This window comes from Azolla caroliniana, unplaced genomic scaffold, assembly GCF_043228905.1.
Source record: "Azolla caroliniana isolate FFs.n. ecotype wild unplaced genomic scaffold, voAzoCaro1.0.p SCAF_21, whole genome shotgun sequence".
In the NCBI taxonomy this organism is placed as follows: Eukaryota; Viridiplantae; Streptophyta; class Polypodiopsida; order Salviniales; family Salviniaceae; genus Azolla; species Azolla caroliniana.
Genome location: NW_028230456.1, coordinates 9,322,620 through 9,466,798, shown reverse-complemented (window position 1 = coordinate 9,466,798; position 144,179 = coordinate 9,322,620). Strand labels below are relative to the sequence as shown.

Here is a 144,179-nt window from a genome sequence, read left to right as displayed (position 1 = left end):
AACCCTCGCACCAAACAAGCGCGCATGAGCTGCGACGTTGTGTTTGATGAGTCTGCGTCCTGGTACTTGCCTCCGACACCTCACCTCACCTCCAATCCGAGTTTTGATGATGAGGTCAGTGAGGCCGAGATGCCTCTGGATGAGCCTGAAATCGAGACCCTCGAAGAGAGTCCGATTTCGATTCGGTTAAGCGGAACGAATGGACGACTGAGTCGGATTGACCAGTCCGATGAAGAGCCGGCGAGTAGTGGAGACTCGGCCATGCATTTCCCACGCAAGAAGCTGAGGAGACTGCTTACGCGCAAAGAAGAAGGTGTCGGATTACAACACAGATAGGAACGAGTCGGATCGACGCGAGTCCGACTCCGAGGGAAGCGGTGATGGGTCTTCAAGAGCGAAGTCCGCGTCAGCCGAGAAGACCTCAACATTGGCTAATGACCAATTACGCTGATCTACCCACCAGAAGAACCCAGTTGTGCGGTTCAGATACAATGAGTACATGGCACATCATTATGCGTACATGACCCCTGTAGCGGAAGTGCGTGAGCCAGAGAGCTACGCAGAAGCGGCGAAGGACGCGAATTGGCGTGCTGCGATGGAGGAAGAAATGCACGCATTGCCGGCAAACGAGACCTGGGACCTGGTTGATGCACCGAAGGGTGTGAAGCTGATCGGATGTAGGTGGGTGTACAAGGTCAAGTACAACACCGAAGACTCAGTCAACCAATACAAGGCCCAATTAGTAGCAAAAGGCTACGCACAGAAACACGACATCGACTATGATGAGACGTTTGCGCTGGTCGCGAAGATGACGACCGTCCGTGTTTTGCTCGGGGTAGCTGCGGCAAAGGGGTGGCACTTACATCAGATGGATGTAAAGAATGCGAAAAGCTGAAGCCGATCGTTAGTGAACCGATGTATGTTGTCCGAAACCGTCCCGCACTATGTCCGGCTTCAACCGGACCGATATGTTGTTACGCCCATCTGTTGCCGAAGAGACCGGAACCGGTGTACCGAAAGACACTTGGTCATTCCATCTGCGACATTATCGGTTGTGGATATCTTCTCTAAACCGATTTTCTCGGAAATGACGCAGTCCCAAACGAAGTGATATCGAACTTCGATATGCTTGGATGCGTTGTGATGAACCAGATTTTTCGACAAAGCAACAACACTCTAACTGTCGCTGTAGACAACTGGAGCCGAGTCGGAGTCGACTTACCGAAACGTGTGCGCCAGCCGACCGAGCCATAGAGCTTCTTTTGCTGCGTCGGAGGCAGCTACATATTCTGCTTCGGTTGTTGAGGTGGCTATGCACTCCTGAAGTTTCGACTTCCACGAGATTGCTCCATTGCCGAATTTAAAGCAATATCCGGTTGTTGACTTGCGACTGTCCACACAGCCGGCGAAGTACGAGTCGGTGTAACCGGCTACGCCTGAAGTTGAGTTCGGACTGAAAAGGATGCCGTGGTCTTTTGTGCCAGCTAAATATCTGAACACATGCTTGACTGCGTTCCAGTGCGATCGGCCTGGATTGTGCATAAATTTGCTGATGACTCCTACGACGTGAGAAATATCAGACCGTGTCACAACCATCGTGTACATCAGAGAGCCTACTGCCGGTGCATACAGTACCGACTTCATGTCTTCCACCTCTGGACCGGATGTCAGGCAGTCTTGCTGAGAAAGCCGAAGATGAATGGGGAGCGGGGTTGAAGCAGACTTGGCCGATTGCATGTTGAAGCGTTCCAAGACACGTCCGATGTAGTCGGTTTGAGACAGAAAAAGCTGTCTTTTGGCGTGATTCCAACTAATCTTCATTCCGAGTATGTGTCTTGCCGAACCGAGGTCCTTCATGGCAAACTTCAATCGCAGTTTCCGAACGAGTTCGGTGAGCTCTCCGGTATGCCGACCGGAGAGTAGCATGTCGTCCACGTAGATGATGAGGAAGACGGGAGAACCGTCTTGAGTTGTTTTGGTGAAGAGGCAATGGTCCTCATCGCTCTTGGAGAAGCCGACCGACTGGATGAAATCGTCAAACTTCTTGTACCACTATCGGGGTGCCTGTTTCAGGCCGTAGAGACTCTTCCTGAGTCGGTAGACTAGATGTTCCTGACCGGTGGCCACAAAGCCTTTCGGCTGCTCCATGTAGATTTCCTCCTTTAGATCACCGTGGAGGAATGCCGTTTTCACATCTACCTGAATCAGCCCCAAATTGTCGGCAGCCACAACACCGAGCATGAAACGAAGGGTTGTCATTTTCACCACTGGTGAAAAGATTTCGTCGAAGTCAACGCCATATTCTTGTCGAAATCCCTTCGCAACTAATCTAGCCTTGTACTTTGGGGTGGTCGATTCAGACGTCTCCTTTATTCTATAGACCCACTTGCAAGGAAGAGGACGTCGATTCTTCGGTAAGTCGACCAGATCCCAAGTCTTGTTGGCGCGGATGGAATGCATTTCCGACTCCATTGCCAGATGCCAGGTGGCTGAATCGGCAGCTGCCGATGCTTCTTCGTAGGACGTCAGTTCGCCAGCGTCGGTGAAGAAAATTCCGGGAGAGTACCTCTCCGGAGGTTGCGACAGTCTCTCGAATCTTCGAGGTATGACTGGACTGGTCGCACCGGGTGTCGATGTCGGATGGTCGGAAGTCAAGCCATTCGGCTGTGCCGAATCTGTGGATTCGGTGCGAGAGAAGTCGGTTACCTGTGAAACCGGTCTCGTGTTGTGTGCTGGGCCGTCATGAAGGGTTGGCACTTCGGAAAATATTACCCTTCGAACTTCAATAGGCCTTTCGGCCGTTTTGTGCATAGTGGACTCGTTGAACACGACGTCCGAACTTCGGACAATTTGCCTGTGCTCGGGGTCCCAGAGTCGGTATCCGATCTCGCCGTCGGGTCCATACCTGAGGAAAACGCATTTCCATGATCTCGGTTCGAGTTTTCGGCGGTCGTCTTTCGGTATGAGGGCGTATGCCTCACAACCGAAAATCCTCAGCTTCTCATAATTCGGCTTTCTGCCGCTCCATATTTACTGAGGTATCTTAAGTCCTAGAGGTCTACTTGGCGACATATTGATTATGTGTACTGCCGTGAGTAGAGCCTCTGCCCAGAAGCCATTCGACAGTCCGGAGTGTTAGAGCATGGATACAACGCGTTCTTGAATTGTCCGATTCATGCGTTCTGCGATTCCATTCTGCTCCGGACTATATGGTGCCGTATATTCACGTCTAATGCCGCGTTCTCGGCAAAATTTGACGAATTCATCAGATTTGAACTCACCTCCATTGTCGGTTCGGAGACACTTCAGTTTCCGACCGGTCTGGTTTTCGACCATTGCGAGCCAATCTGAGAAGATCGAGAACACTCGATCTTTGGTTCTGATGGGGTAAGCCCACACCTTCCGAGTCGAGTCGTCAATGAAACTGACGAAGTACGAGGCACCACCGAGTGACTGATGTGGCATCGAGCCACAGACGTCCGAGTGGACCAAATCGAGCGGGCTGGACTCTCTTGGTGCTGATGTCGGGTGTGATGCGGCTACCTGTTTGCCATACTGGCAATGCTCGCAAAACTGATGGTCCGAGAAGGAGAGTTTCGGGATGTATCCGGCTCTGGATAGGTGCGTGATGCCGGCCTTGCTGAGGTGTCCAAGTCGTCCATGCCATAAGGATGACACAGGGATATCTACTAGAAATAAGTCACCCTCTCTGAGTGTGACATACAAAGGGTACAATGAGTGTACCTTTGGTCCTCTAGCAAGCAGGAGGTTCCCTCTGTGGAGTGTCCACCCTCCTGATGAGAAACTAGCACGGATGCTAGTTTCATCAAGTTGTCCGACGGAGATCAAGGGTCGTGAGAGCTCAGGAACATGTCGGACGTTGTGTAGTACGAGTGTAGAGCCACCCGGAAGGTTGAGCTCTATGGTGCCGATTCCGATGATAGCACAGTGCTGCGAATTTCCGACTCGAACTGAGTCGGAGTGTCGGTCCGAATATTGCCGAAACTGTGATCGGTGAGGTGTCACGTGATACGACACGTCCGAGTCCAGAAGCCATGTGCTCGATTCCTCAGTCGTAAGCAGAACTTCTGATTCGACTGGATTCTCTATGGACAATATGTTCGGGTCGGTCGTCAATATCTCGGTTGAAGAGCCGACGTAGTTGACTTCCTCATGCCGGTTACTCCTCTGATCAGCTCTCTGAGCTTTGTCCGTCTTTGACTTGAGTACCCGACAGTCGGCCTTGATGTGTCCCGGTTTCTTGCAGTAGTTGCAAATTCGGGTTTCCCGGGACTTGTTGCGGCTTCGCTGATTTGTCGGCGGTCGGGAAGAATTTCTTCCCCGGTTGTTCGATCGGTCGGTCGAACCTTGTACTACATAGGCTTCTTCTGCCGAGTCTTTGGTGAAAGACTTTCTTTGAGCTGCTTCAGTCAGGATTGCACTTGTGACTTCGGAGTACTTGATGGCAGTCGTAGAAGCGTCGCACACAGTTGTAACGAAGGTTTCCCAAGAGGAGGGGAGACTGCTCATGAGTATCATTGCTTTGAGCTCATCCTCGATTGTCGTCCCCTATGACGAGATTTGGGAGCTCAAACTTTCGTACTCGTTAAGGTGTGCCTGAACCGAATCGGAGTCTTTCATCCGCAAGTTGTAGAGGCGCCGGATCAAATACATCTTCGTTGAGGCGACCTTCTTTTCGTAGGTTTCCGACAACTTCTTCCAAAGTTCGAAGGCTGTTGTGCACGATTGCACTGTGAAGTACACTGACTCCAACAGGTGCATCTGAATCGTGGTGTAGACGATTCTGTCCAGCTTCTGCCACTCATTTGCCTTGTATATTTCTAGAGCAGTTTCATTGTCAATCGGATCGATCTGACCCTTGACTATAAGATAGTCCTGCATTTGCTCCTTCCAAAAATTGAAATTCGAACCATCGAACCTCCTTAGACTCATTTCCGATGAGCCGGATGTTGATGCCATCAGATTTGGTTTCGGTTGACGAAGCTCGGTTCGGAGTTGACTATGAACCTTGTTGGAGTGCAGCCGGTCGGCTCACCCGATATCGTTCTAGTCGGATTTGAACCCGAGTCGGTTCGGTTTCGGATATATGTATTGTTGAACTTCCTCGAATTGACTCCGGTAACTTGAGGGACAGAGCCGACTGGTCTTCCCGAATGTTGCCGAGTTGGAGTGAGCCCGGTTCGCTTCCGAATATATATGCCAAATACCGATTATTGAAACCGATTGTCTGGACCGATTCTGCTTCGGGTGACTGCAGCGACGAGAGAGACGGATCCAATTGATCCTCCCGAATGTCGATCAGCTGGATGAAGCACGAATTGGGGTTGTTGTCTTGAGACCGATCTGCACCGAGTGGTTACAACGGGCGGCGAGCAGCGTTCGGTGACCTGTTCGGATGCCGTTTAACCAAGTGGAGCACGATTGTGTCAATGTTGCACAAGGGGATTTCACCTTGAGCGGTTACGATCACGAGGAACAGAGTACAGCCGGCTGGCTTACTCCAAGTGAAGATGATCTAACGCGATGAGATGCAAGCCTCATTTTTCTTCTTCTTCTCTCTTCTCTGTTTCTTCAAGTACAAAAAAAAAAAAAAACAGAATGTTGTGATCCAAAGATTCGAATGGCGGCCGGCAGCGGGATGAAGGACATCCAAGCTCTGATACCAAATGTAGGGAATGAACAAGGCTGTCAGTGCGGAAGAGATCACACAGTATGAATCTGTAAGGAAGAAATACCTGCGTATGAGAGAGGCAAGAACAAATTACGTACACACAGAGAGAGAGAGAGGCACAAAGAATATATCTATATTCATAAAGGGGCAACCGTTACAACAATGAACAACCAACCTTTACAAAAGGTTACAAGGTCACTTTATATAGTGACTCACTTAGGGTAACTGCCCTTTACGTTATTTACAGAAATAGCCCGAACTTGGGCTCTCTAAGAGGATAGTGTGAATACGTCCATTATACATTTGTATTCGACACGCAACGCGTACCGCGGTACCTAAGCAACACTAAGGACCGAGGACTGCTATATCAGACCGGTACAGCCTCGCAGTTGGTCGGCTACACTGATGCGGATTGGGTTGGCAATGCCGCCGATCACCGATCGCCGATCGCCGATCGCCGTTCGCCGATCCACGTCCGGATACGCGTTCTCTCTTGGGAGTGCCGCAATAGCGTGGAGCAGTAAGAAGCAGCCGACAGTTGCACTGTCGAGCACCGAAGCTGAGTACCGAGGAACAACTATTGTGACATGCGAAGCCATATGGTTGAAGTGACTACTTAAGGACCTGCAAGAGGAGGTGTCCGATCCAACGACGATTTACTGCGACAACGTTAGCAGCATCCAGCTCGCGAAGTACCCCGTTTTCCATGCCCGGACCAAGCACATTGAGGTACACTACCATTTTGTCCGTGAGCGTGTCCTTTTTGGTGAAGTCGAACTTCAGTATGTTCAGTATGGTTTGGACAAGTTACAACAATTCTCGGGTGCGCTTGGGTTGCATCACCTCGATGTGCCGAACTTGAGGGGGAGAAGACCGCAACGCCGAGTCGGATGACGAAGCCAAGGGCGGATCCGCGGAAGAGTCTCAAAGCGGACATAAGGGGAGCATCCGAAAAAAGAGCCGAAGCCAACCAAGCATGGGGGAGATGACGCCGTCAAGGGTGAGAAGACGAGTTGGAGACAGCCAACTCGGACGAGAGCGAAAACTGATCGGAGGTAGCCGAGTCGGTTCAGATGTTTGATTCGGATACACTGATGTTATTGCTAGGGCCGGACAACAGCCTAACACATGGTGTCCACTTAAGACACGTCACCAAAGGGTGGTACGACAGAATGACTTAAAGCACAACGCTTAATTAGACCTTAATTGATTACTTAGCCATCCGTAATGAACACGCGTAAGATATAACAATAAATACAAAACGGTAATCAACACTTGAAGATTAAGACAATAAGCTTTATTAATTATCCGCTCCTGATTACATTGTAACCGGGCCTTTATATAGGTTCCCGGTGCGAAATACAAAACGGCGCCAACCGGCACCTTTACGGAATCGTTTCGGATCTGGATTGGCATACCGATTCCAGTCCGTCCGTCCACATCTTCTTATATAATATATATATATATATATATTAAGACTACTAATTACAATAGTTCCCGAATAACTATTCCTTTCACACTCTGGTTTGGACCTCCTTAAGCCTTCTTTGCCAGCCGGTAACACATGGCACGCTTGTGGAACAGTACCTTGTACGTCGAACCCACTATCCAGTCCTTTTACGCTTCGTCCAAAATGTCCAGAATGCTTTGATCCAAAATTTCCAATGCCTCATCGAGAATATGTTGTTGCTACTGTGGCTGCTGCTGTTGTTCCGTTTGTGGCTGTGGTTGTTGCTCCGTTTGTGGCTGTGGCTCCGTTTGTTGCTCTAGCACTGGCGTTTCCGTCGTTGGTTCCTTCGTCAGAGTTGTCTGTGGTTGACTGACCCCGGCCTGTTCCCCCTCTGGTCTTTGCACCGGCGACGGTTCCTCATCACTAAGGTTGATCGTTGCCGCCTTTCGCGCTTTTTCTTCCTGGAGCCGGGACCACTCATAGCTTTCGAACTGGATTTGAGCCTCCAGCCGATTATCGTCCAGTTGAGCTACGAGCTGCCGGACCTGCACCAATTGTTCATCCGTCAGGGCTGTGAAATCTTCCGCCAGCTCATCCCTGATGGTGGTGAAGTCCTCCGAGGTCTGCATATAGCAGTCGTCGCCCTCCTTTCGACGGTTTTCAACGTCCGCCCTAAGCAATTGGAGTTCCGCGGTATTCTGCGCCCATTTTGCCCACCAACGCATAGAGCTGTCATCAATCAAGCTTTTGGTTTTAGTGAGCCATGACCGGAGGATGCACTGGATCCGTTCGGCTCCCATCTGTGATTTATTTTCTGCGGCTTGTCGCTCTTCCTTCAACTGCTTGATGATCCGAACCGTGTCCGCCTCCTGCTCCCTATAATGCGACAATTGAGTTTGATAGGTTGTTTGCAACCTCTGTAGTACCATTGACGCTCTTTCCTTGTCTTCATGGTTCTGTTTGTGGAGCTCCATACGGTCATTCGCCGCTTCCTCCAATAGCCTAGAACTTTCCGCTCGTTCTTCGGTGAGTGCCGTTGTGGCCCTATCAACCTCTTGCCGGAGCTCGGCCATCCGTTCCTGTTGTTGCTTATGCTCTGTCTCCAGCTGCTTGTAGTCCCGATGCAGATGATTGAAATCATCGGTCTTTTGCTTCAATCGTTGGTTTATCTAACGGCGCGCGCGGTCCTCCCTGTCCTTCTGTTGCCGGAGCCCTTCCTTCAGCCATCCGTCGCCGCTTGTCTTTTTCCTGCAACACTTTCTCTTTTTCCTCCTTCAGCCAGTCGTAAGCATGATGTCCTTTACGTAGGTTTTCCTCTGCATGGCAAAGGTTCTCAACAGTCTTTCTTAATTCTTCTTCGGCTGCCTTCTTCAAGTCGCGTTCGCGGCTCCGTAATGCTTCTTGTGCGGCGAGCTCATCTCGTAATTCCGCAAGCTCTGGGGCTTGCGCCGCCTCTTTCCCTGGGATAGTTTGTGTCTCCCGGGTCTTATTCTTCTGTACATCCACCGGAGTCACCGGTGCTTGGATCTGTGTTGTGGTTAAGGCCATTCTGGCCATCTCTCCTGTGATCCGATCCAAGTCTTGTTCTAGGCACCGGATCCTTGACCGGGCCATCTCCAGTTCATTGGTTGACGAGCAACCGTTTCGTTTGCGCTCTTTCCTCCGCCTCTATGCATCCAACTACTCCGGCAATTTGGTCTCCTATCCACTGGAGCTATTGGCTGCCGGTGCACTGTTGTTGCGCTTGCACGGAGAGTTGGCTGATGGGTTCACTCGCCGGTGGCTGGTCCCGCCTTTCTGCGTCAAGCTGCGCTTCTGGTTCTGCCAGCTGACCACTTTGTCGTTCCGGCTCTGAGTGTGTTTCGGCTAGCCGCCCCTTGTCTGCTTGTTCTTGGCCGGCTAGGGTGGTTGGCCTTTGTATCTCTGGCTCTTGGGTGACGGGGCTTGCCGGTGCTGCCTGTTGTGCCGTTTTTAACCAAGGGTGTCCCAACAATAATGGGTACGCTCCTTCAGCCTGCAACTGGAAAATTACGGCTGAGATTCGGAATGTGTGGCCCCCGATGGTTACTTCCAAGTTCCGTATTAAACCTGTCAGTCGCACCGAGCTTGTGTTCGCCATTCGGAGCCAGAACAGACATGGCTCCCACTCTCGGATTCCAAGAGCATCGCATGTTCGAAGGCTGATTACATTAATGCCAGAGCCTCCGTCTATTATCGTGCCGGGGAGTTCTTCCCCTTTCACAATGGCCGTAACTGCCGGACTGTTGGTGTCCACCACGGCCGGTCCTTCTTCCGGATTTGGGAAGAATGCTGGAGCCGGTGGTGTTCTGCCTGTCGTCATGCCAGACTTGAGTCCTTCTATGAATCTTGGTACTAGCTGCAAGAGTCATCCTAACGGCAGCGTGATCTGGCATTCCTACAATACCTGCCATGTCACGTTTTCGGACTGACTGCCGCCGGCGAGCTCTTCGGTGTTCTCCTTCTATTGCGCGAGTTCTGCTACGTTTCGCTCATTTGCCTTTTTCACCCATTCTGTTGCCTGTTTCCGGATGACCTCTTGTGTCTCCCATTCCGTAGTCTTCCCCTTCGACCTTGTGGTGACCTGTTGGAGGTCTGCGACTTCGGCAACTACCATGTTTACTGCCGGTCACTTATCATAGCTTTTTGCCGGACATTGATTACTATAATGTCCTTCTTGCCGGCAGTAATAGCAATATGCTTTCCGGGTGTTACTGGATTCGGCATTGTTTCCTGTACCCGGTGGAGGACTTGTGGTAACCGTGGGGCTCTGGTCTGGTTGGCTGCTTGAGGCGCCTTTTTCCGGTTCACGTGGGTGGCTCCCGTTTTTGAAATGTTGTTTTTTATTAAAATTCTTTTTGTTGTGGTACCCTTGCCGGGGTTGGTCGTCATACCTCCTGTAATATTCCCGTCGTTGGTGATACCCAGGGCAGTGATCCCGGTTGTGATTCTCGTACCGTCCATTGTAATCTCGGTACTTGTCGTATCTCTTGTACCGGTCGTAATTGTCTCGCCGATTGTCGTACCAGACATCTTGTGCCGGTCGATATCGCTCCTCTCGTTGCCAGCATTCATCTTCTTCGTCTCGGCTGCTACGTGGCTCGATTTGCCGGACTGGTGGAGCTTACCGATTCAATAAGTTATATTCGCACCGGTCCATCGTGTGGCTCGTAGATTGGCAGAGTAAGCAGTGCGTCCGCATGGTGCACTCCAGTGACGAGTGTCCGGAATTCAAGCAGGTCGTACATTGGATTGCTTGCCGGAAATAGAGATCCTCATCGGTTGGTAATGCTCATTGGAGGGCTCCCATTGTTAGCCAAGAGCTTGTTTTTTCCATTTCTCTAACCCGGTCGATGACCTGCGCGGGTAAGCTGACTGTGCATCCGTTGAAACCGGATGACAAACTGTGGGATGCTCTCGCCGGGGTCCTGCCAAATTGTGTAAAATAAGACCACCATTTCTCGCTGATCCACCTCCTTCTAGAATAAGTGCAAGAATTTGTCTTTTAGGTCCGCAAAGGTGGTGATGGTGCTGCGATCCTGCGTCCGGTGCCATCTGGCGGCCGGTCCTTCTAATGTCACGCCGAATTCGGCTACCTTAGATCGTTCCTCTTCTGCCGCGGTTAACCGTTGTGACACATGTTTTGCTTCCCATGTTTGTTGAAACGCGTGAACATGAGCCTCTGCGTCCGTGTCATCCCGATACTTGGAGTACTGGAATGGCATATCGTCGTCCGGTGTCGGTACGCGGGCTGGCGGTGTTGGTGGTCTTTCCTGCTGTTCCGTCGGTGTCTGAGGTCTTAGCCGGTCTTCCTTTGGTGTTGCCGGCTCGACTTCCGGTGTTGGAGGTTTTTGCTGGTGTACTTCCGTCTTCGGAGGTTGCTCCACGACGAGCACCGGAGGTTCTTGGTCTGCCAACTGTGGTTCCGGTGTCGGTAAAGCATCCTCGTCCTCGTCCTCCGGTCCTCCTGGGGTGTCGTTACTGCTGCGATAGTTCGTATGCGCACTGTAACCCCCTTCAGAATCCGATTCTAGCGCTGAAAATGCTTCGGATTCGCCGTCTCTTCCGGCCAAGGCCTCGAGAAGGGTTTCCGCTTCCCGGAGGCTGCTTAAGCTGCTTCCTTCGTCCGGGTAGGCGTTTTGTTGCAGACGGAGCGACTCCTCCGCCACTTTCCGGATCACTTTGGAAAATGATCGATCCGTTCGGATTTCTTCCACTGCTTGCTGAAAAGCCTCTCGCCGCCGTCTCCGTTCAACAAGTCTTCGTGCTGTCTCTGTAACCGGGTCGTTTGTTGGCCTAGTCATCCATTCCTGCCGCTGTTCATTGCGATAATGTAGGAATCGTGGTCGCCAAAAACTGTGTTATTGCTAGGGCCGGACAACAGCCTAACACAGGGTGTCTACTTAAGATACGTCACCAAAGGGTGGTACGGCAGAATGACTTACGGCACAACGCTTAATTAGACCTTAATCGATTACTTAGCCATCCGTAATTAACACGCATAAGATATAACAATAAATACAGAACGGTAATCAACACTTGAAGATTAAGACAATAAGCTTTATTAATTATCCACTCCTGATTACATTGTAACCGGGCCTTTATATAGGTTCCCGGTGCGAAATACAAAACGGTGCCAACCGACACCTTTAGGAATCGTTCCGGATCTGGATCGGCATACCGATTCCGGTCCGTCCGTCAACATCTTCTTATATAATAATATATATATATTAAGACTACTAATTACAACAGTTCCCGAATAACTATTCCTTTCACACTCTGGTTTGGACCTCCTTAAGCCTTCTTTGCCGGCCGGTAACAACTGAATCAACCAAGGGTCAAAAGGAAAAGAAGGCAGCAGGAGAAGCGCCAACACCACGACAACAAGGGAGCTGTGAAGGGCCGTGGGAGCAGACAAGCCGACCGGAAGGGTCTAAGCGCGCGAAGTCGAACAGGTCGAGGAGCGCGAGTGAGGCGTGGAGCCAGGAGGAACCGGAGTGGTGATCTGGGAGATCCCAAAGAGCCTCAAGTTGAGCTTGAGGGGGAGTGTTGAGAGACAAGCTCAACATCGGCCGGATCGGCTGAGCAAGTCGAGGACCGGATTGGTTGGAACCGATCGGTTAGGCCGGACCGGTGTGTTAAATGGATACGCAAACCGGTGCGTAACGAGAGGCCATATCAGTGTGTAAACCGAAAGGCCGTTAGAGAGATATTCCTCGTAAGGAATAATTTTGGGAGTGAGTGTCGAGGCTTATTTATGAGCAGTCAAGTACTATCAGTACTTGTGTTAGCCCGATTGTCAGGGCTTGTATAAAAGGTGCTCACTGAGCACGGTGTATGTACAGATTGAGTATTATTTTTTGAATTGAGTTTTTGTGTGTTCTCTCTCTATCTCTCCCGCGTACTGTGTATACTCAAGCTCTCCATTAAACCTGCGTATTTTCTATGTGTTTGGTTTGCTATTGCTTCCGCACATAATCTTTTACAATTCCCAATGGCAACTTCTTGAACACATTCTTCCTTTGCAAACTTGGTAACCATTTCTTCTAATTCATCAATGCATAGACCAAATAGTGTTGGTGAGAGTGGGTACCTTGTTCAACACCAATAGTACTTTTGAAAAAATCTAAAACTTTATCTCGCATACGCACACAACATATAACCTTCTCAAAAATTTGAGAAATTGCAAGCATATATTCACTTGGCACCTCAAGTTCTTCCATTCGCCTCCAAAGATGCTCACGGGGTACTATATCAAAAGCTTTCTTGAAGTCTACAAAGCAACAATATAAACCTTTACCTCTAAGACGACTTTCATCCATGAATACTCGAAGAGTTACAAGGTGATCAATGGTGTTATGGTGTTTTCGAAAGCCAGCTTGTCCATACGCTCTCTTACCAATTTTTTTAGGCCATACACTTATCTTTGATTCCATTATAAATCCAAATAGTTTTGCCATTAATGAGCCAACCATGATGTTTCGATAGTTGTTTACATTATTTACATCTTCACCTTTATGTAAAGGTTTGATCCAATTTGTAGTCCAATTGTATGGCATACGATGTTGCAATGCATCATTAAACATATCGCTTATCCATACATGTGCTTCCTTTCCCGTCCATTTGAGCATTTCAGGCTTTATATGTTGAAGATCGCTTACCTTTCGAGAGGCCAATTTCTTAAGTCCTATGCATATATCTTGAATTGTAAAGAAGGGAGACACATGTGAAAGAGAACCATAACACATCATCTTTTCGGTAAGAGATAACTCATCTAAATTCTTACAATGCATAGACAAGTCGTGAAGAGTTAAGTCACCATTACTATCAACATGTTTCCCCTTTAGATTTCCCCAAAATTTAGCACATGCATGTGCTTTCTCTTCCGTTTGGATAAATTGTTGAGTAACTTCCCATATTCTTCTCTTTCTTTGAATAAGGCTTTTATACTCATGCAAATGCTTTTGGCAATTCTCTTTATCCTTAACTACATCCAAAAACATAAGGCACTTTCGAGCTTCACGACATTCTTTATCAAACCATTTTTTCCTATGTTTCTTGGTGAAGTTCCAAGATGTGCCGTTGGGCGAAAAACATTTGTTTGTACAGGACAGAATGACTTTCTTGAAAGCTTCCCATTTGCATTCTAGTGTGGCACCATGTTGTATCTTTGTCTCGTAACATATCCTCAACCATCTTGGAATACATGGGCACTCGCTTAAGGTTCATGCTCAAGTGCGGTTGTTTAATATCTTCCATAACCTTCTCACAATCAGACCTATGCATATATTTGAGATCAATACATAAAGGCCTGTGATCGGATTCTGGTGTCCCTTCACCAAGTGAGAATTTATGTATACGATCCAAAATACCTTCGGAAAGTAGCACATAATCAATGACACTATTTCCGTTGTGTTTTGTACATGTAAAACCATTAGTGTTCCAAGGGCCATAAGGAAATATCATTTGCAATAAGCAATCTGGTACTATTGCACATTTGTAGGAGTAACTTCCCAAATTGGTCCGGATCTTTTTCATCGCTAGAAGAGCGGCTATACATTTGCATATCCTCTTGCATCCTTGAAATATGTGGCATGAAATACCTTGTGAATCAAGTTGGAAACTTCTTGTACGAGTATTTATGTCACCAAAGACAATAACTTCTTCTTTGGATTTGAAATAAGGAATATCTGCTTCTACATTGGAAAAAGGTTGATCTTTATCCAAACAACCATAAAAGTTAGAACCTTGACGAGGAATGTAACATCCAACTACAAAAGTGGGAAAATCATTAGGTGTTTCTATTTTGAGCCATATGTAGCATTTATGTTCATCATTTTTTATGATTGATACATATTTCTCTAGTTCCTTCTTAATCAAACATGCCACCCCTGCTTGTCCTCTTCTGTCTTGGATTTTTCTTCCATATCAAAGAGTGTACATTATAGTTTCCTAAACCTTAAATCCTTTGAGTATCATGCTCCCATGTTTCAACAAGAAGTGTGATATCCGAGTCATCAGTGACCTCCTCTTGCCAAATCCCGCATTCCATGGGTATCGATTGCAATTCCAAAAGCATAGTCGTAAAAGGCATGGGTTAGTCTCATAGGTCATGTGTCCCTATTTGCCTACATTTCCATCTTTCGGCATGTCATTCTTAACCTTATTTTTCAATCTTTCTTCATATAAACGATTACTTGCGAAAGCGTTCGAAAAACAGAGAAAGCAGAGAATACATAGAGTACACGGGAGAGACAAAGAGAGCAGAACGTAAAAGCTATATTCAAAACAATATAGACACTCTGTGTTTACAACTGTGCTCAGTAGCACTATTTATATAAGTTCTCGTGGGATTGACAGAAGTACCGCGTACTTCAATGCTCACATGAGCATCTGACACTTACTACGAGACTATAACTGCCTAGTGGTCTAGAGTAATACTAGGCCTCCGGTTACCGTCTGGATCCAGCTAACCGGCTCCCTAGCTCACCGGCTCTGTTGCTTGCCGGCTCAGGCTTACTCAGCCGATCCGGCTCCTTTTGAGCTTGCCGCTCAACACTCCCCCTCAAGCTCAACTTGAGGTTGGATCCTAGTGTCAACCTCTGTGGCAGTCGATTCTTCCAACCGACTTCTCCTGGCGTCGCTCCGCCTTGCTCGCGCTCCTCATCTGGTCCGGTTCTGTTTACCGCGACGCTTCTGGTTTTGCGCACCTGGTGCATGATCTTCGCATTCCAAGCTCGAGGGGCTTGCTTTAGGCCGTACAATGACTTCTTCAGTCGGCATACCGCCGACTTGTTCATCTCCGATTGAAAACCGGGAGGCTGAGTCATAAAGACTTCTTCTTCAAGATCACCTTGAAGAAATGCATTCTTCACATCCATCTGATGAACATGCCACCCCCTTGCCGCAACAACCGCAATACCACTCGAACTGTCATCATCTTCGCTACAGGAGCGAAGGTCTCGTCGTAGTCGATTCTGTGGGTTTGCGCGTATCCCTTCGCCACTAACCGGGCTTTATACCGGTTAACAAAACCGTCAGCGTTGTACTTTACCTTGTATACCCACTTGCATCCGATCAGTTTACAGTGATGAGGAGGGTCAACTAGGTCCCATGTCTCGTTGGCATCGAGTGCCCGCATTTCTTTGTCCATAACGGCACGCCAATTTGTGTCCTTTGCAGCTTCTGCGTAGCTCTCTGGCTCACGCACTTCCGCCACCTTAGTCATGCACGCGTAATGCTGCACCATGTACTCATTGTACCTGTACCGTTTGACGGGATCCTTCTGGCGGGTGGACCGGCATAACTCATCGTTACCCGGTTTAAGGCCTTTCTTGGCCGGTTCGGTCTTCGTTGCCGAAGATCCGCCTTTCTCCTTGTCGGAGTCGGATGCACACCGATCCGACTCATCGTTGCCGGTTTCGAAGTCTAGCATCTTTTTCTTCCCTTTATCTTTGCGCGTGAACCGTCTGCTCGGTTCCTTGCGCGGGGAGTGCACGATAGAGTCTCCACTACTCGCCGGTTCCTCATCGGATTGGTCAGATTGACTCAGTCTCTCGTTTGGCCCGCTCAACCGAAACGATTCCAAACTCTCATCCTGAGTCCACGCTTCATCATCATCTACCTGGGCCGGTTCAGGCTCACTAGCCTCATCGTCCGGCATCAGGTCGGATTCGAAAGTCGGGGCCAGTAAGGAGTACCACGATGCTGATTCATCGAACTCGACATCTCGACTAACTCGGACATGCTTTGTCCGGGGGTTATAACACTTATAACACTTTTGCTCTTGAGCATAGCCGATTAGGATGCATTTTTCCGATTTTGCATCCAGCTTCCTCCGCTTCTCATCCGGTACATGCACATATGCAATGCTGCCGAAGATCTTAAGGTGTCTCAAATTCGGCTTGTGCCTGAAATACAGCTCGTGAGCTGACACCTTGTCACCGATCCGTTTCTGGATGTAGATAGTCGTTCGGACTGCCTCCGCCTAGTAGAATTTGGGCATGCTCTTCTTCTCATGCATTGCCCTTGCCGCATCAATAAGCAACCGGTTCTTCCTCTTGGCAACACCATTCTGTTGCGGTGTGTATCTGCAGCTGAACTCTCGCTGAATTCCCTTTTGGTGCAGATAACTGTTGAATTGGCCGGAAAAGTATTCTTTTCCGCCATCCAACCATAGGCATTTGATCTTCCTCTCCGATTCCTGTTCCACCATGCTTTGGAGAATTCGGAAACACTCGAAGACTTCACTCTTCCGCTCAATGAGGTAGATCCATGTGTGCCGCGTATAGTCATCGATGAAGGAGATGAAATATCGACTCCTGCTAGACTAACATTCTGTGCGAGTTCCCACACATCTGAATGGATAAGGTCGAGCTTGTTATGGCTCCAGTTACATTCGGTAGGGAATGGAAGCCGGTGTTGCTTCCCGAATTGGCAGGCTTCACATACTTGGGCCTTTCGGCCGCTGAACTTCGGCAAACCGAAAACAAGTTGTTTCGCTTGCAGGTCTTGAAGCCTCTGGTAAGCCTATCCGCTTGTGCCACAACTCGATGTTCGATTTCACCTTCTGTCCTTTTGCAAACAGAGCGGTGCCAATGTCATTGGTGTCGAGGATAAACATCCTCCCGTCTCTGCGCCCTTGCCCAATAATCTGGCCCTCTTCCTGAATGAAGCACCCGAGGTGTATAAACCGCACCTGCATCCCTTGGTCGACGATCTGTCCGACTGACACCAGGTTCTTCGTGATTGTCAGAACGTGTAATACGTTCATCAACTTCCCCTTCTGTCCAACATGGCTCAAAGGGACTTCTCCGATGTGCGCAATTGGGTCAGGAGTGTCGTCTCCGGTTTCGACTACTCCTTGTTGATCCGGTTTCTCCAAAATGGAGAACCACTCTTTGTGGTTCATCATGTGGTTCGACGCACCGGAATCAACATACCAGACTTCCTCCAATTTAGAAGTGGTCTTCTTCATTGAGTTCGCCTAGTGCTTCATCACCAAGGCTGGCCCGTTACCGTTCTTGGATCCTCCCGATCCCTTCGCGTAGTGCGAGCTTTGCCGGCCATCCTTGCCGGCCTTGCCGGATCCGGATTTGTCCGAATCGGCGCATTTTCTCTAGCACTCGCTCTCTCTGTGGCCCTCTTTGCCACAGTACCAGCATTCCGTTGCAGTCTTCTCTTGCCATCTTCCGGTGCCGCCATGACTCCCCCTGCTCTTGGAGGGTTCGGAACTGCTATCGGCACGTTCTTTGTGCCTTTGTTCCTGGTCTTGCCGGTCGCCTCCATTGCGTGCCGACCCACCTCATCCACCACACCCACGGGACCGATCCGCTTCCGTGTACAACATCCAGATGTCAATGGGTGCGCCAGTGGACGCACCGACGTGGTTCTCCTCTACAAGGAGCATCGACTGTAAGTCGAAAATGACAACGTATTCTCCCTTGTACATACCACCATTCGGAATGCTCTGTATTTAGATGCCAGGCCCCGAAGACAAACCTGTACCATCTCCTCTTCTTGTATGGTAACGTTGATAGAGGCAAGCGAGTCACAGATCTCTTTGATCTGGGCCGTGTAATCCGCCACCGACATGTGCTTCTGTCGAACATTGCTTAACTCCTGTCGGAGTTGTAGCTTCTGGGCTGTAGTGCTCGTGGCGAAAACCTTCTTCAGGTTTCCCCAAGCCTGCTTCGGCGTCTTGGTGTCTCGGATGTGGCTCAACAGCTGGTCTTCGACACTAGACGCGAAGCAGTACATCACTCTGCTTGCTGATTGTTCCCATACTGGGAAGTCCTTATGTGCCGCATTAGGTGCTGTTTCGTTGGCTCCTTCGACGAAACTCTAGTAGCCATGCCCAAGTAGGTACTGGTGCATCTTGTACGACCAAGATGCGTAGTTGGATCTGTCGAGTTTCTCCACAGGGAGCGAGCTAGCCATCCCTCTATCCATCAGTTCTCTGTCTGTTGTTCTTACGACCTGTTAGGGTTTGCTTTCAAGCGTTTGTCAGCTACAGAGGTTCTCAACCCTCGCGCTCTGATACCATGTAAATGATTACTTGCGGAAGCGTTAGAAAACAGAGAAAGCAGAGAATACATAGAGTACACGGGAGAGACAGAGAGAGTAGAACATAAAAGCTATATTCAAAAAAATATAGACACTCTGTGTTTACAACTGTGCTTAGTAGCACTATTTATACAAGTCCTCGTGGGACTAACAGAAGTACCGCGTACTTCAATGCTCACACGAGCATCTGACACTTACTACGAGACTATAACTACCTAGTAGTCTAAACTAATACTAGGCCTCCGGTTACCGTCTGGATCCGGCTAACTGGCTCCCCAACTCATCGGGTCTGTTGCTTTCCGGCTCAGTTGTTCATGGCTTACCGATCCGTCTCGCTTGCCAGTTTAGGCTTATTCAGCCAATCTGGCTCCAGTTGAGGTTGCCGCTCAACACTTCATAATATGCTTTACGAAGAGCATTTTGTTGTGAGATAGTATGATCTTCACTCATAAAGCATTGCGTACCTTTGAGGTATACCCAATTATTTTTGAGTATGATCCGCCGCTTTGTATCATCTGTCATTGTGCATACAATAGGCCTTTCTTTGGAGCGAGTAATGCGATGTCTCCCAACTCGGTGCGCACCATATACATTCACATCTGACATATACATTCGCATCCCTTTCCAAGGGATGCGGGTGTTTCCATACTCTCTTCTTTAATCCCACGGACGACAATGTTCTTTGATCATTGTTCATGTTCTTTCAATTCTCGGACATCTATGCTTTCTATATTCTTCTCTTGATGTATCACATGCATATTAGATGAGTTTGATACCACATACATCGACCCATGAATTCGGTGAGAGAGAGAGAGAGCAAGAGAGAGAGAGTAGGAATCTATGCACCCAAGAATGCTAATCAATGCATTGAGTTATGGTCTTCAATGTATACACGGTTATTAGTGGGCTGTGTTGGTTTTTTAATGGGTGATTTTAATATGTGTGTTGATGCTTCACAATCTACTTCATGATTCTCATTGATGGATTCTCCTGAGCAAGGAGTTTGGGACAAATTGGCATCAGAGGTTCTGAAGTTGGATGTATGGAAATGGTTGCATCAAGATGAGGTTGGGTTTACATTTCATTCTATGCAATATAAGGAAACATGGAGTAGGTTAGATAGAATGTATGTTAAGCATGATGAGTCCTTTTTGCAAGAGATGCTTAATATGTCAATTATGCAAGAGGTTGTGACATCGGATCATTTTCCCATATGTTTTGAGTTCAATAAACATGGGGTCGATATGCACAAAACATTGCTTGATCGAGTGTCTTTGAGGTTTAATTCTTCTTTATTATTACATTCCTTATTTGATGCCTATATGCCACAAAATTTTGACATGTTTTCAGAACAAGTTATTTAAAAAGGATGACATGCATGGGATACAACACCACAAAACATCAATGATATTCACCATATGTATTGTATGGCTAATGCTAAAAGATGTAAGAAATTGATTGATAAGTTTTCATATATTCTTATGCGATGCAATGTACTATTGATGAATAATCCACATGATGAAGAGCTTTTGGATGTTCAAGTTCAAGTATAGGACATTGTGAAGAATTTGTCTTGTCAAAGTTATCAAAAAACAAGACTACGTCAATTCAAGGAGGGATTTATAGATAATCAATCACAATCTCATATGTTTTTTCAAGGATTAAGACCACCATATGCTCGTTCAAATGTGGTGCAAATTAAGATAGGGGATGACATTGTTGTAGACCCAATCAAGGTTATTGAGTTATGTATTACTCATTTTAAGAATTTGATTGGGCCAGAGTTGATTATTAATGATGATGTGTTGAAAGCATGACAAGAGTTTTATAATGTAATTGGGAGTGTCGTGAATACAAATATTTGTCAAGAATTGGATGTTGATTTTGAAGAAGTTGAGCTGGAAAAGGTATTGTTACACCTTCCAAATGGTAAAAGCCCTGGTTGGGATGGTGTTACAAATGAAGTTTTTAAGAAGTATGTTGGCATGCTTAAGAGTCCATTCACACAAATGTTTCAACAATGTTGGGATTTTGGTTTCATGCCTGAGAGTTGGAAGGTGGGCTTAATCAAATTGATACCAAAGGTACCATCTCCGGAGTCATTTCATCAATGGAGGTCTATTTCATTCATGGGAGGGTTATAAAAAGTGTTTGCAAAGATATTATCTAACAAACTTCAGAAGTTCTTACCTCAACTTATTCATCTATCTCAATATGGTTTTATTACAGGTAGAAATATATTGCATAATGTTTTAAATGTTCAAATGGCTACCGATTATGCTCGACATACACATCAAGGAATGGTTATGGTGCAATTAGATTTGGATAAAGCATATGATCATGTTAATTGGTCTTTCCTCTTAGGTGTGGTGTATAATATGGGGTTTGGTCCTCGTATGTGTCGACTTATCATTTTGCTAGGGCAAAATGCGACCTCACGTGTGATGCTTAATGGCGTAGTTACTCCAAAAGTGTTTCTTATTAGATCCGTGCGGCAATGATGTCCACTAAGACCATTGTTATTTGCTATTGTTACACATCCTTTGTTAGTAATGGTGTCAAATCTTGCGGCTAATGGCGATATTGTGGGTGCTTGCATTTTCCTTCTGGTGGACAATTGGTGGCACAATCATTGGTTGATGATTCTTTTATGTTTTTACAAGCCTCAAAAGAAAATCTTGAAAGGAGTATGCAAGTTTGGGACCAATTTGCTTTGGCTTCAAGGTTGTATATAAATTGGAGGAAGTCTCGCCTTATTTCTTGTACGGAGAATGAATCTTTGGAATGTTTGGGATGGTGAGGGCTAGTGATTGCACAAGGATCAATTTATCGACATTTGGATTATCCATTAGGTGTTGATGTTACAAATGTTCAATTGATTGATTGGATTGGTAGTAAATTGAAGGACAAATTTATGTATTGGAAGTCTCAATTATGGTCCTTTCATGTACGACTCAAAGTGGTGCAATGTATCTTGATACCCATGTTATTATATTTTTTGCCTTTACTACCTTGGACTAAGAAAGCATTACAAAACATGTTACAACCTATTCGGTTCATGTTGTGGCTGAAGGGAGAAATGATGGGAGTTACATGGATTTCATGGGACCATTTGGCTACTCCTAAAAGGTTAGGTGGTGCAGCAATATTGGATTTGGAAAGGCATTTGATGGCTTGTAGATTTGCATTATTACGAGATATATGACAACAAGATCAACCATGGATATCTATGATGCAATATTTAATTGAGAATTTCAAGGATTGGTGCACGGGAAAACAAAGATTCAAGCATCCTGATGGTCATTACTCAATGGAAGTATTGGACTCTAATGATTCAACATTCTATATATGGACAACATTTGGTAAGATCGTGGCAATATGCATTATCTCTTTTTGAATGGGGACCATCAAGTGATAGAGAATATTGTAAGTAATTACAAAATGAATTGCTTGTTTCCTCTCGAGTGTTGTTTTGGCATGGGAAAGAGAAGTTGAGATCTCAATTCAATCGTTTATTTCGATTGGGGATTGTACATTTGGAAGATGTGGTTGATAATGAATCTCAAAGGTTGTCGGATTTTGAAGATGCCAAGCGCTGGTTATGAATTCCCCCAGATTATGGATTTATTTGGGAGAAATTACAAGATATACCATTGTTGCAAGGATCTTTGCCATTGAAATTTTTTTTTGCACCTTGGGTGGATTGACGGTTACAAGATGGTACACACTTGTTACAACTCACTACAAATATATTGTATCATCATGCGATGGCATCATTATCTTGTCTATCTCCTAAAATAGCGAAGTTGTGGAATGTATGTAAGTCAGATGCAAGGTGGTGGAAAATATTACAACGTGGTTCTGCCTTAAAGAGACGAGGACTAGGGTCCGACACTTGTTTCTTTTGCACTGTTCCATTGGAGGATAGTACACATAGGTTCATTAAATGTCCTATAGCGTGTGCCATTTGGAAGTACTTATCGGACATTTGGCAAGTTTTAACCTGTTGTTGTTTGAGAGCTCAACAATGGCTTTTTTCTCAATATGTTCAAAATGGTTCAAATGATGAGATGGAGATATTGTTCCAATTTTTACGTTATTGGGGTCTACAACACAATTGGAATATGCGTAATGTTTTCATGTTTGATAATAGACATGGGTTGAAAGCCTATATAAAGAAGTTGAAAGGTATTCTCATGTGGAATTTTTGTCAAATGCATATTCAAGATTTTTAATAGTATTGCAGAACGTCCCTCTCGCTACATAGGCATATGATAGGTAGAGGAGACTAAGAAGTGTTGTAACTAAGTGGATTTTACATACAATTAATATAATTGTGTGCTTTTACCAGAGAGAGAGAGAGAGAAAGAGAGAGTTTTGATTGTCGTCTTTGGAGGTCAAATATGACGTATTAGACAAAAGTAATAATACCATTTTCACGTTATACATTTGGAAGTAAGTAGTGACTCTCGATGTTCAAGAACTTTACTAATGAATGTCACAATTGAGAGTGCACACCGTGATTGCGATAGAAATTAGTGCAAGGATTGGGATTTGGTGCAAAAATCATGGTTAGATGTGAACAAATGTGGAATATTATATCAAGATGTGATATACTTAGATTCTCGAACTTGTTCAAAGAAAAATGTGCATAGTTGTTAACTCTCATCACTTGAGCCCCAACGCCTTGTCTTACATCGTAATGAGTATGAACTAAGTCACATGGAACCATATGTTCGGATGACAGACAATGGGATGGGATGTGTTTTAGCAAGTATTGAGGTGTGTGGTTTTCTTGTTGGGTGAAGAACATGGTTTAGTTAGGTGCAACACATGTAGTATAATATGTGAAGCATGAGCCTCCACATTTTCTGCATGTGATGATAGATGACAAAACATCCTTATTCACAAAGGAATCTATTGATGCATCATGAAGCAAGTGTGGTGCATCCAATCTTCCAAACTATTTTGTAATATTTTACATTCAATAGAATCACAAAATTTAGCTTTTATGTGTCTTTGGATTATTATTTTTCTTGCTTCCCAAGTAGTCTTGGAAGTCGCGTGAGCGTCTTTGTTGAACCTTAAGCATGCATTCAACAATCCTTTTCATGAAAATGATCTCAATGTGAAGTGATCTTGTCTCAAGAAGTAAGAGAGTGTATGGCATTTGTTTCTTGACTTGGAGAAAATTTGTAAAAAAAATGCTTTTGGACATTTCAAACTCTTTCCGAGAGGAAAACGATAGATAGATAGATAGATAGATAGATAGATAGATAGATTATATTATCGTCTTCGGAGGTCAAATATGACCTATGAGACCAAAAATATTACATTTCACGTGATATGTGTGAAAGTGAGTAGTGACTCTCGATGTTCAAGAACTTTACCAATGAATGTTGCAATCGAGAGTGCACATTGTGGTTGTGAGAGGAATTCATGCAAAGATTGGGCTCGATCGAAGAGATGTGTAAAGCATGGTCGAATATGATCAAAGGCAGAGCATTGTATCAAAGTGTGATACTCAGACTCGCGAACTTGTTTAGGGCAAAGTGCGCATAACTGACCACTCTTATCACTTGTACCCCAACGCCCTGTTTCACATCGCAATGCATGTGAGCTAAGTCGCATGGAAGCAATGGTTCGAATGGAAGATAACGGTATGGGCTCTAACATGTATGGATGTGTACGATTTCCCCGTTCCGCGAAGAATATGGTTTTGTAGTTAGGTGCAACATGTGTAGTATAATGTGTGAAGCGTGAGCCTCCACATTTGTCCCATGTCATGATACATTGGTGTTGCAAAAATGCCTCATTTACAGAGGAATCTAATGATACATCATGAAGCAAGTGTCTCGCATCCCATCTACAAAACCATTTTTCTATATCTTGCATCCAACCGGAACACAAAATTTTGCTTTTATGCGTCTTTTGGATCTTTTTGCTTGCTTCCCACGCAATTCTAGGAAGTCGATGTGAGGGACTTTTTTGAACCTTAAGCATGTATTCAACAACCCTTTCCATGGCCATGATCTCAATGGGAAGCGATCCCGTCTCAAGGAGGAGGAGGGTGTAGGGCGTTTGTTTCTTAACTTGTAGAAACTTGGTAAGAAAATGCTTTTGGACATTTTCAAACTCTTTCCACATAGATTTAGGGATGCTACCGCCCCATACTTCCACCCCATAGAGAAGAACCAGTGTCACCAAAGTGTCGAAAAGATATTTCTTGAGGAACCAACACTTAATATCTCCAAGATTGCATGTGTTCTCAAATGCATAGTATGCTCGCTTGCCCGCCTCTAAGCGGCGTGTAGCACATTCATTCCATCTATGATTTGAAGGAACTTCAAGGCCAAGATATTTGAAGCTTTCCACACATTCAAGTGGCTCATTGTTGTACATAATGCATGGTTTATCTCTTTTTTGGCTCTTCACAAGCATAATCTTTGTTTTAGAGCTATTGACACTTAATTTAGTATGCATGCAAAATTTTTCCAATGCCTTCATAAGCTTTTGTGCATCTCCTAAAGTATTTGCAAAAAGCACTACATCATCTGCATATAGCAAAAGCATAATCACAACATTCCCAATGGCAACTTCTTCAACACATTCTTCCTTTGCAAACTTGGTAACCATTTCTTCCAATTCATCAATGCATAGACCAAATAGTGTTGGTGAGAGTGGGCATCCTTGCTTAACACCAATAGTGCTTTTGAAAAAATCTGAAAGTTTATCTCTCATGCGCACACAACATATAACCTTCTCATAAATTCGGGAAATTGCAAGCATATATTCACTTGGCACGTCAAGTTCTTCCATTCGCCTCCAAAGATGCTCACGAGGTACCATATCAAAAGCTTTCTTGAAGTCTACAAAGCAACAATATAAACCTTTACCTCTAAGGCGACTTTCCTCCGTTAATACTCGAAGGGTGATAAGGTGATCAATGGTGCTATGGTGTTTCCGAAAGCCAGCTTGTCCATAAGCTCTCTTACCACTTTTTTCAACCCATACACTTATCTTTGATTCCATTATACATCCAAATAGTTTTGCCATTAATGAGCCAACCATGATGGTTCGATAGTTGTTTACATTATTTATATCTCCACCTTTATGTAAAGGTTTGATCCAATTTGTAGTCCAATCGTACGGCATACCATGTTGCAATGCATCATTAAACATATCGCTTATCCATATATGTGCTTCCTTTCCCGTCCATTTGAGCATTTCAGCCTTTATACATTGAAGATCGCTTGCCTTTCGAGAGGCCAATTTCTTAAGTCCTATGCATATACCTTCAATTGTAAAGAAGGGAGGCATATGTGAAAGAGAACCATAACACATCATCTTTCCGGCAAGAGATAACTCATATAAATTCTTACAATGCATAGACAAGTCGTGAAGAGTTAAGTCACCATAACTCTCAACACGTTTTCCCTTTAGATTTCCCCAAAATTTAGCACATGCATGCCCCAACCATGGCTTCTAGGCGGTGTAGCTCACGTTCCCTTATTTTCTTTACTGCTTCTACATCACGTTGAGTTGCTTTGAAACGTGACATCTAAGGGAGTTTTGTTCTTCTTTGATTTTCTACTTCATCAAGAAAACTCCCGAGTGGTGCAGGTGTGTCGACATTCGTTGTCTCCCCCTGTTCCTGAAAGACTTCATTTGTTACATGTTGGTGAACATTAGCAACCTTATTGTCAACATTTTGTAACTTATTCTCTCTGTGTTGTTTTAATTCTAGGATGTATCTGCCTAATTTCTTTATATCTAGTTGTTACCGATTAGGAACACGGTCTATGGTTAGTCCTTCGACCTAGACCTCCAAGTGACTGTGTAACAACGAATGGTAGCGTCTGTGCGTAATACTTTGTGGGATACTTCCCGTACCCTAGTAGCGTATAAGGGAGACGGCTACAACCGAGCTCCTTAGACAATGGGCTAGCTTACACACCGTTACTTATTCCTACGCTCTTAAGAATTACAGACACACAGTAGATTAACCGCAACTATACACAAATATCAGAGAAGAGAGAACTCTATTACAATACGTCTTTTCATTCAAAATTACACGCTCCCTCTATCAGAGGTTTTCTGCCCTTTACATGTGTTACAATATTATACTATTCCGTATTCCTGCGCTCTTGTCCGTCGGTTACTATTCCGGTGGACAACACCTGGCATGCCTGTGGGACAGTGCCATGGCACGTCGGACCCATCCCTTTAATCTTCTTCCTAAATGGCCCTGATGTTTGGCTCTGCTACGGTGTCCGTGTCCGGGGATGGCATAGGGCCCGTAGGTGCATCGTGGTGTGGTTCCCATGCTTGGTCGAGAGGCCTTCTCATGGTGTCGCGATCATCCTATGTGGGCGGTCTGGGTTCTGTGGGCTCTTCTTGGGCTAGGAGGTTTGGTTCAGCCGTCGGCGGGCTTGTAGTCGGTCGCGGCTCGATTTCGTCTGTCACTTCCTCCGTGATGACAGCCGTCGTTGTACGCTCTGGGGAGTGGGGTTGCGGTTCCTCTTGGTCCGCAACGTTCTTCGTGCGGTTGGCCGATAGCGTATGCTCCGGTAGATGGGGTTCCTCTTGGGCAGTGGTATCGTTGTCTGGTATTGTGGGGGACTGCGCTCGCCGTTCTGCGTTGTTCACCTTAGTTGTCATTTCTGCTAGCCTGGCCTGAGGTTCCTCTTGTTTGGCAATATCTAGAATTGGTGTCGCGTTGGATTCCTCGTTTGTTCGCGTGCTACCGGCTTGCGTGATCTGGTGAAACAGATCCTCTTGACTTTCACCAAAATCATCTAATAGTTGCACGAGTTCTTTAGAATGTTGGTCCGCTAGCATGCGATAGTCTTGCGCTAGGTCCTCGCGTACTACCGAAATGCTTTCCTCATTGAGTTTATAGAAGCCTCAGCCGTCTTTTCTTCGGTTCTCCAAGTCCGCTCGATATGCGTGCAATTCCGCCGCTTGTGCCACCCACACCATCCATCCTTTGTCTAGCGCCGTTTTCAATTGCACCGTAAACCTCTCCCGATTCGTTTGTAGAAGGATATGCATGTTGTCTGTGATGGCCTGGCAATGGTTGCATGCTTCTTCCACCGACTTCTTGAGGTTTGCAATTTCTTGTTGACTAACTGCCGCCGCTTCTTCATACGTGCTCTTCATGCCCGCCCACAGTTGGGATTCCTTCGCATGTAGTTCTTCTAGTTTTCCCATTTCATTGTTCAGGCAGATTTCGAGCTGATGCCTTCTTTCCTGTTCGCCCACCAACTACTCGTCGAACCATGCTTTCTTTTTCTCCAATAAGGCCCGGAGTCCTTCGATTGCCACTTCCGATTTTTTCGCTTCCTCCCGTAATTGGGAGTTTTTCTTCTTTTGTCCGGGTGTGCTATGCTGTCTCTGCTGTGAGGTTCTCTTCAAGGGTTTTTACTCCCTTTCGGCCATTGGCCCGGATGTCCTTTTCCCTATCTGAGGACTGGTGAAGTTCAGCATGGAGGTGGTCAAAATCTGATTCCGCTAGTTGTATGGCCCGTTTTTCTTTTGAGGTAATGGCGGTTTGCACCTCAATCTCTTCCTTCAAGGCTTCAACGACGTTGTTTGGTGGTGGAGCTGCCTGTTGCACCGTAATTGCGTTATTTTCCAACTCCGCGATGCGTTCGTTGGCTTTTTGCAACTCCGCGATGCGTTCGTTCTTCCAGACATTCTTATTTTTAATGGCCATCTCCTTGGTGCCCATGCTGACCTTTGCCAATTCCCTCTGAACTTCGACTAGGTCCGCGTTTAATGGGGGTAGTTCCATCCCCATTCGGCGTATATCGTCATTCCTCCGTCTGCCGACTCTGGCTAACTGGTCCTCATCGTCGCTCTTCGCCGTTTGTGTTAAGGCATGCTTGATCATCTGGCGCTCCGCGTGCTCCTCGGCCATTCGTTGTGAGACCTTTATCTGTTGTGTTGCCAAGAATTCCATGAGCTCAAAAGAGGTTCCAAACTGTAATAGTGCGCTGAACTGATGGGCCGTGTCCGGGATATCCGGATATGCCAAGACCTCGCTTTCCGCTGTCAATACAACTTTCCCTCATTGTGCCTGGGGTGTAATGATCAGGCGTGGCTCCTGGATTATTTCGAAGATGGTGTTGGGCCCCGTAGTTGCGGAGTCGTCGCCTACGGTCATTGTCTCCGCCGCTGCGAGTACGTCTTTAACTAATCCTCGCCCATCTTTCTTGTCCAGCCTCCACCGTTTCGGCCTGGGGCTTTCCTGTCGTGGTTCAGCGTCTGGCTTTGGTGGCGCTTTCTCGGAGCGCTCTGCCTGCTCTTCCAGCGTTGTCCGTGTGTCCGGCTCGGCGGGTTGGGGTTCATCCTCCCACTTTGTGGTGGCTAACTCCGCTAACTTGCGCTTCGCAGATCGAGGCGGCGATGTGGGCTTGCTGGGCTGCGGTGCCGGCAAGCCTCGGGGTGGGAATAGTACTGTCAGGTGCTGTTGTATGATAGGCCTGAGCTTCCTACCTCCTTGATACGCGTGCAAGCCTTCGCTTAACGTCGGCCCTATGATGACCCCCCAATCGACTGTACGCCCTTCAAAGGTATCAATAATGATACCTGCCTTCTGCTTGGGTATCCCATATGCGTTTACATGTATGCATTTGACCTCTAATAGGAACTTGGCAACTTTATGGAAAAAGGGATCCGGGATCTCCTTCATTCTATATGCCTTGGCGGAGGATGAATATGGACCGAAATATCTCTGTAGCGACTCCACAGGAGAGATTTCGAAATGCCTTTCACCTAGTGATGACAGGTCCAACTTTTTCCAGATGGATGAGTTGGTGACCGTGTCGATGTTGAGCTTTCTGGCGATGTCCAATGCCTCCGGGTGTGGAGGTGCCTTTGCGACCCTGATGTACCCATCTAGGTGTTTCTCCACGAGCCATCAACGCAAGGCGGTAGAGATAAATATCGGCATAGTCAGAGTAGGCTCGTGGGGGGAAGTTTGTTGGTTGCGGTGGGCTTGAGTTCTGTGATAGGATGGAGGAGAAGGTGAGGGAGGGAGTGATGAGAGCGTTGAGAGTTAGGAGGTGGATTTCTGTATTGTGCAGAAGACCTTGTATTTCCTTCTTTTTGTGGCCTAGGGTTCATTGGGCGGTGAGCCATCGTGGTGTCGCGTGTTCTTGGTCTAGAAGTCTGTGCATGCTTTTAGTCCTTTTTTAATAGCATCGCTATCTTCTTCTTCTTCTTTTTTCCTAACGGTTACATACAAGCCTATTTTTACACTATGATACAAGTAGGGCTGTCTACTTACTCCGCGGATTCTTCGGCTTTGTCCTTTCCGGCGGGGAATGGGTTAGGTGGCGTAGGTCCCAAATAAAGTTTAAGGCGAAACCCATTCACCTTCTGTCGTAATACTTCCCAGGCCAACGTGCCCAGTTGGAACGTGCCTTGTTCCGCTCCTATTATCCAGTACGGGCATGTCCAGCGGAATCGTAATTTTCTTGGCATATGGCCCATGTGGGTTTGGAAAACCAGTACCGCTCTATTGACCGCATAATCCTTTTCTTGTACGTTCCGATGTCGATCCACAAATGCTTTACACCGTCGTTGTTCCTGCTCCAACACAGCCATGCTATGTATGCGTTTTTCGCCGAGTTCGAGTAGCTAGTTGAGCCGTACTTCCTCTGACTTGGCTTCCGATAGGCGGTCCCGTACCTGAATCCGTAAACTGGTATCTAGAACTCTACCGGTATAACGACCTCCAGCCCAAATGCGAGTTGAAACGGTGTTGACTGTATGCTTGTTTTGTAGCTGGTTCTGTACGCCCATAACGCACTATGTAATTTGGTATCCCAATCCATTCTATTTTCATTGACGATTTTCTTTAATATGGTCTGCAATGTCTTGTTGGTGGATTCCGCTATCCCATTCGCCTGTGGATAATATGGTGTATTGTTCTTGTGGACTACGACGTAATGATGTGTTAGTTCACGAACCACTGTATTGAGAAAGTGGCTCCCCTGATCACTGATAAGCTCAATCGGACAATCGAACCGACACTAGATGTGTTCGTAAAGGAATCTCGTTGTGACGGCCGTCATATTCTCTCGTAATGCCTTTGCTTCTACCCACTTGGTGCAATAATCCGTGGCCACCAATATGTATTTATTGCCCGTTTGGGCCACCGCCGGTGTGAAGGGGCCCACAAAATCCAATCCCCACTTTTGGAAGGGACCTAACAGGAATACGGGCTGGTGTGGCATTCTTGCGCCCTCCGTGGGATGGCCCATCCGTTGACACAAATTGCACTTTCTAAAATACTCGTATGCGTCCTTTTGTGTAGTAGGCCACCATAGGCCTGCTTGCCATATTTTCCGGGCCATAACATCGCCTGCGTAGTGTCCGCCTGCCATTCCGTAGTGAGCCTCCCGTAAGACCGCTTCTTTCTCATCCTGATGTATACCGCGTCGCCAAATACCATCACTACCTTTGTGATATAAGATTCCTTCTACTAGGCAGAAGTTACGGCTCCGGACGGCTAATCGTTTCTTCTCGTCCATGCGTAATTGTGGTGGGGGTAGTCCCGTAGTCAAAAAGTATGGTCATTTCCATGAGCCAACAGTCCGGAAAGGTCGTTTCCATTCTTCCTGCTAGTGCTGCTACCCGCATAATGTTTGCGTCCGGAAAGTCGGCGTCGTCCTTCTGCGGCATTTCTCCATTATCAAGTCTGCTCAAAAAATCTACCACTACGTGTTGTGTACCCGGGGCGGTGCTGAATTACAAAATCGAATTCTTGAAGCAGCAGCATCCATCGCACCAATTTCCCCGTCAGTGCTTGTTTCTCCACCAAATACAGTAGTGCCGAATGATCTACGTGGAACGTGAATTTCCTCCCTAATAGATAATGCCGGAATTTATTGATGCTATAGATCATCCCCAATGCCTCATGCTCCGTTGTGGAATAGTTACGCTTTGCTGTTGATAATTTGCAACTCGCGTAGTACACTGGCCGGTACCAATTCAGTTTTGTGAGCTGCATTAGCGCACTTCCTATTGCAATGTTTGAGGCATCTATAAACACGTGGAATGGGTTCGCCCCAACTAGTGGCTGTACGACGGGTGCCTGCGTGAGCATTATTTTTAGCGCATCAGACGCCTTGTCTTCCGTTGTAGTCCATTGGAAGGGAGTCCGATGCACGGCGGCATGTAACGGGGTGGCGAAGTTCGCCAAGTATCGTATCATCCGACTATGCCATCGTATTTGTCCTAAAAACCGGTTGAGTGATTTCGCGTTTGTCGGAGTTTTGGCTTGAGTAATCGCAGAGATTTTGTTCGGATCGACCGCTATCCCTTGCTGACTATATGGCCTAGGAGAGCCCCGCTGGTAATGCCGAAGGCACATTTCGTGGGATTCATGCCTAAGCGTGCGGTGCGGCAACGTTCTAGGCACATTTGCAGATGCGTAAAATGGTCGGTTCTTTTCCCATATACCGCAAAATCGTCTAAAACAACTTGCATGAATGCCGGAATATATTCCCCAAAGATCTCTGTGATTGTTTGTTGAAATGTCGTCGACACCGTCTTTAGCCCGAACATCATGATGACTGCCACATAGACTCCCAGTCCGTGACAAATGCGGTCTTCTCTTGGTCATTAGGATGCATGCATACCTGGTTGTATCCACTGAAGCCATCTAAAAAACTGTACATGTCATGCCCTACGACGGCGTCCAGTACGTTATCGGTGAATGGTAAAGGGAATGCATCCGTAATGGTTACGACGTTTAATTTTCGGTAATCCACGCATACTCGTATTTTGTCGTTTTTCTTTGGAATGACTACTATCGGACTTAACCATGTGGCTTGTTTAACTGGCCATATGAATCCCGCCTTTAGGAGTTTGTCAATTTTTCCTTTAACGCGGGTCGCGTAGTTCGGGTTCATGCGGTAGCGACGCTGATCGAGAGTGGGAAAAACCGGCGAAACGGAGGGGTAAAAAATGTGCATGTGCAATGTGTGTGCACACAAAACCGATTAGTTGTGCATATGCAAAATAAAAGGGAAAAGAAAGAGTGGAAAGGATGCATAGAAGCCCGCACAAAAAGTAAGAGACAAGCGAGATAAAATGTAGAGGAGAGACAGGCTAAGAATTTGTAGAGATAAAAATATATAGTATATAAGAGAGAGTTAGTGGGATAGTAGATAGTCACATTGACTACTAGCTAGAGGTGCATGGTTCGAATCTAGACTTAAAGTGCAGCGTGATTTAAGGAATTTTATTCCTTTTTCATTGAAGACAAATTTGGCGACCCCCCCTTCGTTTTTTCCGATAAAAGGAGGTCGAGGGGGGGCTCATTCGGGAGGACGTTTTGGGAGGAGGAGACTATCACCAATTTTCCTTCGAAGCTCTTCATCTTCTTATTCACCACTTCTCTTCATCTCATACCCCTTCATCCCCCCATCGCCACGTGCTCGTCTTCTTCACGTCGGCACTCGAAGTGCACGTGAACCCAAGCTTCGTTGGTTCGACGTTGCTCCGCCTTGTTCGTCGTTGCGAGCATGTGTGCTCGCCGCTCGAGTGGTCGTAGTTCATTGGGATTGGCATTTTGGTGGTGCTCGTGTGTTCATCTTCGCCGTGTAGGGATTTTCTTTTGTCTCTAAGGGCATTTAATATTTATGTTTTGATTGAGCTTGTGGTTAACTATAAGTTGCCATTGTAAACAAAACCCTATTTTATAAAGGGTCCTCTTGCGTTGGAATCGAACACGTATTTATCTCTTTGGTCGATATCATTTGTGTTTCTTTCTCTTCTTCTTTCTTTATTCGTGTCTTCCTTGTACGTTTGGTCGTCTTGTGACGAGGGAGCGTTTCGGGCGTGCCCATGCACCTCTCCTCCTCATAAAGACGTACGAGCATTTATGCATGTGTTTGTGTCTTTCGTGTACGTTCGGTCGTCCTATGACAAGGGACCGTTTCGGGCTTGCCCATGCACCTCTCCTCCTCATAAAGACGTACGGACATTCGTGTTTGTGTTATCGTCCCCTTGTTCGTTCATGTTGCGTGATCATCTTGCTTGATCCGTTTGGTCACTTGGCTTGTGCGGTGATCTCGTAAGGTCGACGAGTCATGATCAACGAGAGCCACCGGCCTCACAAAACAAAGGGCAACGAGACCTTGCTCGGGAAGGGGTAGGGAAGTAGTATTGTTGTAAAGCAAACCTCGGGTCTTCTCTATCCCTTGAGTACTCCCTAGACCAAGACCCCCGTGGTCCCGCCCAAGTAACACACATGTGTGAAACTTTGCGACATAAATTGATGAACCCGACGTGAAAGGGCGGCAAGGGAGAACCAAAATGCGAGGAGGAGAACTCGCTGAAGCAATGGCGGCTGTGGTGGACCGCTTGGTAAATGCCCGAGAAGGCGTCACCGGCCTAGAACGGGCCTTAGAGACGGTGGTCAGCACAATGGGTCGGTGTTGTCCGCCGGAATAGTAACCGACGGCCAAAAGTGTAGGAACAAGAAACTATATAAGAGCATAACGCATGTAACGGTTCACGCCGGAAGCGTGAATCGCTAATTAGACCCTACATATATAAAGGGCGGAAAACCTCTTAGGGAGGTGCATGTAATGTTTGGAAATGTAAAGAACGCATGATAATAGAATTCTATCTTCTCTGAGTTTCTGTATATAGCTGCGGCTAATTCAGTGTCTGTGTCTCGGATACTTAAGCGTAGTAGTACGTAAGTGTAACCTGTGATAGGGATTCGGTTGTAGCCGTCTTCCCTTTTACGACGAAGGAATTACAGAGGTTCTCCCCTTACGCATTATGCTTAAACCTTGTTCGTTGTTCCACACCCACCTTGGGGTCTAGGTTGAAGGACTGACCACGAACCATGTTCCTAAACGGCAACACTTTTGGCACGCTTGGTGATTTGTGTTTCCTCACAGACGAGCAACAACGAATGGATGTTTAGCCGCAGACGGCCTAGAGAACCAACAAGACAAGACCGGCCAATAACAAGGTCCGTCAAACGCCAGGCAAAAGAACACGCCCGGCAAATCCGCGCATCAGCGACCTCAGTAGTACCTGCCGTGAGTGCAAAGCGGATTCTTTTCTCCCCAAATACCTTGACGAGACGCGAGGACCACGCTCACCGCAACCACCCTGTGACCGTTTCCGATCCGCCGTAGCTCCCACTATGGCCTTTGCCTACCCTCGCTTTAACGGCGAAACCGACGCCGCAACTCATATTCGCATGTTCTTGAATGTTTGGAATGCAAGCCACATGGTGTAGAATCTCTCTGAGACGGTGGCACACCAGTCAAAAATGACAGAGTTCGGATTAACATTAGATGGGCATGCGGCGTTCTGGCCTTCACAGATGGACTTACCAGCCATAACAACCTTCGATCAGCTGCAATCCGCTTTCTTGCGATTCTTCCATCGGAGGGTTCCACAACGCGAGATTCTCGGGCAGTTTTATACAATTAAGCAACTACTGACCGAGACGATAGCAGACTTCAGCTTACGTTTCCAAAATTTACGACGGAAACTGGAACGAAGCCCCGCGGAGGAGGAGGCTCGGGAGACATTTCTGGCAGCGTTACACCAGCCCATCCTGGCAACGCTCAACAACAATAGTGTGAAAGGGGAAACAACGGATGTGGTGATTAAACGAGCGTTACAGCTCGAGTTGGATGACGAGGAGGAGAGGTTTTCGATGTCATCCTTACGACAAGCGTTACCTTAGGATGAGGAACGCCAATTTCGTCAAGCAATCCAGTACACGATTTGCTTGAACTCGGGGCATTCCGCGGTGGAGTGCAATATGTGAATCCACTACCCAATCTTCCACTCGAAGGTTCACACAGTCGACCGATACGAGTACAATATGTTAAACAGAGCCACTCCCGCGATCCGCAACATGGACACACAGCGTCAACCGCACCGGGCGGAACAAAGGCGGCAAGAAGACCGACCTCGGTATAAGGATCGCAACCCGCGGGAGGACCGATACAACCGGAATCGCCGGAATCACAACGAGTCCAAGGAGGACGACCCAGAGGACAAGGATTATCGTGGACATCCGAGTTACGCCAAAGGGGGACAACGATACGAACATCAACGCCCAACAAACAAACGGGGTGGCTTCAATGGCTATCGGGGTAAGCCTCGGCAATATAGGGATCACCGGCGTTACGACGAAAGCTCGGGGGATGAGCGGCACCAGGAACAACGACGGGACCAACAGCAGCCACCGCGTACGTCCCGACAAACAAGGCCGGACCGCGAAGAGCAAGTAGCGCTTGGAGAGCGGCACACACCACCTGGGACTGAGAAGGGAGAACCAAGCATCCATTGTTTTATTTGTCAGCAACCCGAACCCTATGCCACGCAATGCCCAGCATGCAAGGGAAAGGGGCCCGCCATCAATACGATTACGGCGGAGGTGCAACAAGTCACAACACGCCAGCAAACAAAAACGGCGGATTGGGCTGCGCAAGACGAGGTATGACGACAAGCCCAAGCTTGGGTGGAAAAAGCAAACACGAACAATACGGAACGTATGCGGCAGGAGTCCGCGAACACAATGGAGCGAACAGAGAACGAAAGACCGGGGTCGGACCCCATTTGGCAGGTGTTAGCAGGCTGTGAAATCACGTTAACTATGGAAAAACTGCTACAGCTAGTTCCACGTTTCCGCCAGACCATGGAAGCACATGTGGTGGGCATGCCCGGGGTGAGCGTTGCCATAAACCTGACAAACGTCAGCGATGGACCACCGGTGGTGGATCAGCACAACCCGGCTATTACAGTAATATTGCACGGACAGGAAGTTCCTGGATTCGTAATCGACAGCGGCTCAGGCGTCAATGTGATTAGCACGAAAACTTGCAAACAGTTAGGCATTTCCGAATGGGAGGCGTGTCCATTCTGGCTCCGCATGGTAGATACCCGCTCAGTACGACCGTTGGGGTTAATTCGCAAAATAGGCATCATCGTGGGCGGACACCGCTTCGACATATCGGCGGTCGTCCTCGCTTTGGATGCCCCAGGAGCGTACCCAGTGCTTCTGGGCAGACCATGGCTTCGGACAGCAAATATCAAGCAGAGCTAGCAACACGAGTGTATCAGTTTCCGGCATGGATGCACCAAGGTTCGCGTACCTATGGAAGGCAACACGCCACAACCTAAGGGTATAACACCGTTCTACGCGGAAGACATAAATATGTTGGTTGGGGTGGAGGATGCCGACTTGGAAGCGTACCTTGACAAACATCCTCAGATTATTCAGCTGTTCGAAATAGATGTCATCGCAACTGCGACAGAATATACTACGGCCACTGTTCCGCACGAAGAGCCATACGAACCAAACCCAGAGTCCATATTGGAACTCAGCAGAGTCACCGCTTTCGCTCTCGACGAAGTGAATGTGGGTATGTAATCGGAGCCCCGGTTCCTCTCCATCACAAAGGAATTAAGGCCGGACCAGAGAATCACAATGATCACACTACTCACGGAATATAAAGATGTGTTCGCTTGGGCTCACGAGGACATGAAGGGGTTAGATCCCAAGTTCTATCAGCATAAGATCAATTTAGAAACTGACGCGAAACCTGTCCAACAGCGCCGCTACCGCATGAACCCCAATTACGCGACCCGCGTGAAAGAAGAAATTGACAAGCTGCTGAGGGCGGGGTTCATACGGCCGGTTAAACAAGCGACATGGCTAAGCCCGATAGTGGTTGTCCCAAAGAAATACAGCAAAATACGGGTATGCGTAGATTACCGAAAATTAAAAGCCGTAACCATTATGAACGCATTTCCCTTACCCTTCACCGATAGCGTGTTGGACGCCGTCACAAGCCATGAGATGTACAGTTTCTTAGATGGCTTCAGTGGCTATAACCAAGTACGCATGCACCCCGAGGACCAGGAGAAGACGGCGTTTGTCATGGACCGGGGAGTATATGTGGCAGTCGTCATGATGTTCGGGCTAAAGACAACGCCGGCAACATTTCAACAAACAATTACGGAGATCTTTGGTGAATACATTCCGGCATTCATGCAAGTCTTTCTAGACGATTTTGCGGTATATGGGCAAACAAAAGACCATTTTTCGCACTTACGTCTGTGCCTGGAACATTGCCACACCGCACGCTTAAGCATGAATCCCGCGAAATGTGTCGTCGGCGTGACCAGCAGGACTCTCCTAGGCCACATTGTCAGCAAAGAAGGAATAGCAGTCGACCCAAACAAGATCTCCGCTATTACGCAAGCTAAAACTCCAACAAATGCCAAATCACTTAGCCGATTTTTGGGACAAATACGGTGGCATAGTCGGATGATACGGTATTTGGCGGACTTCGCCATGCCACTACACATTGTCGTACATCGGACTCCTTTCCAATGGACTGCAACAGAGGATAAGGCCTATGAGGCACTTAAGATAATGCTCACACAGGCCCCCGTCGTACAACCTCCAGTTTGGGTGAAGCCATTCCACGTGTTCGTCGACGCCTGAGACATAGCAATAGGAAGCGCGCTAATGCAACTCACCGAACCAAACTAGTACAGGCCAGTATACTATGCAAGTCGTAAATTGTCAGCAGCAGAGCGTAACTATTCCACAACAGAGCCGAACATCCGGGCCATTTTGGAAGAGGATTAACGGGATGGGTCCGATGTGCAAAGGCACTGTCCCACAGGCATGCCAAGTGTTGTCCGCCGGAATAGTAACCGACAGCCAAAAGCATAGGAATAAGAAACTATATAAGAGCATAACGCATGTAACGGTTCACGCAGGAAGCGTGAACGGCTAATTAGACCCTGCATATATAAAGGGCAGAAAACCTCTTATGGAGGTGCGTGTAATTTTTGGAAATGTAAAGAACGCTTGATAATAGAATTCTATCTTCTCTGAGTTTCTATGTATAGTTGCGGCTAATTCAGTGTCGGTGTCTCGGATACTTAAGCATAGTAGTACGTAAGTGTAACTTGTGATAGGGATTCGGTTGTAGCCGTCTTCCCTTTTACGGCGACAGAATTACAGAGGTTCTCCCCTTACACATTACGCTTAAACCCTGTTCGTTGTTCCACACCTACCTTGGAGTCCAGGTCGAAGGACTGACCACGGACCGTGTTCCTAAACGACAACATTCGGTTCAATGGAAGAGATATCACGAGCTACTTGGATGCCTATAAGGCCGAAATGCTTATGCGAAACATCGCCGAAGATAGGCGGCTAACCGGATTCGCTAGAGTGGTAACGCCGAGTATCCACGTAGAGTTACTTGAGATCCAAGCGGATTGTTGCAATTGGGTGGAGTTCGAAGAAAGACTCCTCGAGAAGTACGGCCTTGATGACTCACTCAGAATTTCGAAAAGGGATCTAATGGAGTGGGTTAAGCTTCCCGGCAAGGGGAGAAATACTATGGTACTTTTACAAGAATTTGAGAAGCGCTTCGCGCGACTCTCGGCTCTCGGCTCTCGATAGGATGGTGCTTGACACAAGAAAGGTTCTACTATTCATAAATATTGTTGATGCACGAGACCAAGAGAAGGTGGGATCCCTCCTTGAAACTGATGATGGGCTCACGACAGATTGGGTTATGGTAAAATGGGTTTGTAGCCGCTTCGATCAGAGAAGGGAATGGAACGACGGGTGTCCGTTGAGCGGCCAAACATCCACAGGTTCCATTAGTGAGACACATGAAGCCAGGGGTGGTAGAATACCTCAAGAAAGAGAGCAAGCAAATGCAAGGTTCGTCCCCGAGAGAAACATGGTTGAAGCACCGTCGGGAGGGTCGGCAATAGATGAGCTCACAAAGATGGTGCGAGATCTCCAAATAACGCAAGCTAGGAGAGAGAGTGACGGCCCTCAAGATAGACGTCCCCCATTCTCGCAAAGATGTATGTGGTGCGACAACCCCGACCACCTACGAAGGGAGTGTGGAGACTTTCAAGAGGCCCTAAGAAAGGATATTGTCTATCTTTGGAACAATAGGGTCTATTCGACGGAGAAAAGGCACCCCTTGGGATTGAATCAAGGCCAAGGGGGCATGAGAAGGGTAATGGAGGAGGCCGAAGCACGACATGTTGAAGCCGTCCACTACTCGGCATCGGTTGGGATCTGAGTGGGGAAAGAGGTGAGGAGGCAAGAGGAGAAATAGTTAGACTTTTGGTTGTCAATCCTTGGAAGCCTCTCTAAGGGGAAGTTCAAAAGAGAAGAAGCGGACGAAGCGGAAAGAAGGGTCCAAGAAGCAACCGGGTGGAAGGATCCGGTGGAAGAAAAGACATGCTTAGTGGAAGCCGCTTGCCAAAACTACGAAGTAATGGTAGAAGAGAAGAAGGTAGGAAATGACGAGGAAGCCGGTCCATCAAGGAAATACGACACTTGAGGTGCACGAAGAAGGGAAGAACTGAACCAGTCTTAAGCACGCGACGAAAGATGGAAAGTGAATGGGAACCCCCCCCAACTTCAAGCTTTGCTCGGAGATCGAACAAGCAACGGACTTGAAGAAGGTAGTGGAGGAGAGGATCCTCGATAGTCGCGTAGAGTTTACTCTATGAGAGGTCCTCGGAATTGCCAAGAAAGAATTCCACGAGGTCATCATTGACCTAATGAAGAGGAAGCGGCTCTCGACGGAGCAAGAAGTGGCAAAGCCTGCGATTGTAAATGCATTGTCAACTAAGGTTCCTGAGGAAGACAAAGACTATGCGGACAGTCACTACACGAGGCCGCATTGGGCGAGAGCGACAACGGAGACACCGGTATAGGTCGGAGATGTAAAAGAGTTGGTTGTAGCATTGATCGACCATGGCTCTGAGATCAACCTTATGTCCATGGACTTTTATAAAATGGCAAAGTGCCCGGTTAACACGAAGCACGGGTGGAAGATTAGAGCCGCAACCCGAGCAACCGAGGAGCTATACGGGGCTTGCCCGAATGTACGTGTGAAGGTGGGGGACATAGAAATAGATCAACATTTCTTTGTTCAAGAGATGTCCTCGCACCCGGTCATCTTGGGTGAACCATACATCACGGCGGCTCGCATGGAGACGAAGGTGCTAGACAATGGGTCAACATATGCGAGGGTCAAGAGCCAAGATGGGAACATTCGGTCCAATTCCTTACGGTGAGGCCCAACCATGAGCGCAATCGAGCCTCCCTCAAAGGGGATAGCCAAGAGGATTTTTTATTCGGGCTATTAAAGAGTGGGGCCGCAATAGTCCGAGGCAAACTAAGACCCTAAACCCTTGTAAAACTATTAAATGTAAAAGGAAACAATTTTGGTTCTCCAAAAATGGAGCTTGTAAAATTACTAGTTTAAGTGATAAAGGTAAGTCTAGGGCCAAGAGATTCGAAAGATATCTCAAACAATGTAATTTATTGGGGAAAGATGACACCATAAGCAGCGCCATGGAGGCGGTCTCGTTCGATGACACTCTTAGAGAGATGGAGAGGGTAATTCCAGTAAAGGTAATTCCAGTAAACTCAGTTGACATGTACACCGCCATCGAAGTGCTTGAGTGGTTGATTGAGGAAGCGAGGATTGTCAAGGTGCAAACAAAGTACAAGACCGTGGACAAGAAGGTGAAGCCTGTGGCTGCCCCATTGCCTAACGATAGTTGGGATCGGATAAAGGGGGTAGTGGTTGATCCTAGCTTGCGGGACCCACGAGGCATAGGGCACTAGTTCACCAATGAGACACGACAGAAGCTCCGGATTTGTGGGGGTGGCTTCCTATTGCCTAGGGAGGAGGAAAGATTTAGAAGGATGATCGAAAGCCACGGAAGGGCTTTTGCCTTCTCGTTGGGTGAGATAGGGTATGTAAACCCTAAGATCGTGGAGCCAATGGTGATCTTTATGGTGCCGCATGTACCGTGGAACATCAAGCCAATCCTTGTTCCGAGAGCTCACATCCCGAAGTTGATTGAGCTACTCAAGGAAAAGATCGAGATGGGTATCCTCGAGCCATCAAGCGCCCCATACTCGAATCGGTGGTTCACTGTGCCAAAGAAGAACGACACATTACGCTTCATCCAGGACCTACAACTTGTTAATCAAGTGACAATTCGAAATGCCGGGGTTGGACCGAGTGTTGACAAATTCGCCGAGGCCTTCGCTGGAAGGTCTATTTATTCGATTGGTGATCTATACTTGGGGTATGATCAATTCCAACTAGCTGTGGAGAGTAGGGACATCACAACGATGTGGACCCCTATCAGCCTAGTGCGAATGTGTACCTTGCCACAAGGAGGCACTAACTCTGTAGCCCACATGGTAAATGCAATGAACAAGGTATTGAGAGATTGCATCCCCGACATCACCATGCTGTTCCTCGATGACATCCCCATAAAAGGGTGCTCTGAAGCGGAGAAAGATGAAAGCTTGGACAAGGATGGGTGCAGACGTTTTGTGGCATATCACATCTCCAATTGCGAGAAGGTTCTATAAAGACTTGAAGATGCACGCTTGACCTTCTCGGGTGAGAAATCGGCATTCGGCCAACCAGAGATCCTTGTGGTGGGACACTTGTGCGGGGCATACGGACGGAAGCCATCCCTGGCAAAGGTGGCCGCCATCATAGACATGAGGGAAGAATGTAAATCGCAAACAGATGTGAGGCGATTTCTTGGTGCCTGTGCATTCTACCACATTTGGATCCCGCACTATGCTCACCTAGTCGAGCCCTTGTATGGGCTACTCAAGAAGGGGCTGAAGTTCAAGTGGGAGGAAGAGCACATAGAGGCAGTGAAGAGGCTCAAAGGAATGTTGATAGGAGCACTAGCTTTACGAAAAGCCGTATACAAGGAAGGGGTGCCCATCTACATGACGGTAGATACGAGTCCAATAGGGATCGGATGGGTCATAAACCAAGAAGGGGAGGATGGTACACGCTACGCCATCCGGTTCAGAACCAAGGTCTTAAGCGAGCGACAACAAGGATACGCCCAAGTAAAACGCAAGCTTTGGGGTATTGTGTCCATAGTAAATGCGGATAAAGATTACCTAATCGGGTCAGAAGTGGTAATAGAGACGGATTGTCTTCCAATCCTAGGGATGGTTTCAGGATGTGCAACACCCGACCTAGCGATGCTAAGGTGGATTGCTTACATCAAATCAATGAACTTGGAGATTCACCACATTTCAGGGAAGAACAATGCCATGGCAGATATGCTATCGAGGGCAAGATTCGAGGACAAAAGTGACATGGTGTCTGAAGATGAGGATGTCGCTCTTGACTTCTTTAAGACGGCCCAAGCGTCTATAGATGATCGAGATGTGTGAGTACTCCACACCTTCAACGAAAGTGAATACGAAGGGGAGTGGCTACACATTGGCAAGTTCTTAAGCTCAATGACGGTGGATAGTTCATGGTCGAAGCAAGAGGCATAGAGAGTCTGAAAGAAAGCGTACAAGTACTTCCTACAAGGGGGATTCCTCTGGAGGCACCCGAAGAGAAGGACGGGGATGTCACAACGAGTGTTCATAAAGGAAGAAGACCAGAGAACATTGGTATCTGAGTTCCACAAGAGTCCTTGGGCAGGCCATAGAGGAACGTGGGCAACATTTGAGAAGTTAAAGGAGAAGTATTGGTGGCCGGTGTCGTGAAGTATGAAAGCTTCACATTGAAAGTCTACAATAAGATAAATACGTAAGTGAAATAAAATAAATCTTGATAATATTTTATACATAAAGATAATAATAACAACACACTATCATAATATTATACATTATATGTAGAGGTAAATAAATAAATAAATATGTTATATATTACATGGACAAGAGAGGATTTGAGCCAATAATCCCCACCTTATGACACTCTTACCTTACCATTTAGCCATTGTTACAAGAGATCATATGCCTTGTTTTATTTGAAGTAGTATTTTATAGTCTAAACCATGTAATACACCATATAGCAAATTACATGGGCAAAAGGGGACTTGAACCAACAACCCCAGCCTTACAAGCATTCAAACCTTACCATTTAGCCTATACTTGTGATATATATAAAATATATGTGTCGTAATATTGTACGGTTTAAACCATGAAATGTACCACATGTGCACCATATAGCACACATGCAAAAGCCTCTCTGCATGTGCACCACATAGAACACATGCGAGAACTTCTCTACATGTGCGCCACATGGCCCACATGTAGAACCATCTCTTCCCTATAAAAGGAGAAGGGAGTATAGTCACAAGAAATCAAGGAATCGATCAATATCAAAAGAACTATATTATATATATCAAATAGAGTTATGTTGTAAGAGATTCACAATAGAGAAAGAAGAAAAGAAGGTCAATATACAAGAGACGCTCTAAGTTGGCGGTTATGGTGCTCAACTCTCAACAAAAAGGGTGGAGGGTTGAGTCTTATCTCATTGAAAGATAGAAGAGAAGATTGTGGTCTACTATGAAGAAAGAGAAGAGCGATAGAAGCGAAGATTGTGGTCTACCTTGTGAGACAAAGTTCAAATTCAACAACGCTCGCAACTATTTTGTAACTCTTTCATCAAATAATTATAAATCTCTTTTATTGCTTCTATTATCATTCTATATCCTATCTTGTCACATCTTGTTGATCACTATTTATCTATTTCTACTCTTTCGTCTCTTCCGTCCATAATCCCAATGATTCCTTCCTCACTTTCACGATATCTTTTGTATACGCAACACTACGCTTCTAGGCAAGTCACGCCACGAGTTTGCAAAGCATTCGACTATGAGGTGCCTTTCACTCTAAGCATTCTTCGACATTGATAAGCCTTTGAGTCATGCACCCAAAAATCTTCTCACCTCTGTTACCGTCGCCCATTTCGTGGGGACGTGTGAAAGTTGCCAGATACACTCCAACATACGCCATAGGGACGAGTTGCACCCGACCTACCAACTCACCATACACTTCAAATGGATGGTGGATTTGGTTTCGATGCCGATGGGAGTGGGCCAAGTGAAATATTTGGTGCTAGCAAGAGAAGACCTAACAAACCAAGTAGAAGGGTGAGCCTTAGCAAACAAAACGACGGCGGGGGTGTGTAAATTCTTACTCGAGGATGTCATCTGCCAATACGGATGTGTGGGAAAGATAGTGGCCGACAGAGGAGAGCTGAACGCTCACGAAGCTACAGAGCTCTTTGACAGACTTGGAGTGAAGCTCTCTCTCACGATTGTTGATAACCCGGAGGCTAATGGAAAGATAGAACGCGGACACGGGCCTATCGTAAAAGCCATTGTACGAGCTTGTGATGGGCGAGTCGGGAATTGGCCTCGGTTACTACCTTATGCCTTGTGGGCCGATAGAACAACTCATACCTCAGTTACAGGTTTCATGCCAGCTGAACTCATGTACGGACAAAAGCCGATGATGCCCATTGAAGACACGATCACTTCATGGGTAGCGATGTCGTGGGAAAACGAGATGAATCGAGAAGAGCTTCTAGCCACAAGGATAAGGCAACTTGAGAGAAGACCCGAAGACTAGGAGTTGGCAAAGGAGAGGTTAGAAGCGGCTAGGCTAAGTAACAAAGCTTGATTCGACAAGACACACTGACTATGCCCTCAGAAGATCGAAGAAGGAAACTGGGTGATTGTTTATGATAGTAGTCTCGACAATCAACATAGCTCGATGCGGAAATTCGCAAAGCGATGGTTCGCGTCGTACGTGGTAACGAGTGTAAACAATAATGCTACCTACCACCTTGTTGAACTCAATGGGACTAAGCTAGCAGTACCAATAGTAGGGAAGCGGGTCAAAATCTTCAAAAAGAGACACGACAGGGAGCCAAACCTCGATGTCCTTGATGAAGATATAGGCGACCAAACAACAAGCCACGGGGCGGGGTCAATGAAGAGGAGGAAATGAACTATTGACCACCCTCAACCCGCCATTCCTGGCACATACCGGAGGATGTGTGGTTTGGTGGGGGTGGATATCGTGATGTGGCGTGCTCCAGAGTGGGAAAAACCGGCGAAAGGGGGGGGGGTCAAAAATGTGCATGCGCAATGTGTGTGCACACCAAAGCGATTAGTTGTGCATATGCAAAACAAAAGGGAAAAGAAAGAGTGGAAAGGATGCATAGAAGTCCGTGCAAAAAGTAAGAGAGAAGAGAGGTAAAATGTAGAGGAGAGACAGGTTAAGAATTTATAGATATAGAATTATATATTATATAAGAGAGAGTTAGTGGGCTAGTGGATATTCACATTGACTACTAGCTCGAGGTGCACGGTTTGAATCTACACTTATAGTGTAGTGTGATTTAAGGAATTTTATTCCTTTTTCATTGAAGACAAATTTGGCAACCCCCCCTTCATTTTTTCCTATAAAAAGAGGTCGAGGGGGGGCTCATTCGGGAGGACGTTTTGGGAGGAGGAGACTATCGCCAATTTTCCTTCGAAGCTCTTCATCTTCTTATTCACGACTTCTCTTCCTCTCATACCCCTTCATCCCCCCATCGCCATGTGCTCATCTTCTTCGCGTTGGCACTCGAAGTGCTCGTGAGCCCAAGCTTCGTTGGTTCGACGTTGCTTCGCCCCGTTCGTCGTTGCAAGCCCGTGTGCTCGCCGTTTGGGTGGTTGTGGTTCGTTGGGATTGGCATTTTGGTGGTGCTCGTGTGTTCATCTTCATCGTGTTCACATTTGCTTTTGTCTCTAAGGGCATTTAATATAAATATATTTTGATTGAGCTTGTGGTTAACTATAAGTTGCCATTGTAAACAAAACCCTATTTTATAAAGGGTTCTTTTGCATTGGAATCGAACACGTATTTATCTCTTTGGTCGATATCATTCGTGTTTCTTTCTCTCCTTCTTTCTTTATTTGTGTCTTCCTTGTACGTTTGGCCGTCTTGTGACGAGCGAGCGTTTCGGGCGTGCCCATGCACCTCTCGTCCTTATAAAGACATACGAGCATTTATGTGTGTGTTTGTGTCTTCCGTGTACGTTCGGCCGTCTTGTAACGAGGGACCGTTTCAGGCTTGCCCATGCACCTCTCCTCCTCATAAAGGCGTACGAGCATTTTGTGCATGTGTTTGTGTCTTCCTTGTACGTTCGCCCGTCTTGTGACGAGGGGACCGTTCGGGCTTGCCCATGCACCACTCAAACTCATAAAGGCATACGAGCATTTGTGTGTGTGTTTGTGTCTTCCTTGTACGTTCGGCTGTCTTGTGACGTGGGAGCGTTTCGGGCGTGCCCATGCACCTCTCCTCCTCATAAAGACGTACGATCATTTGTGTGTGTGTGTGTGTCTTCCTTGAATGTTCGGCCGTCTTGTGACGAGGGACCGTTTCGGGCTTGCCCATGCACCTCTCCTTCTCATAAAGGCGTACGAGCATTTTGTGCGTGTGTTTGTGTCTTCCTTGTACATTCAGTCGTCCCGTGATGAGGGACCATTTCGGGCTTGCCAATGCACCTCTCCTCATAAAGGCGTACGAGCATTTTGTGCGTGTGTTTTTGTCTTTCTTGTATGTTCGGCCGTCTTGTGACGAGGGGACCGTTCGGGCTTGCCCATGCACCTCTCCTCCTCATAAAGGCGTACGAGCATTTGTGCATGTCTTTGTGTCTTCCTTGTACGTTTGGCCGTCTTGTGATGGGGGGGCATTTCGGGCGTGCCCATGCACCTCTCCTCCTCATAAAGACATACGAGCATTTGTGTGTGTGTTTATGTCTTCCATGTACGTTCGGCCGTCTTGTGATGAGGGACCATTTCGGGCTTGCCCATGCACCTCTCCTCCTCATAAAGGCGTACGAGCATTTTGTGTGTGTGTTTGTGTCTTCCTTGTACGTTCGGTTGTCTCGTGACGAGGGAGCGTTCGGGCTTGCCCATGCACCTCTCCTCCTCATAAAGGCGTACGAGCATTTTGTGTGTGTGTTTGTGTCTTCCTTGTAAGTTCGGCCATCTTGTGATGAGGGGGGGTTTCGGGCGTGCCCATCCACCTATCCTCCTCATAAAGGCGTACGAGCATTTGTGGATGTGTTTTGTGTCTTCCTCGTACGTTCAACGTCTTATGACGAGGGAGCGTTCGGGCGTGCCGATGCACCTCTCCTCCTCATAAAGATGTATGGACATTCGTGTTTGTGTTATCGTCCCCTTGTGTGTTCATGTTGCGTGCTCATCTTGCTTGTACCTGTTTGCTCACTTGGCTCGTGCGATGATCTCGAAAGGTCGACGAGTCGTGATCAATTTGAGCCACCGGCCTCACAAAACAAAGGGCAACGAGACCTTGCTCGGGAAGGGATCGGGAAGTAGTATTGTCGTAAAGCAAACCTCGGGTCTTCTCTATCCCTTGAGTACTCCCTAGTCCAAGACCCCCGTGGTCCCGCCCAAGTAACACACGTGCGCGAAACTTCGCGACACCGGGTTTGCGTCGGTTGCTAAATTAATCTTATGTTGATAGAACTTCGGATCTAACCCCTTCATGTCCTCGTGAGCCCAAGCAAACACATATTTATATTTCGATCATCGCGTCTCTCTGGTCCGGCCGTAATTCTTTTGCGATGGAGAGAAAATGGGGTTCTGACGCCGTACCCACGTTTACTTCTTCCAGGGCTGAGGGGGTGACTCGTCGTGAAATTTCCATTTCCCTCTCCAACGCTGCCCGTGCTCTGCTTAGTTCTAATATTGACTCTGGGTTTGGTTCGTAAGCCTCGTTGTGGAGAGTAGTGGCCGTGGCATATTCTGTCGCTGTGGTGATGACGTCAATTTCGAACAGTGGAATAATCCGCGAATGCTCGTCTAGGTATGCCTCTAATTCTGTATCATCCACCCCAACCAACATATTTATATCTTCCGTGTATAATGGTGTTATACCCTTGGATTGTGTCGTGCCTTCCTCCGTTGGTAAACGAACCTTGGTGCGTCTGTGTCGAAAACTAATACACTTGTGTTGCTAGCTCTGCTTGATATTCGTTGCACGAAGCCACGGTCTACCCAGCAGCACAAGGTACGCCCCTGGGGCATCCAGGGCGAGGACTACCACCGAGATGTTGAAGCGATGTCCTCCCACAATAATGCCTACCTTGTGTATCAACCCCAATGGTCGTACTGAGCGGGTATCTTCCATATGGAACCAGAACGAGCAAGCCTCCCATTCTGAAATTCCTAACTGCTCGCATGTCTTCGCGCTAATTACATTAACGCCCAAGCCGCCATCGATTACGCATCCTGGGATTTCATGACTGTGTAATATCAACGTAATGGCCGGGTTGTGGTGATCGACTACAGACGGTCCGTCGCTAATGTCTGTGAAATTCGTAGCGACGCTCACCCCGGGTATGCCTGTCACCCGCTCTTCTACGATCTGGCGGAAGCGTGGGACGAGGTGCAAGAGCTTCTCCATGGTTAACGTTATCTCGCAGCCTACTAGTGCTTGCCAAATGGAGTCCAGGGCCGGTCCTTCATCCTCCACTAGCTCCATTGTTTTTGCGGATTCCTTCCGCATGGGTTCCGTATTTGTCGCGTTTGCTTTTTCAACCCAGGCTTGGGCTGTTCGCCATATCTCATCTTGTGGGGCACAATCTGCCGTTTTTGTTTGCTAATGTGTCGTGACTTGTTGCACTTCTGTCGTAATCGTATTGACAGCGGGCCCCTTGCCCTTGCGTACTGGGCATTGTGTGGCATAATGTCCGGGCTGCTGACAAACAAAACAATCGATGCCAGATTCGCCCTTCTCGGCCCCTGGTGGTGTGTGCCGATCCCCCGGTGCGACTTGCTCCTCACGGTCCGGCTTCATTTGTCGGAGCATACGCAGTGGTTGATATTGGTCCCGGCGTGGTTCTTGGTGTTGGTCATCGTCCGAGCTTTCCTTATATCGCCGAGGTCCGTTGAAGCTGCCACGTTTGTTTGTCGGCCGGTAATTCTCATAGCGTCGGCCCCCTTTATTATACCTGGGGGGGGACCACGGTAGTCTTCCTCGGAATCGTGCTGATTCCGGCGATTCCGGTAGTGCCGGTCGTCGCGTGGGTTGCGATCCATATATCGTGGTCGGTCTTCTTGCCTCCTTTGTTCATTACGGCGTGGGGGACGCTGTGTGTCCATGCTGCGTATTGTGGGCGTGGCTCTGTTCAACATATTGTATTCGCACTGCTCAATTGTGTGAGCTTTCGAGTGACAGATTGGACAGTGGATTCACATGTTACACTCCACTGTGGAATGCCCCGAATTCAAGCAAATCGTGCACTGGATTGCTTGACGAAAATGTTGCGCCTCGTCTTGAGGTAACGCTTGTCATAATGAGGACATGGAAAACTCGAGCTCGAGCGCTCGTTCGATGACCATATCGGTCGTTTCCCCTTTCACGCTATTGTTGTTGAGCGTTGCCCATATGGGTCAGTGTAATGCTGCCAGAAATGTCTCCCGACCCTCGTCCTCCGCCGGGCCCTGTTCTAATTTCCGCCGTAAATTTTGGAAACGTAAGTTGAAATCCACAATCGTCTCGGTCGGCAGCTGCTTAATTGTGTAGAACTGCCCGAGGATTTCACGTTGTGGAACCCTCTAATGGAAGAACCGCAAAAAGGTGGATTGCATCTAGTCAAAGGTCGTGATTGCTGGCAGATCCATTTGCGAATGCCAAAACGCCACTCACCCATCCAATGTTAACCCGAACTCCGTCATTTTGGACTGGTGCGCTATTGCCTCCGAAAGGTTCTGCGCCATGTGGTTTGCATTCAAGACATTGAGGAACAGGCGAATGTGGGTTGCGGCGTCAGTTTCGCCGTTAAAGCGGGGATAGGCAAAGGCCATGATGGGGGCTACGGCGGTTAGGGAAAGACCACAGTGTTGTTGTGGTGAGCACGCTTCCCGTGTATCGCCGAGGTATGTGGAGAGCGGGAGATCACCTTTGTGGTCCTGACAGGTCGTGCTGAGGTCGCTTAGGCGAGGCTTTTGCCGTGCGCATTCCTCTGCCTGGCGTGTGATGGACCTTGTGATTGGCTAGTCGGGTCGTGTTGGTTCTTTGGGGCGTCTGCGGCTAAACATCCATTCATCGTTGTTTGTCTATGAGAAGACACAGATCACCAAGCGTGCCAAAAGTGTTACCGATTAGGAACACGGTCTATGGTCAATCCTTCGACCTAGACCTCCAAGTGACTGTGTAACAACGAATAGTAGCATCTGCGCGTAATACTTAGTGGGATACTTCCCATACCCTAGCAGCATATAAGGGAGACGGCATAGGTGGGACATTTGCATGTAAAGTGGTACTCATCCTCTATCTCTACATGGCATAACCTACATATCCTTTCCTCCCTAGGAACTCCATTAATATGTCCATGCTCAATCTCAAGTTGGTGAGATGATATTCTAAGTTGACCAATGGCAACCCTTAGTGCATGTGGTAAGAATACATCTAGGTATTTTGACCGTGTAATAAAACCTAACTTAGAAAAGTGCATGAAGTGTTCGTCATAGTACAACATTTAGATGGGAGTGGCTCTAGTGGGGTGATCCATTTATACCGAGTGTAAATTTTCCATATTTCTTGGCGTATTACTTTATTTCGGCCCTCATGAGAGATTAAAGTGTTATTAATCGCGTGGCCGTACTTAAGGGGGGGAGGTTATTAATGTCTAGACCATTCACAAGAAGCCAAGTCACCATCATGCCATACCATGAGCTAGTATAGCTAGACTCATATAGTGATCGACAGGCCTTAAAGGCTTGATGGGATATTCTATCATGTGGTTGGCTATATATCCTATGTATAAAGACTACAAGTTGAAAAAGTGCTTCTACTAACATCAAGGGTAGAGTGAACTTGTTGAGCGGCAAGCTCAACTAGAGCCGGACCGGCTAAATAAGCCTGAGCCGACAAGTGAGACGGATCGGTAAGCCATGAACAACCGAGCCGGCAAGCAACAGAGCTGGTGAGCTGGGGAGCTGGTTAGCCAGATCCAGACAGTAACCGGAGGCCTAGTATTAGTTTAGACTACTAGGTAGTTATAGTCTCGTAGTATGTGTCAGATGTTCGTGTGAGCATTGAAGTACGCGGTACTTTTGTCAGTTCCATGAGGACTTGTATAAATAGTGCTAATGAGCACAGTTGTAAACACAGAGTGTCTATATTGTTTTGAATATAGCTTTTACGTTCTGCTCTCTCTGTCTCTCCCGTGTACTCTGTGTATTCTCTGCTTTCTCTGTTTTCTAACGCTTCCACAAGTAATCGTTTACATGGTATCAGAGCGCGAGGGTTGAGAACCTCTGCAGCCGACAAACGCTTGAAAGCAAACCCTAACAGGTCGTAAGAACAACAGACAGAGAAGTGATGGATGGAGGGATGGCTAGCGCGCTCCCTGTGGAGAAACTTGACAGATCCAACTATGCATCTTGATTGTACAAGATGCACCAATGCTTTCTTGGGCATGGCTACTAGAGTTTCGTCGAAGGAGCCAATGAAACAGCACCTGATGCGGCACATAAGGACTTCCCAGTGTGGGAACAATTGGCAAGCAGAGTGATGTACTGCTTCGCGTCCAGTGTCGGAGACCAGCTGCTGAGCCACATCTAGGACACCAAGACGCTAAAGGAGGCTTGGGGAAACCTAAAGAAGGTTTTCGCTGCGAGCACTACAGCCCGGAAGCTGCAACTCCGACATGAGTTAAGCAATGTCCGATAGAAGGACATGTCGGTGGCGGATTACACGGCCCAAATCAAAGAGATCTATGACTCGCTTGCCTCTATCAACGTTACCATAGAGGAAGACGAGATGGTACAGGTCTGTCTTGGGGGCCTGGCATCTAAGTTCAGAGTGTTCCGAACGACGATATGTACAAGGCAGAATACGCTGTCATTTTTCGACTTACAGTCGATGCTCCTTGTAGAGGAGAACCACGTCGGTGCGTCAACTAGTGCACCCATTGACAGCCGGATGTTGTACACGTGGTGGACGAGGCGGGTCGGCACGCAATGGAGGCGGCCGGCAAGACCAGGAACAAAGGCACAGAGAACGTGCCGACAACAGTTCCAAACCCTCTGGGAGTAGCGGGAGTCATGGCGGCACCGGAAGACGGCAAGAGAAGACTGCAACGGAATGTTGGTACTGTGGCAAAAAGGGCCACAGAGAGAGCGAGTGCCAGAGAAAACACGCCGATTTGGACAAATCCTGATCTGGCAAGGCCGACAAGGATGGCCGGCAAAGCTCGCACTACGTGAAGGGATCGGGAGGATCCAAGAACGGTAACGAGCTAGCCTTGGTGATGAAGCATGAGGCGAACTCGATGAAGAAGACCACTTCCCAATCGGAGGAAGTGTGGTATGTTGATTCCGGTGCGTCGAACCAAATGCAGAACCACAAAGAGTGGTTCTCCTTTTTGAAGAAACTAGATCAACCAGGAGTAGTCGAAACCGGAGACAACACTCCTCACCCAATTCTACATGTCAGAGAAGTCCCTTTGAGCCATGTTGGACAGAAGGGGAAGCTGATGAACGTATTACACGTTCCGACAATCACGAAGAACTTGGTGTCGGTCGGACAGATCGTCGACCAAGGGATGCAGGTGCGGTGTACGCACCTCGGGTGCTTCATCCAGGAGGAGGGCCAAATTATGGCGCAAGGGCGCAAAGATGAGAGGATGTTTATCCTCGACACCAATGACGTCGGCACCGCTCTGTTTGCAAAAGGATAGAAGGTCAATCGGACATCGAGCTGTGGCACAAGCGGATAGGCCATGTCAATTACGGGAGGCTTCAAGACCTGCAAGCGAAACAAGTTGTTTTTGGTTTGCCGAAGTTCAGCGGTCGGAAGGCCCAAGTATGTGAAGCCTGCTAACTCGGGAAGCAACACCGGCTTCTATTCCCTACCGAACGTAACCGGAGCCATAACAAGCTCGACCTTATCCATTCGAATCTGTGGGGACCGGCACAGAATGTTAGTCTTGGCGGGAGTCGATATTTCGTCTCCTTTATCGACAACTATACGCGACACACATGGATCTACCTCATTGAGCGGAAGAGTGAAGTCTTCGAGTGTTTCCGGAGTCTCCAAAGCATGGTGGAACAGGAATCGGAGAGGAAGATCAAATGCTTGCGGTCGGATGGCGGAAAAGAATACTTTTCCGGCCAATTCAATAGTTATCTGCAGCAAAAGGGAATTCGGTGAGAGTTCAACTGTAGATACACACTGCAACAGAACGGTGTTGCCGAGAGGAAGAACCGGTCGCTTATTGATGTGGCAAGGGCAATGCTGGAGGAGAAGAGCATGCCCAAATTCTACTGGGCGGAGGCAGTCCGAACGACTGTCTACATCCTGAATCGGATCGGTGACAAGGTGTCAGCTCACGAGCTGTATTTCAGGCGCAAGCCGAATTTGAGACACCTTAAGATCTTCCGCAGCATTGCATATGTGCTCAAGAGAAAAAGGGTTATAAGTGTTATAACCCCTGGACAAAGCAGGTTCAAGTTAGTCGAGATGTTGAGTTCGATGAATCGGCATCGTGGTACTCCTTATCGGCCCCGATTTCCGAATCCGACCCGATGCTCGACGATGAGGCTAGTGAGCCTGAACTGGCCCAAGTAGATGATGATGAAGCGTGGACTCAAGATGAGAGTCCGGAATCGTTTTGGTTGAGCTGGCCGAATGAGAGACTAAATCAATCTGTTCAGTCCGATGAGGAACCGGCGAGTAGTGGAGACTCTGTCGTGCACTCCCCGCGCAAGGAACTGAGGAGACGATGAGGCGGATCGGTGTGCATCCGACTCCGGCAAGAAGAAAGGCAGATCTTCAACAACGAAGACCGAACCGGCCAAGAAAGGCCTTAAACCAGGTAACAGTGAGTTATGCTGGTCCACCCACCAGAAGGATCCCGTCAAATGATACGGGTACAATGAGTACATGGCGCATCACTATGCGTACATGACTAAGGTGGCGGAAGTGCGTGAGCCGGAGAGTTACGCAAAAGCTGCAAAGGCCGCAAATTGGCGTGCCGCTATGGACGAAGAAATGCGGGCACTCGATGCCAATGAGACATGGGACCTGGTTGACCCTCTTCGTCACTGTAAACCGATCGGATGCAAGTGGGTATACAAGGTAAAGTACAACACCGAAGGGATACGCGCAGTATAAAGCCTGGTATAAAGCCCAGTTCTGTTAACCAGTATAAAGCCCGGTTAGTGGCAAAGGGATACGCGCAGACTCACGGAATCGACTACGACGAGACCTTCGCTCTTGTAGCGAAGATGACGACGGTTCAAGTGGTGTTGGCGGTTGCTGCGGCAAGGGGATGACATCTTCATCAGATGGATGTGAAGAATGCATTTCTTCAAGGTGATTTTGAAGAAGAAACCTTTATGACTTAGCCTCCCGGTTTTCAATCGGAGATGAACAAGTTGGCGGTATGCCGGCTGAAGAAGTTGTTGTATGGCCTCAAGCAAGCCCCTCGAGCTTGGAATGAGAAGATCATGCACCAATTGCGCAAGATGGGGTTTGCGGCCTCCAAGTCCGACTCTTCGTTGTTCATCCGGCAAGGCTCAGCCGGTCTGGTATGTATCCTGTTGTATGTTGATGATTTAGTCATCACCGGACCGGGTCTTCCAGAAGGCAACCGCGTCAAGTCCCAGTTGTCGGACACATTTGAGATGAAGGACCTGGGGGACCTTCATTATTTTCTTGGGATCGAGGTGATCCGAACCCCCAATGGCATATTGCTCTCATCACGACATTACGTCTTGAATATGCTCTACAAGTTCGGCATGACAGAATGCCGACCTATCTCCACACCCTTGGACCGGAACCAGAAGCTTCGTCCCAACTCTGTACCGGCCTGCAACGAGAAACGGTTCCAACAAATTGTTGGAAGCCTTACTTACTTGACTATCACGCGACTCAACATCAGTTATCCGGTCAGAATGATCAGTCAGTTCATGTAGAAGCGACCATGGAGCACCTTCAGTGCGCGCAGCGGATACTGCGATATGTAAGCGGCACGAAGGACCGGGGACTGTTCTACCGGCGAGATATAACCGAAGAGCTAGTCGGTTACACAGATGCCGACTGGGCCGGCGATACGTCGGATCACAGATCCACTTCCGGTTTTATGTTTTCCCTTGGGAGCGCAGTTGTTGCATGGAGCAACAAAAAGCAGCTAACAGTTGCTCTGTCGAGCACTGAGGCTGAGTATCGGGGCGCTACCATTGCCACCTGTGAAGCCATTTGACTTCGGCGACTATTGCAAGACCTACGGATTGAGGTACCGACCCTGATTCTGGTCTACTGCGACAACGTAAGCAGCATGCAACTCGCCAAGAACCCCATATTCCATGCTCACACAAAGCACATAGAAGTGCACTATCACTTTGTGCGTGAGCGTGTCCTAAGCGGTGAGGTCGAACTTCGGTATGTTCACACGGATCGGCAAGTTGCCGACATTTTCACCAAACCACTTGGATCAAACAAGTTGCAGCACACTTCACCAAAATGCTTGGTCTTCAGCATCTCGACGTGCCACACTTGAGGGGGAGAATGGGCAAAGACACCGGAACAGGCAAAGGCAAAGAGACTCCCGATTGCGCCGGTGAGGGAAGAACAGACGAAGGGAGAGTCAAGAAGAAGAAAGGAGCCGATTCGACAAGGGAAGTCGACACGTCCGAACAAGTCGAAACAAGTGGCAGCGGCGGCAGAGTGAAGAAGGACAGAGCCGAGCGAAGGAAGAAGGCCAAGACCCGGACATGGTCCGATGTGGTGAAGGGCTTGGAACCAGAAGACGAATCGAGAGCAACCGATTTGGACAAGAGCTGGAACAAATCGGAGACAGTGGATTCAGTTCAACAGACAGATTCGGAAGAATCGGATCAATTCAAGGCCAAGCATACAGGGATGCAACGGGAGTCTATTCCATCGCGGAGGAACCGACGGATCGGCAAGCGCCGGAGTGATAGCAGTGAAGGAGCTGAGAGGCGCCTATTGAGCAGACATCCCGACCGAGAAGGTCGAGGCGCATAGAACTAGAAGGGTCGTGGCAAACAGAACTGGACTGGACGAGGAGTGCGAGCAAGGCGGAGCGACGCCAGGAGAAGTCAGTTGGAAGAACCGACTGCCACAGAGGCTGACACTAGGATCCAACCTCAAGTTGAGCTTGAGGGGGAGTGTTGGGCGGCAAGGTCAACTGGAGCCGGATCGGCTGAATAAGCCTGAGCCAGCAAGCGAGACGGATCGGCTAAATAAGCCTGAGCCGACAAGCGAGACGGATCGGTAAGCCATGAACAACCGAGCCGGCAAGCAACAGAGCCGGTGAGCTGGGGAGCCGGTTAGCCGGATCCAGACAGTAACCGGAGGCCTAGTATTAGTTTAGACTACTAGGTAGTTATAGTCTCGTAGTAAGTGTCAGATGCTCGTGTGAGCATTGAAGTACGCGGTACTTCTGTCAGTCCCACGAGGACTTGTATAAATAGTGCTACTGAGCATAGTTGTAAATACAGAGTGTCTATATTGTTTTTAATATAGCTTTTACGTTCTGCTCTCTTTGTCTCTCCCGTGTACTCTGTGTATTCTCTACTTTCTCTTTTTTCTAACGCTTCCGCAAGTAATCGTTTACAGAACTCAACCCTAATAATGTCATGTGGGACTGTCGATTTGCTTTGGAGTTGGCGTGATAACATCATCACCAATGGTCTCTCTAATTGCGTCCACATGAAAGATGGTAGTCCTAGAGCCCAAACCGTTGATGCATACATGAGGGAGGGAGTCACTAATGATTCAAAGAGCCACCCTTTAGTCCGTGGCTCTTGGAAGTATGCTTGATGGCATTATCTCTCGAGGGGTGAGAGGGATGCATGTCCTCTCGTAAGTTTATCCTTCGCTGCTTGTGTCATCGAAAATTTACCCGAGCGGGCACTGAAAGTGACTCCGAGAGAGACATATGATCCAACAACCTCAACTGGGCTATGGGAAATAGTTAGGTGACACTTAGCTCTAACTTGGGCTGACGTGTGGAAGATAAGGACTTTAGTTTTCCCTAGATTCACTACCAATCGTCGTTGTGCACAAAAGTCATCTAAGGCATCAAGGTGCCTTTGTAGCTCGTGTTCAGATTCAGAGAGCAAAACTATGTCCTCTGCATAGAGCAAGATACGAACCTGCGTATCCCCAAGGACTAGTCCATTGCCTCCCTTACGAGCAATAAAATCTGTGATCTCATCAATGTAGATCCCAAAAAGAGTCAGAGATAGGGGGCAACCTTGTTTTACACCAATAGTGCTAGTGAAACAATCGGATAGGGCACCTGGGCATCAAACACACCACGACACTTGTTCATATAGTGCGTAGGTGGCCCAAACCATATCATCTGGTATCCTCAAGGTTTTAAGCCTATCAAACAACCGCTCCCTAGGGACCGTGTCAAAGGCTTTGCGGAAGTCCAAAATACAACAATATAATTTCTTCATGCAAGCCTTAGTCTAGTCAATTCAACGTCTAAAGCCAGCCTATTTAGGTGCGCGAAGATTTAAGGTCTCCAGATAATTGCTAAGCTCTGCCTCCATTACTGCACCATATATTTTGCAAGGGTATGACCTATCATAATGGTCCTATATGTATTTGGGTGCATGGGGTCCCCCCCTTTATGTATAGGGGCCACTGTATTCATGGTCCATTGTGGTTGAAAACCCTCAGCGAGTACACGATTGAAGATTAGAGTTAGCAAGGGAGCTAAGCACTCGCTCTCATATATGATGTGTTCTGCTCGCAATCTTGTGTGGTCCATGGACTTCCTATGTTGTAATTTCTTTATGACCTTCGTGACCCTAGAGGTTGTGAAGAGTGTCCCCACGGTAGGCCGGGGCGTAGAAGGCATTGGAATGACTGGTTGGTTTGGGATTTGGTAAAGTCTCTCTGTATATGTGTGCCAAGTTTGGGATCTTTGATGGGTGTTTGTGGTCTTGGTTCCCGTAATCTCTTCCATGCAGTGGTGCAATCGTTACTCATGAGCATATGGTAGAGTTCCCAATATTGGGAAGCCTCTCTTACAACGTGTCATCTTGCGCATTTCTTTGCAAGCTTGTATTGAGGTAATGCTACCACTGAGTTGCGATATTGTAAGTTGTCTATGTAACTACCTATATTCCTCATCATACCATCTATTTTGTGGCATAGATCCTAATCTACCTTGATTGGAGTGTTTCGTATATGGGAAACTATTAACTGCTGCGGAGTGAAGGATGTGTGTGAATTTCGTACCAAGGCTCTCTAAAGGTATTGTGTGTGAACATGTTGAGCGTATATGTCAGAGAGATCATGTGTGAAATGTATTGTGGTGTGATGTTGTGGTTGACTAGAGTTGGTGACGTTAGAGATATCGCATTTTCGCTCGAAGTATAAGAAACTATGGTCTGCGCCAATAGGGCATGGGGCCACCCGGAAGGAGTTAATCATGTGGGTAGCTTCAGGGTGTCCTATTAGATAATCAATTGTGCTTTCCCCTCCTCCATGTGGGGAACATGTGAGCTCTTCCGAGTCAAGCCACCTGGCTAAACCATTATATATGACCATCTGGTGCGTACTACCAAGTTCGAGCAAATGATGGCCAAAGCTCGTGGCGTCTGCACCTTGGTCCTTTGATCTACGTGTGGTGCATATGTCTAAAGGATCTACATTTACCATTTCTAGGTTTCTATCCATGTGAAATACTATGCATTGTCGGGATTGGGTTCTTGCATTAAAGTCTCCTACAAGGAATACTTTCCCTTGGGAAGAATATCTAATTATGTCATCCGATAGAGGTTCGTATGGGGAAGGCCCATGTGGCACTCCTTCATCAACTAATCTCGCCTCGCCAACCAAATTATAACGTGAGCCTTTCAGGGGGAAGTAACAAATGGAGAAAAGTATTTCCTTATCCTTGCTTGTAGAGACTTTCACCACATAAAATGAGCTTCTAGGTCTCTCCTCAGTATTTCTATCCTATTATGTAGCTCTCTCCGAAACAATATTGCGACACCTCCAGATCCCCTGGTAGTGCATCGACGTGAGGTTTGTCTAAAAGCCAACTCCCAACAAAATCCTTCGACTCGTGGGAGTCCTCTATTTGGGCTTTGGTGTGTTTCTACTAAGAAAAGTATATCCGATACCTTTAATATCTCCTCTTGGTGGCCAGGATGTGTCCAAAGTGTGTCGTTACAGTTCCATAAGGTCATGCTAAGTGTATTTTCTGTCACATGGGCCACATGCCGTCAATTAGTAGTGCGATCATTTATGATCACTCGCCCATCTCGATAAAAGGCGTGATGCCCTTCTTTACGAGCTTGCATAACTCGTGGCATACAGTTCTTGCGATGCTCAATTTGCATCTTAGTGATGTCTTCATCGAGATAGATAGGGTCCCCACCCAATCCTCAGAGAATTGGTCTCTTCTTAAAGAAGTGATTCTAGAGTCTAAGTCTTTAAATTGAAGAACTAAGGCTCTCTTCCTAGTTGTGTCACGTCCGGCCCTCCAAACTTTGGTGATAGGTAAGGCCGTTGTGTACCCTAACATTTTCCCAAGTGTTTGTGCATCCTTATCTGGGGATGCACCTTCCTTGAGCCCAGTGACACGCTCATTTAGGTGTCGGTCGTGGCACATTTTCTTCTCTTCGAGGGTCGTATTAACAATATTTTCATCTTTTATTTCTTTTAACCACATCTACCCAACCCGTTTTTGCTAACTCTATGTTATTTTTAACTTCCTCTTTAACTATTTTAATCTCGTCTTTTATATCCTCTAATAGGGCAAGATTCAAACCTTGTACCTCCATGTTAATAATTTGAAACCTTACCATTACACTAACACAGAGAGAGGCATTTGGTTGTAGAGACACAAGCCTAATCTCATCCATCTTATACTTGTTTTATCTTGAAATCATGTTATGCCATATTCTCATAAACATATCTCCTTGAAGGGATGCCTCCTACAATTTGCATGAATGATTAGAGAAAAGAGCATTTTCTTGCTAGTCCCCTCGAATCAGAAAACATTTCGTCATCTTAAGCTTCATTGTCAATTTGTTAACCTCAGGAAGTAGAAGTGAAACCAAGTGATGGTAAATGGACTCAAAAATTGGGCAATGAATGTTGGCATGTAGACCTAAACAACATGCAAACTTACTCAGGAAAGGTACATAGAGTTTGTGCAATAAGCTTTGGCTTTTGAAAAGGTAAGAGACTAACTATGGATCTTAATTGGACAGAATTAAGGTTTTTTCTTTCTCTTTTTTCCATGCACATGGCTTTTCTTTTCATTATTGACCTTTTCCTTATCTTGGAGTTCATCTCTCGTTTTTGGCCATTCATTTTCATTTTATATTTTTAAAATTTTAGAAGACTTTTATTATGTTAGTTTTGTATGTTTTCCATATTCTATTTTTTCTTTTTGTTGCAGCTTCTTTATGTTCATGATCAATTGTCCGTTTATATGTTTCCATATACTTTTTGTCCTTTCTTGTATATATATCCTTTTTTTCAGCAATGGGGTTTTAAAGTACAAAGATATTAATCATTTCATTCATTTGTTTAATGCAAAACTAATACTAATGATCTAAACACATATTTAGGAACAAATTGATGATCTCAAACTAGAATTACAACTTCACGTTGTGAAAAAGTTAATATTGATGTTGTAAAGCCAAATCTAAAAGCAATTAAGATGATCTAAAACCAAAATTAAAAGACAAGGAGAAAGTATATTCATGACAAAAGTTTGTTCAAAAGATATCAACATTGTGCTTATTAACCCACCACTTTAATTGTGCAAAACATAAGCTTTACCATTATGCCATCACTAAAATAACCTTGTTGGTAGGAAAGTAAGCTTTATTACACTTCCTTCAACATGCCAAATAACTCGCTTGCTTGATTCTTATTGTGGTTGTTCTTAAGGAATATAGGAATCTTCAAATGTGCATTTATGATCAAAAGCTTGACATAGCCTACTATCAACCTTTTATTTGTCGACATTGTCAATTTCATTGATGTATTGCCTTACTGAGGAATATCATGATAGCCACTAATGGGCACAACTTGTCAAAATACTTGATGGTTAGTGATGTTAATGTTGACCAAAGATTTTCCTACTTTCCATGAAGGACGGATTACTTGAGTGACGCTTTACCTCAAATGCCATTTCTTGGACATCTTAACTATAGCCTCATTTTGTATTTCCTACATTAAACTAACCTTGAATACATAAAAAGGAAGACTACTTAACAATAATAATTGTGTTGCTTACACTGGTCAAATCGCTTGGCATAAACTAAACCTGGAACATTTGTATGTAGCAATTAAAGACATGGAGAAAGTATATTCATGACAAAACTTTTCACTACATGTTAAACCTTTATTGATTAGGTACACAAACACACACTTCTTAAGACGGGATCACTTTCCATTGAGATCATGGCCATGGAAAGGGTTGTTGAATACACGGTTTCAAAGTCCCTAGAATCGCATGTGAAACAAGCTAAAAAAGTCAAAAAGACACATAAAAGAATATTTTAGTTTTATGATTGGATGCAAGATATAGAAAAATGGTTAGGAAGATGGCATGCAATACACTTGTTTAATTATGTATCAATAGGTTTCTCTATGAATGAGGCCTTTTTGCAGCACGAATGTATCAAAGACATTTGAAAAATGTTGAGGCTCATGCTTCAACCAATATATTGCATATGTGGCACCTAAGTATTCTTTGATGAACAGGGATGTGAACACATCAATACATGGTAGAGCATATCCCATTCTTTTTCTAAAGCATTGCTTCCATACGATTTAGTTCACACTCACTACAATGTGAGACAAGGCGTTTGGGCACTAGTGATGAGAGTGCCCAAACGCCTTGTCTCACATTATAATCTATCTATCTATCTATATGAAAATGATGTTATACTAGGCCTAATTTCATTTCCATCCAAGTCTCTCGAAGAAAAGTGGGAGGTCAAAGGGTTTCGACGTGGATGTGGCATGTGGCCCCAATGTAAAAGGTACCCCAACCATAGCTTCTAGTCGACGTAGCTCACGTTCCCTTATCTTCTTAATCATTTCTACTCCGTGTCGACTTGTTTTGAAGCCCAACCTCTGAGGACGTTTGGTTTTTCTTTGCATTTCGGCTTCCTCAAGAGAGAGGCCGAGCGGCGTAAGTGTATCCACATTCATCGTCTCCCCTTGTTCCTGAAAAATTACGCTAGTTACAAGTTGATGAATAGTAAAAGGGTTATGGTTAATACTTTGTAATTTACTCTCCCTATGTTGTTTTAGCTCTAAGATATACCTACCTAGTCTCTTTACATCCGGGGTATCTAATAGTTTGGAGAGGGTGGGAGAGGGTCCTAATATGTCTTGGTATTCCACTCGTATCTCGGCATAAGTTGGGCACTTGCATGTGAAGTGATACTCATCCTCTATCTCTATGTGGCACAACCTACATAGCATTTCCTCCCTAGGGACTCTATTAGCCCGACCATTCTCAATCTCAAGTTGGTGAGATGATATCCTAAGTTGTCCAATGGCCACCCTTAGTGCATTTGATAAGAATGTATCTAGACATCTTTGTCGTGTAATAAAACCTAACTGAGAGAAGTGCAAGAAGTGTTCCTTATAGTACAACATTTTAGATGGGAGTGGCTCTCGTGGGGTGATCCATTTATATCGTGTGTAAATTTGCCATATTTCTTGGTGTATCACTTTATTACAGTCTTCATGAGATATTAAAGTTTGGTCAGTCCCATGGTTATACTTAAGGGGGGGTAGGTTATTAATGTCTATGCCATTTGCAAGTAACCAACTCACCACAGTGCTATACCAAGAGCTAGTGTCTCCAAACACATGTAGGGATCGAGATGCCTCAAAGGCTCGACGGGATATCCTATCTTGTGGTTGGCTATGTATTCGATGAATAAAAACTACCACTTGAAATAGTGCTTCTACTAAAATCGGGGGCAAACTGAACTCTGCTCTAATAATGTCATGTGGTACTATCAATTTGCTTCGGAGTTGACATGATAACATTGTCACCAAAGGTCTCTCTAATTGCATCCACATGAAAGATGGTAGACCTGGGGCCGATACTACTTATGCATACATGAGGGAAGGGGTTACTAATGAGTCGAAGAGTCATCCCTTAGTCCGTGGCTCTTGAAAGTATGCCTGGTGGCATTGTCCCTCTAAGAGTGAGAGGGATGCATACCCTCTCGTTAGCCTATCTTTGATTTCCTGGGTCATCGAGAATTTACCCGAGCGAGCACTAAAAGTGACTCTCAAGTATACATATGATCCAACTACCTCAACTAGTTTATGAGAGAGGATTATGTGACTTTAGTTTTCGCTAGATTCACTACCAGTCCTCATTGCGTACAAAAGTCATCTAGGGCATTAAGATGCTTTTGTAGGTCATGTTCTGACTCCGAGAGCAAGACAATGTCATCTGCGTAGAGTAAGAGACTAACTTGTGTATCCCCAATAGCTACTCCCTTGCCTCCCTTACGAGCAATAAAATCAATGATCTCATCAATGTAGATCCCAAAAAGAGTCGGTGATAGGGGGCAACCCTGTTTTACACCAATGGTGCTAGTGAAACAATCGGTAGGCCACTTGGGCATCTTACGCACCTAGAGATTTGCTCTTAAGTCATTTGGTATCTTCAAACTCTTAAGTCTATCAACCAACTTACGCCCTAGGAACTGTGTCAAAGGCTTTGCGGAAGTCCACAAAGCAACAATATAGTTTTTTCTTACGAGCCTTCGTCTGGTCAATTAAGCACCTAAGTGTGAAGATATGGTCAATAGTGGAGAAGGCTTGTCTAAAGCCAGCCTACTCAAGTGCTCGAAGACTTAATGTTTCCATATAATCGATGAGTTCCGCTTCCATTACCGCACCATATAGTTTAGCGAGCGTATGACCTATCATAATGGTTGTATATGTATTTGGGTCCATTGGGTCCCCTCCTTTATGTATAGGGGCCACTGTGTTCATGGTCTATTGTGGTGGAAAACCCTCGGTGAGGCCACGGTTTAAGATTAGAGTGAGAAAGGGGGCTAGGCACTCTCGAGCATATATGATGTGCTCGGCTCGCAATCCTATGTGGTCCATGGATTTCCTATGTTGTAATTTTTTTATGACCTTTGTGACCCTAGAGGTCGTGAAAAGTGTCCCCATGTTAGGTCGGGGTGTGGAAGGCATTGGGATGGGTGGTTGGTTCGGGACATGGTAGAGTCTCTCGATATGTGTGCCAAATATTGAGATCCTCGATGGGTGTTTGTGGTCGCGGTTCCCGTAGTCTCTTACATGCAAGGGCGCAATCCCTACTCCTGAGCATATGGTAGAGTTCCCAATATTGGGATGCTTCCCAAGCTTGTCTTTTACGACATGTCATCTTGCGCATCTCTTTTCGAGCCTATACTGAGGAAATAGTACCACTAAGTCGTGACACTTTAAGTTGTCTATACAACTCTCTACAATCCGCGTCATACCACTTGTTCTGTGGCATAGACCCTATTCTACTATGATTGGAGTGGTTCGTGTATGGGAAGCTACTAATTGCTGCTGAGTGAAGGGCGTGTGCGAGTTCTGTAGTGAGGTTCTCGAAAGGCAAGGAAGAATCAAAAGAGGAGAGATGGGCTTGAACATGTCGAGAGTAGATGTCATCAGGCTCATGGGTGAAATGTATTATGGTGTGATGGGTTGGTTGACTAGAGTTGGTGACGTGGGAGGTGTCGCATTTTAGCTCAAAGTATAGGAAGCTATGGTCTGCACCAATGGGGCATGGGGCCACCCGGAAGGAGTTAACCATGTGGCTAGCTTCAGGGCCTCCTATTAGGTAATCAACAATGCTTTCCCCTCCTCCATGTGGGAAACATGTGAGCACTTCTGAGACCGGCCACTTGGCTAAGCCATTATATATGATCATCTGGTGTCAGCTTCCAAGTTCAAGCAGATGATGGCCAAAGCTTGTGACGTCCGCACCTTGATCCTTTTATGTACGCGTTATGTTTAAGTCTAAAGGGGTCGACATTCACCATTTCGAGGTTTCTATCCATCTGAAATATTGTGCATTGTCGGGATTGGGTTCTTGCATTGATATCTCCTACAAGGAAGACTTCCCCTTGAGAAGAATATCGGATTATGTCATCCTATAAAGGTTCGTATGGAGAAGGCCCATTTGGCGTTCCTTCATGAACTATACTCACCTCTCCAGCCATATTATACTAGGATCCTTCGCGGGGAAGTAACACACGGCGATAAATATCGCCTGATCCTTGCTAGTGAGGACTTTCACCCACATAAAATGGGCTTCTAGGTCTTTCTTTAGTATTTCTATCCTATTATGTATCTCTCTCCGAAATAGTATCGCAACCCCTCCAGACCCTCTAGTAGTATGTCGACGTGAGGTTTGTCTAAAGACAGATTCCCAACAAAAACCGTCAACTCGTGGCAGTCCTCGACTTGGGCTCTGATGTGTTTCTACTAAAAAAAGTATGTCAAATACCTTCAAAATCTCCTCTAGACGGCTAAGGTGTGTCCAAAGTGCACCGTTATAGTTCCATAAAGTCATCCTAAGCTTATTGTCTGTCACAATGGCCACACTACGTCAATTGGCGGCGCGATCATTTATTATTACATGCCTGTCTCGATAAAAAGCGCAATACCACAATACCCCTCTTTACGAGCTTGTATGACTCGCGGCATACAAGTTTTACGATGCTCAATTTGCATCTTGGCCAGATCTTCATCGAAGTAGATAGGGTCCATGCCCAATCATCGAAGAATTGGTCTCTTTTTAAAAAATGTGATTCTAGATTCTGAGTCCTTAAACTGAAGGACCAAAGCACTTTTCCTAGTGGTGTCACGTCCTACCCTCCAAGTTTTAGTAATTGGTAGGGCTTCCTACCCCAACATTTTCCCTAATGTTTGTGCATCTTCATTAGGAGATGCCCCTTCCTTGAGCCCAGTAACTCGTACATTTAGGCGTCGAGCATGACGCATTTTTTCCTCCTCAAGGGTAGTGTTTACAATATTTTCATCCTTTAGTTCCTTTTCAATATTACGTTTTACTACATCAACCCACCCAATTTTTGCTAATTCCATATCGCTTTTAACCTCTTCCTTAATCTTTTTTATCTCGTTGTTAATATCCTCTAGGGAAGATATTTCACCCTCTTCCCTAGATGTCTCATGGTCCTTAACTTGTTTCTGAAGGTTTGTGTTGTCTAATTTAAGTTTCATTATTTCAGCAATAAGCACTTCCTTTTCTTCCTTATCTTTTTGTTTTTCAGCTTCAATCTCTTTCGCCCATTTTTCTATTTTAACTAAACGGTTAAGGACATCTAAAAATTCTTCCTTACTTATAATTTCTTCATGTGTTTCCTTATGGTTTCATCTAGAAGTCATGTTGTAAATCAAAAGATAAAAGAAAGAAAAGACAAACAGGACAGAAAAAACTTAGCCGAGCATTGATGCCTTGCGCGATAGGTTCAAGTGTAAAAGCACATGTATGCTCTCTCGTTTACTCGGTGACGTCGTCAAAAGCGTAGATGATAACAACGGCGAACAACGACGACAACAGCAACAACTATACATGACAACGACTACGACGGCCAAGAACTGACGACAATGGTGGCGACGGTGACGACGATGTGTGATAACGGCGGCGGACAACGACTGCAAACGACTACACACGACAACGGCGGCGGCGGACAACAACGACAATGGCAACAACTACACACGACAACGACGGCGGCAACAATAACAACGGCCACAGACGGCGACTGCGGCACTGGAAGAACAAGCAGTTACAAGCAGACACAGCAATGGCAACGACAGAGAGAGAGAAAGAGTGAGAGAGAGAGAGAGAGAGAGAGAGAGAGAGAGAGAGAGAGAGAGAGAGAGAGATTATATTATCTTCTTCGGAGGTCAAATATGACCTATGAGACCAAAAATATTACATTTCACGTGATACGTGTGAAAGTGAGTAGTGACTCTCGATGTTCAAGAACTTTACCAATGAATGTTGCAATCGAGAGTGCACATTGTGGTCATGAGAGGAATTCATGCAAAGATTGGGCTCGGTCGAAGAGATGTGGAAAGTATGGTCGAATATGATCAAAGGCAGAGCATTGTATAAAAGTGTGATACTCAAACTCGCGAACTTGTTTAGGGCAAAGTGTGCATAGCCAACCACTCTCATCACTTGTGCCCCAACGCCCTGTTTCACATCGCAATGCATGTGAGCTAACTCGCATGGAAGCAATGGTTTGAATGGCAGATAACGGTATGGGCTCTAACATGTATCAATATGTGTGATTTCCCCGTTCCGCAAAGAATATGGTTTTGTAGTTAGGTGCAACATGTGTAGTATAATGTGTGAAGCGTGAACCCTACATTATAACTTGTATAATGTAGGTTGTTTGTTTCTTAAGTTGTAGAAACTTTGTAAGAAAATGTTTTTGGACATTTTCAAACTCTTTCCACATAGATTTAGGGATGCTACCGCCCCATACTTCCACCCCTTAGAGAAGAACCGGTGTCACCAAAGTGTCGAAAAGATATTTCTTGAGGACCCAACACTTAATATCTCCAAGATTGCATGTGTTCTCAGATGCATAGAATGCTCGCTTGCCCGCCTCTAAGCGGCGTGTAGCACATTCATTCCATCTATGATTTGAAGGAACTTCAAGGTCAAGATATTTGAAGCTTTCCACACATTCAAGTGGCTCATTGTTGTACATAATGCATGGTTTATCTCTTTTTTGGCTCTTCACAAGCATTGTTTTAGAGCTATTGACACTTAATTTAGTATGCATGCAAATTTTTTCCAATGCCTTCATAAGCTTTTGTGCATCTCCTAAAGTATTTGCAAAAAGCACTACATCATTTGCATATAGCAAAAGCATAATCACAACATTCCCAATGGCAACTTCTTCAACACATTCTTCCTTTGCAAACTTGGTAACCATTTCTTCCAATTCATCAATGCATAGACCAAATAGTGTTGGTGAGAGTGGGCATCCTTGCTTAACACCGATAGTGCTTTTGAAAAAATCTGAAAGTTTATCTCTCATGCACACACAACATATAACCTTCTCATAAATTCGGGAAATTGCAAGCATATATTTACTTGGCACCTCAAGTTCTTCCATTCGCCTCCAAAGATGCTCACGAGGTACCATATCAAAAGCTTTCTTGAATTCTACAAAGGGACAATATAAACCTTTACCTCTAAGACGACTTTCCTCCATTAATACTCGAAGGGTGATAAAGTGATCAATGGTGCTATGGTGTTTCCGAAAGCCAGCTTGTCCAGAAGCTCCCTTACCATTATTTTCAGCCCATACACTTATCTTTGATTCCATTATACATCCAAATAGTTTTGCCATTAACGAGCCAACCATGATGGTTCGATAGTTGTTTACATTATTTATATCTCCACCTTTATGTAAAGGTTTGATCCAATTTGTAGTTCAATCGTACGACATACCATGTTGCAATGCATCATTAATCATATCGCTTATCCATATATGTACTTCCTTTGCCGTCCATTTGAGCATTTCAGGCTTTATACATTGAAGATCGCTTGCCTTTCGAGAGACCAATTTTTTAAGTCCTATGCATATATCTTCAATTGTAAAGAAGGGAGGCATATGTGAAAGAGAACCATAACACATCATCTTTCCGGCAAGAGATAACTCATATAAATTCTTACAATGCATAGACAAGTCGTGAAGAATTAAGTCACGATAACTCTCAACACGTTTGCCCTTTAGATTTCCCTAAAATTTAGCACATGCATGTGCTTTCTCTTGTGTTTGGATAAATTGTTGAGTAACTTCCCATATTCTTCTCTTTCTTTGAATAAGCCTTTTATACTCATGCAAATGCTTTTGGTAATTTTCTTTATCCTTAACTACATCCAAAACCATAAGGCACTTTTGAGCTTCACGACATTCTTTATCAAACCATTTTTTCCTAAGTTTCTTGGTGTATTTCCAAGATGTGCGGTTGGTCAAAAAACATTTGTTTGTACAGGAGAGTATGACTTTCTTGAAAGCTTCCCATTTGCATTCTAGTGTGGCACCATATTGTATCTTTGTCATTTGTAACATATCCTCAACCATCTTGGAATACGTGGGTGCTTGCTTAAGGTTCATGCTCAAGTGTGGTTGTTTATTATCTTTAATAGCCTTCTCACCAAGTGAGAATTTATGTATACAATCCAAAATACCTTTGGAAAGTAGCACATAGTCAATCACACTATTTCCGTTGTGTTTTCTACATGTAAAACCATTAGTGTTGGGCCATAAAGAAATACCATTTGCAATAAGCAATCCGCTACTATTGCACATTTGTAGGAGTAACTTCCCAAATTGGGCCGGATCTTTTTCATCGCTAGAAGAGCGGCTATAAATTTGTATATCCTCTTGCATCCTTGAGATATGTGGCATGAAATATTCTTGTGAATCAAGTTGGAAACTTCTTGTACGAACATTCATGTCACCAAAGACAATAACCTCCCCTTTGGATTTGAAATAAACAATATCATCTTCTAGATTGGCAAACAGTTTATCTTTATCCAAACAAGCATAAAAGTTAGAATCTTGATGAGGAATGTAACATCCAACTACAAAAGTTAGAGAGAGAGAGAGAGAGAGAGAGAGACCAGGTAGGTGGTCATGGGTTCAACCCCTACATTCCACAGTGGCATCTAGTGAATTAAGAGATATATATGAAGTATATAATAGACAAAAGTGAGAAATTTGGGTTACAAACCCAAGACGCAGTGCTTGTAGTGTTAACAACTTACCACTAGGGTAAAAGCTAATTACAAGAAAAAAGAAAAAGAAAAAGAGAGACTCAGTGGAGTAGACAACAGAAAACTTCTATTACAAAAATGCTCAGTACATCGAATGTGCTCAAAGAGCACTTTATATACAACTTGACAAGTGGGCTAACAGAAGTACTTGAATGCTCATTAACTGAGCCTCACACTAACAACCTATAATATTCCTATTTACGAAAATAGGAAAATATAGGTCCCATCTGAACGGGCTCTCGGGTTTTCAACTGATCTGGGCCTAACCGATCGTTTTTCATCCTATCCAGTCCATGTTGAGCTTGCTTGCTCAACACTCCCTCTCATGCTCAACTTGAGGTTCTTCGTCAGCTCCAGATTCTGTGGCTTTACGTGTCACAACACAGTGACATCAAATACGTAGTTAGTGAGGATTGAACCTGTAACCTCACATCTACAAGACATCATGCACAACCATCTAGATATGAGCATATATTTGTACATAATGGAGTATTGTATATTTTAGCATATATACATTCCAGAATATTCTAGAGTCTTTAGCGTATTCTAGAAATATTCTATGGTGTATTCTAGACGTGTATATTCTAGAGATATTATTCTAGAAATACTCAATTTCAGAACTTGTATAAATGCTTGTAAACTCCTTGGTTCCTTTCAAGGGATTCAACGCTAATCATTTGGAGCGGCTACACAAGATTCAGATGGATCTATCTACTCATCTTCGTATTCTAGAAATATTCTATGGTGTATTCTGAACGTGTATATTCTAGAGATATTTGTCAGGTATATTATAGAAATACTCAATTTTCAGAACTCGTATAAATGCTTGTAACCTCCTTGGTCCCTTTCAAGGGATTCAACGTTAATCATTTGGAGAGGCTACACAAGATTCAGACAAATCTATCTACTCATCTTCGTCATGCTTAACACACATAGAAGACTTATGCGGATTGTCATCGGCTTCCCTCCTCTTTTGCCATCGGAGATCGAGTATGGCTCTTACGTCGTCACATCAAGACTACTCAACCGTGCAACAAATTGGACTATCAACGACTCGGTCCTTTCCGTATTACCGGTAAGATTAATGATGTCATGTTCCGCCTTGATCTTCCTCCGCACCTTCAGATACATCCGGTCTTCCATAGTTCTCTTCTTGAACCTTATAGGGCGAACACTATTCCCAACCGTGTTACACCACCGCCACCCCCGCTTGAGTTGGACGCCGGCTCGGAGTATGAAGTTACTACTATCCTCGACCCCAAGTTTGTTCGCAACAAACTTTATTATTTGGTTGATTGGCTCAGCTATAGTCCGAGCGAACATACTTGGGAACCCATCGAGCATGTCGCCAATGCTCAAGATCTTCTTGCTAATTTCCACCGATAGTATCCGAACAAACTTGGTTCTCAATCAACGCCGACTCATTACACTCGTCATCTTAAGGGGAGATAGTGTCATGATATGGCAAGACTCGAACCCATGACCTTGTGTTATATGGGTCGAGCCCTTGACCATTACACTGTCTATTGTAATATGTAGGATATTATTTTCATTTAAGTTTTACTATAGAAAAGTAATGTATATTCCAGATTTCTCTAGAACATTCTAGAAGCTTCAGGACTACTCCTGAGAGCACTATAAAAAGTTGAGGCACAAGGCATTATTTCGAACCAAATTGGTTCAATGCCAGTCTTAAGCCTCATAGCTATTTTGTACTTACTCTTCATATAATATATCATCCGTTATCATCTCTCTCTCTCTCTCTCTCTCTCTCTCTCTCTCTCTCTCTCTCTCTCTCTCTCTCTCTCTCGTCCTCGCCATCTCTCTCTCTTCCTCTCTTGGGAGTCTTACGCAACCTCGTCCTCTTAGTACTAATAGTACTTCCCTTCTCCAGTACTAATTCTCTCTCTGTTTTAGTACTATTCCTGACAACGTGCAATCGGTTGTGGGCGGTCGATTCTGAACAAAGTGGTATCAAAGTGATGAAAGTGGCATGTTTAAGCTAACCGGCTCCAACTACTCAGTGTGGAAATCGAAGATGAGAGACATGCTCATGTGCAAAGACCTTTGGCTGCCGATGCAGTTCGGAGATAAAAGACCAGACAAGATCGATGCAGCGACTTGGGAAGTGTTGCATCTAAAGGCGACCGCATACATAAGGTGTTTTAACTTCCTTGCCCCGCATCTGTAGTAGTCATTGATGGTCGTCCCATTGCTTCTGGGAATATTATAGAAGAGTCAGAACCCATTCAGGTTGTCCTAGGTAGTTTTGTGTGTGTGGTATCATTTAATATAATTAGTAGTCCAGAGCATCCCATTGTCCTGGGATTACCTTGGTTTGAATTACATAATACAGACATAGATTGGAGAACAAGAGAAGTTTGGTATCGACAACCCCGAGAATCTACTCATTGAGTTTCGACCATTTCACTCAATCAATTACGCAAAGAAGGACGCAAGGAGGCAATGTTTCTATTTGCAATATCAGTACATCCTTCCAACAATACTAAGAAAGGAATCCTTAGTTCAACTTCCGGTGAAATATCATCCTTATGCCGATGTATTTGACAAGGTAAAAGCCGGTACTCTTCCTCATCATCGTCCCTACGATTGTCCCATCGATTTACAACCAGGAACAGAGCCACCATGGGGACCAATTTACAACTTGTCACCAACTGAGTTAGAAGTCCTTCAAGCCTACATAGAAGAGAATTTTGCAAGCGGGTTTATTCGTCACTCGAAATCTCCGGCCGGTGCACCCATTTTCTTTGTCAAGAAGAAAGATGGATCACTTCGTCTCGTCGTTGATTACCACGGCTTGAATAAGGTCGCCATCAGGAATAGGTATGCACTTCCCCTTATATCAAATCTTTTAGAGCGAGTAAATGGTGCCAAGTTTTTTACAAAAATCGACCTACAAGGAGCATATAACCTCATGCGGATCAGACCGGGAGACAAATGGAAGACCGCTTTTCCGTAGTTTTCCAACACATGGCGAATGATATATTTAGAGACCTCTTGGATATCTGTTTGATCATCTATCTGGATGATCTATTGATTTATTTGAAGACCTAGGAAAAGCGTGATTCTCATGTACTATTAGTACTAAAACGACTCCAAGAGAATGGTCTTTATGCCAAACTGGAAAAATGTAGCTTTGACTGCAAGCAAGTGGAATTTCTAGGCTATGTCATCTCCTCAAAGGGCATCTCCATGGATCCAGCTAAAGTCAAAGTTGTGTTAGAGTGGCAAACTCCACGTTCGTTACGAGATGTACAATGTTTCCTAGGCTTTGCTAACTTCTACCGCAAGTTTATACAAGATTACTCGAAGAATATTTTGCCTCTCACACAGCTTACCAAGAAAGGACAAGCATTTCTTTGGTCCAATGAAGCGAACATGGTATTTCTGCATCTTAAGAAAGCCTTTACATCAGCTCCCATTCTAGCTCCTGTGGATACAAACAAACCATTCATCATGGAGGCCGACACATCGGATTTCACCCTCGGTAGCATCATTTTACAACAAGGAGATAAAGAAAAGTTACATCCTATGGCTTTCCATTCGCACAAATTTGATGTTGTGGAAATCAACTACGAGATACATGACAAGGAGTTATTAGTCATCATGGATTCATTTGTGTAATGGAGGCACTTCTTAGAGGGCTCTCCACATCACGTCATCTTCTTCAATGATCATTAAAATCTTGCTTATTTCTAGAACGCTCGTGTACTAAATCAACGGCAAGCTTGGTGGGCCCAATTCCTCACACGTTTTGACTTCAAAATCACATATCGGTCGGGGAAGCAACAAGGAAAAGTAGATGCACTATCGCGACATTCATATCTTGCACCTCGTCCTGGTGATCCAGCATTTGATAATCAAAAGAAGGTAATCTTGGGACCAACACGTTTGCACACAACACGGATTTTTCACACTCCACTGGATTCCTGGATTATTGATGCCATACGTGCCAACTTGAAGACGGATAGTTTTGCTCAAGCCATTCTAGGGCAAATTGATACCTCTCGGGCATCCTGTTCCTAGTCTCAACAACCAGGTATGGACTACCGACAATTCGAATATCATGATGGTTTGTTATTCTTTAGAAAACCTATATATGTTCCCGATTGCTCCTGTTGCCTTCAAATCGTCCAAAATTGTCACGACATCCATACAACGGGACATTTCGGTAGTACTAAGACATTGGATCTAGTTCAACGATCTTTTTGATGGCCCCATATGCGACATTTTGTCGACGACTACGTTCGGACCTACGATGCTTGTTGCCGAGAAAAGATGACTTGACATCATCCACATGGCTTGTTGGAATCCTTACAAATTCCAAGTAAGCCGTGGCAGTCCATTTGTCTTGATTTTATCACAGATCTTCTAGTTTCGAAGGGTTTCGATGCTATCTTAACCGTCGTCGATCGATATACTAAGATGGCACATTTTGTGCCTTATACTAACGCCATCACAAGTGAAGAAACCATCACCCTTGTCATGTGTGAGGTATTTCGGCATCATGGCCTCCTAGACAGTATCATTAGTGGCCTCAATTTGTCTCCAAATTTTGGAAGCATCTCTTTAAGATGCTCAAGGTCTCTTGCAACCTCTCCTCTGGCTACCATCCCCAGACCAATGGGCAGTCGGAACGAACGAATCAAACGTTGGGACAATACCTCTAGTGTTTTCTGAGTTACCAACAGGACGATTGGGCTGATATTCTCCACTTTGCGGACTTTGCTTATAATAACGCTATTCACTCCTCAACTCGGGTCTCCCCATTTTACACTTATACCGGTTTTCATCCTCGTTGATCTGTATCGACACCTTGGAGCTACCTACCAATCCTCATGCCGAGGATCATTTGGAGAGGCTACACAAGATTCAGACGGATCTATCTACTCATCTTCGTCATGCTCAATACACACAAAAGACTTATGTGGATCATCATCGGCTTCCCTCCTCTTTTGCCATCGGAGATCAAGTATGGCGCTTACGTCGTCACATCAAGACTACTCGACCGTGCGACAAATTGGACTATCGACAACTCGGTCCTTTCCGTATTACCGGTAAGATTAATGATGTCATGTTTCCTGATCGACACCCCGGAGCTACGTACCAATCCTCGTGCCGAGGGTTATTTGGAGAGGCTACACAAGATTCAGACGGATCTATCTACTCATCTTCGTCATGCTCAACACACATAGAAGGCTTATATGGATCGTCATCACCCTCCCTCCTCTTTTGCCATCGGAGATCAGGTATGGCTCTTACGTCGTCACATCAAGACTACTCGACCGTGCAACAAATTGGACTATCGACGACTTGGTCCTTTCCGTATTACTGGTAAGATTAATGATGTCACTTTCCGCCTTGATCTTCCTCCGCACCTTCAGATACATCCGGTCTTCTGTAGTTCTCTTCTTGAACCTTATAAGGCCAACACTATTCCCAACCTTGTTACACCACCGCCACCCCCGCTTGAGTTGGACGTCGGCTCGGAGTATGAAGTTACTACTATCCTCGACCCCAAGTTCGTTCGCAACAAACTTTATTATTTGGTTGATTGGCTCGGCTATAGTCCGAGTAAACATACTCGGGAACCCGTCAAGCATGTCACCAATGCTGAGGATCTTCTTGCTGATTTCCACCGACAGTATCCGGACAAACCCGGTTCTCAATCAACGCCGACTTGTTACACTCGTCATCTTAAGCGGAGGGATAGTGTCATGATATGGCAAGACTCGAACCCATGACCTTGTGTTATGTGGGTCGAGCTCTTGACCATTACACTATCTATTGTAATACGTAGGATATTATTTTCATTTAAGTTTTACTATAGAAAAGTAATGTATATTCTAGATTTCTCTAGAACATTCTAGAAGCTTCAGGACTACTTCTAAGAGCACTATAAAAGGAGGCACAAGGCATTATTTCGAACCAAATTGGTTCAATGCCAGTCTTAAGCCTCATAACTATTTTGTACTTACTCTTCATATAATATATCATCAGTTATCATCATCTCTCTCTCTCTCTCTCTCGTCCTCACTATCTCTCTCTCTTCCTCTCTCAAGAATATTACGCAGTCTCATCCTCTTAGTACTAATAGTACTTCCCTTCTCCAGTACTAATTCTCTCTCTGTTTTAGTACTATTCCTTACAACGTGCAACCGGTTGTGGCCGGTCGATTCTGAACAAAGTGGTATCAGAGCGATGGAAGACGCTTTGGGAGGTATGTTTAAGCTAACCGGCTCCAACTACTCAGTGTGGAAGTCGATGATGAGAGACATGCTCGTGTGCAAAGACCTCTGGCTGCCGATGCAGTTCGGAGATAAAAGACCAAACAAGATCGATGCAGCGACTTGGGAAGTGTTGCATCTAAAGGCGGCCGCATACATAAGGTGTTTTATAGAAATATAAGCATACGTCCTATGGAAGAAGATCGGCTTCATGTTCGAAAATAGGAACGTTGTGAACCGAGTCTCACTATTTCGAAAAATTGTGAGGCTCCGGTTTCAGGATGGCTCCAGTATGGCGGAGTACATCAATGCCTTCCAAGGACTAATGAACCAAACCACCTCTCTAGAAGTATCTTTGGTCGATGAGGTATTAGCATTGTTGTTGTTAGGATCCCTTCCGGACATTTGGGAAACGTTGGTTGTCACATTGGACAACACGGAACCGGAAGGGAAACGCCTATCCCTAGAGCAAGTGAAGTCGAGCTTGCTAAACGAAGAAGCTCGCCGGAAGGACCGAGAGTCCAATACCGAACAGAGGGTCTTAGTCACGAAAGGTGACACAATTCAGGGAAGAGTCTGAAATCGATGTCCCTAGAACAAAGATAAGTAGAGGACCAGGTCGAAGTCGAGGGGGAAGCCCACATGCTTCTATTGAGGGAAGTCGGGGCACTTCCAGAAAAACTGCTGACACTTTCGAAAGGAGAAAATCCAGGAGAACCGAAGAAAATCCAGGATAGAAAGAACACCTCAGCAATCGCCGCGAGTGAGGAGTTGTTGCTAATTAGTGAGCAAAATGAAGTGAATCTCTCAGGCGAAGAATCGACATGGGTGGTCGATTCGGGTGCATCGTTTCACCTAACCCCCGACCAAAAGTGCTTCTCATCCTAAAGAGGCGGAGATCTCGGATCTGTAAAGATGGGAAATGGAGCATGCCGAATCGTCGGCATTGGGTATGTGTGTCTGGAAACGTCAACCGGGTGCAGACTCGTGTTGAGAGATGTACCACACGTTCTGGAGGTTCGATTGAACCTAATATCAGTCGCTCAGCAAGATAATGAAGGCTACACGGGTAGTATCCGGAACAGTGTCATGAAGTTGTGTCGTAGAAGCCTGATCGTGGCTCAAGCTCGGAAGACCAACACACTGTACACAATGAATGCTCGAATATGTTGAGGGGACACAAACGTAGCAGCCGACACGGTCGGTGCACTTTGGCACAGGAGGTTATTCCATATGAGCCAAAAGGGGATGCGAAAGCTTACCGAGGAAAACCTCATTCCGGAGTTGAAGAACGCGCAACTTGAGAAGGGCACCGATTCCTTGGCCGGCAAGCAGAATCGAACATCCTTCCGAGCAAAGCCCCCGATGAGGAAGAAAATGCCACTGGAACTCGTGCATACGGACGTATGCTATGTGGATACGAAGTTGCATGGTGGTTCACAGTATTGTTGAGCGGCAAGCTCAACCGGATCCGGATCGGCTACATAAGCCTGAGCCGGATCGGTGAGACGGATCGGACGGATCGGCGAGCCGGTGAGCTGGGGAACCGGTTAGCTGGAACAAACAGTAACCGGAAGCTTAGTAGTAGCCTAGACTACTAGGTAGTTAATAGTCTCGTAGTTAGTGTCAGACGCTCGAGTGAGCATTGAAGTACGCGGTACTTCTGTCAGTCCTCTTAGGACTTCTATAAATAGTGTTGTTGAGCACGTTTTATGTATAGAGAACTATTATTGTTTTGTAATAGAATTAAGTTGTTCTACTCTTTCTCTATCTCTCCCGCGTACTGTAAAGCTTTCCATTAAACCTGCATGTTTTCTGTGTTCTTTTTCTATTGCTTCCGCACATAATCTTTTTCATGGTATTAGAGCGCGAGGGTTGAGAACCTCTACAGCCGACATAGCTTGAAAGGAAGACTAACCAAGAAGAACAGGTAAAACCGATGGATAGAGGCATGGCTAGCTCGCTTCCGACGGAGAAGCTCGACAGAAACAACTATGCATCTTGGTCCTACAAGATGCACCAGTACTTGCTCAGGCACGGTTACTGGAGCTATGTCGAAGGAGCTAATGATGTAGCACCCGATTCGACACACAGAGACTTTCCGGCTTGGGAACAAGCGACAAGCAAAGTTCTCTACTGCTTTGCATCCTATGTGAGCGACCAACTATTGAGCTATATTCGGGATGCTAAGACGCCAAAGGATGCGTGGGAGAATCTCAAAAAGCTTTTTGCCGCAAGCACAACGGCCAGGAAGCTGTAGCTTAGACAGGAGCTCAGCAATGTCCGACAGAAAAATCTGTCTGTGGCCGATTACACAACCCGAATCAAGAAAATTTGTGACTCACTCGCCTCCGTCAATGTGAACGTTGAGGAGGACGAGATGGTGCAAGTGTGCCTTGGAGGGTTAGCGTCTAAGTTCGGAGCTTTCCGAATGGCGGTCTATACGAGGGAGAATACGTCATCATTTTTCGATTTACGTTCGATGCTCCTTGTAGAGGAGAACCACGCCGGTGCGTCAACAAGTGCACCCACCGACAGTCGGATGATGTACATAGAGGCAGATCGGCCCCGTGGGCGTGGTGGACGAGGCAGGTCGGCTCGCAATGGTAGTGGCCAGCAAGAGCAGGACCAAAGGCATAGAGAACATGCCAACAGCAGTTCTGGACCCTTCACAAGCAGGGGGAGTCAAGGCGGCACCGGAGACCGGCAAGCAAAGGCCGACACACAGAATGTTGGTACTATGGTAAAAAGGGCCACAGAGAAAGCGAGTGCTGGAAGAAGCGCACCGATTCGGATAGATCTGGATTCGGCAAGACCGGAAGAGAGAACCAGCAATACTCGCACTATGCAAAAGGATCGGGAGGATCCAAAACCGGAAAAGCCAGTAAAGGGCCAGCCTTGGTGATGAAACACAAGGCTAACTCGATGAAGAAGACCGCTTCCAAATTGGAGGAAGTGTGGTACGTTGATTCCGGTCCGTCGAATCACATGACGAGCCACAAAGAGTGGTTCTCCTTCCTGGAGAAACCAGAACAACAAGGAGTCGTTGAAACCGGAGATGACATTCCTCACCCAATCGTGCATGTCGAAGAAGTCCCTTTGAGCCACGTCAGACAAAGGGGTAAGCTAATGAACGTATTACACGTTCCGACCATCACGAAGAACCTAGTGTCGGTTGGACAGATTGTCGACCAGGGAATGCAGGTGCGGTTTACACACCTTGGGTCCTTCATCGAGGAAGAGGGCCAAATTATCGCGCAAGGGTGCAGAGAAAGGAGGATGTTCATCCTCGACACCAATGACGTCGGCACCGCTTTGTTCGCCAAAGGACAGAAGGTTGAATCGGACATCGACCTGTGGCACAAGCGGATCAGCCACGTCAATTACCGAAGGCTTCAAGACCTGCAAGCAAAACAAGTTGTTTTCGGTTTGCCTAAGTTCAGTGGCCGGAAGGCCCAAATATGTGAAGCCTGCCAGCTAGGGAAGCAACACCGGCTTCCATTCCCCACCGAACGAAACCATAGCCATAACAAGCTCGACCTTATTCATTCGGATGTATGGGGACCAGCACAGAACGTGAGTCTTGGTGGGAGTCGATATTTCGTCTCTTTCATCGACGACTACATCCGGCACACATGGATCTACCTCATTGAGCGGAAGAGCGAAGTCTTCGAGTGTTTCCGGAACCTGCAAAGCCTGGTTGAACGGGAAACGGAGAGGAAGATCAAGTGCCTGCGGTCGGATGGAGGAAAAGAATATTTTTCCAACCAATTCAACAGTTATCTGCAGCAAACAGGAATTCAGCAAGAGTTCAGCTGCAGATACACACCGGAATAGAACGGAGTAGCCGAGAGGAAGAACTGGTCGCTTATTGACGCGGCAAGGGCAATGCTGGAAGAGAAGAGCATGCCCCATTTCTACTAGGTGGAGGCGGTTCAGACAGTCGTCTATATCCAAAACCAAATCAGTGACAAGGTGTCCGCGCATGAGCTGTATTTCAGGCGAAAGCCGAATTTGCGACACCTTCGGATATTCGACAACATAGCATATGTGCATGTGGCGGATGAGAAGCGGAGGAAGTTGGATGCAAAGTCGGAGAAATGCATCCTAGTCGGTTACTCGCATGAGCAAAAGGGGTATAAATGTTACAACCCCCAGACGAAGCAGGCCCGAGTTAGCCAGGATGTTGATTTTGATGAGACGGCATCATGGTATGCCTTACCACTCCGACTTCTAACCCCGACCCGATACCGGACGATGAGGCTAGTGAGCCTGAACCGGTCCAGTTAGAAGATGAAGATGTCGACACTCTAGAAGAGAGTTCGATCTCATTTCGGTTAAGTGGACCGAATGAGCGGCTGAGTCGGGATGACCAGTCGGATGAGGAACCGGCGAGTAGTGGAGACTCTACCGTGCTCTCCCCGCGCAAGGAACCGAGGAGACGGTTCACACGCAAAGAGAAGGGGAAGAAGAAGATGTCGGAATACGAAACCGTCAACATTGAGTTAGATCGGTGTGAATAGACTCTGGAAAAGATGAAGGCGGATCTTCGGGAACGAAGTTCGACCTGGCCAAGAAGGGCCCCAAACCTGGTAATACCAAGATACGTCGGTCTTCCTGCCATAAGAACCTCGTGACGCGGTACGGGTACAATGAGTACATGGCGCATCACTATGCATACATGACCAAGGTAACGGAAGTGTCTGAGCCGGAGAGCTACGCAGAAGCAGCAAAGGACGCACATTGGCATGCCGCTATGGAGGAAGAGATGCGGGCACTTGATGCCAACGACACATGGGACCTAGTTGACCCTCCCCGACGTTGTAAACCGATCGGATGTAAGTGGGTGTACAAGATAAACTACAATGCCGATGGTTCGGTTAACCGGTACAAGGCCCGGTTAGTGGCGAAGGGATACCGCAGACCCACGGAATCGATTACGACGAGACCTTCGCTCCGGTAGCGAAGATGACGACGGTTCGTGTGGTGCTAGCCGTTACTATGGCAAGGGGGTGGCATTTTCACCAAATGGACGTGAAGAATGCATTTCTTCAAGGCAATCTTGAAGAAGAGGTCTTTATGAACCAACCCCTCAGTTTTTAGTCGGAGATGAACAAGTTAGCAGTATGCCAGCTGAAGAAGTCACTTTATGGCCTGAAGCAAGCCCCCCGAGCTTGGAATACCAAGATCACGCACCGGTTGCATAAGATGGGGTTTGTGGCCTCCAAATCCGACTCTTCACTGTTCATCCGGTAAGGTTCGGATGGTCCGATTTGCATCTTGTTGTATGTTGATGATCTGGTCATCACCGGACCCAGACTTGATGAAATCAGTCGAGTCAAGTCCCAACTGTCGGACGCATTTGAGATGAAGGATCTGGGGGATCTTCACTATTTCCTCAGGATCGAGGTGATCCACACACCCAACGGCATATTGTTCTCACAACAACACTATGTGTTAAATATGTTGTACAAGTTCGGCATGACGGAATGCTGACTGATCTCCACACCCCTGGACAGGAACCAGAAGCTCTGTCCCAACTCCGGACCAGCCTGCGATGAGAAACGGTTCTGACAAATTGTCGGAAGCCTTATACATTTGACCGTCACTCGACCGACATTAGCTATCTGGCGGTCGATGTGATTAGCCAATTTATGCACCAAATACTGCTGTATATGAGCGGCACGAAGGACCAGGGACTGTTATACCAGCGAGGTATAACCGAAGAGCTAGTCGATTACACGGATGCCAACTGGGCCGGCGATGCATCAGATCACCAATCAACTTCCGGTTATATGTTTTCCCTAGGTAGCGCGGTTGTTACGTGGAGCAGCAAAAAGCAGCCAACGGTGGCTCTGTTGAGCACTGAGGCTGAGTATCGGGGCGCTACCGTCGCCACCTGTGAAGCCATTTGGCTTCGGCAACTGCTGCAAGACCTACGGATAGAGGTACAGACCCCGATCCTGATCAACTACGACAATATGAGCGGCATGCAGCTTGCCAAGAACTCGGTGTTCCATGCTCGCACAAAGCACATAGAAGTGCATTATCACTTCGTGCGTGAGCGGGTCCTGAGCGTTGAAGTCAAACTTCGGTATGTTCATACGGATCGGCAAGTTGCCGACATCTTCACCAAACCGCTCGGATCGGACAAGTTGCAGCACTTCACCGAAATGCTTGGTGTTCAGCATCTCGACGTGCCACACTTGAGGGGGAGAGCGGGTAAAGACACCGGAACGGGCAAAGGCAAGAGACTGTCGATTGCGCCGGTGAGGGAAGAACTGAAAAAGGGGGAGACAAAAAGAAGAAAGGAGCCGAGTCGACAAAGGAAGTTGACACATCCGAACAAGTTGGAGCAAGCGGCAGCGGCGGTAGAGTCAAGAAGGACATAGCCGACCGGAAGAAGAAGGCCAAAACCTGGACATGGTCCGATGTGGTGAAGGGCCTGGAACTAGAAGACGAATCGGGAGCGACCGATTCAGACAAGAGCTGGATCGAATCGGAGACAGCCGATTCGGTTCAACAGACGAATTCGAAAGAACCGGATCAATTCAAGGCCAAGAGGACGAGATGGCAGCAAAAGTCAACGCCAACACGAAGGAATCGATGGGTCGACAAGCGTCGAAGTCATAGCAGCGAGGGAGCTAATTTGGGCCTGTTGAGCAGACAAAGCGATCGAGGAGGTCGAGATGCGCAGAAATAGAAGGGTTGCAGCAAATCTGACCGGACCGGACGAGGAGCGTGAGCAAGGCGGAGTGACGCCAGAAGGAGCCGGGTGGAAGGACCGGCTGCCATGGAGACTGACACTATGATCCGACCGCAAGTTGAGCTTGAGGGGGAGTGTCGAGCGGCAAGCTCAACCGGATCCAGATCGGTTGAATAAGCCTGAGCCGGATCAGCATCCAGAAAGATGAAGCCGGATCAGTGAGATGGATCGGACGGATCGGCGAGCCAGTGAGCTGGGGAGCCGGTTAGCTGAAACAAACAGTAATCGGAAGCCTAGTAGTAGCCTAGACTATTAGGTAGTTAATAGTCTCGTAGTTAGTCTCAAACGCTCGAGTGAGCATTGAAGTACGTGGTACTTCTGTCAGTCCTCTTAGGACTTGTATAAATAGTGTTGTTGAGCATGTTTTATGTACAGAGAACTATTATTGTTTTGTAATAGAATTAAGTTGTTCTGCTCTTTCTCTGTCTCTCCCACGTATTGTAAAGCTTTCCATTAAACCTGCATGTTTTCTGTGTTCGTTTTCTATTGCTTCCGCACATAATCTTTTTCAGATATCCACAGCCGAATGTGGTTGAGTGCCATGCAAGAGGAAATGGATTCCTTGGATGAGAACCACACATATGAATTGACCGAACTGCCGAGAGGAAAGAAGGCACTTCGGAATAAATGGGTATACAAGTTGAAACCGGGAGATGGCGGGAATCCACCCAGGTACAAAGCACGAATCATCGTGAAAGGCTTTCAACAAAAAAAGGGTGTCGAATTCGATAAAATATTTGCCCCGGTCGTAAAGATGACGTCAATCCAAACCGTGTTGAGCATCGCGGCTAGCATGGATCTCGAAGTCGAACAACTAGACGTCAAGATTGCCTTCCTCCATGGAGATTTGGAGGAAGAGATATACATGCACCATCCAGAAGGATTCGTGGAGAAAGGTAAAGAGAACCTAGTATGCCAATTAAGGAAGAGCTTATACGGGTTGAAGCAAGCACCTCGACGATGGTACCGAAAATTCGAATCCTTCATGACTGACAATGGGTACCACAAAACGCATGTCGATCACTGCGTATTTGTGAAGAAATACGACATATGCGATTTTCTCATCATCTCGTTGTATGTGAACGACATGTTGATTGTTGGACGGAACCATATGAAGATCCGAGCACTGAAGAATGCCTTGAGCGGGTCGTTCTCGATGAAGGATATGGGTCTGGCAAAGCAAATCCTAGCTATGCATATTGTTCGGGACCGAACAAAGAAATTGCTATGGTTGTCACAAGAGAAGTACGTGACAAAAGTGCTCCAGAGATTCAGCATGAAAAGTGCGAAATCAGTCGGCTCGACACTACCGATGAATTGCAAGCTAAGCAAAGAACAATGTCCGAAATTGAAAACCGAGAAGGCCAAGATGTCAAAGGTTCCTTATTCCTTGATGGTTGGAAGCCTGATGTATGCGATGGTTTGTACTAGGCCGGACATTGGATACGTTGTCAGAGTAATCAGTCGATATATGAGCAATCCTGGGAGAGAGCATTGGGTTGTTATAAAGTGGATATTACGGTATTTGAGAGGCACCGTGAGCGTGTGTCTTCGTTTCGGGTCAGGAAACCCCACATTGGAAGGTTACACAGATTTGGACAAGTCAGTTGATGTAGATACCAACCGATCCACATCCGAATACGTAATGACTTATGCAAGGGGAGTTGTTTTGTGGCAGTCGAAGCTACAGAAGGTTGTGGCGTTGTTGACCACGGAAGCCAAATATATGGCCACAGTAGAAGCCAGCAACGAAATCATATGGATGAAGGAGTTTATCGATGAGCTGGGAATTCGGCAGGAAGAATTCCAACTCCATTGCGATAACCAGAGTGCCATCCACCTTGCAAAAAATGTTGCCTACCACTCGAGAACCAAACACATCCAGAGAAGATATCATTGGTTCCGAGAGCAAGTAGAAGCAAAGGAGTTTGTTCTAGTGAGATCCACACATCCAAAAATGGATCGGATAAGCTGACGAAGGTGTTGTCAGCCGAAAAGCTAAATGTGTGCCGATAGAGAGTTGGTTTGGTGAAGTACCCCATGCCAGAGTGAACGGGGAGTTTGTTGGGAAACATGTCTCTCTGGATGGGAAGTAAAGTACCGTGTTGGCGAGTATCTCGGCTAAGGCAGGCCAAAACCGTAATAGAAATCGTAATCAAAAACCGAAATCGTTTCGGAAGACTATAATTGTATCAGCCTCGGCCGAAACCAAAATCGAAATCGTTATCGAAAACCGAAATCGTTTCAGAAGACTATAAGTGTAAATAGTCTAAAATGCCCTTGTGGGCTATACTTGTAAATGGCCAGAAAGTTTCCTTTGTTTATAAGAAACTAGGGAAAACTTTAGTAAGAGTGTAGTTGATCATTGTTGAAAATTTAGAACAAGGTAGTTGCCTCTGTAACTGTGAGTGAGAGAGTAACTCTGTAGCCGTCTGTCAGATGAAGGAGAACTCGAGGTCGTTGCCTCTGAGTTCCGTATTTGTATTTCCTCTCTACTATAGTGATCTATTTCTCAGGGTTTGTGGTCCCCCCATGGTTTTTCCGATTTCGGATTTTCCACGTAAAAATTTGTTGTCTCTGTGTCTTTACGTTTTCTATTTGTGTACTAGTTCTTGATTTCTGCACACGAATACGAACGTGCAACCGGTTGTGGCCGGTTGATTCCGAACATATGGTCGCTCACTCCCGTTCGTGTTCCAACTCCCGGTGAGGACCGGATGGTCGCTCATGCCCATTCACGTTCCCGGTGAGGGCCTCCCATGGTCGCTCACACCCGTTCGTGTTCGAGTTCCCAATGAGGGCCACATGGTCGCTCACGTCCATTCGTGTTCGAGTTCCCGTTGAGGTCTGCATGGTCGCTCACCCGTTCATGTTTGAGTTCCCAGTTAGGACCACATGGTCTCTCACTCCCATTCGTGTTCCAGTTCCCGATGAGGGCCACATGGTTCGCTCATGCCCGTTCAAGTTCCCGATGAGGACCGCACATGGTCGCTCACGTTTGTCGGTGTTCTAGTCTTCAGTGAGGGCCACACATGGTCGCTCACACCCGTCAGGGTTCTCATCTCCGGTGAGGACCCTACATGATCGCTCACGCCCGTCAATGTTCCAATCTCCGGTGAGGGCCGCACATAGTCGCTCACGTACGTTGGTGTTCTCGTCTCCGGTGAGGACAACATATGGTTCCTCACGCCCATCAGTGCTCCAATTCCCATCTACCCCTACACCACACTTTCGAAAAGGCAACCGTAAAGGGGAGGATAATGTCACAACACAGTGACGTCAAATACGTAGTTAGTGACGATTAAACCTATAACCTCGGAACTTGTATAAATACTTGTAACATCCTTGGTCCCTTTCAGGGGATTCAACGCCAGTCATTGACACATCAATTAGTATTCTCATTTCATTCCATTCCATCTTGTCTCCTTCTTCATCTCTATCTTCATGCTCTCCAGTTAACCCTAGCTTCCTATGTTCCACGCTCGTAACCCCATCTTCCGTGCTCTATCCAAGTCCGCAACTTGTGTGTCCGTGACATTACGCCCCCTAGCTTGCAGTCCTCGACCTGTCCGGTCCAACGCTCCTCGATCTACTTGCTTGGCTTGTCTGTTGCTACTTCGGCACCCCTCGATCCGTCAGATCTCCCATCTTGGCATCGTCTTCGGCTGCCTTCTTGTCCACTTGGCCATCATGCAATTCAACTCGTCTGAATCATACCACTTGATTAAACCGGTTGTCTCTGATTCATTCTCTCTCTTGTCCAAATAAGATGTCTCTTATTTGCCTCCTTTCTAGACCTTGACGACATCTGCCCATGTCCTGGTCATGGCCTTCTTGTTCAGGTCGGCTCTACCCTTATTGGTTATGCCACCTGCCTTGACTTTTTCGAATTGATTTCCCCCTTGTTCGGTTGGCTTCGGCTTGTTCTTTTGGTTGCTCCGCCTGCATCTGTGCTCGGCTTCTTTAGTCGTCCCAAAATCGAATTCCACATCTAATTCGTCTCTTCGGAATTCATCTCTTTCGCTAGTTCTCCCCCTCAAGTTCGGCATGTCGAGCTGTTGTAAACCAAGCATGCTCAAAAAATGCCGCAACTTGTCCAGGCAAAGAGGTTTGTTGAAGATATCGGTAACCTGTTGATATGTCGGAACATACACGAGTTCCATTTCAGTAGAGAGAACACGCTCACGGACAAAATGATAGTGCACCTCAATGTGCTTTGTCCGGTCGTAGAAGACTGGGTTCTTGGCTAGTTGGATGCTTCTGAGGTTGTTGTAGTATATCACTGTCAACTCGAACACCTCCACAAGCAGATCGTTCAATAACCTCTTGAGCCATATGGCTTTGCAAGTCGTGACAACCGCTCCTCAGTATTCGGCCTCAATACTCAACAATGCTACTATCGGCTACTTCTTGCTACTCCATGCAATCGCCGCATTTCCCAAGGAAAAAGTGTATCTGGAGTCGATTGACGATCGCCAGCATTTCCCGCCCAATCGGCATCTGTGTAGCCGACTAGTTGTTCAACTACACCTACCCGATATAGCAATGCCTTGTCCTTCGTGCCACTAATATATCGCAAAATTTGATGTGCACACTTAAGGTGGTCAGTCGTCCGTTGTGACATAAATTGACTTATGAGACTGACCAGATAGCAGAAGTTCGGTCGGGTGAGGGTGATTTTCAAATATATAAGGCTTCTGACTATCTATCGGAACCATGTCAGGTCGCACGCCTTTCCCGAACCTTGGCAAAGCTTCACGTTTCAGTCTAGAGGAGTTGAGACAAATTTGCAGTCTATCATACCGAACTTGAAGAGCATACTCAACACATCATGTCGTTGGTTGATCATTATGCCTTCGGGGATGTGGATCACTTCGATCCCGAGGAAGTAATGAAGGTCCCCTAGATCCTCCATGTCGAATAATGCGGGTAGCTGAGACTTTACATGGCCGATCTCCTCTAGGTCGGTGTTGGCGATGACCAAATCGTCAACATAAAGTAGGATGCTAACTGACCCATTCCAACCCTACCGGATGAAAAGTGAAGAGTCTAATTTTGATATAGCAAACCCCATCCAATGCAACCTCTGCATAATCTTTGTGTTCCAAGCACACGGGTCTTGCTTTAGTCCATAGAGGAACTTCTTCAGTCGGAAAACTGTCGATGTGTTCAATTCATATAGAAATACGAGGGGTTGTACTATGTACACTTGTTCCTCAAGCTCGCCTTGCAGGAGTGCATTCTTTACATCCATCTGATGTAGATGCCACCCTTTTTCCATGGCTACCACTAGCAAGACACGGACGGCCGTCATCTTCGCGACCAATGCAAACGCCTCATCGTAATCGATGTCGTGTTGCTGCACGTAGCCCTTGGCCACTAGTCGAGCCTTGTATCAGTTGACGGAGCTGTCGGTTTGTACTTTTTGTACACCCACCTGCACCCGATCAACTTCACACCCTTGGGGATGACAACCAGGTCCTAGGTCTCATTCTCCACCAATGCCTGCATCTCTTCCTCCATGCCAGCATGCCAATTCGCGTCCTTCGCCGCCTCTATGTAGCTCTCTGGCTCAAGCACTTCCACCACCTTCACCATATATGCATAATGATATGCCATATAGTCATTGTACCCATACCGAATGATTGGGTTCTTTTGGCGAGTGGATCGGCGCAACTTTTGGTTGGACGATTTTATGGCCCTTTTGGCTGCATTAGACCTCATCTCCGAAGGTTCATCTTCGCTCATGGCCACTTCGTATTCACTCCGGTTCAATGTGCCAACCTTTGTGCCATACTCCGGCATCTTCATCTTCATCTTCTCCTTCTCCTTGCACATAAACCATCTCCTCGACTTCTGGAGCGGGTACTACACGGTCAAGTCTCCACTACTCGTCGACTCATCATCCAACTGATTGTTTGACTTGGTCTCTCATTCGGCCCGCTTAGCCGGAATGAGATTAGACTCTCTTCTAGAGCTCCGATGTCTTCCTCATTCAGAGCGCCAGCCGCACTGGCCTCTACTCCCTCAATCGGCTTGGAGTCTTCAGGGGTCGGAGACGGAAGGGAATACAACGACGTTGATTCGTCAAAGAAGACATCGTGGTTCACCCACACTTGCTTTGTCTGGTGATTATAGCACTTGTACTCCTACTCGTGTGAGTAGCCCACCAAGATGCACTTCTCGGCCTTGGCATCCAACTTCTTCCATCTCTTGTCCGATATATGCACATATGCAATGCTACCAAACACCCTTAGGTGTGCCAAATTCAGCTTTCGCCCGAAGTAGAGCTCGTGCGGCGACACCTTTGCTCCGGAGGTAGAAATCCGATTTTGAATGTAAACAGTCGTCCGGATCACTTAGGCCCAATAGAGTTTGGACATGCTCTTCTCCTCTAGCATCGCCTTGGATGCTTCGACTAGTGTCTGGTTCCGTCTATTGGCCACATCATTCTGCTCTGGCTCTACAGGAGAACTCCCTCCGGTTTCCCTTGGTCTGTAGATAGCTCGTGAAGTGGCCGGAAAAGTATTCTTTTCTGCCATCCGACTGCAGCCACTTGATCTTCCTCTCTATTTCCCTTTCTACTAGAGTTTTCAAGTCCCGGAAATAGGAGAAGACTTCGCTCTTCTTCTCAATGAGGTATACCCAAGTGTGTCGGTTGAAGTCGTCGATGAAGGAGGCAAAGTATCGGCTCCCACCCATGCTCACGCAACTTGTCGGTCCCCATACATCCATGTGGATTATATCAAGCCGATTCCGGTTCCAATTCTTCTCATTTGGGAACAAAAGCCTATGTTGCTTCCCAAGCTGGCAAGCTTCACTTACTTGGCCTTTCCAGCCGCTGAACTTCGGCAGTCCAGATACTACTTGTTCCGATTACAGTTCTTGAAGATTTCGAAAATTGATGTGGCCGATCCGCTTGTGCTAAAGATCCATGTCGGATTCGACCTTCTGTCCTTTCGCAAACATTGCGACGTTGACATCATTTGTCTCGAGGATGAACATCCTCCAATCTCTATGCCCACGGGCGATCAATCGGCCCTTATTCTCAATGAAGCAGTCGTGGTGATTGAATCAGACCTACATGCCCTGGTCAACAATCTGTTCGATAGATACCAAGTTCTTTGCAATTATCGGGACATGCAACACACTCCGCATCGCTCCCTTTTGTCCGACATGGTTGAGCAATACATCACACATGTTTGATGGGGCGTACGGTATTGTCGTCGGTCTCGACAATTCCCAATTGTTCCGGTTTTTCCAAGCTTGAGAACCATTCGACATGGTTTGTCATATGATTTGACTCTTCGGAATCTACGTAACAGACCTCCTCCGGCTTCGTGGTACGTACACCCATTTGGTTTGCCTTGTGCTTCATCATTAGTGTGGGGCCCCTTTTAGCTCGATCTCCTTTTTCGGTGTAGCGCGATCGGTGAGCCTATCTGCATCACCCTGGCTCGATCCGGCTTTGTCCGAATCGGAGTGCTTTTTCCAACACTTGCTCTCTATGTGGCCCTTCCGGCAATAGTACCAGCAGTCTATTGCGGCCTTCCCTTGCCGGCTTCCAGCACAACCTAACTCCCCCTGCTCATGAAGGGTCCGGAACTGCTATTGGTATTTCCGTTATGCCTCTGATTCAACACTTGTCAACCGCCTCCATTGCATATTGACCCGCCTCATCCACCATGACCACGGGGCCGATCCACCTCTATGTACAACATCTTGTTGTTGGCGTGCGTTCTCATCGATGCACACATGTGGTTTTCTTCAATGAGCAACATCGATTGTAGCTCGAAAAATGAAGGCGTACTCTCCCTCGTGCAGACCGTTGTTCGGAACGCTCGGACATAGACGCCAACCCACCTAGGCAAACCTGCACCATTTCGTCCTCCTCAATGGTTACATTGACGGAGGCGAGAGAATCACAAACCTCCTTGATTCGGGTTGTGTAATCGGCCATAGACAGATCTTTCTACCAAACATTGTTGAACTCATGCTTGAGTTGTAGTTTCTTGGTCGTTGTGCTGGCGGCGAAAATCCTTTTGAGATTCTCCCACACATCTTTTGGCATCTTGGCATCCCGGATGTAGCTGAGTAGCTCATCTCCGACATTGGACGCGCAGTAGTACATTACTCTGCTTGCCACGTACTCCTTGGTTGGAAGGTCCCTGTGTGTCATATCCGATGCTGCTTCATTCTCTCCTTCCACGTAGTTTCAGTATCCATGCCCAAGCAAGTACTAGTGCATCTTGTACGACCAAGATGTGGGGTTGCTCCTATCAAGCTTTTCCGTCAAAAGTGAACTTCCCATACCTTTGTCCATGTTCATGTTGTTCCGAAAGAAGGAAAATCTATGTGTGGTCTTTGCTTTTCGGTCGGTTGTAGAGGATTCTCAACCCTCGCGCTTTGATACCATAAAAAAGATATGTGCGAAAGCATATGTGACACACCGAGTATAGTCTATTATCCGAACAACAACAGTTAGGTATACGTAGAGAATGGAGATACATTGTGTGTGTGTGTGTGTGAGAGAGAGAGAGATAGATAGATAGATAGATTATATTATTGTCTTCGGAGGTCAAATATGACCTATGAGACCAAAAAATATTACATTTCACGTGATACGTGTGAAAGTGAGTAGTGACTCTCGATGTTCAAGAACTTTACTAATGAATGTTGCAATCGAGAGTGCACATTGTGGTTGTGAGAGGAATTCATGCAAAGATTGGGCTCGGTCGAAGAGATGTGGAATGCATGGTTGAATATGATCAAAGGTAGAGCATCGTATCAAAGTGTGATACTCAAACTCGTGAACTTATTTAGGGGAAAGTGTGCATAGCCGACCACTCTCATCACTTGTGCCCCAACGCCCTGTTTCACATCGCAATGCATGTGAGCTAAGTCGCATGGAAGCAATGGTTCAAATGGCAGATAACGGTATGGGCTCTGACATGTATCGATATGTGTGATTTCCCCGTTCCGCAAAGAATATGGTTTTGTAGTTAGGTGCAACATGTGTAGTATAATGTGTGAAGCATGAGCCTCCACATTTGTCCCATGTCATGATACATTGGCGTTGCAAGAAGGCCTCATTTACAGAGGAATCTAATGATGTATCATGAAGCAAGTGTCTCGCATCCCATCTACCAAACCATTTTTCTATATCTTGCATCCAACCGGAACACAAAATTTTGCTTTTATGCGTCTTTCGGATCTTTTTGCTTGCTTCCCACGCAATTCAAGGAAGTCGATGTGAGGGACTTTTTTGAACCTTAAGCATGTATTCAACAACCCTTTCCATGGCCATGATCTCAATGGGAAGCGATCCCGTCTCAAGGAGGAGGGTGTAGGGCGTTTGTTTCTTAACTTGTAGAAACTTTGTAAGAAAATGTTTTTAAACATTTTCAAACTCTTTCCACATAGATTTAGGGATGCTACCGCCCATACTTCCACCCCATAGAGAAGAACCAGTGTCACCAAAGTATTTTCTCGAGGACCCAACACTTAATATCTCCAAGATTGCATGTGTTCTCAGATGCATAGTATGCTCGCTTACCTGCCTCTAAGCGGCATGTAGCACATTCATTCCATCTATGATTTGAAGGAACTTCAAGGCCAAGATATTTGAAGCTTTCCACACATTCAAGTGGCTTATTGTTGTACATAATGCATGGTTTATCTCTTTTTTGGCTCTTCACAAACATAATCTTTGTTTTAGAGCTATTGACACTTAATTTAGTATGCACGCAAAAATTTTCCAATGCCTTCATAAGCTTTTGTGCATCTCCTAAAGTATTTGCAAAAAACACTACATCATCTGCATATAGCAAAAGCATAATCACAACATTCCCAATGGCAACTTCTTCAACCCATTCTTCCTTTACAAACTTGGTAACCATTTCTTCCAATTCATCAATGCATAGACCAAATAGTGTTGGTGAGATTGGGCATCCTTACTTAACACCAATAGTGCTTTTGAAAAAATCTGAAAGTTTATCTCTCATGCACACACAACTATATTCACTTGGCACCTCAAGTTCTTCCATTCGCCTCCAAAGATGCTCACGAGGTACCATATCAAAAGCTTTCTTGAAGTCTACAAAGCAACAATATAAACCTTTACCTCTAAGGCGACTTTCCTCCATTAATACTTGAAGGGAGAGAGAGAGAGAGAGAGAGAGAGAGAGAAACTGAGTGGAGCAAGCAACAGTAAATTTCTATTACAAAAATGCTCAGTACAATGAATGTGCTTAGAGAGCACTTTATATACAAGCCCTGACGAGTGCGTTGACACAAGTATTGAGAAGTACTTGAATGCCCATTAACTAAGCCTGACACTAACAACGTATAATATTCCTATTTACAAAAATAGGAATATAGGCCCCTAACGGTCTATTGGATTTCATCCAACTGGGCATAGTCGGTCTCCATCCAATCCGACTCCCGGATTCTTCAGTCGATCCGGTCCAACTTGAGATTGCTCGCTCAACATGTTGTAACTTGTTTACAACATTTGAAAAAAAAGAAAAACATTATCTTCTCATTAGGTCACTTCATGAAATGTAAATTGAAAGGCATTTAAAGTTTAAAATTTAAAACAATCATAAAAAAATACATGTGAATGGCAAATGCAATCGTCAATGTAGAACCTTCCTACACAACAAATAAAGAAATGGTTTTTGGATTCACAACCTTGTGTTGTGATAATTTGAATAGCTTACCATCTAAAAAGAGAGATTTAGAAATTTCAATGTTGTGTTAATTAAAGTTGAAAGTCAAGCTACATGTGTCCATTCAAATCAAGTAAGACGGGCTAAAAATGTGAAGAATCCGCGACAAATTTAAGAAGAGGTATCATTGATCAGGATATGGGCACAAGCAGGGGCCACATGCCTCCTCCACATTTTTGAAGAATACTTAGCATACAATAAGTGTAGAATACATATGCTAAGTAGTCTACAAGTATTCTAACCTTTTTTCAAAATACTTAGAATACATTTTATAGATAAAATATGTTAAATACTTAGAGTACATATAGAATACTTGTAAAATACTTCTTAAAATTTAAGTTTTTTTTTTATTTTTTTATTTTTTTAAAACTGTTTTGAAATGATAAATACTTGTTAAATACATAGAATATATGTCAAATATTTAGAATACATGAAAATTTGAAAAATGTCGGTTCTAAAACTTAGAATGCTTACAACAAAGTATTCTAAAACGTAGAATATGTGTTTTTCAACAACTGTCCTCCTCGAGTCTTCTCCACCAATGATATAAGGCAAGCCGAGAACATGAAAGATCCAAACAAAGTTCCTTAAGACCATGTGTCTATATAATCTATGAGCACGAGGACTTTGGGGTGCAGTGTGGACAACAAAAGTTCCTCGTGTAGTTGCCTCAAACATATGACCATAGACTGTAGTAGTACACACTTTTGTTGACAAGGCCCAATGCGTGTGTGCTAAAATAAAATAAGTCATCATTGACATCTTCAACACTTTTTACTTTCTACCTGTTCCTCCACATGTATGTATGTACATATATGTATGTGTGTGTGAGAGTATGTATATATGTATATGTGTGGCTTGTAGCCTTCTCTAGATTTAGTAGGCATAAATAACTCTTTGTTTCTTCCTTCTCTGCAATTTGAGCATTAGGGTTTCACAACCACCCACCCCCCCAAACCCAAGCCAAGCCAAAACCTAAAATACAAACAAAAAAAAAAACAAGACCTTAGGGTAGGGTTTCTATTGATCTAAGGGCTTCCTTCCCACCCAAAAAACAAATCAGTAAGAGACAGAAACAGAGACAGAGAGAGGCCATACATATATCATAGGAATGGCTAGTTATAGCTGGTCCTCTAATATTGGTGGCAAAGCCATTGGTGGCTTCATGCGATTTTGGGGGCGTTACCCTCCAACTTCGCGTTCTTACTACAAACCTCCTTCTTCTTCATCTTCTTCTTCATCTTCATCTCCTTCTTCTGATGGTGATGATGATCAAAAGAATCATATAAATGATCATCGCCCGCCTTTCTCCTACCACTATTACAACCTGGCCATCATCATCTCCTCTCTGCAACCCTCCCACCATTACTTCTGTTCCTCCCCTCGTTTGAGCTTGTTGGCCTCCCTAGACTTCTAACACCAAAACACCACCATCGCTGCTTTCCTCTTCTAATTAATTCAGCATACCTCGGCTGGGTGTCCCAAATCCTAACAAATTTTCGAGAAATTTCTCTTTTCAGACTGCGAGAAGTATAGATGGGGAGCAAATGTACATCCCCTTCAAATTAGATATGGTTCTGTTGTGAATTGGCCTCGATAACTTCATGTCAAATCTGTGTGTCTTCCATTCGATAAAGTCAAATTCGTGTGTTTTCCATTCGTCTTCGCAGAACAGCCTTATGAAATCAGCTACAGACAGCATCGTGTGCATTTTTGTTGTTTCAATCTTGATCAGGAAAAAAGAAAAACCTTCATCAGTCACATAATGTTCTCTTTCTAGCAATTTCATCGCCATAAATAAGACTAAGTAAAGGAAGTGGGAACTGTTTTGCTTGTGTGAAGTTGAAACATGGATAATCATATGCCAACATATGTTATGTGTATCTCTGCGTGTGGAACTATTTATGGCGACCTATTTATGTGTATCTCTTCAGAAATGGAGACAAACAAGGGTGGTTTCAAAAAAGAAAGGAGGAGTCCTTTTGAGATTAAGAGAAAACCTAGTATCCCAAGAAGAAGAAGTATTGTCGACCAAATTTCCACGATAAATCTTCTCATGATTAACTATCCTACACATACCCAAAAATCTTGTGGTTTACTAGGCCCTACCAATGTAAACAAATGATGGAAACTGGTGTGGGTGCTTCCTTTGGCTTGGAGCTTCTGTACCGAACACCACAATCTTCCGAGACATGCCGTCGAGACATTGACTCATGTGTTGCTCGCTTGTTTTGACCCAATTGCATGCGAAGAAAAAGATCTTTGTGTATAGATGATGATCCTTTACGTACCCAATTTACTAGACCTACCAATGTAAACAAATGATCAAAAACGTTGGGTGCATCTTTGGAGCTTCTTTATCGGACACCACAAACCTTGGGACATGGTGTCAAAGAGACACATTGGCACCTGTCTTCACTTGTCTCGGCCCAAATTCGTGCAATGGAAAAAGACCTCACCCCACACAGATGAGGAGGGGTTGCTTCATACCCAATTGGTATAGATCGAAAGACAAAAACCGAAGTGGCTGATGTGATGCAACTAAAGTGGAAGGACAACACGAAACCGCTTTATTGTGGCATTACCATCTTGAACATCAATGTGTTGCTTCAATTTGTGTGCTTAAAAAACCTAAAAGCTTGTCTGGGAAGTTATTTTACAAAATTAACTTGTATGAAGAATGTTTGTCTATCAAGATGACATCCCCCAAATTCCCAACAAGCACCTCAATAAGTAGTCCAACCACTAGAACTAGCACATAGTGATATTATGTTATCTAGTTCTTACTCAAGCACACTTAAAATCAAGATGTTTTATGGTCTTCAATTTAAGGAAAACTAAAGCCCAAAGTTAATCTAATTGATGTTTATGTTGATGGTTTACCTTTACTTGCCAACTCTCTTGCCTACCTACAAGAAGGAACTTCAAAAAGTTGTTTCCAATTATCAATCTTGGTTCAATGAAGTATTATCTAAGGATACATCTATAGTATTGTAAAAATATCTCAATCCCACTACATTGAAATTATATTAGAACATTTTTACATGTTGTATTGCAATCCCATCTCCACAATCTCGTCAATATCATGCAAGTTATCCATTGAGGATACTCCAAGAAGTGCAAAAACAATGACCACATGTTAAGCAAATATTTGGATGTATACACTACCTTGTTAGGTTTACTCATCTTGATTTATGCTTTCTTTCCAAAATAGTTCTACAATTTATATGAAACCTAAGACCTAAGAGTTGGCAACCATGCAATTTGAAGTACAAAAGGCATGACATGGACTCACTTTAGATCACAATCAAAGTGCATTGGCATGAACCTCGAAGGTCATAAATCAACAAGTGGTTACATTAATAGTCTTGTTTGGAGTTGTTGTAACATTCCATCAAATAAGCAAACTACAATTTCATTATTCTCAACCCAAAAAAAGTATACATAATTTTGACACTTTTGTCAAGGAAAATGGATACGCTCTATCCTTGATGAACTAAACTAAAATTGTGTGTTGTAATTGTAAAATGAGAGACATAGCCTATCATGTGTTGTAATTGATAAACATACAATACTTCGTACAAAGGGACCTAAAAATATTGGGGCAACTAGAAATATAAGTTTAATATTCTAATCTTTATGTTTAGCCATTTATTTATTATGACTTACTATCCCTTATTTACTTTAATTATTATTAGTGTATAACAATAAATAAAATGGAGGGTTATAAGTTATAACCCACCTTTCAAATATAAGATTTGATGCTTTCTTATGTAGCTTTATAAAATAACTTGTTGGCCCAACAAACAAATTAGCGAGGATCCATGACAAATATTTGCCTCTCATTGTCAATTTCTAATCATCCTTAATTACCTATATAGTAGATGTTATCTATTTTGTTCATTTAGTTTAAGAGCTCTCTCGTCACATTGGTTGGTTGACTTGCATGAACACACACATCCATCATAGAAGCAAACTACTAGGGATCGCACACACATGTTTGTACACACATCATACATATGTAAGTACATAACTACATATGTACATACATACATAACTACATATGTACATACATACATATATAGATGCATACTTACATACATAAAATATATACCTACTTTTTCTATCATAGCTTATGCTCTTTTATGGCAAACAAGTAGTTTTTGCTCTTTCTTTGCTAGATATTGCAACCCTTCCATAATCTTGAAGAAACTAGGGGGATGTTGCCTCCTTGTAAAAGTATACTACGGTTGCCGAAATCTTAATAGAGTTGGTGCACACTTTTTGTCAAAGGCAAAAGATGCTTCTTTCACAATTTACATTAAAACCCTAATCATTAAAGGTTTCAACCGATGAAGGTGTGCCCAAGTTGGTAAGGTCAATACGACATGACTCAACCCATTAGCTAGAGTCTACAAGTCCTTTTACAAATCCATGAGTTGCAATATAATCATCAACATGTGTTCTAGGCCTTTTACTCCATGCAATGTTGCTCTCTTCATCAAGTTCTAGTCTCCTATATCGTAAGAGTAAGATGGGTGGTGTGGATTTGTTGGAAATTACATGTGATCTATTTCCACGATTTCATTGAACTTGAACCATTGCATTGTGTTGGGTTTAGGGTTTATCTTCTAGTTGGCTTTGTTAAAGAATGGTATCATCCTTGTATAGATGGGAAGGTAGTTGATCCTCACAAGTATTTTGGCTAGAGTGTTGGTGGTCATTATTCAAGGGTATAATGCGTTAACATTGATTTCATTGGTTATAACATTTCTTCTAATGCCTTACTTGCCATAGGACTATCTAATTCTGTATGAATATCATTCCCCGAAGATAATATGGGAGCTCAATGTGTTGTTGTATGCCTACCACCAGAGAAGGAAGCCTTAGCATGATAGGTTTCAACTCATTTAGTTCATTCTTTTCTATTGAATTGCCATTAATGCTAATATATTTCACAAATTGCACATCCATTACCTAAAGGCATTCATGGAATTGGTAAGATTCAGATTGTCAATAACTAATACTCGTTTCTTCATAATGTGGTCCTTTGGTTGCTTATTTTAGGCCTATTCATCCTATCAATGTGTGCTGAGCTACGTATGGATTCCTTGGTACAAATTTACTTGATCTTGCTACTTGTTTTCCTTAGAGATAGGTGAGTAAATTTCTTGCTATTACTTTGTTTTCTTTTCATACTTGTTTCTATAATATGATGGTGTAATTTTGACCCATCTCTTTTACATGGTTCTTTTTTGCCATAAATGGTGGAGCTGGCTTAAATTTCTTGGAGAACTTGTCCCAGACTTGTAGATGTGATTTGCCTTTGTTAACATTAACAATCAGCAACGTTTCAGTTTGAACAGAACTGAATCGCCAAATCGCAGCTTAACAATTTGGTTTGGTTCAGTTCAAGTTCAATTTTTTTTAAACAGTTTGGTTGGGTTTCAATAGTTAGAAACTACAGTTATTTTTTTAATTTTTTAATTTTTAATTTTTCCAAATTTTGTAAAAATTTTTAAATAATTATTTTTGAACAATCTTTTCATTTTCAAACCTTATTCTCACATTTGAGGAAAATCTTAAAAATTTTAAAAATTAAAAAATTAAAAAATTGAATTTTTACCTAACTTGAAAACCAAAACCGAACCACGAAACCATGGTTTTAACGGTTTGAATTTTTTTAATGGTTCGGTTTAACGGTTTCGTGGTTCGGTTCGGTTCTGTTCAGGTTTCAAAAATTTTAAATGGTTCGGTTTTGACCCTCTCAAACCGAACCGAACCATTGCCGATTGTTAGTTAGCATCAAGGTTCTCTAATTCCCAGGCTTGTTTTGTATTCTCTTCGAATGATCAGGTTTCTGAATCACTTCAATTGTTTAGGTAGAAACTGGTTTGTTGAAATCAAAAAATCAATTCCAAGTTCTACCTCAAAGTGAGGAAATTGTGAGCCTAAGGATTGGCTTTTCGGTGGGTATGCACAACCAGCTTCTTCCTGAGGATCTTCTTCCCAAATATAACTATGTTATATCCAATATTTGGGAAGAATATTCTTGCTTGTCTATTAGATATATCATATATGTATAGAGCTTCAACAGGCCAGACAAGAAGTTGTGTGATCCACATTTTAGGCAACCAACGATGTTGTGCCACATCAGCAAGCTTGTCAGTCAGATGTGACAGTGTGCAGCTTCAATAAGTCGGACACAACGTTGTATGCCTGAACATTAGACAAAGCTGATGATCTTTCGACCACGTCCGCATGTGTGTCTGTTGAATGTAGCTTTGTCCACACACAACAGACAAAGATCCAACCTGGTCGACTCACATTTTATGTGGGCCTATTGAGTTTAATCCGCATGGATGTCCCCACGCATCAACCAATGATTTGGTGTCAATAAGAATGGGGTTTCTATCCAGTCGTAGGCCTGCTGGCTGAATTTTGCCTTTATTATACTCACAAGAAACCTGTAACGACCAAAGAACAATAGCTTGCCCAGCTTATCTCAAAGCAGGACATGTTTCCATATCATGGCTTCAACCAAATATGCCTCTGCCTTCATGCCAGCAGTTGCAAATATGTTCATAGTAAGGATCTAACCTGTGGCACAACCATCTTTAAGTTGTAGTATCTGATCAAAACACAATCTTCCGAGCTTCGCACTTCCCCATTCCTGACAAGCACCCAATAATGCAAGCCAAACTGAAGAATTATTCACACAGAATGACATTCTTTTGATCATCGATGTTGCTTCATTGATGTGTCCGAACCGTCCAAAACATGTGACCATGCAGGTGTGATGTTGCAAATCTGGAATAATACCATAAATACTGATCATGTTCTCGTATAACATTTGGGCCTCCTCTAATAGCCCAGAATGTCCACATGCACTTAATAGACATAATAATGTGACCTCATCTGGACAGAGACCTTTGCTCTGCATAGATACAAAACTTTTCAGAGCTTCATGGGCTTGTCTTTGTTTGGCATAACCTGAAATCAGTGTATTCCATGAGATTATATTTGGAAGATGATCCTCTTCGATAACTTTCTTCGCTTTAGCAAGGAGACCACATTTGGTATACATGTCCACCAAAGCATTACAAAGCACGATATCTTTCCCAAACAAGCCATTCCTTACAATCTCTTCATGTATTTGTTTTCCCTTCATGATAGCTCCAGTGCGGCCACATGCCTTTAAGATGCAAGTTAACGTGATCACATCTGGAGAGAGACCATCGTTCTGCATTGAACAAAAACAGTTCAGTGCAGCGTCACCTTGGTCTTGTTGTAGATATCCTGAGATTAGTGTTGACCAACTGACCACATTCCGAATAGGAAGCGCTTGAAGCACCTGATGTGCTTTCTCAAGCATACCACATTTGGCATACATATCCACTAATGCATTGCCAAGCAGGCTGCTGTTCTCCAGGAATCCACTACTCACAACCTCATTATGAATGTATTTTCCCTTGTCTATATGTCCTATGATACCACATGCTTTTAACACACATGTGAAAGTGATCGCATTTGGGAGCAGCCCTTCACTTCGCATCTGTTCGAAATAATTAAGTGCTTGATGACCTTGACCGTGTTCAGTATGACCTTTGATAAGGGTATTCCAAAATACTATGGATCGGATCAATGGAAGATCTTCAAACAAGTCCCTTGCCTTCGCAAGCGACGAACATTTCGAATACATATCTATTAAAGAGTTGGTAAGTATGCTATCATTTTCCACCAGCAAGCCTTTCCTCACAATCTGGTGGTGAATTTCTTTGCCATTATCGGCATTTATATTCGCTCCGCAAGCACTTAAGATGCAAGCGAAGGTGACAGCATCAGGAAAGATGCCCTCTCTTTGCATTTGATCAAAACAGATTAATACCTCATGGTTTTTCCCTTGTTGGGCATACCCATTGATTACTGTATTCCAAGAGACTACATCTCGAACAGGGAGGCATTCAAGCACTTCTTGTGCTTTTGAAAGTTCACCACATTTCACATACATATCCATCAAAACATTACCAATCATTGTATTTTTCTCTTGCAAGCCCATCTTTATTATCTCTTTATGGAATTGTTCACCCTTTTCCAAGGCTCCCAATTTGCCACATGCCTTCAAGATGGAAATAAAGACAACTGCATCTAGAGAAAGACCCTCATTCTCCAGTTGTTTATAGCAATTCAACACTTCCAGACCTTCCCCTTGGTGAACATATCCTCCAATCACTGCGCTCCACGAAACTAAATCTCGAATAGGAAGTTCTTCAAGCATTTCTTGTGCTCTCTTTAGCACACCACATTTTGCATACATATCTATTACAGCAGTGCCGATCACAAGATCCTTATCAAGACCCCTACTAATGATCTCTTCATGAATATGTTTGCCCTTGCCTACAGTTCCAGAAATGCCACATGCTTGCAACATGCAAACAAATGTGATGGCATCTGGATAGAGGCCATCATCTTTCAGCTTTTGGAAGCTCATAACAGCTCCTTGAATGTCCCCTTGTTGGCCATATCCTGCAATTAGCACATTCCAAGAAACAACATCTCGAACTGGAAGCCTTTCAAGCACCTGCTTTGCTTTAGCAAGCATCCCACACTTTGCATACATATCCACAAGTGTATTTCCAAGAACAATATTCTTTTCTAACCAACCTCTTCGCGTAACTTCATCATGGATTTCTTTACCCTTGTCTATGGCTCCTGCACTTGTACATGCCTTCAATATGGATATAAATGTGACAACATCTGGAGAGTGTCCCTCATTTAGCATATGTTCAAAAGACTTCAAAGCTTCCTTGTGTTGCCCCAATTCAGCATATCTTGCTATTAGTGTAGACCAGGAGATAGCATCTCGAACAGGGATCTTTTCCATTACTTGCTGTGCTCGTTGAAGCTCACCACATTTGGCATACATGTTGATCAAAGCATTTCCCAGAACGATATCCTTACCAAGCAAGCTCTCTTGGGTGATACGATAGTGGATTTGCTTTCCCTTTGCTAAATCTTGCATGGTACCACATATCTTCAAGATGCAAACATACGTAACTGTATCTGGTGAAAGACCCTCACATAACATCACTTCAAAAGAACCCATTGCTTTCATACCTTCGCCATGGCCAACATATCCAGATATGAGCACGTTCCATGAGACGGTGTTTCGAACAAGAAGCTCATCAAACACTTCTTGTGCTTCTACAAAATTACCACATTTAGCATACATGTTCACTAAAGCAGTACCAAGTGCAATGTCTTTCTCAAGTAACAACTCTCTAGAAACAATCACACTATGAATATGCTTCCCTTTCTTTAACCCCCACGTTCGTCTTCTTCTTCCACAAACCTTCAAGACACAAGTCAATGTGACAACGTCTAAGAAATGGCCCTCATTGTGTATACATTCAAAGCACTGCAATACTTCATTGTCTTTTCCTTGTCGGACATACCCCGATATTAGCGCATTCCAAGAGACAATATCATGACACGGAAGATCATCTACCACTTGCTCAGCCATTGACATCGCTTCACATTGTGCATACATACTAATGAGGGTGTTGGCTAGGTGAGGGTTCATGGCTAGTTGTTCTCCTCCTCCTCTGCTCTCCAGGATTTCCCTATGCAATCGAATGCCTTCACGCAGGTCTTTCTTCTTGGAGCAGGCCTTGAGTAAACTCACATATCTGTAAGAGTCGTTTCCAATGGCTGTGTTGGTACCCTGGCTTTGAGGGGGGAGCTTTCCATGGATGGATGGAAGGAATCCGGTGTTCCTTCTCATCGGTCCACCAATACATACATATTTACTCTGTTTTTTCCGTTTTTATGAACTAAATGAAACGCATTAACAATTGAGAGAAGAGCTGATGCTGCGTCTTCTTCCTTTCCTTCACGGTTTCAGTTTCTATAGTTTTGTTTTTTTACGAAAATGGCCAATGCACTTAGTGAGAAGGTGCCGATGGATCCATTGACAGGTTAGATGCCATATCACCATTTCAATATTTGATTCACCGGTCGTACAATTTTTGGCCGATCGATCGATTATGTTTGTGCTTTTTTTCATTTCCGAAACCCCAACAGATTTGGGTTATTTTGTTGTGAAAATCAAGCATTGGTTATGCATTGTGCTGGATCAAAAAGTTGTACATTTCGTAATAAATTGGGCATTATCGAGGTGCATCTTATTGTAGGCATTGTAATCATCAATCAGCCTTAGTACATTTTTGCACTTCTACATCATTTAATGTGACAACATTAAGAGGACAGGAAATAGGTTGCTCATGGTGGTCATTCTGGTTGTTCAATGGGATCTTAAACGAGCTACTTAAAAAAATAAGAAAATAACTTTACAATTTATATTGAAAAGGTTGAATACATCCAATCAATAGGTTGAATTAGATTCAATTAGATTAAGTTTGCTTTGTTACTTGGAGTGGTTTAAAAGTAAGATAGGTAAATAGATTGAGATGTAAGATTTGATGGAGCTTAAGGAGGAGATATTAGAATTTTGACGTAATATCCCAATAGACAATAATGGCCACTTCATCTCTTCTCATTGTTGGTCTCATACACCCTTTTGATTCACAATCCCAAGCCCATTCAAAATTCTAGTAGCACATCCACCTTGATCTAGAATCTCTGCCTTGCCATGAGCTCTCCTCTCCCTTTTATAGGCCTTAGGAGCACCTCAACGAAAATAAGAATATTAACTTTCTTTTTTACCAGACACTCTTCTCTCAGAGTGCTCGGTGTGAGAAAAATGTTGATTCTATATCTATCCATTTGCATCGCTCTTGTTCATCCCTTCAACATATGGTTTCATAGTTTAGAGAAGACTTAAACCCTTGACCTTTTTGTTCCTAGAAAAAACTCTTCATAATTGAGCTATGTTTTTTTGTTTTTCATAATTTTGTCTCATAAACTTCTTTTGATATAGTTTTGACATATCCTTCAATCTTTTATATATGTTAAAGTCTAAATCATTTCCTCATTGCACTCCCTGAATCACAACACCTTGGACATTTGAAATATGTCCACGGACTCTTCAAACTTCATGACTTCTGAGCTAGCCTTGGCAAAGAATCAAGAACTTTTTCCATGTATTAAAATTTGTCTCCATGTTCACAAGTACTATGTAAAGTATTAGTTAATTGAATGTAGTCTAATACCATTTCCTTTGCATATAGATTTGAGCCCAGATGCAATGCTATCTCTGTTACAATTATCTATAAAACGTAAACTGCTATGTTGGGATGCCCAACAATTGTCCTTTGCAGGCCGGGTTGTAGTAGCAAACTCAGTATTTTGGCTTCAATGTGGTTTATAACATCTGTTTGGCTATTGGCTAGATCAGCAATAACGAAAGTGCAAAGCTTGGTCCGTCATTTCCTCTCAGGGGAAAACATGGATCTCCAAAAGTAGCCAAAGTTGCTTGGAATGTGTTGATTCAACCTAAAATCCAGTGAGGGTTGGGTTTGATAGATCCTTTGATGCAGTCAAGAGCCCTCTTGATTAAGTTTGTGATCAAAGGATTGTTGCCAAGATCCGAAGTCTGGAAAGAAATATTTCTGAATCGGCTAATGCAAGTTAAGTCCCAAGAAGGGAGGAGTTTGGTCACCCTCTCTAAAGTGGTTGTTCTTGAATGATGTGCAAACACCAAGGTGGGATCTTGCATCAAATAGATTTTTGCTAGGATTTCATAAAGGCATGGGGTGCGATTAAGTCATTTTTGCTTTTAAGGACAAGCCTTCTACGTGGGATGCATTACTTAATCAGCCTCTTCTTGCCAATTCTCTATTTCGGGATAATGTAGAAAAAGTGTTGGGCCTGAGAACTCGCTCGCCTAGGTTCAATTGGATAATGGGCCAACTAAATTTGTAAGAACTTGGACTCAATTTCAGCAAATGCCACAAGAAGATCGTCTTGTGCATTACAATTTGTTCATGGTGCCAAGATAATGACTGCTAGCATATTAGTGACATATTCTTTGTTTTCTACAACCTTCCAACACCTAGGTAGGAACATTCATGGTTTAGATGCTTCATAAATGACACATTGTTGGTTGTCAAGGTGTTTCACCTAATGGGTGTCCTTCTTATTTTGAAGTTTTGCACAACAACTAATTGTAACCTTATACCTTTGGTTGCAGTTATCTACACCATTCACAAAGTGCACCAACCACAATGTGATAATTGATCCTTATCCTTCCATTGCTCACATGTGTGATATGTTGTGGTTGTACGCAAAAGACAAGGTTGCAAGATTAAAATGGGATACGGGGGGTTGATTTTGGTCACACTCCTTGGGGGAACATACCATAAAGGTTCCCTTCTTTCATTACTCAATAAAACTTGGAAGGTCATTACTATTGTCTCAGAATGTAAAGGTACGAACAACTCTGAAACATTGGACTAACTGGGGTGTCTCAACTTTGCATTTGAAAACCTATTGGAGATGGATCAGGTAATTTAAGAGGCCAACTAAATTTATTCTCTTCAGATGGCTATTAGTGCATATGTCATTACTAGTTAGTCATTCATTGAAAGGGAATGTAGTGCCCAATCTTAGGCAATGTGACTTTTGCCATGTAGATAAGGAAACTACCAAGCATGTCCTCTAGTCTTGTCCCTTGGCTCAACAAGTATGGAATAAAGTCCTTTCTTTATTTCTAACAATCAATGTCGGTTGCCTATTTTCATGGGGATCAATGATGTGGGGAGTGTTACATTCTAGCTTGATGTTGTATGAGGCAGAAGATGTCCACAAGGCATTGATGTTACATAATAGAAGAATGATATTAGTTAGTCCCTTTAGCAACCTCCAAAGTAGGTGCAATCTGTCTATGTTTGGAAAATAGTAACTACGGTAATGTTATGGGTATTATGGAAATGCCAATGTAACTGACTTTATGATGCGGCAAATCTTCGTCTATCATATGTACTGCTCGAGATATGGGAGAACTTGTTGGCAATAGTTCGGCACCAGTATAACAATATGCATGGTTTCCCAGAGACTGTGAATAAGAGAAGGAAGAAGCTTCTTCACTTATGGAAAAAATTGCCCCTATTTATAGGGTCAACTCAAGGGCCTCAATGGCCCTATCGTCTTCCATGGACCCTTTCTTGAATATCAGTACATCATGGCAATGTACATCAACAAATTCCAACACCTTCTACAAAGTCCTATACTTCGTCTTAGGATTATTGTACATCATTATACATAAAAAGTTGTAAGTTGTTGGGCAGACAAGTTCAAGTTGTAGCCTTCGAGTGTTTTCTCTTAATACTATTGAAGAAAATCTTTAACTTTAAAAAAAAATACCATTTCCTTTGCGACTTCTTCAAGTAGAAAATTGATCAATATAAATCCACTTCCTCCATCATCTTGTGAATTTGGTTAAGGAATGTTCGGCAATGTATGTAACATTATTTAGAGTTTCCTCTAGAATATTTCAAAACCAAAACTTAACTTCATCATTAAGAGTAGTAAGAAAGTTGCCATTGTCCTCATTTGAAAATGGGCTCATTGCCTGGTGTAATTTGTTAAAGCCTAAATCGAAGGACAAGTTTGGATATATTGCCATGATTTTACTACTAAGATCACTTCATCATGGTACAAGAGTGGTTTCTTGTTTCTCCCTCTCCATTAGGGAAACCAGTGCATGTATGGGTTGTACAACTATTATTAGCTATTATCGGCCGGCAAAGGAGTCCAAAGTGTGAAATGGGGAGTTATTTAATTAGTAGGAATGGTTGTAAGTAAGCTATGAGTGTGGACGGACGGACCGAAAACGGTATGCCGTTCCGAATCCGGACCGATCCCGAACAGGTGCGGATGGCACCGTTTTGTAATACAGACCGGAAACCTATTTAAAGGCCCGGATACAATGTAATGAACAACCGTTAATTAATAAAGCTTAGTGTTGTTATCTCTCTATGTTAATTGTCGTTCTGCATTCATTGTTATATCTTACGCGTGTGATTATTAAAGACGATCATGCTAAGTAACCTAATTAAGTCGGATTAATCGTTGAGTCTAATCTTGTTGCCGTAACACCCCTTTGGTGAAGTGTCTTCCGTAGACACCCTGTGTTAGGCCATTGTCCGGCCCTAAGAGTTAACACAGTTTTTGGCGACCACGATGGGATCGACGGACTGGAATCGACGGACACGCCGGACACGCCGGACAAAGCGACGGACGATGGCCGGAATAGCAAACATCGAATGGTTGTAGAGGCGGCCGAAAAGACACAACCAGAAGGGCCGAAGGTAGAGACGGCAACCAACTGACAGCCGATAGACAACAACGGCTAGACACATCCGAACCGCGGCCAGAACGGAGGCCGGAAGAACGGCCGGATAGATGGCCAAATATTGACGAGTGAATAGAGCGGTCATGCGACGAATCTCGGCCAAAACAGGCAGCCGACTGGAGACTGGCCGGACAGGCCTAGCGACGACGAGAAAGGGAGATGGTGATGACCGACACAGAGATGAAAGGCGTCGGGACGATGAATAGCAATGGCCACAGAAGCGACAACAATGAATATAGAAGGACGGAAACGACGACGGCAGCACAAAGAAGGAGATGACGTGCAAGCAAAGGGAGAGTGAAGGTCGCGTTTCCTCCCTACCCCGAAACGCAAAAACAGAACAAGGACGAAGTGGAAGAAACAGAGATAGAAGAAGAAACAGAGAGGTGGAAAATGGAACACAAGAAGGAAAGAAGAGGGGTATAGAAGAAGAAGAATAACAGATAGAGAAAATAAGAAGAGAAGCAGGAAACGAAAGCAGAAAGAAGTAGAAAGAGATGAGGGATACGCACAAGAGAGAGTGTAATAACAGACCACAACAATAACCTAGAGATAAAGACGAAGTCGGAGCATTACAAAAACAAGAAGACAGGAATGGATAAAGAAGAAATTGAAGCAGAAGATAGGCCGGGAAGAAAAATAGAGAAAGGGCAAGAGAGAATGATTGGGGTATGGAACATAATTTTAAAACATGAGGGTATTTGATAATATTTCAAAAACAAAGGGTAGCAACCTAAAATTTCATAAACTTGAGGGCACCGACGAAATTGTAAAAACTCATCCACCTAGAGAAATGGATGTGATCAACAACGACAACTCACACAAAATTAAAGGAAGAACACACATACACACAACGTGCTTTTGGACCCATGATGAAGTTTGTAAGCCGACAGAACGAGAATGTTTGTGTCACGGACGATTTGCTGACCGACAAAGATGTTCGAGTCAAGCATTCCGATCGAGGGAGTCGATCGTTGAAAGGACCGATGGAAGTTCCGGTCGAAGAAATATCATCATCAAGGCATGTGGGATCGATGTGCAAGGCACTTTCCCACGAGCGTGCCATATTGTGTTACCCCGTACGAGATGTATGGAGAGTCAAGTGTGATGAGCGAGGGTCGAATGTTATCATGATGTTGTGTATGTGTAGGGGGCATAAATGTAATTGTGAGTCTATACGTATGTGAACACATGCACACGTGTGTGCATGTGCATGGATACGAGGAGGTGTGAGTGAGTGTCCAATATGAATGCTCGAGGGGGCTTACACCCCTATGTATCTACCCCCTCTTGTACTATTTAACCCCTTATGGGGAATGAATGAAACATGAATAACCATTTCTCTCTCTCTCTCTCTCTCTCTCTCTCTCTCTCTCTCTCTCTCTCTCTCTCTCTCTCTCTGACATCTTTCTCTCTCTCCCCCTTAACGTTGAACCCCCTTGGGAGGGGGGTGGAGCCATTCTAGGCACCACCCCCCACCCCGCAATGCTTCTCAATGCTTGTCTTGCATCTTCATGATCTCTCACCATCATACCATCCATCGTCTCCACCATTACACCATGTCTATCTTCATCATCAATCATCATCATTCTCATTCTCATTAGCCATAAGTTATGCGGTGGGTGATTGTATGTCTTTCCTTACTTATCCTCGTCATGCAAATTCTTCGATAAAAACTATTGTTGATTTGGTAAACATGTGCTACTAGACTAATTTGCTCATCAATTAACCTTATCATTTGGTGGACTCTACCCTATTAATCATTCAAGATTATGAGCCTTGTACATAGTGCCTTGTGCGAACTTGCATTTGATGAGAACCTCTGATATATTTGTAGGCAATGGAGTTGGACATCTTAGCTTTGACTAGTTGAGAGGACCATATTTCTATGGCTCCTAGTTCTATGGCGACATCTAGCAATCCTACTTTAGAGTTGTATGCCTTGCACCTAGGTCATCATGTGCTAGTGTATGTGTGGAAGATGTGACGATATGTTTGGCCTGCATTTAGGTCTAGGTTTGGTGCAATTCTAGTTGTTAGTGCACCTCCACATATTCCACACATTTTCATAGCTTTTCTTCTAATGAGTCATTTACCTAAACGCTATCCATTGGGGGATATGTTTGAATTTAAAAATGTTGGACCAAGGTGCATGGTTCCTTAAGGTATTATTCAAGAGAGGCAAACGCTCCTATTTTGGTTGTGCACTTTGTAGTTCGTGGGGGCTAAGTTTAATTCACAAGCTCAAAGCAAGAAGCTTCCTAGCTTGAATCTAAAAACTTCATCTACTTAAGCCTCGTGTTAAAGATTCATGATTCGGCTTTGTGTTGAAGTTATGTATGCTAGAGCAGTTGTGTGCGCGAATTTCCTATATTTTAACGCAGTAAAGGAGGTGTCGGGGGCTAATATTCCCCCATACCAAGTATAATGGTCGTTGTTAGGAGTACAAAAAATTCTTCACTTCTATACTTTCCTTTTCAAATTTATTTTTGAAGAGATTCCCATCTAAAACAAAAAATAATAAAATTTGATATTAAGAAAAGTTAAAGTTAATTTAATAAAAATCAAGGTAGGAGAAAGTGATGATAATCGAAATGTAATAGAAATGTAATTGGCAATTAACGTGATGTAAACCATTGGGCACTTATCATAGGTTAGGGAAAAATAGCCATTTACTTAGGAAACAAATAATGAAATCAACATGCATCAATTATGACCTCACACTCGCATCGGGATCTCCTCTTATTAATGTCTTATTAATGGGGGAATTTGCCCGAACCTTTTGAAAAGCTCATCGATGGCTTCGATACTCCCCAAAATTGTCAAAAGATGTGTTGGTATAAGGCCATTGCACCAAGCACACATCACACACATCTTTGTATCAAGGGAGTTTTGGCTCCACACTAATATTGTTAGCTGAGTGGATCACTCTGTTGTATAACATTTTGCTGGCAGATCAAGAAAGAGCATTCAACACTTGCTCCCAATCCACTATCCGTGATAACCTTATTTCTACAACTCTAACTCAAGTCTCTTTCCAATGCTAATTTTACTATGATACTTGTTGATATCCTTCTAGGTTTAAATGTTAATACTTACATTATTCAAAGTTTTAAAAATGTGTTGTTAAAATATTCTACGTATTCTAAGACATCTTTTATGCATTCTACGTATTTAACAAGTATTTAACATCTCTAAACAACTAAACGATTTAATTCTATTTTAAAGCTTTAAATTTTAAGAAGCATTGAACATATTTGAGACCTATTCTATATATTTAATGTATGAACTATGTATTTTATTTGTAGAATGTGTATTCTAATTATTTAAAGAAAAAGGTGGAATACTTTTAGAATACTTACCATATGTATTTGAGGTGTATTATGCCAAGTATTCTATAGCTATGTTACCTAAACACATACAAAAGAGTTACATAAATAAACAAAAATCATGCCTCCATTAGAAAAGGTAAAAAACACACCACATGCAAGGAGTGATTAGGATTTATCTAAATAGCATTTAATCCTAATCACTCATCTTAAAATGGCAACGAGAAGAAGAAAAGGAGTGAGAGCTCTAGCTTGGATTCTAGGAGGAGTCTTTTTCACTAAAGATTGAGAAGGTGCTGAAAAATAACAAAAAGGGGTTATCCCCTTTCCCATTAAGGTGACCATTAAGCTTGAGAACCTAGATTGAGGTTTTTTGTCTTCTCCTTTTTTCTAGTCGTGTATTTCTAAGTTGTCACTATCCTTTTTATCGTTGGTGTCTTAATGGGTTGTGTGTCGTCCAAAGTATGGCAGGGGCTTACCACTAACTTTGATCTCTTCATCATGAGCTAAATGCCCCAACTAAGGCTCAATCAATAACTTATAAGTTTATAACAAATAAAATGTAAGGATACACATCAACAACTTAACCATACTTTGATTAATCAAGAATCACCATCAACACATACACAAGGGTTCATTTTTGGATTATAGCAAACACTCAACGTGAAACTCATGTAAAATGAGAGAGCGAGAGAGAGAAAAGCTTTAGCATAGATCCTAGGGTTCAAGAAGAAAACCTAAAAAACCACAAGCATGACTTTTATAGCTCGGTTACAAAAAAGATTGTCCCGTTTTCTATCGGCGTGGCCATGACGTTTAAATCCCTAAGAAAAAATAACCTATCTTCCCCTTTCTCTTGAATTCAAACATGGTCTATATCAGCAACACACATTATTTGTATGTGTGCCCATTCATTACATGTGGGTAGAATGCCAAAAGAATCCCTAAATGGAATTTGAAAGGGGAATTCACGAAGATATTCCATGAAAGCATTACACAAAAGGGGTGCATTCCATGAAAAGACTGCACAAATCCAACATACAATGGGAGGATTGCAACAAGGCAATCCATGAAAGCCTTATGTGAGGTCATTCCCTAAGACCAATCCCCAAAGGGATTACACGAAGGTCAAACCACAAAGGGATTGCATGAAGACAAATCCACCAAGGCAATCCAAAAAGGGATTGAAAGAAGGTCATTCAATGAGGGAAATACACTAAAGGGAATATACAAAACCAAACCCATGAAAAGTGGTGAGTAACCACAAGTACCTCTTTAATAACATAGCATCTTTCATGGTTCAGGTCCCCCACAGTGCTACTCGCATAGAAAAGACGTGCACATTGTTGGGAAGTCGGTCCCTCCAGATGGGATCCGGTTATGAATGAAGAGGACCCGGTGAGAACCAGAAGAGATCCGGAAACTGGATCAGATGGACTCGGTGAGAACCGGAAGAGAAGATATATTTGTAAATATGTTTTGAGTAAGCCTATTGAGGCTGTATTTGTAAATAGCCCTAAGTTCATATAAGTATAAATATGACTTAGGGCAATCACTTAATGGTGGTTATTGTTGTATGTGCATAACTGTTGTATAGAGAGAGAGTGATAGATAGTGAGAGAGAGGAGATACAGAGCGATACTCTGTTGTAACCGCCGCTTGGCGAAGAATTAGAGCTCGAGGTCATTGCCTCCGAGTCTCTGATTGTCCCTTTATCATGTAGTGATAGTTTGGAGTCTGTGGGCTCCCGTGGTTTTTCCCTATTAGGGTTTTCCATGTAAACATCCTGTGTACTTTCTTTTGGTGTACGAGTATTCATCTCTATTCCCATTTCTGTGCTTGATCCTTGAACGAAGTGATCTAAGACTCGGTTGTGGCCGAGCAATATTTCGCGCTATTCCCTACAAACTGGTATCAGAGCGAACAACACAGGAAATAGAAGAATCGTTCGGCGGCATTTTCAAGCTCACCGGCTCCAACTACTCAATGTGGAAGTCGAAGATGAGGGATATGCTAGTGGTTAAAGATCTTTGGTTGCCTTGTTCAATTCGGGGACAAGAGACCGGATAAAATTGACGCCACAGTGTGGGAGGTGATGCACATGAAGAGGATGACATATATCTGTTGCTTCATCGACATGAGCAATACACACTTGAAGAGGTCCTTTGCAATTCTATTCCAAAATGTTTGGTCCACAGGGCACATGCCACAATCTTGGAAGATTGGTTTAATGAAACTGTTACCTAAAGTGCCATCTCCAGTGTCTTTTGCTCAATGGAGGCCTAGATACCTTTGATGGGAGGAATCTATAAGATTTTCACAAAGATTTTGACTAATAGATTACATATAGTATTGCCAACAATTATCCATAATGTTTAATATGGTATTTTGGCCAATCGAGACATTTTGCATAATATTTTAAATGTTCAAATGGCAACGGATTTTGCTATGGAAACTAAACAAGAGATTGTGATGTTGCAATTGGAACTAGAGAAGGCATATGATCATGTTAATTGGTCTTTTTTATGTCAGGTGATGCATCGAATGGGGTTTGGTGATCGTATGTCAAATTTGATATATACATTGTGGGATGATTCAATGTCACATGTCATGCTTAATGGAGGAGTAACACAATCTATTTCGGTTCGACGGTCAGTTAGAAAAGGGCGCCCCCTCAGTCCACTTTTGTTTACTATTGTCACTCATTCTATACTTGTTAAGCTACATAATATGCCAGTGGATGGAGATTTAGTTGGGTTAAGATTGCCATCTGGGAGACAATGTATTGCTCAAGAGCCAGCAGATGATCATTTTATGTTTTTGGGAGCTACATGTAATAATGTTACAAAGGCTACAAAGGTGTGTCGAATGGGACGAGGCCGAGGAACGCATCACTAAGGATGTCACTATATGCCAAAAAACGCCAAGGACATCGATGTCGTCTCCACAACCGAGCCCACGGCCCACAAGCCAACAACCCTCAGCCATATGGCAACAAAAGAGGAAACAGGCCGAGGAGCCAACACCACTGGCCCCGGACGCACAGGATCAGCCGCCAAAAAGACACTGTATCATTTGAGAGTCAACCACAGAAACCGAGGGTAACCATCATCAGAAATCAAAAGAGGCTAGCCCGACCTCCACGGCCATGGTACCAGCGGAGTCATGGCTCCAAGTCGGTAGGATTGAGCATGGAAAAACCACGCAGATATCAAAGGGGGAAGTCCTCGGTTACAAAGATCTCCCCGCGGAGGCATACGAGTTCAGGCATATGAGTTCAGTGCACTACTTCAACTAGGCACAACATATGAGTTAATGGATTTCCTCACGCGCGCCCAAGTAGCTGCCGCCGCTTGTATGGCCGAGGAGCACGCCGAAACAAAGATGATCCAACGCGCTCTAATGGGAGAAATCGAACCTCATGAGGATCGAGCCTTACAGAAGATAGGACAGAAGAAGCAAGCAAAGAATGCTTCGCTCCTCATGGAACTACCAGATCTGAACACGGCCTTAGTCGAGGCATATCGAAATCTGCACCACACTACTCGGGCAGCCAAGGACATGGCCTGACGTATCAAAACAGCACATCAGCAAGCCAAATGGGCTATCGAGCTATGGCAAGCCGCCGAGGAGAAACTGGTGACATTCACGCAGCAACATCCAGAATAGCCGCCCTTAAGCCTCCCTGCACCGAGTGACGATGTCTCACCAACCACTCTTCCGAACCTGAGCCTGAGCGTTGCGGGTATTGAAGCACACAAAGACGACACCGCTCACCCCAGGGTAACCACGGTCGATGCCAGCACAATGAAGGACTTGGTACATACAAGCGAGCCATCGTCACAGGAAAATATCAGCTCGCACCCCCAAACCAGCCACGCCTCCATGCAAACGCCACCACCACCAGTCGTCATGGAACGATCTACACAGACAGACAGGGAACCCTCTCCCCAAATCCAGCAAGCGGCAACCCAGACCGGGCCTCCCCTTCGGGACTACTAGGAGGATCTTAAGTCCCAGATTGCTCTGGCCGAGTTAGTAGAACAGAACCACAACAACATTCTTGGCCAACTACGGGAACAAGCTACGGGCCGCGAAGCTGACCTCAAGTGACTGCTCGCTGAAAGCTCGGTTGCACTCAAAGAACAAGAACGAGAGGTGATGACCCTTTAGGTCTCTATCACCGAGGCCAAAGAACGTTTCATCAAAGAAGTAGAGCGGAATAGCCAACGGGAACAAGAGCTATTCGCAAACAACCAGGAATTACGATTTCATCAAAGGGCCTTACAAGAAATGGCAAACGAACATATGTAGAAGTGGAGGATCCCGGAAGAGCAAAGGGAAAAAATTTCCGATGCGTATCACCAATTGCAAACAAAGCACATCGCCGCCAGAGAACAATATTGGGACACTTGGAGACAGGATATGGACGAAACTGTAGCTTAGCTCACCAAACGTTATGAGCAGACAATCGTGCTCATCACCGAAAAAGCAAAAGATAATCAAGCTACTTTAGCGCTCCTCGTCCGCAAAAGCCAAGAAGAAGTCAAGGCCGCAAGGGAGGAAGTGGAAGTCAACCGAGCTAGCATCGGCATGGACAATACTAAAATCAAGATCCTGATCAACAAGTATTGCCAGCAATTCACCAAGAAGATCGAAGAAACGCTTGACCATGTCTGGCAGGAGTGGTCAACCCAAGCTACGGACCTACACATACTACACGCGGATGACGAGAACCGACGGAAGGAGGGCCAAGGGTTTTACAAGATGGATGACACCAACATCCAGACCCTCTGTGAAGACTTAACTGAGGAATATCATACCTTAGTAGCGTCCCACACCGCGGCCATTGAGAAACTTTTAGAGGAATTCAATGACGATCTAATGGTGTTTCGCTTAGAAGCCGAAGCTTACGAGGAGGAACGCTTAGCTACTGAGATTAACAGAGCTCCCACGACCAACGAGCAAGGACCCGAGCCACCCACCACGGAAGCCAGACCAGAGGAACCTACCCCTACATACCCCCACATACCACTCAAGCCACAGACTATAGGCACGACCTTGCCTGAATCGGTCCCAACAGAGGAGGGCGCACACGACGACACAACCATCCCCGACTCGGCAACAAAACCTCCATCACCAATCCCACCTTCCGAACAACCAGACCAACCCCACGCCCCCGAGGATATCCTTGGCATATTGGAAGAGGAATAAAACAAACCTATAAGCCCTCATATAAACAGGCAATTTTTGTAATTTGTTTTCTATTTGCCCAATCCATGGTTACCCCTCTACATTGTGAACTGTGGGTCCGACGGACAAAGTCCTGTCCCACAAGCATGCCAGGTGTTGTCCATAGGCCAGAAATATAAATACATTATGTAAACTCGCCGTTAGGTAGAAGAGTAGGTGAGGAAATAGATAGCCGTGTTTTAGCCCTCACAATCAGCCGATGGCTCGGCTCTGTCTCAAGAGGAAAACTATATAGCCCAAGTTATGCATAACTCAAGGGGGGATTATCTAGATTAGTCTTAGCGAGAGTATTATCCTAGCAGCAAGCTCTGTACGAACTGTTTCCGGCTAAGAGCCGAGTATTGTAATCGTTGTAAGCTTTATCATTTAATATAAGTTTTGTTTTTGCCAATCTTCTATCTGTGTATTCTCCTCGTACTCATAAATCGAGCTATGTTTATGCCTAACGAGTGGTAGCCCGTGTACGCTCCCCGTTCTCCTTCCTTTTCCCCGTGTAGAAGAGGCTTCCACGTAACACGATCCCTTGACACCGATAGCTTGTAGGCTCATCAAAGGTGTTTCCCTAGAAACGGTTAACATGTGGGAATTGTTTTCTCTTGCATCAGGATTAAAGATTAATATGCATAAATCAGTTCTTATTTCATGTACTGAGCAAAATATATTAGAGCTTGGGTGGTCAGGAAAGATTGTTAATCGTGGGGAAATTTTTTGACACTTGGGTTACCCTATTGGAGTACAAGTTTCACATGTTAAACTAGTTGATTGGGTGTCGAGAAAGATTGAAAATAAGTTCATCTATTGGAGATCTCAGTCATAGCCATTTCATATAAGGGTTAAATTTGTGCAATCCATTATGATACCCATGGTTTCTTATTATCTTCCATTGTTGCCATGGTCTAAGAAGGCTGTTGAAAAGGTTACCCAATCAATGCGTTCATTATTATGGAAGATAAAAAGGAAACATGGCATTTCTTGGTTGGCATGGGATCATATTTGTACTCCAAAATGGCTTGGTGGAGCAACATTATTGAATGTATATGAGCATATGGTAGCTCGGAGGTTTTCATTACTCATCTCTATGTTTGCAAACACACAACCATGGATAGAAATGGTGATTTTCTTTATTGAGACAATTGGCATCAAGTTTGGAAATGTAAGAGTAGAAACACATTGGTGGAATGTAGTCAATTCCAAAAGGCAAGTGAAGTGTTCAATGTCTTGGGTTGTTAATCAATTATTATCATCTTGGTAGAATGTGTTAGAATTTGTCAAGTGGGATCCCCCACCACATAGAGAGCATGCAAATTCTCTACAACTAGAGATTTTGACAACATCAAGGTTGTTGGATTGGGAAAGTAAACAATCTTTGCAACATCAATTTAATCGAATGGCTCGATTAGGATTGGTATCACTAAAAGATGCAATTTTGACTTCTCAAAGAAGGTTGATGGATTTTCATATTGTTAGGTCAACATTTGGAATTCCACGCATTTATCGGCACATTTGGGATACATTACAAGGATTATCAGTGTTGTTAGGGCATGTGCCACATTTGAATGAAGATTCTCTATATCTTGATTGGACTTTTGTGTGGGGTAACAACTTAAGTATGGTTTCAACTAATGAGGTTTATTATACAATTATTGGGAAACATATGTGGTTAGAAAAAAGGGTAATTAAGGTATGGTCTTTTAATAGGCCAACAATTTGATGAAAAAATTTACGCCAAAAGGGTTGGTGTTCACATTTATCATTTAGAGCCAAGGTGTTTATTTGGAGGATTATGGTTGGTGGATTACCATTGGGTGATGCTTTACACAAAAGAAAAATTGCTAGTGGCTTCTGTTTCTTTTGTACAATGGAAGTAGAGCGCAATCAACATTGATTTATTTGATGTCCTGTTACAAAGATGGGTTTTGAAATTTATTAATGTAATATGTATGTCCTTGACAAGAGTGATAAATTCTCCTTTCAAATGGGTTTTTGCACAAATAGAATTAAGAGGTCTTTCACCTTCTTTTCAGATTATTTTGGATTATTTGAGGCATTATGGGCTTTGGTTTATTTGGCATATGCAAAATGCTTTTATATTTGATGAACAATGGGGAGTACACCGTTATGTGTTGAGATTGAAAGGGTTCCTTTTATGGCAATTTTTATCGTTGGAGATGTCAAGCATATTCAATCACAAAGAGAGACAAGTATGTAAGTTGGGCATTACATTCGTCATTTGGTCTGATAAGGTTATGGGATGTTGAGAGACATATTCATGGTTTGTAATGATAGGAATATGTATCTCTCATGTAGATACGTGATGACTTACAAGTTCTAATAGTCGTCTTTTTACATGCAATTAATATAATTGTGTGATTTTACCAAAAAAAAAAAACCTAAGAGAGAGAAAGACGGGATAAATCGACCCAAAGGTGTCCAAAGGAAGCACACATCTAATGTAATTAGTATTTGGGGGGTTCATAAAAGGGCACGTTTGGGGAAATAAATAAACTATTTGGCCAAATAAAGAAAACGTAGGAGAGAGGGGAAGTATTTGATATAAGAAGACATCATACTTGAGTACATGAGGGACAGTTAGTAGTGATTGACAACGACAAATTAATTATATCACAAACATTTGCAATAGCCATAGTACGATGGAAAATTCCATCCATACATTGTACGACTCGTTTTTGTTTTCTTTGAAGTATGCGTTGTTTACTGCTAACTTCAACATCACAATACAAACCTAGATTGAGCTTCACTTGAATCCAGTATTGTGGAAACGCAAAAGATCCTCAAAATAAAGGATCGCCTTCGATCTAATTACACAGTTCAATCAACTTGGGAAGGAACTGCCAAATTAGATACTTATCATGCAAATATGATTAATTACAGAAGCAATAATCATATGCAGGACAATACGAGGTAACGAAAGAAGTAGTGATTAACAGTAGTGATAGTGATGCTAATAATAATGATAAAGAATAGAACAAATTAGGCAGAATTTTGAAGTTATAATTCTATAGTAAGAAGAAAGCTAATGCATATTTTTTGTTTGTGAAGACAGTACTTCTTGATTGTGAGTCATAATCTTCACGTATGGCCAGCAGCTCATTCATCATCGTCCTCGTCGTCATCCTGTATATATCGAAAAACATGACCATCTCAGATTTTCAATCATAACAACGAATTCGTCCAGTAAAAAGACAAAATAAAAGTAATCACTACGTTCCATACTTCACTTCCTTCATCATCATCATTCACAGCAGATTTTTCAGATTCTTCCTCTGCAGCGGCCTTCTCCTAATGGAAAGTATAAAAATCACCAATGACTGAGAATTCATACAAATTCCAATCATAAAAATCGATGGAGGAATAGACGCAAACAATAATTTATGCTAAAAGAAGTAAACTTTCAGAAACTTGGAAATAAAATTTACCTGCTTTGCATCGTAGGCTTTAACATTCTTCACATAGTCTGCCTTCCTGGCAGCTGCCTTGGCGTGATAGGGAGCTTTCTCCTACAGTATTAAGAACAAAATGAGATTCTTGTCACTAGGTCTAATGGTACATAAGACTAATGATGTTTTTTAAGTGATGAGCAAATGCTTGAACTCGACCATACCGCCTCACTCAATGATTTCCATTTGTCTCCACCTGCTTTACCAACCTGGCAACATGTACACTTACGAAAGTTAAAAAGCATTTCAGGTAGAGCATAAGACATTGTCAAGAAATTTTGTACTTATTACAGTTCGAACATATGGTGTGGCAGCCTCAGTTGCAGAATGATCGAGGTATATTAGACACAAATGTCTCTACCCTACCACCACCACAATAGAATACAACTAGTAACAAATCATAAAGAACTGATAGGGAATGCAGCAGTTGGCAACATATTCAGATACATAAGAAGGTCAAGTATTTCATGATAAACACTAATGCATTGCGAGATCAGGTGTAGAAACATTCTGGTACATAATATTATCACAAAATCTGTTAGACGAATTCAATAGAATAAAAATAGTAACAAACTATTAGAAACTGTTATCAACAAGCACCGCTTTCCGATAGAGACATTCAAAAACAACACATAAGAATTAACAAAGTAAATGAACTAACACCGTTTATCAAGAACAGACAGAGACATTAAAAAAAACACATAAGAATTAACAAAGTAAAAAATTAACTGCAGATGTCCGAGAGCACGTAAATAACTAGAGCTATCAGAGATGGGAAATCTTACCACCGATACAGATTTGTTGTCGGGGTGGCTTGCACTGAAAGTCTTTCGGAATTCTTCTCTGTTCATTTCCATAGAATACGAAGGATGTTTCTTAAAAAATCATAGATTCCAAAACAAAAAATCCCGGATAACTAAAGACTTTGGAAGATGACTTACAAGAACACAAAGAAAGCAGTGGGAGGTCTCTTTGGCTTGTTAGGGTCTTTCTTCACCCCCTTGGTTACAGCCTGTTTCTTTTTAGCTTTGTCATCCTTAGCTGCCAGTTGTTTATTCTTCTTCAGGTTCCTACAATGAGAAAGAGAGAGAGATGAACAATTACAGCACTCTCACTCACTCACTATTCCCCTGTAAATTTCCATAGAAATTTTCAAATTCGTGTAATGTAGTGAGTTAACGTATGCAGCAGGCTTCTTTATGCAACACAAAGTCAAGCTTTTTTTCCAAATCCTCTCAGATCATTATTTCAGCTAGGGTTTGAAGTTTTTTTGCTTGGAAAGGAAGCACGGTAGGTCACATTTACACTCTTGAGGGTCTATATAATGTAATTCAAACAGACGGTTATAACAGCTACCGTTCAGACAATCAGACAGGTCTACTCTCTTCTGTTGTTTTGAGTTCAATGGTAGAACCCTGATGTCGTCATAACCACAAAACCTTTACATTTTACTGTTTCCATAAATCTCATTCAAATGTGGACAAAGTTCCCATAGAATATCAACGGAATTCCATTAAGTAAACATTATTTCATCTAGAGATTTGAAGAAGCCCTATTCTTAATTACACTAAAAATGAGGATGCAATTAGATAGACGTTAATTCAGTGACAGTGTCAAAGACATTGTATCGTTTCATTATTCGAATTACAATAGAAAGTTTCCCACAAATGTCAACAGAATTCAGTCAGATAAACATCAGTTCATTTATCGTGTCAAAGAACATGAACAATATCGATCTTTAATTCGAATTGTATTAAAAGAAGCCTCCTTATGTTGTTACAGAATTAAAATATGAATCGAATTAAAATTCAGGTAGAGTTGAATCAGAGGAAAGCATTTCCTTACGTTTCTTCTGTGTGCTTGGAAAGAACGGACTTTGCTTTGCCTCCTCCTTTCATCTTCACACGCTTTCTGCAGTGAACGATAAAAAGGCGTTAGCTAAGAGAATCGTCATTGAAAGAGAAATAAAAGTAAAAGTGTTTTCTTCTGTAGAAGAGAAATTTTGCCTTTTATCCTCCCTGCACGGAGAAACGGAGGTAAAAGAACAAGAAAAGGGAAAGGGAAGGAGAAGAGAAAAGGGGAGGGAAGCATGAAATTCAGAGTGACGAGGCGAGACAGGGAAGAAGCGGAACTGGAAGAGAAACACAGGAGAAAGGGAAAGGGAAAGGGAAGGGAAGGAAAACGCAGAAGGATTAAGGGAAGAGAAGAAGGGGAATAATGGCTATAGCAGTGGCAAGGACGGAGAATGAGGGAGAAGGTGTGGATGAAGAAATAGAATGCAGAAGAGAGGATGGCTATGGTTAGGGTTAGGGTTAGGGCTACGGCTATGGCGATGGCGATGGCTATGGCAATGGAAATGGCAATGGCGACGTTTTCCTTCCTTTCGATTGATTTTGATGAAAGATGAAGGGAAGGAATGTGGTGGAGGAGGAGGAGGAGGAGGAAGGCAGCAGCTAACTTACTTACTTAGTACATACTTACTTACTTACTTACTTGTTTACTTGTTTTGTGAAGGAGAGAGGAGGAAGAAGAAGAAAACAAAAAAATGAAGAAGAAGAAGCAGCAGCAGCAGCACAAAAGAGGCTTAGAATTGAAAATATTGGAAACACAAAAAGTGGCTACCGACTCCACCCGGTTCGTGCCGGTCACCCTCCTATCTTTTTCTTTTATCTTCTTCTTTTTGTTTTTGCCAATCCTACTATACAAATATTTAAGTATATGTATATTAATATATATATATATATATATATATATCTCTTCTTCATTTCTTTCTCATTCCGGGCCTCTTTGTTTTTTAGGTGTTTGGTTTTTTGGGCGGCACGGGATGTTTCATACACAGTACACTAGTGACTACACTAATAAATCCATACAATATTGTGTCCATGCGTTTTTCTCATCTCATATTCTCTAAGTTTCCCTACAAAATGTGTGTATAGACAATAACTTTTTATTATGGATAATCTTATAAGTTATTACAACAAATTCGTAGAACTCAAGAGGATGAAAAAGTAGCTACCAAAAAAATGGCCCCGTGTGAACGCCAACGATTGTTATCTCGTATCCCCATCTTTCCATACCATTGTAACATTAAATTTTTTCCAACTAATTGGCCTTCCTACAACCATGTGAACCTAACTTTAGGAATTCCATTGTTGACAATAGGCATTCCATCATTGATTGTAGAGTCTATCTTAATGATATTTGTTTCCCCCAGGTTCCTTGTTCCATGACCTTTGTAGAGCTTGGCATGATCGTCAAGGCTGGCATCATTCTCGATATTCACCTCACGATCTCTATAAAAGCATGTTACAACCAAATTTGCAAATTTTGGCCCTTGCCCCCCTTCACATATTTGGGAGTTAAATGGGCCATTAAAATAAGTGCTTTATGGGCATGCTACAGCAATACACACAAAATATGAACCATGAGTGCCTAGATATAACAACTTTCCTTTGGTAAAATTTAAATTATAGAGAGTTGCTTTATTCCTTGATAACACTTGTCTCAACACCTACTTCCTCACCTTTTACATAAAACTAAAGAAACAGGTAGCATTATTGTAACGTTCTTTGTTATTTTTGTCTATAGTCATAGATATTTATGCATCCACCTCTTTAGGGTTGCCATATGTCATTAGACTTCTTCTTGCAATTTATACATATATAAAAAGGTTGTTTGTATTATGTGTAGCCCCCTAGACTATTCGTATTTGTATCACCACCTCAACTCATGGATACATGGGAAAGAACTTAAGAAGATTGTCTACACCTCAAACATGTGGGCCCATGAAGAAGCAAAAGGAAGATTTCATTTGTAAATCTACTCATGTGTTGGAAGTACATCACTCCATATTCTAGCATAACTCACAACTTGTGCGAATAAGCATGATTGCCCCTTGTTCTTAAAAACCACGTGGAGAATAATTCTCTTTCTCTCATGAAAACAAATAGTTTAAAAACTCTTTCTTACTAGTTTTAGATCTCTAGGAATATGTGAAGCCATTTCTTTTCGTAGTTTAAACTTCGTGTGACGACTTTTTAAGCATAAAGAAAAAAATAAATAAAAAGAAGCCATGTTAAACATCGACAATCGCAACTTGAATATATTCGTAAAACATTTGAGAAGAGATTCTGAATGTAAATCACTCATTATGCATGTAAGTGCACCAAATATCATATGTATCAACAAGGACCAACCAACAAGATTAAGGTATCATTTGTTTCACATTGCATGTTTGGAAATCATTATCTATTATATGTTGTATAGTCTACATACATATACCGTGTGTGAATTTCTACTTGAATTTCAAGGATTAAGATTAACATTTGTGCATGAGTTTGTCATTGGGATTGGTTGGGAATATTAGGCCCATTTCGGTAATCATTTGAAGGCATGTTGTAGTGCATATGATTAAGTACATGTGCTTGGGCCACTCAAGGAATGGAATAGTGGATGGTGTGAGATCATAGTCGTGCACGCCTAGAGTGTGTGCAGGCATAACGGACCATGATTTTTGTGATGCCATTAACACACAATGTGAACCACTCAAAGCAACCATCCTTACTAGTTGAAAAAGGGGTCTAACAAAGGAGGCTTGTGATAGACCAAGGTTTAGATAGGGGTTGAAACATTTAAAAATATACATAATAAAGCAGTTTGAACCTTGTACATATGTTTTATGAAGCATTCTAACTACTAATAAGGTAAAATATCTTATTCTAACTACTAATAATGTAAAATATCTTAACTAATAAAAAATTGTACCTTAAGTATAAAAACAATTTCACAAGAAACTTCATGCAGAAATATGTCAAACCTAGTCTATAAGACTAGGCAAAAACATGAAAGACAAGGGGTTCCACGTGCTCACCCATCCCAACAGAGTTGGATCTATATGAACCCCTCAATATGAATCATAATGGAGGAAGGAAGCCAACAACTCTTTCTACTATTATTTATAACTTCAATCTAAATAAATCAAAGAGTTTGATTTTGTCTTTCTTCTTAAGGTTATTCTATATATGTTTATAAGATTAGTCCATATACTTACAACTAAATATGGAAGGTTATTCTATATATGTTTATAAGCTTAATCCATATACTTAAAAGTAAATATGGTATAAGCATGTATACCAAAATTTATAATAGAGATTTTAACACATGACCTCTTCAAAAAATAGATAACCTTAACCACTAAGATAAAGTGTATTATTAATATGTTGTATATAAATTTTATTAACAATAAATATCTAATAATATGAAATGTCACCACTTCACAAGCTTATGTATGATAACCAAGTGTCATGTATGCCAAATGGACACCATGCATGCCTAAGAGGTGGCGGGTATGCATTTGTCCAGAACCGTGCTATATATCATATGTTCAAGAATTGATGAACCATTCTGATTCAACGCTAGTCTTAAGCATATTCTTGTAACCATTGTTCTTATGGTTAATACATTGTCAATCTCCTCTCCTCTCCTCTTTCTCTATCTCTATCTCTCTGCCAACGGTAATGTTGTAGCCAACAGCCCTTTCTGCCGCATGTTGTCGTCACCGTCTACAGTCGTCGTCGTTGTCAAATGTCGTCTGTCATCGTTGCTGCCACCGCCGCCGTCTGTTGTCGTTGTTGTCGCCGTCATCATTTGGTTTGTAGTCGTTGCCATTGTTGTCGTTGTCGATTGCCGCTATCACCTACACTTCTGATGATGTCGTCGGTTGATAAACGAAAGAGTATAAATGTACTTCTACAATTGTACCTAGCATGCAAGGCACTGATGCTCGGCTAAGTTTTTTGTCATTTTTGTCTCTTCTTTCTTTTATCTTTTGCATTACAACATGACTTCTAGACGAAACCATAAGGAAACACACGAAGAAATTATAAGGAAGAATTTTTAGATGTCCTTAACCGTTTAGTTAAAATAGAAAAATGGGCAAAAGAGATTGAAACTGAAAAACAAAAGGATTTAAAGGAAGAAAAAGAAGTGCTTATTGCCGAAATAACGAAACTTAAAGTAGACAACACGAACCTTCAGAAACAAGTTAAGGACCTTGAGACATCTAGGGAAGATGGTAAAATATCTTCCCTAGAGGATATTAAGGATGAGATAAAAAAGGTTAAGGAAGAGGTTAAAAGTGATATGGAATTAGCAAAAACTGGGTGGGTTGATGTAGTAAAACGTAATATTAAAAAGGAACTAAAGGATGAAAATATTGTAAACACTACCCTTGAGGAGGAAAAAATGTGTCAAGCTCGATGCCTAAATGTACGAGTTACTGGGCTCAAGGAAGGGGCATCTCCCGACGAAGATGCACAAACATTAGGGAAAATGTTGGGGTACAAAGCCCTACCAATCACTAAAACTTGGAGGGTAGGACGTGACACCACTAGGAAAAGAGCTTTAGTCTTCGGTTTAAGCACTCAGAATCTAGAATCACATTTTTTTAAAAGAGACCAATTCTTCGAGGATTGGGCGGGGACCCTATCTACCTCGATGAAAACCTGACCAAGATGCAAATTGAGCATTGTAAAACTTGTATGTTGCGAGTCATACAAGCTCGTAAAGAGGGGCATCGGGCTTTTTACTGAGACGGGTGTGTGATAATAAATGATTGTGCCACCAATTGACAGCGTGTGGCCCATGTGACAGACAATAAACTTAGGATAACTTTATGGAACTGTAACAGTGCACATTGGACACACCCTGGCCGTCTAGAGGAGATTTTGAAGGTATTAGACATACTTTGTTTAGTAGAAACACATCAGAGTCCAAATCGAGGACTGCTACGAGTTGATGGTTTTCGTTGGGAATCTGTCTTTAGACAAACCTCACGTCGACATACTACTAGAGGGTCTGGAGGGGTTGCGATACTATTTTGGAGAGAGATACATAATAGGATAGAAATACTAAAGAAAGACCCAGAAGCCCATTTTATGTGGGTGAAAGTCCTCACTAGCAAGGATCAGGCGATATTTATCGCCGTTTGTTACTTCCCCCCCGAAAGGATCCCAATATAATATGGTTGGAGAGGCGAGTATAGTTGATGAAGGAATGCCACATGGGCCTTCTCCATACGAACCTTTATCGGATGACATACTCCGATATTCTTCTCAAGGGGGAGTCTTCCTTGTAGGAGATTTCAATGCGAGAACCCAATCCCAACAATGCACAATATTTCAGATGGATAGAAACCTAGAAATGGTAAATGTCGACCCTTTAGACTTAGACGTAACGCGTACATCAAAGGATCAAGGTGCGAACGCCACAAGCTTTGGCCGTCATCTACTTGAACTTGGAAGCCAACACCAGATGATCATATATAATGGCTTAGCCAAGTGGCTGGGCTCGGAAGCACTCACATGTTTCCCACATGGAGGGGAAAACACAGTTGATTACTGTGAAAGTGATTTTAGAATTCAAGGTATTGGACACTACAAGAATATAAGGTATGGTGCGTTCACATCCGGAGGGCAAGATCACGAACCAAGGTCTCAAGGATAAGTCAAATTAAAAGCAAGAAAGATGGAGAAAAGTAAAAGAAAAAAAAAGCGTGCCACCAAAGCACAGTCTACAACGAACGCTCATAACTCATTCTTTTGGAAGCCAAATATAATGTGCAAATATGGTTTAGAAAGCTTGTGAAGAGAGCTATCTATAGCTTTTTAAATCTCTAAATTTAGAGCTCGAATGAGGGAGATATGACAATTAGAAGATCGTTGTGTCATAGTTAAGAATAAGACTCGATGAAAAACTCTAAAAAAAGCATAAAAAAGAAAGCAAGGGAAAGTTATCTAGTTGAGAAGACTTTTATATAAAGGAAGAAGAGTAAGGTGGTGTAAGGGAGTCTCTTTCTTGTGATGTTTTCTTGCCTATTCACGTAGTGTTGGTTGAGTTGTTATCAATTTATCCTTGTAGACTTGGATTTATGTATCTTCTTTCTCTCTTCCTTCCATCATAATTATTCATTAGCAATAGATCTTTGTGGTTTTGGGTCTGTTTATCTTCCTTATCTCTCCTTAATGACTGAAAAGCATGAACAGATGATGGCCGGTTGCATAGCTTCTATGAGCTCAAGAATACAAGCACTAGTTGATTTGGAAGCAGTTAAATCAGCTTAGATACAGACAGAAAAGCAATTCTCTTCAATAAAGTCTACATATGAATGGATTGCATCGACAATCCAAAATTCAGAAAGTGAGGTGTTGAAAGAGGAGTTGAAGAAAGAGCTGAACAATATGGGCACTCAATTAGGATCATAGATGAGAGACCTTGATACTTGCAGAATTGCATATTGCGAACTAGATAATAAGTTATTAGCTTTAAAGTTGCATTCTGAGAACTTTGCGTGCTTGATGCAAGATTTAAAACGAAAAGGTTTTGAAACTTTGTGTCCATCTGTAATTGAGCACCCAAGTGGTATGGAAAGTACCATTACTAGTATAGCTATATCACGGTATTGGCTTTAAAAGTTATTTATTTCTACTTCTGTGGTATAAATATCATATTAGCTAATATATTATAACTTGTGTTTGCAATATGCCAGGTGTATATTTTGTGGCCTCGGATTCAAGGTTGAGGCTATGGATGTTGTGATTACACCGTCCTTGCACACATATCATGTGCTATGTGCTAAGTATCATTTTGAGAAAATAAATACATGTATGGACTATAAAACTACAGTTGCTGCTGAGTGGTACTATGCTTGGGGTTTAAAAGTACACATGTACGGTATGTGGCTCTACTATTCTATTGTTTGTATTATATGATGTCAATTTACATTTGGATTAGAACTAGTGTACACCACAATTCATACTTCAAATTTAGGAAAACAATGGATTAGTACTAGTGTAGCTCCAACAACTAATATGTGGAACCCTATTTATGTGGGTTAGTATTGGCAGTACTCTTAATATATAATTGGTATGGGTAGTTGAACGGATATTTTCCAAAATTAGTACTATTTGAGTAATTTGGGGACCAAGTGTGACATTGTTCGGGATTGGTACTAGTTATGTAATTTGAGCACAAGGTATGTAGTACACTATGAACAATTAATACTAAACGTGTAATTTGGGAATTAGGAGTGTAGAACACATATCATGATTAGTACTATTTGTATGCAAAATACCACTTTAGTACTAAAGAAGGAAGCTGTTTAGATGTATTTGTTGGATAAGTTGTTCGTCTAATCTATATTACAACTTGCCTAGTACTAGTTTAGTACACACTATACTTGCAGTACACTGTTGACTATTAGTACTATTTGTGTAATTTGAGAATTAGTTGTGTAGTACATTGTTCACGATTAGTACTAGTTATGTAATTTGGGAACAAGGAGTATAGTAAATTGCTGAAGATTAGTACAATTTGTGTAATTTGGAAATGAGGTGTGTTAAACACATATCACATTTAGTACTAATACTGTTGGTGTAATTAGTACTAGTTATGTAATTAGGTGTGTAGAACACATATCACATTTAGTATTACTTGTGTGCAAAATACCACGTTAGTACTAAAGTCCAATCTACATTTGTTGGATTAGATGTTAGTCCAATCTATATTACAACGTGCCTAGTACTAGTGTTAGTACACACTATACTTGTAGTACATTGTTGACGATTAGTACTAGTTGTGTAATTTGGGAACTGAGTAGTAAATTGTTGATGATTAGTACTAGTTGTGTAATTTGGGAACTAAGTGAGTAGTACATTGTTCATGATTAGTAGTAGTTGTGTAATTTGGGAGCTAAGTGAGTAATACATTGTTCACGATTAATACTAGATGTGTAATATGGGAACCAGGTGTAGCCTAATGATTTAGTAATGCAGTTCTTGTGACCTACATTGTATTTTTTATATCACGGTACTAACGTTGAAGGTTTTTTTGTTTCTTGCAATGAATGTTGTAGTGTCAAGCAACTCCACTCCAGGGAAGGTAATGGAACAACCAGCCCTTGTGCCTAAACCCTCGGTATCTGCTGCACATTCCAAGGTTCGGGGACCATCATTACCAGTAACCTATGAGTTTTATGATGAAGATGAATGTATAGAAGGCCCATTGGAGCAGTGGAACATATGCTTCTACAAACAAATTCCCCAAGCTCCGGTCAACATCAAAACAATCTAGGTAACACAAATTGAGTTAGCATATCTATATTCTCATTTGTGTGTATGTTGAATGCCTAATGTCTTTAAAAAAGAGCCCACTAAGAAGAGGAATGCTACAAGAAAGTTGTATGGAAAGGGCAAGAAAGGCAAAGTTGAATGCAATGGTGACTCATATATGTTCTCACATGTCCGGAGAGTTGTCAACCTAATGCATTGTCTAATACCATGTACTTGTGTTACTAGCTGATGACAAAATGATCTTTGGTGAGGGAGATACGAGTCCAAAACCTGATCATGAAGACGAATTTATCACACTCCCAGGTACATGTCAGAAGCCCTCTAAGAAAACAATGATTTAGATCATAACAACCCTATTATAGTGGTGCTTTTGGTGCATTCTATAGATACTATTATGAAATCTTCTATTGACAATGAGCTCCAACCTGTTGAAGACTTAGATGTTGTGGAGAAGATGACCGAGCCTACCACTTGCAATGGGTTGTCTACGGCTGTATAGTATGATGATGTAACAATAGGTAAAAATCTAGCTATTAACCTTATGTTCATTGTTGTTGGTATGTTTGCAAACTTTTGAGTATGTGAGTTGATACTAATATTCTTTGGAATCCCATTATTTAGGTTTACAAGAGCAGTCTGATTCCCAACTGCAATCAAATGAATTAGGAACTATATGGAGCACAAGTGCAGAGTCAGATTCTGGGATTAACCTTTGCATGGAGGCAAACTCTGGGAGCACATCTTCCAAACATGAGGGCTATTAAAAACAGGAAGCATTCATATTTGAAGAGCAGCTGGCATGTACAAACAACAATTTGTCTAAAGAAGCCCATGAGGAGTGTGGAAAGAATATCACTAGTACTGAAGAGGAGTGTGATTGTACTGAGAATGTGCTAGTAGCGTCTAAAGAATCCCATGAGGAGTGTGGAAAGAATATTGCTAGTACTGAAGAGGAGCTTGATTGTATTGAGAATATGCTAGTAGTGTCTATAGAAGCCCATGAGGAGTGTGGAAAGAATATAGCTAGAAATGAAGAGGAGCCTGATTGTATTGAGAACGAGCATACTAGCATCACCCATGAGGACTAGGCAATAAAGACCACCCAAGAAGGGGAGCACGGTTGTCTTAAGAATGAGGTGACAACCACCGTACAAGAGGAGTTGACCATGAGTACTGCCACAACCCACATACAGGAGTCTAATTGTACTAAGAACGAGTATACTACGATCACCGATGATGATAGGGCAATAAAGACCACCCAAGAAGGAGAGCACAGTGGTCTGAAGAATGAGGTGACTATCACCAGCCAAGAGGAGTTCACCATGAGTACTGCTATAGCCCACATACGGGAGCCTAATTGTACTGAGAATGAGCATACTAGCAACAACATGAGTACTAAAATAGCCCACATACAGATGAGTGATAATTTGACTATCAATAGTACCTTTGTGGATGTGTGTACAAGCATTGTAGTTGTAGAAAACACAGTTTCTCTCTCAAGCTTGCCATTGGTACAAGGTGCCTGTACATCCACACCTATCTCTGATGCCTCTGATGATGAAGTGCCACGTAGTAAGTTGATACCTAAAGGCTTTAAGATAAAGAAGAATGTAAAATCACAGAAAACTGGCACCAATAACAAGTGCATTACAAGATCGGCGAAATTGTGAAATGGTGCTGATTGTCTTTCGATTGTACTTGAACTATAGTTGAACTGTTAGTGATGTCTGAACTTGAACTATTTGGTATACCAAAATATTGTCTAAATTGCTAATGTGAGATGATGAAGTGCCACTTAGTAAGCTGATACCTAAAGGCTTTAAGATAAAGAAAAATGTAAAATCACAAAAAATTGGCACCAATAACAAGCACATTACAAGATCGGCGAAATTGTGAAATGGTGCCTGATTGTCTTTCGATTGTACTTGAACTATAGCTGAACTGTTAGTGATGTCTGAACTTGAACTATTTGGTATACCAAAATACTGTCTAAATTGCTAATGTGAAATGTTGTACTGACTCCAATTCACTCATCTAGTGTTGTTAACGTAATGTGAAATTCTATATTGCCAATTGCAGAGAATGAGAATGTATTCTATTGTTAATTGTCATGCAACCATGATTGTGTTGAACTACAACTGAATTGTTACCAACATACTGTCTAAATTGCCCCTGTGAAGATCAGATCACTCATCTAGTGTTGTAGTGTAATGTGAAATTCTATATTGCTAATTGTAGAGAATGAGAATGTATTCTATTGTCAATTGTCATGTAGCCATGATTGTGTTGATTACAAATAAAATTCTATATTGCTAATTGTAGAGAATGAGAATGTATTCTATTGTCAATTTGTCATGCAACCATGAATGTAGTAGGGAACAATTTGACATTCATATTAGTACTAAAAGAAGATGTATGTATCCGTCTAACTGAGATACTTCGGGAGACTACTATGTATTAGTGAACACTTACAATTGACCTTAGTACTAAACTAATATGTATATTGATACTTGAAGTATGGTCTCCTTGAGTGCACATAGTCAGAGTCGAATAGAGACTTAACACAATAGGGATTAGACTACTGGTATTGATAGTTGAATAAGTTTGGGCCATGTTGATGCTACTAAGCATTGAAGACTTCACACCCTAAACCATAGAAACAAGCAACTCTATAATTACCATGAACACTTACAAAACAAGCTCAATAAATACTCTAAACACTTTAGAAGAAAGACAAAATATATCGATTCATTTGTCAATCATCAAAATTAATATATCAATACATCAAATAGTGAACTACAAGCGGATGTTTTTCAGTTGCTAACTACAATGTATTAATAGGGTAACTTTCAAGCATTAAACAGAGAGACCTCCCCTAATATTGCTCATGAACCTCTTGGGGGACCTTGTAGATAGTGTTGTATCCCTTAACCTTGTGCTTTGCTTGAGTCATATAGAACTCGGTCGCAAGAATGGCAACAATGTAGATTATTGCGATGGGTGCATCTTTTAGTAATGCATATGTGTTCTTGCACTACAGAAACTTTGCATAATAGTTTCCATACACGATAGACTCACCAACGTTGAACATGTTGCCCCAGCCATCCCTCACCACTTCTTTCAATAATGTCTTTCCTTGCTTGCACACCACAATGTAGTAGTCTTCTAAATCTTCATTCTGAGGAGATTTGAGCACCACAAAATGATCTCCAACTTCCAATAAAATTGCCAAGTCTTGATGTTGGTTGTAGTATACAATATCGTTTGAATGTGCATCCTCTTCAATATCATCTTGTCGTTCAGGCTCAAGCTTCTACAGCTTCCACGGCTCCACGATTGATAGATTGATGCATTTATCCCAAGCTTCATCTATACACATGGAACAAAAGCACGATAAAGTACGGAGTTACAATTGTGTTGTGTCATTGGGCTAAACCCTAATACACAATGGGTGCTTCGTGTGCCTTTCACGATTTTACAACCATATGATTTAGTTCTATCGAGCTTATCAGCGCGAACCTCAACAAACAATCTGTTCTTACCATCATTTGACATCTTCCCTGTTAGCCACTCCACAACATCATGTGCATTTTGTAACTTAGCACCATTATTATCCAACTGCTCACTTGTAAGGGCACGTTTGATCACAACCCCCGCGCCATCATGCTCTCCTTTTCCATGTCCAGACCCAAAGTAGTTCCATTGCATACGAATGTTGAATAAGGAGAAGTACCTGCTTTTGTATCCCAGGTTTCCAACAAACATTAGTACTATGTTGTCAATCGAGAGTACTATACATCCATTAATACTGATTTAGTACAAATACAAAACAAATCATAGCACAACGTATCCATGGAGAACACTCTACACTGATTAAAAGATAAATAGTACTATGTTGTCAACCAACAATACTTAACATCCATTAATACTAATTTAGTACGGATACAACACAAAGCATAGTACAATGTGTTCATGGAAAACACTCTACATGTATTAAAAGATAATTCCTACAAACTCTTCAATATTGGACAATACTATGTTGCTGACGACAAGTACTTTACAACCATTAATACTGATTTAGTACAGATAAAACACACAGTACGGTACAATGTGTTCATGGAGAACACAACATGGATTAAAAGATAATTAGTACAAACTCTTCAATATAGGACAGTACTATGAGTACAAGACATGTACTTTACATCCTTTAATAAATACTGATTTAGTACAAATACAACACACAATACAATACAATGTGTCTATGGAGAACACTCAACATGGATTAAAAGATAATTAGTACAAACTCTTCAATATAGGACAGTACTATGAGTACAAGACGAGTACTTTACATCCTTCAATAAATACTGATTTAGTACAAATACAACACACAATACAATACACCAATATATATAGCAAACATTAATATACACTTGGTCAAAACAAAAATTTAAAGTTCATGTACAATTAAGCTTACATCAACCAATATATATAGCAAACATTAATATACACTAGTCAAAACAAAAATTTATGGAATGTGAATTGATATAAAAAAATGGAATACCTCCGTCATCTCCAAGAAGTGTCTAGGGTGAATCTGGTATTTACCCTGACTTATTCGTTGTCTACACACGTCCTTCTTATTTGGTGAGACACGCGTATTTTTTGCCCAAAATGAATCCACTTTCTTAATAATCTCTTGAGATAAGGCATCACATCGTCGTCTACGTCCCAACCCCAACCACTTGAATTGGATTGAGTGTATATTTTGGTGATGTTGGTCTTCAAAGTTCATGTACAATTCAGCCTACATCAACCAATATATATAGCAAACATTAATATACACTTGGTCAAAACAAAAATTTATGGAATGTGAATTGATATAAAAAAATGGAATACCTCCGTCATCTCCAAGAAGTGTCTAGGGTGAATCTGGTATTTACCTTGACTTATTCGTTGTCTACACACGTCCTTCTTATTTGGTGAGACACGCATATTTTTTGCCCAAAATGAATCCACTTTCTTAATAATCTCTTGAGATAAGGCATCGCATCGTCGTCTACGTCCCAACCCCAGCCACTTGAATTGGATTGAGTGTATATTTTGGTGATGTTTCCTCAAGTTCCTTCTTTGAATACCCACGGCTAAGGCAACTTTAGTATCACTATATTTTTTTTCTCTCGCACCGTGCACAACCATGTGTAGGGTTGCCCTCTTTGCAGCAAGTTTGTCTATGCTCTCTACACCTTTCACTAAGTCTAGGGATGACTTCATAGACTCTACAATCTCTTCTGAAACACATTGGTCCCTAAATTTTGTTCTCCCTATGTCTTCATTCAAGCGTTGATGGTGTAACACTCTACATATAATATCCCTACGATCCTCTTCACCAAATCTCTTCGTTATTTTTACCAAATAACAAACTATGTGAAGAACCACTCGTCTCTTGGTCCTTTCAGATATACATGAGCTACTTGACAACTCACTCTCGTTGGGGATCCCCATTTGGTCACTAGATTTATCCAAAAAAATTAACTGTCTTGTGAGAGTAGTTAATGTTATATAGACTACACTAAAAAATCATAGTCAAATGTTTTTAAATGCGGCCTGCAAAGTGAGAAATAATTCGTTTCGGACATTAGAATTATGGATCAAAGATGACAATTATCATTTCTTTATTCACAAATTTCTAAAAATGAAAAAATTTAGTATTGAAAATGAAAAAAAAGATGGAAGGAACCTCCAATGGTGGAGGGAGCGTTGAATCTGTGTGATATGCCGCCTTGATTTGGTGGAAGGAACCTCCAATGGTGGAGGGAGCATTGAATCTGTGTGATATGCCGCCTCGATTTGGTGGAAGGAACCTCCAATGGTGGAGGGAGCCTTGAATCTCTGTGATATGCCGCCTCGATTTGGTGGAAGGAACCTCCAATGGTGGAGGGAGCCTTGAATCTATGTGATATGCCGCCTCGATTCGGTGGAAAAAATCCTCAAATCACCGCGAGATAAACTGCAATCGGTGGAAGAAGTAAGAAAATCGTTCTCGAAGAAGTCACTATTGGCTGTTATAAGAGGCCTCTGAACAATCTCTAATATTCAACTCAAACCCTAAAACAGAAACCCTAACAAAACCAGAAATCCTCAACTCAAAACCAGAAACCTGATATGGATGTCTGAGATATGCTCCCTAAACCCTAACAAACCTCTTAGATTGGAGGAAAACCAGAAACCTGACATGGATGTTTGAGATGAAGAGCTCAGAGAGATAGAGGAAGAGGAGTAAGAGGAGTTGGTTTGAGGGGAAGTGCAAAAAACCACGTGAGGGGAGAATAGCCCCCAAAATGGAAAGAACATCTCCTCACGTGTTCCCCCCCACTCGTCTTAAATGACACTTGTACTACACTCACCCCACTCCCCAAAATCGATTTTTTTTTCTCAATTATTTAGTACTAACAATATCGAAAGGACTGATATTTTTTGTGGCCAAAAACAGTACTTTTGTGGTACACCGTAGCGTGCTTCCACCCTAAACTATATGGTGCGGTAATGGAAGCAGAGCTCAGCGATTATATGGAAACATTAAGTCCTCGAGCACCTAAGTAGGCTGGCTTTAGATGAGCCTTCTCCACTATTGACCATATCTTCACACTTAGGTGCTTAATTGACCAGGCGAAGGCTTGTAAGAAGAAACTATATTGTTACTTTGTGGACTTCCGTAAATCCTTTGACACAGTTCCTAGGGAGAAGTTGTTTGATAGACTTAAGAGCTTGGAGATACCAAACGACATGATCTGGGCCATTTATGCCCTATATGAGCAAGTCTCTGGGTGCGTAAGATGCCTAGGTGGCCTATCTGATTGTTTCACTAGCACCATCGGTATAAAACAGGTTTGCCCCCTATCACCGACTCTTTTTGGGATCTACATTGATGAGATCACTGATTTTATTGCTCGTAAGGGAGGCAAGGGAGTAGCTATTGGGGATACGTAAGTTAGTCTCTTACTCTACTCAAACGACATTGTCTTGCTCTCGGAGTCAGAACATGACCTACAAAAGCATCTTAATGCCCTAGATGACTTTTGTACACAATGAGGACCGGTAGTGAATCTAGTGAAAACTAAAGTCCTTTTTCATACATCATCCCGAGTTAGGAGTAAATGTCACCTAATCCTCTCTCATAAACTAGTTGAGGTAGTTGGATCATATGTATAGTTGGGAGTCACTTTTAGTGCTTGCTTAGGTAAATTCTCAGTGACTCGGGTAGCCAAAGATAGGCTAACGAGAGGGTATGCATCCCTCTCACTCTTAGAGAGACAATGCCACCAAGCATACTTTCAAGAACCACAGACTAAGGGATGGCTCTTCGACTCACTAGTGACCCCTTCCCTCATGTATGCATCAGTAGTATGGGCTCTAGGTCTACCATCTTTCATGTGGACGCAATTAGAGAGACCTTTGGTGACGATGTTATTACGTCAACTCCGAAGCAAATCGACAGTACCACATGACATTATTAGAGCAGAGTTCAATCTGCCCCCAATGTTAGTCGAAGCACTTTTTCAAGTGGTAGTTTTTATTCATCGGATACATAGCCAACCACAAGATAGGATATCCGGTCGAGCCTTTGAGGCATCCCGATCCCTACATGCGTCTGGAGACACTAGCTCTTGGTATAGCACTGTGGTGAGTTGGTTACTTGCAAACGGCATAGACATTAATAACCTACCCCCCCTTAAGTACAAACATGGGACTGATCAAACTCTAATATCTCATGAAGACCGTAATAAAGTCATACGCCAAGAAATATGGCAAATTTACACTCGATATAAATGGATCACCCCACGAGAGCCACTCCCATCTAAAATGTTGTACTATAAGGAACACTTCTTGCACTTCTCTCAGTTAGGTTTTATTACATGACCAAGATATCTAGATACATTCTTATCAAATGCACTAAGCATGGCCATTGGACAACTTAGGATATCATCTCACCAACTTGAGATTGAGAATGGTCGGGCTAATAGAGTCCCTAGAGAGGAAAGGCTATGTAGGTTGTGCCACATAGAGATAGAGGATGAGTATCACTTCACATGCAAATGCCCAACTTATGCCGAGATACGAGTGGAATACCAAGACATATTAGGACCCTCTCCCACTCTCTCCAAACTATTTGATACCCCGGATGTAAAGAGACTAGGTAGGTATATCTTAGAGCTAAAACAACATAGGGAGAATAAATTACAAAGTGTTAACCTTAACCCTTTTACTATTCATCAACTTGTAACTAGTGTAATTTTTCAGGAACAAGGGGAGACGATGAATGTGGATACACTTACGCCGCTCGGCCTATCTCTTGAGCAAGCCGAAATGCAAAGAACAACCAAACACCCTCGGATGTTGGGCTTCAAAACAAGTTGACACGGAGTAGAGAAGATTAAGAAGATAAGGGAACGTGAGCTACGTCGACTAGAAGCTAGGGTTGGGGTACCTTTTACATTGGGACCACGGGCCACATCCACATCGTAACCCTTTGACCTCCCGCTTCTCTTCGAGAGACTTGGATGGAAATGAAATTAGGCCTATATAACATCATTTTCATTGTAGACCATGTTTTTTATATAGAACATGTTTGTTATTTTACTAGAACTATTTAGCTTAAAACTCTATTTTTATTTTTATTTTTTACTTTCGATAAATGGGTAAATATCCCATTTTTTGTTGTAAACCATTTGTCTCATGGGCCAATTTGGCCTTAGAAGACGTTAATATATCTTTCTTTCTCTCTCTCTCTCTAACTCTTTGGCAAAAACACACAATTATATTAATAAATGTGTGTAAAAAACACTACTTACAATAGGTATGACAATGGAGTATGGTCACCCATTAACTACACTACATGGGTAGTGGAACATGTTGAATTGCTAATAGGCAAGACGAACACTCCATCGAGGAAAGAATTTCCACTTGCTCCAATAAAAAAATTTGCCACATTAGTACTCCCTTCAATTTTCGTAGATATGCTTTCACTCCATGTCTACCGTCGAATACAAAAGCGTTGCGCATATTCCAATTATGACACAATCCCCAATATCTCAGAAATAGAAAAACGATCTCCATCTCTGATTTTGGGTCAACTTGTGTAAATTGTGCACACACCCACTGTTTAGGTGTCAAATAACACCGTGATAAAACTTGACAAATTTGAGAAATGTAACTCTAAATCTGACAAGCAATCAGACATTGTATAAATCGATGAGTACTATCTTCCATTTGAACAGTGCAAAAGAAACAATTACCCGTTGCTAATCCACGACGCTTTAGAGCTAATCCCAAAGGCAATCCTCCAATCAAAACTCTCCAAATGAAGACCTTTGCCAGAAGTGGCAATTTAGAATGCCACTACGTTGTAAGATCTGCCACTACCCATGATCAGATTTATGTAATCTCCATTCTTCTTCAGCCTTAGATGATAACCATCCAAGAGACTCATTAGAGCAATGATACAAAAGATTAATAGTCACTTGTAACAATGATGTTTGACCCTTTAACACCCAATCAAGCCACGGTTCTTCTCCTGTTTGTAGAGGTAAGGGACCTTGCATCATTGCAATATTTTGTAGTTGTTGCCAAATAAACCCATAATTAGGTGGAATGCGTAATAATTGTCGCGCTTTAGCAAACTCCAAAATTCTTTGAGATGGAGCCTCAACTATATCTCCCACCTCTTTGACCCCCAAACGAAACAAACGATTAGATTGAGAGCGCAATCTCTCCTTTCCTAGCCATCATAATAAACGAGAAGACACAAGCAACTCTTTTTGCAAAGAATTACAATCCTCTCTACTAGATGATGGTTTCCATACACATAACAAGAGTGCTTCTTGCCATGAGGTAACCAAGTGTTGAACACATGTAGAGCCCGGAATCCTAAGTGAAATACATCCATTCAGTAATTGCCACCATGAAGCCTTAATCGTTGTCCTCCCATGTGTTAAACGCTTGTTCTCAATGAAATATTGAACAATAGATATCCATGGTTGTGATTTTGAATATATATCTTGTACTAATGAAAATCTACGAGCCATCATATGCTTAGATAAGTTCAATATTCCAGCTCCCCCCAAGCGCTTAGGGGTTGTTAGAGGATTCCATGCAACCCAAGTGATTCCCATCTTATCCCTCTTCTTCCACAACAAATATCGAAGAGGTTGCAAAATAGAATGCAAAGCCTTCTTTGTCCATGGCAACAATGGCAAGTAATATAATATCATGGGTTCCATAATACATTGTACAACCTTCAAGCGTACATGAAATGACCAAGCTTGTGACTTCCAATACATGAACTTATCCCTCAACTTACTAGACATCCATTCAATCAATTGACCATTTGTAACATTCATTCCTAATGGATAGCCCAAGTGTCGAAAAATAAAGCCTTTCTTCACCACGGATCCTTGCCATCCTAAACATTCCAAATCCCTTTTGAGTACATGATATGAGACTAGACTTCCTCCAATTAATATGTAATCCAGAAGCCAATGCAAATTGGTTCCATACAAGCACCCCCTTCTCAAGATTCTCTCATGAGGCTTGTCAAAACATGAAAGAATCATCAGCCAAAGCTTGTGCTACTAGTTGCCCTCCAGACGGAAGGTCTAGACCCACAATATCACCATTTGTTGCAAGCTTGGATAGCATCACTAACAAGGGATGAGTAGCAATAGCAAACAACAATGGACTAATGGGGCATCATTGACGAACGGATCTTGTGAGGACAATATCTGATGTAACTCCCCCATTAAGCATTACTTGAGACAGTTAGGGAAACTGAGCCCTAACTTAGAGGACGTGTTCATACTAGGAGTACAATAGGTAGAGTGAGACTTTTAGCCCAACAAACTCTCCCATAAAAGGACTACTCTACTTGCCGAGATTGCTCATAAAACGGCTCACCACTCCGACTGCGTATCCAATATCTGGTCGAGTACGCACCATTGCGTACATTAAGCTCCCGACGGCAGAGGCGTATGGAACCTTCATCATCTCCACCTTCTCTGCTTTCGTCTTCGGCCTTTGCTTAATGAATAATTTGCAGTTTGCCGAGAGTGTCAATCTGACCGGTTTCACTTCTAACATGTTGAACCGCTGAAGCACCTTTGTCACGTATTTCTCCTGTGACAACCACAATTGCTTCTTTGACCGGTCCCGGATGATGTGCATCCCCAGAATCTGTCTTGCCGGGTCTTTCATTGAGAAAGTTTGGTTGAGAGCCTTCTTCAGCATCCGTATTTTGGCTTGGTCCCGTCCGACAATCAACATGTTGTCCATGTACAAAAGGAGTATCAGGAAGTCGCCTCCTTCATACTTCTTCACAAACACATAGTGATTGGTTTGCGTTTTGTGATACCCTTGGTCATTCATGAAGGACTCAAACTTTCGGTACCATTGTCAGGGAGCTTGCTTCAATCCGTACAGGCTCTTCTTCAACTGGCAAACCAGGTGCTCCTTCCCTTTCTCCACGAATACTTCGATCTCCTCTTCGAGGTCACCGTGAAGGAATGCCGTCTTCACGTCCAACTGCTCTACCTCGAGGTTCATGCTTGCCGCTATACTCAGCATCGTCCAGATGGAAGTCATCTTTACTACTGAGGCAAATATCTCATCGAAGTCCATGCCCTTCTTCTACTGGAACCCCTTCACCACGATCCTGGCTTTGTATCTCGGGGGGTTGCCGGCATCTCTCGGTTTCAACTTGTACACCCACTTGTTTCGGAGTGCCCGCTTTCCTTTCGGCAACTCCACCAATTCGTACGTGTGGTTCTCATCCAGGGAATCCATCTCATCCTGCATGGCACTTAACCATTTGTGGCTATGGGTGTCACTTTTAGCTTCCTCGAAGCTTTCTGGCTCCCCCGCATCGGTTAGCAACACGTGCTCTGGATCCGGAAATCTCCGGGGGACTTTCTCTCTCTGAGAGGATATCTACGTCCTTGGGCTTCGGTAACCGGCTCCTCCATTTGCTCTTCATCCGAATCCGATTCGGCGTCTTGTTCGGTTTAGGTTTCACCTATTCCTTCTTCTTCGGCCTGTTTTGTCACCGGCCGGTTCATTGAGTGCTAACCGGCTTCTTGCCGGTTGGAACTGCATTTCGTCAAATCAAAATTTTTCCTTACTGGTCGACTCGGAGTTCATTATCTTCTTCTCCGACTCCCAGTCGGCGAGCGTCTTGTCCTCCATGAAGATAATATCTCGACTCCGGAATACTTTCTGGTCGACCGGGTCCTAGACTCGGTAGCCGAACTCATCTTTGCTATAACCAAGGAATATGCATGGCCGGGTCTTCGGATCTAACTTCAATGCTCAACAAAGCACCTTTGAGTCAGGGTTCGAGTCCTTGTCTCTTTGACGCGCCTCCTCATTTAGGATACTTATCTTCACCGTCTGTAAAGACAAGTTCTCTTCTTGGCAGGAGGTGATGAGAGTAATGTTGGAAGCAATGTCGTCAGTGCGGAAGATCAAGAAGCACTCGATTCCTGTTTATTCCCTGCGTATGACAGAATGTAGGTCGTTGCACAGAGAGAGAGAGAGAGAGAGAGGCACAAAAGAGTCTTTATTTCATAAAGCAAATAATACAACAACCAACCTCACAAAGAGGTTACAAGGTCACTATATATAGTGACCGACTTAGGGCAACTGCCCTTTATGCTAATTACATAAATGGCCAAAACGGGATGGTGTGAATACGTCCATTATACACAGGTATTCGACACTCCCCCGTAATGGGCGTATACATGGGTTATCTAAGGTTACAGGTATAGACTTAGGTTCTCGGACATATCAGCTTTGTTCGAGTCGGCAGGGTCCGAAGGCAGAAGACCGAACTGGTCGGGTCGGAACAGTTGAAGCCGATCATTAAGGAACTGATGTCGGTTGTCGGGAACCATCCTGCTCTGTGTCCGGCTCTAACCGGACTGGTTTGTCGTTACGCCCATCTGATGCCGAAGAGACCGAAAACGGTCTGCCGAAAGACACTTGGTCATTCCATCTGCGACATTGTCGGTTGTGGATATTTTCTCTAGACCGATTTTCCCTGAAATGACGCAGTCCCGAACGAAGTGATATCGAACATCGATATGTTTGGAGGCGTTGTGGTGAACCGGATTTTTCGACAAGGCAACAGCACCTTGACTGTCGCTGTAGACAACTGGAGCCGAGTCATGTTCGACTTGTCGAAACGTGTGCGCCAGCCGACCGAGCCACAAAGCTTCTTTTGCTGCGTCGGACGCAGCTACATATTCTGCTTCGGTCGTTGAGGTCGCTGTGCACTCCTGAAGTTTCGACTTCCACGAGATTGCTCCATTGCCGAATTTGAAGCAGTATCCGGTTGTTGATTTCCGACTGTCTATACAGCCGGCGAAGTCCGAGTCGGTGTAACCGACTACGCCTGAGGTTCGGTTCGGACCGAAAAGAATGCCGTGATCTTTTG

The 144,179-nt window shown here is 43.8% G+C and overlaps 2 protein-coding genes across 7 annotated transcripts; both read right to left on the bottom strand.

The window, feature by feature from the left end:
- Nucleotides 1-28,572: 28,572 nt before the first annotated feature.
- Nucleotides 28,573-123,082, bottom strand: LOC147850600 (HMG1/2-like protein). Of its 6 annotated transcripts, none has more exons than XM_087336706.1 (8): nucleotides 123,071-123,082; nucleotides 122,415-122,480; nucleotides 121,511-121,639; nucleotides 121,355-121,412; nucleotides 120,734-120,778; nucleotides 120,549-120,629; nucleotides 120,346-120,411; nucleotides 119,983-120,246 (listed from the first exon to the last, which is right to left on the bottom strand). In XM_087336706.1, the coding sequence occupies exons 2-8, from the start codon at nucleotides 122,465-122,467 to the stop codon at nucleotides 120,220-120,222; spliced, it is 459 nt and encodes a 152-aa protein (XP_087192832.1). In that variant the 5' UTR covers nucleotides 122,468-122,480; nucleotides 123,071-123,082; the 3' UTR covers nucleotides 119,983-120,219. The 6 variants fall into 6 exon arrangements, with proteins under 6 accessions (XP_087192835.1, XP_087192832.1, XP_087192833.1 ...); XM_087336707.1 differs by lacking the exon at nucleotides 123,071-123,082 and adding an exon at nucleotides 123,047-123,061; XM_087336705.1 differs by lacking the exon at nucleotides 123,071-123,082 and adding an exon at nucleotides 123,036-123,046.
- Nucleotides 99,863-104,029, bottom strand: LOC147850601 (pentatricopeptide repeat-containing protein At5g27110-like). Its single transcript, XM_087336699.1, has 2 exons — nucleotides 103,432-104,029; nucleotides 99,863-103,332 (listed from the first exon to the last, which is right to left on the bottom strand). The coding sequence occupies exons 1-2, from the start codon at nucleotides 103,997-103,999 to the stop codon at nucleotides 100,811-100,813; spliced, it is 3,090 nt and encodes a 1,029-aa protein (XP_087192825.1). The 5' UTR covers nucleotides 104,000-104,029; the 3' UTR covers nucleotides 99,863-100,810.
- Nucleotides 123,083-144,179: the final 21,097 nt, after the last annotated feature.

Excerpts from the sequence above, each read along its gene's own strand:
- LOC147850601 (XM_087336699.1), bottom strand. The coding sequence starts at position 103,999 with ATGAGAAGGAACACCGGATTCCTTCCATCCATCCATGGAAAGCTCCCC. Across the intron at positions 103,333-103,431 it reads GAACATGTATGCTAAATGTG|GTATGAAAGCAATGGGTTCT; the intron begins GTAATTTTGTAG and ends GCCATGGCGAAG.
- LOC147850600 (XM_087336706.1), bottom strand. The coding sequence starts at position 122,467 with ATGAAAGGAGGAGGCAAAGCAAAGTCCGTTCTTTCCAAGCACACAGAA. Across the intron at positions 120,779-121,354 it reads ACAACAAATCTGTATCGGTG|GTTGGTAAAGCAGGTGGAGA; the intron begins GTAAGATTTCCC and ends ACATGTTGCCAG. Across the intron at positions 120,247-120,345 it reads ATGATGATGAAGGAAGTGAA|GATGACGACGAGGACGATGA; the intron begins GTATGGAACGTA and ends CGATATATACAG.